Genomic DNA, 144,179 nt, shown 5'->3' with positions numbered 1-144,179 from the left:
CTTGAAAATCGACTCCGGCCCTTTGAAATTTAACTCCATCCCTTCTCTTTGAACACTTTTGAAAGAAAATGGCAAACTCATCGAACCTTAGCTTGGAATTGAGCCTTAGCAGTGATACGGGCGCACCGCGTCAAGGTAACGTATGGCGCCCTTCTTTCTTTTCTTCTAACGGTCCTCTCACAGGTGAAGACTCCGTGATGCAGGAAGCCACAACAGCTACAATAGTAGCTAGGAACCTCCTCACTCCGAAAGATAGTAGGCTGCTGTCAGGACGGTCCGATGAGTTGGCCGTTCAAGAGTCCCTCGCACTTAGTGTTCAGTGTGCGAGTTCTGTGTCCAACATGGGCCAACGCCTGCTTGCCCGCTCCCGTCAGGTGGAATCATTGATGGCAGAGGTGGAAAGTCTCAAGCAGGAGATCCAGCAGCTGAAGTATGAGAATAGAAGTTTGCACGTGCTTGCAAACAACTATTCGACGGGCATGAAGAGGAAGCTTGATGAGCTGCAAGAGTCTGAAGGTCGGATTCACAGTGACCGTCAAAGGTTTTCGTCTTTCCTCCAGAGGCACCTTTTTCCTGGCTCATCCAGCGCTTGGCCAAGTATTGAGGCCTGGAATGCTCTATCTTCGATGCCTCCCGCTCCGATGCCTTCTGTTCCTACGCCTTCCGCTCCGATGCCTTCTGTTCCTACGCCTTCCGCTCCGATGCCTTCTGTTCCTACGCCTTCCGCTTCAAGAGTAAAGCCACGTAGTGGGGCCTCAAGCAAACAACCTTTGTGAAGCACCATCTTTCTTTGTTTAGCAGTGCCTATCAATAAATCAAACATTTTCTCAATGTTACAATCATAGACTCACACAATTAATAAACAAACAAACAATAACAACTAAACAACCTAACAAGGCAGAAACGAAATAGCAACAAAGAGAAGAGTTTTTTAGAAATCTGGATCTGGAGTGCTTTCTAAGTCTTCCTTTGTTGAATGCATGGGTTGCCTCCCAAGTAGCGCTAAGAAACAAACAAACACCAAAATGACTCAAATGACTCTAAAAACACATATTTTTGGGTTTTTCAAAAGATTTTTTTTTATTTTTTTTATTTTTTTTTTTTATCAAATTTCGGAGTTTTATACCAAGACTCTATAAAACACACTAAAACACTCTAAAAACGCTTAAAACAGCAAGAAACAACATTCTAAGTGAAAGGTAAATAAATCCCACGAAATTCATGCAAATACAAATTGTTTACCCCCCCACACTTAAATCAAACTTTGTCCTCAATGTTTTAAGCAGAAAGTCACAACAGAGCAAGCAAATAAACAAATACGAGAAAGAAAGCAAAGTAAAGGCAGTAAAGAAAAAGAAAGGAATAAAAATAAGTCTCTTAAAGGGGTTTCCAAGTTCTTCTCTATTCGGATGCATGGGTTGCCTCCCACGAAGCGCTTTCTTTTACGTCTTGCAGCCGGACGGTACCTCCGTTTAAGCTTGACTAGGTTCCACGGCATGAAGGGGTACCTCCTCCACGACATGCTCCTCAAACATCTCGTAATAGGGCTTCAATCGATGCCCATTCACTTTGAATTCTTGCTGCGTCCTTGAACTTTTGATTTGCACTGCACCATGAGGGAAAACATTAGTAACAACAAACGGGCCAATCCATTTAGAACGCAACTTACCAGGAAACAACCGTAGGCGAGAGTTGAAAAGTAACACTTTCTGCCTAACTGTGAAGGTCTTGGTTCGAATCATTTTATCATGGAATGCTTTGGTCTTGGCTTTGTACATCCGGGCATTCTCATAGGCTTCATTCCGAATCTCCTCAAGTTCATTCAATTGGAGCTTCCTATGAACTCCCGCTGCATCTATGTCCATGTTCAAAGTCTTCACGGCCCAATGTGCCTTGTGCTCTAACTCTACGGGCAAATGACATGGCTTACCATAGACGAGCCGAAAAGGTGACATCCCAATGGGTGTTTTGTATGCCGTACGATATGCCCACAGTGCATCATCTAAACGTAAGCTCCAATCCCTCCTTGTTGGTCCAACGGTCTTCTCCAAAATTTGTTTGATTTCTCGGTTAGACACCTCGGCTTGCCCATTTGTTTGAGGATGGTAAGGTGTGGAGACCTTATGGTTGACATGGTACTTTCTTAGCAACGCCTCAATGGTCCGATTGCAAAAGTGAGACCCTCCATCACTTATGATTACTCTCGGCATTCCAAACCTAGCAAGAATGTTAGTTTTCACGAAATCTGCAACCACCTTAGAATCGTTAGTACGGGTGGCTTTTGCTTCCACCCATTTAGAAACATAATCAACGGCTAGCAAGATATAAGTGAAACCATAAGATGGAGGGAAAGGGCCCATGAAATCAATGCCCCAAACATCAAAAATTTCAACATTAAAGACAGGGGTTTGCGGCATTTGGTCCTTGGTACCTATGTTACCCATTCGTTGGCAACGATCACAAGACATACAAAAGGTTCTAGCATCCCTAAATATAGTCGGCCAATAAAAACCACACTCTAAAACCTTGAGGGCAGTGCGTTGTGTGCCAAAATGACCACCACATGCATATGTGTGACAAAAGCTTAGAATTGAATGAAATTCAGAATCATGCACACATCTACGTACAATTTGATCTGAGCAATACTTCCACAAATAAGGGTCATCCCAAACATAGAAACGTGCATCATTTTTAAGCTTATCACGTTGGTGCTTGTTTAGTTCATTTGGAATTTGTTTAGCCACCAAGTAATTCACTAAATCTGCATACCATGGTTCACTTACCTCAATGGAAAGCAGCTGCTCATCGGGAAAAGTTTCAGGGATAGGTACGGCATGTTCATGCTCCTCGTGGATCATTCGGCTTAAATGGTCAGCCACTACATTCTCGCTTCCTTTCTTATCCCGGATTTCAATATCAAATTCTTGAAGAAGAAGAATCCAACGGATAAGCCTCGGCTTTGCTTCCTTTTTCGTGAGCAAGTACCTCAAAGCTGCATGATCAGAATAAACGATTACTTTAGTACCAATTAAATATGAACGGAATTTATCTAAAGCAAAAACCACAGCTAGAAGTTCTTTTTCCGTCGTGGAGTAGTTCAATTGGGCATCATTGAGAGTCCGAGAGGCATAGTATATGACATGCGGCCGCTTGTCTCTTCTTTGTCCTAGAACAGCTCCTAATGCATAGTCGGATGCATCGCACATAAGCTCGAACGGAAGGCTCCAATCTGGAGGTACAATAATGGGGGCCGAGACTAGCTTCTCCTTGAGTTGGTTAAATGCCGAATTACACTCTTCATCAAACTTGAATGGCACATCTTTTTGAAGCAATCGGCAAAGAGGGTTGGACATCTTGGAGAAGTCCTTGATAAAACGCCTATAGAACCCTGCATGGCCAAGAAACGAACGTACCTCTCTAACCGAAGTAGGAGAGGGTAAGTGACGTACAAGGTCTATTTTCGATTTATCTACTTCAATTCCTTTTTCTGAAACAATATGTCCTAAAACTATACCTTGTTTCACCATAAAGTGACATTTCTCCCAATTCAAGACAAGGTTAGTTTCAACACATCGTTTCAAAATTAAGGTCAGATTATCCAAGCAATTATCAAATGAACTCCCAAATACACTGAAATCATCCATGAAAACCTCAATGATCTTTTCAACAAAATCGGAAAATATACTTACCATACACCTTTGGAAAGTGGCCGGTGCGTTGCATAAGCCAAATGGCATGCGACGATAAGCAAATGTTCCAAAGGGACATGTGAATGTGGTCTTCTCTTGATCATCCGGGGCTATCACAATTTGGTTATATCCAGAGTATCCATCAAGAAAACAGTAAAAAGCATGACCGGCTAACCTTTCGAGCATTTGGTCGATGAATGGCAAAGGAAAGTGATCTTTCCTAGTCATGGCATTTAGCTTCCGGTAATCGATACATACTCGCCATCCAGTCTGAATGCGTGTAGGCACGAGCTCATTCTCATCATTCTTGATAACAGTTACTCCGGACTTCTTGGGAACGACTTGAACTGGAGAGACCCAACGGCTATCGGAGATAGGGTAGATCACTCCGCAATCCAAAAGCTTGATTATTTCCTTCTTCACCACTTCCATCATCGGAGGGTTGAGACGGCGTTGAGCCTCTCGAGTTGGTTTAGCCCCCTCCTCAAGAAGTATACGGTGCATGCATGTGGTAGGGCTTATTCCTTTAATGTCGGCCAAAGTCCACCCTATGGCCGTTTTGTGCTCTCGCAGCACCCTCACAAGCTTCTCCTCCTCCATTGCCGTGAGACTTGATGAAATGATGACGGGCAATGTTTCGCCTTCTCCCAAAAACACATACTTCAAATGGTCCGGCAACGGCTTAAGTTCAAGCGATGGTGCCTGAACAACAGAAGGTAGCATCTTAGTGGAAACTGAATTTGAAAGTGAGAGTGGAACCTTACCATATTGTTGTGGCAATGACTCAAGGGCTGCCACAACCTCAATTATTTCTTCACTAGAACCCATTGCAAAGAATTCCTCCTCCTCGCCGTGGCCTTGCATTGGCCCAAATCCTTCATTTTTGCGCTCTATGGCCTTAATGATGGTTGTTTCCAGGGCGTCCTCGTTCAATTCTTCAAGGTATACCTGCGCCAAAGAATCGATAACATCAATGGAAAAACAAGAATGGTCATCAACGGGATATCTCATAGTTTCAGAAATATTAAAATCAATCACTTCCCCATCGAATTCCATTGTCAAGGTGCCTTTGTATACATCAATCTTCGTTCGGGCCGTCTTCATGAATGGCCTACCAAGGAGAATCGGCAAAGATGTAGAATGGGCTGAATCCTCCATGTCTAGGACGTAGAAATCAGCCGGAAAAATTAAATGGTTCACCTGCACAAGCACATCTTCCAAAACTCCTTTTGGATACGCGTTAGAACGATCGGCCAATTGTATAATTACACCATCTTGTTTTAATTCACCCAAATTCATAGATGCATAAATAGAATAAGGCATGACATTTATGGATGCACCTAAATCAAGCATGGCATGTTCAAAACGATTATGTCCAATCACACAAGGAATCGTGAAACTACCGGGGTCTTTGCACTTGGTAGGTAGTTTACGTTGCAAAACAGCGGACACATTCTCGCTTACCTTCACTACCTCTTTGTTTGCCCTTCTTCTCTTTGTATTGCATAGGTCCTTGAGGAATTTAGCATACTTTGGAACCTGTTTGATTGCATCGAGAAGCGGTATGTTCACTTGCACCTTCCGGAACGTTTCAAGAATGTCCTTCTCGCTTTCTTCCTTTTTTTTCTTGCATGAACCTGCGAGGAAAAGGTACATTGGGCAGATTAGGACGTGAAGTACATGAATTTGAACTTAAATTACCTGATTTGGCCGAGTTAGGGTGATCTGCCTCAGGTTGTGTCGTCTCTTCATCTACTTTCTGGGCAGATTTGGGATTGTTTGGCTCGGTCCCAACTTCTTTTCCACCCCTTAGGGTGATGGCCTTGGCGGATTTGAATCCTCCCTTTGGATTGACTGTGGTTGAGCTAGGAAGCTTTCCTTGCTCTCTAATCTGTCCAAGGAACTCAGAAATCTGCCCTATTTGTTTCTTCATATCCGTCATCTCCTTCTCGTTATTTGCTATCCGGTTGTTTTGATTTTGCAACCCCTGCGAAATAGAGGTTAGTAATTGCATAGCTTGATCACTTTCCAAGGACGTACCTGAATGAGATGATGCCGAAGGTTGTTGAGGTTGTTGGGGTGCATACGGCTTGGAATAAAAACCAGGGGGGTTTGGCCTAAATCCTCCTTGTTGGGCAGCTTGTTGTGGCTCCCTCCATTTGAAGTTTGGATGGTCCCTCCATCCGGCATTGTAAGTGTTCGAGTATGGGTTGTTTTGATTTTGTCCTTGGAAACCAATTGCATTGGCAGATTCCCACCCACCATTCTCGATTAGTTGAGGGCACTTGTCGGATGGATGCCCTTGAATTGAGCACACGCCACAAACTTGGTGTTCTTGTGCTTTTGGACCAATCACAACCTGAGAAACAAGAGAATTAAGATTAGCAAGTTGTGATTGAATTTCAGAAATAGCACTCACCTCATTTACACTTTGTTGCCGTGGGGCTTCCCTTTGGCCCACTCCTTCATATTGTTGAGCGTTGAGCGCTCGGTTGGCTATGAGAATCTTGGCATCCCTTGGTGTTTTGTCCACCAATGCTCATCCCGCTGATGCATCAAGCATTTGACGTTCAATAGGAAGGAGGCCCTCATAGAAATATTGAAGGAGAAGTTCCTCCTTCATTTGATGTTGAGGACATGAAGCTACAAGGCCCTTGAAGCGCTCATAATAAGCCGGGAATGTCTCACCATGATTCTGTTGAATACCACTAATTTTCTTCCGTAGGAGAATCACTCTCGAAGTAGGGAAGAATTTCTCCAAGAAAGCACGCTTCATACTCTCCCACGAAGTCACAGTTCCCGGGGCTAGTTCGTAGAGCCAATCTTTGGCCTTGTCCCTAAATGAAAATGGAAAGGCCTTCATCTTCAATATACTCCCATCCACATTGACGGGGGTCATGCTTGAACAAACCACCTCGAACTCCTTCAAGTGTTTGTTGGGGTCTTCCATAAACAAGCCATGGAACTTCGGAATATGGTGTAACAAACTGGATTTGAGTTCAAATTCCTCAGTCTTCCCCTCTGCAGCCGTGGGGTATTGGATACAAAGAGGCAATGCATTATCCAAACCCGAGGCCGAAAGCTCCTTGATGGTTCTATTATCTGCTGCCATGGCTTGTTCTTCTTCAAAAATCTGATCCGTGGGCTTTTCTTCTACACCTACTTCGTCTTCTTCAAGCCCAGGTTGTGGTGGAGGTTGTGGTGGCTCTTGTTGACTCCTCGTTCTCCTCAAAGTGCGTTCAAAATCACCGTCAAAGTCGGAGATGTTCTCTATAATAGGCCGAGAGCTACGAGTCATACACAGTACCTAAAAAACAAGGAAACAAACAAACAAACTAAGAATCTGAAATAAGAATGCACGAAAAACAAAATATAAAAATAAAGACAAAGGATTAGCAAAGTTGCTAATCCCCGGCAACGGCGCCAAAATTTGATGCTAGATTTACTTGACACTCAAATTAAACCCTCGTTTGACAATTGTAGTAGAATGGATGAGTGAGGGATCGTTCTAGACCGGGGATTAGGAGGGCTTGCTAAAACCTTCTAAATTGACTTAAAAACATAAAAACTAAATTAAAATACTCTTAACAAGACTACTATGACTCAGAATGGCTTTGAAAAACTCAAATTGTCTAAAACAATCAAATTGACTCAAATAGAAGCTAGAACTTGATTTAGACGAATTTGCAAGTGTTTATGACTTCAAAAGCTTAAAGATACAAAAATAAAACAAATACGAATGATTAAGACTTAACAAAATAGGGTGGGGGGAATTGTGGTTGGACAATATTAAATTAAATGGACAGAATATAATTAAAGGCAAAATGTAAATATGAATGTGATGAAAAATATGGATGATGGAATAGCTAAGGGGTTCTTCTCCACACATGTTACACTTGCAATACAAGATTGATTTTCGGTTGGTCTTTCGATAAATTATGAAACTCAATGCTCCAAGTTAATTAGGTCCGCTTACATTAACTTTCAGATTTCCCTAGATTCGTTGGATTGAATGGAATACGCATTACAACCAATTTATTCTTAATCAAAGTCCCTAACTATGGAATACGCATGATAGAGACATTCAACAAAGATCATTAAGTTCAACGGAAATCATAAACATTGACGAGGCATTCGTTACTATGGAATACGCATGAAACTTATGCCAAGAATTCGTTTAACGCGATTGTTTATAAGCAACCTCCACTACTTGTGAATATAAGTTCGTAACTATTAGGTGAAACTCACTTATATTCTAGCGTCATATTCATTCAAACGGTTAAACAAATTGAATCCACAACTTATGAAATTCCAACCAAAAGTAATCAATTCATATTGCAAGTATAAACATGTATTTTGAATCACCCCCTAGCTAAAGGGGGTTTAGTTCCTCATAACTTTGAAATCAAAGAAACATCTAAACATTCCAACAACTCAAACGTGAATTGTATGAACGTTTAGGCACTCTTCTCTTCCATTCTCATACGTACAAAACAAAGAGAATTAAATTTAAACTTTGAAATCAAAGAAACACCTAAACATTCCAACAACTCAAACTTGAATTGTATGAACGTTTAGGCACTCTTTTCTTCCTCGTTGTTGTAGCACAAGGTCTAAGGTGAGCTTTGGGGATTATGTGAAGTGTTTTGGAGGGATGGGAAGTGGTTGGATAGTGGCTGCAATGAAGGAGAAAAACTGCACAGAAAATGGAAGGGGAATTGCGGCAATGGATGTGTATTTGTGTTGTGTGAAGTGTTGTGAATGGAAATATGAGATATGAATTGAATGGGGAGTGAATGAATGAATGCTAGGGTATTTATAGGGGTAGTGGAGGGAACATATGGCTGTTTGTTTAAGCATTTGTGTGGAGGAATGATGGAAAAACAGCTAGGACACATGTGAAAACTGGAATTGCACAAGGGGAGCAAAGGGAACCCACGGCAATTAGAGTTTGTTTGATGATGATGCATGTGATAGGTGGGAACAAAGGGTGAAACATGGCACAAGGGGGCTTGAATGAATGATTGAATGTGCATGTGGATTTAAAGAATGAGTGGTGGTGTAATGATGAAGTGAATGCATGTGGAATTAAAAGGAGGAAAGCTGAAATTGTGAAGGGAAGGCACGGCAATGTGTTTTGTAAAAGGGAAGATGGTGTGTGAATGCATGTGAATATGCTAATAAATAATGCATGTAGGGTTAGGAAATAAAATCATAATTTAAAGGGGAATGATTAAAGGGTTTTGAAAGGTTTTGCATGGCTTTGAAGTGAATGTGGATTGGGCTAGAGTTTAAGTACATGAAATGGACCCAAATTGCTCCCCCTTGCATGGCAAGGAATGGTGTTTGTGTTAAGCCCAAGGCAAGGTGAATGTGATTGGGTTAGGGCCATTGTTTTGTGTCTTCAAGTGCATACAAGGCCTTCAAATTCGTCCATCCTCTTGGCTTCATGGATAAGCTATCCAATCCATGCCCAAAAATGCTCCAAATGGCCTCAAAATGCACTTTCTTGCTCCCTAGACCCTTAGAACCTGAAAACACACAAAAGAAGCATAAAGGACTAAAATAACGAGAGAAACATAACGTAAATGCACGAGAACGAGCCATTTAAGTCGCATGAATATGCTCCTATCAATCATCTATACCATAAAGAGGTGTTCTAAACATGTTCTAAATATCATATCGTCATCCATCAGATATTCTATAAGAACATGGGTTATAGGAAAAATAGTAATAATTCAAACTAGCCTCCGTAAGCATGTTATCTCGTAAAACATTTCATAAAACATAATCATCAAATCATGTTTTTCATGTATGCATTTATACTATCAAAACATGCATTTTTAGAAGGGGTCCACTCACAGTGTTCGCCGTCAAAAAGCCACGCCATCTAGCGAAGAAGGAAATGCCACAGATAATCGCCCCTAAGCACATAAATGGTACATTTAGTCAAACTCTACTCAAACGATTGAATTTAGGAAAACGGACATCGAAAACAGGTTCAGGACGTCAAAATTAGCCTAGGAGGGGTCAACTCACTGTGGTTTGGCCGTAAATTGCCTCGAAAAGGGCGGTGCTCGCAGGAAAACTGGGGAAATGTCTCCGAGGTGGTTTCTTCGTGGTTTGACGCCCAAAACACAACCACGGGGTTAGAACAGAATTATAGGGATGAAAAGAGAAGCATTTGGAGTGTTTTAAGGCTTACCCAAAACAGAAGGACGAAGAACTCGTCCGAGTTCCTCTGTGCTCCACAGAGACGAAGAGAGGGAAAGAGTTGACATGGTGAAGATGGTGATGCTGTTGTCGTTGTGATGTTTGATGATAAGGGAGATGAGGGTTTGTTGGTGTGTGTGTGTGTGTGGGTGTGTGTATGTTCTACTCGGAGGGAGGTAGAGAAAGACAGAGAGAATGGGTGAGGGAGAGAGGTCGGAGGAAATGAGAGAAGAGAGAACTGAGAGAGAAGAAAGAGATGAGAGGCTCGGGGGGACAGAATCAGAGGGTGGGCCCCTTGGGCTCACCAATTAAGACTCAAAAATGATTTTAAAAAAAGGAAAGTATCCCCCAAACTTAGTGAAAATATAAAAATAGTCTTTTCTTCCATTAATCCCGGGGGGTTGTTACATGGGGCCCACACCCCACTCCTCCCTTGTCCTTATGTCCCCTTCCAAAAATCTTTATAACCCCCCTCTTACTGCCACCTCACATCTTCTCCCTTAAACTCACTAAGTCTCTCATTCTTCCTCTCATTTCTTTCTCTCTCTCAGCCAAACTTTATTTATCTCTCTCTTTCTCATCTTTGTAACGCAAAGGACCGGCATCCCATCGCCATTTTTGCATCTCCGGCAAGCACCAGTCGAACCACCCACTTTCTGCAGGCCTCGCAACAAGCAACCAACAGCCTTAAGGCTCTTTCAACAGCCCTATATCTCTCAATCTCTTTGTAAACACAGAGGCAGTACTAATCCCGACCACCATCACCACCCCAGCGAGTTCTTAGGCCACTGCACTGCCATGTCTCTCTCTCTCTCTTCCTCACCTATTATCTCTCTTCTTACCATTAGTGTAGAAATGAACTACGAACCTTGTTGTCAGTGCCATATTTCTCGGCGAGTTTCTTGAGTTTTCGACCAAGGTAAGCCTCGGGGTTTTGTAACTCACTTCTCTTTTGTTGTTGGATTAGATGGTGGCCTTGAATACCTTATTTGGTGAAGCTTCTCATGAAATAGACTCAGGGAAGAATTTTCTCAGAATTCTGGAACTTTGGACCGTGACCATCAGGCCACTTTTAGGCCATTCGCCCAGCGAATTCTAACCATGATTAGATCTTGAACTGGTATAAAACCTTTCCTCATATTCCTAGCTTCTAATTGGCTTTTGAATCACTATTTTTGGTTGTGAAACGAGCTCGTTTGGAGCTCTGAAAATTAGGCTTGCAACTTGAGAGTGGCACGTGGTGGCATGTGTGGCAATGTGTGGGGGAACTCAAGGTCCCTCCTTAGGTTTCTCGATGTGCCGGACCCAAATATATCGTCCATTTTCCGAAACTCGACCATTTTAAAACAGTTTCTTTATTTGCCGTACTTAGTACAAAAAGGTGTATATACGTTAGTATATTATATATTTACGTAAATGGTTTCGTTTCTCAGTGCAATGCAACAAAAGGTGCTTCAATGCCCGCGAGGTGGGTTCGACTGAACGACATGATTTGTGATTGGGTTTTTGCTTTTAAATATTACATATTTGTTTAGTTTCCATTTATATATTTGATAAAGAACTTTCCACGTATGCTTTGATTAGATTAATGTTTATAAGAATTAGCGTATTAACGGAATTTATGAAGTTATGCAACATCATACGAGATGCACAAATATGCATGTTATTATTGATGCCTTAATTGGAGTTACGGTCATGAATATCATTGCATTGCTTAGAATTATCGAATTATCCATTTATCGTGGCATGATCATATTTACATTATCAGTTCATCGTGTGTTGCATTGGTGTTAGTACTCGCCCAGGGCCAGAGCCAGTCTTTCATGTATATGTTCACATCGCACCGTACACTTACTTTGGATCCATTGTAGGTGCCAGCTATGTCCTATATTGCTATAGGCAATTAGGACTCATATGTGATGCGCATAGCGCCAGTCTTCACATGATTGTAGTACTAGAGCATAAATCACTATTACACCCAGTTATGTTTATGTCAGAATATCTTTGCATGAACTCATGTGCCAGCATATGTCGATGAGCACTCGATATGATACGTTTGTTTGTATCAACTTATGTGATTACTGGACATTATGTGTTAATTTATGAAATGTCGTGACATATTGCATTATTGAGATATTGCTGGCTACGGTAAGTTTTTTTCATACTATACATAGTATCTTATGTTTGGAAATTATACTTGTTTTACGGTGAGGGGTTATTACACTTTCGAAAAGATTTGTACAAAGTTTTATTTTTAGGCCCACTCACCCTTGTTTTTTGCCCGTCTAGGTTTTAGTAGAAGATTTTTCATGTCGACGAGAATTCTTGGCAAATCTTGGTATAGGCGATTACCTTCGATGGTATAATTCTTATCCTACCTTAACTATACTTTACTTATGCTCTGAGATCACGTATGAAATGAGTTTATTCCCGCTCACTATCGCACTCTTTCATTTAGGCACTTTTAGGTTTAAATTTACTCACATTTTCCACCTCATTACATTTTTATGACTTCGTCACCTTCCGGATGTCGGTCAACACAGCTTAATTCGGAATCGGCCATTAAACTAATGATCTAGCTATTTTATTATGTAACTTTTCTATTTGCTTAGTGAAATCTTTTTGTACCAATTGAACTTTTGAACTTCTAATTTTAATTGCTCAACTATTTCTAGTGGCCTACTTTCTAGTTGCTTGGGCTTACTATCTATGGTATCAATGAGCTTTTTTATCTCTCTCTTACTAGGAAGTCTCTGAATATTTTTATTATTATCTTCCAGTTTGATTGTAATGTGATTTATATTTTGTCTAACAATTTGTTTTAAATTTTTTTAAAATAGTCTAATAACTGGTTTAATAAATTATTATGCATAATATTTTCTAATTTTATATGTTTTGCTTGACTAATAAAAAGATATACGATACTATTTGCTTGGGGATTTTCTTTACTATGTAAAATATGATTATAATCACCTAATGAAAAATAACAAACTAAACTATTTTGGCTTAGGGTGATTTGTCTTTTTTGTTATTTACTAGTTTCTAAATTAAGGTAATCTATTATAAACTATAGACTACCATTCTCTAAAGTTATTGCTAATGGTTCTTAAAAACTCTCTTTCTTCTCTCAATGACTATAAAGTATAATCAGTTGCTCTTTTTGGCTGTAATACCTTATGCTGCACTTCTTTATCCTTATTGGTAAGAGTGGGGTGTTCAATATAACTAAAATAAAAATGTTTTTATTAATTTTTTTTAATAAATATATGCTAATCTTCTTTTCATGCTAGTTATAATAGGATGTCTAGGACAACTGATTCTTGATGGTTATGGTTGACAAAGTCTATAAAGACAATAATATACAATGTTCATTCAAAATAAACAAGTGTGTGATATCAGTTGTGTTGATGACTTTTGTCATCAAGATACTTTACTGTAATTATATTATTTAAATATTAAACTTGGCTCTAATACTAATTTAGGAGTAAGGCCCGGTTAAATAGTCGGACGACCATTGTAACAACTAGATATAAAACCTTGCATATAGAACTGGACGTGTTTCAACATGATAGCTACTTACAATGCAGGTATAAGACCACAAAGACTAAACTCAGAGCTACCGAGAACTTATTGGTATCCTAGTTAATGTCCAATTATTTGTTTGACAAGCATTCAATTATAAAATAGTGCTCAAACAAAATATGATCATCAGTTTAGCAAGATAATAATATACCGACAATAGTGGGTTTCCTATTTTGGATTGGAAGTCTTTTTAAACAAACATACTAAAAGAAAGAAAAGAAACTTAGTTAAGACTGGAGAAATGGCTTGAATATGTATACTTACTCTTCTATTGATATATAAAAATGATATATAAAAATTTACAAAGGATGAAAGTTTACAAAGAATGAGTGTTTGCAAAGGATGCTAGAAAACTATGGAAAGTTTGTTCTGTGTAGGTGTGTGTTCGTCTGTGTAGAGGTTTGTGTTTAGGCATTGTGTGTGAATGAAGGAGAACCCCTTCATATATACAAGTATGATGGTGCTATGTTACAAAAAATCTTTTCAAAATGATGTAATATTATTTAGAAAATATTAGCATTTAAGCCCGCGCGATGCCGCGGGTTGTAAAACGATGTTATACGTATGAATTATATCGAAATCTATTTACATCCACAGCAGAATCTAAAAGTCATCCAAAGTGTTTTTGGAGATCACAAAATATAAATATCTGTGTAAATGTAGAAAATCTTAAATGCATTTGGGCACAATACCTTGGTATGCTACAACCAAAATAATGTAAAGTGTTTTTGGAGATCACAAAATATAAATATCTGTGTAAATGTAGAAAATCTTAAATGCATTTGGGCACACATACCTTGGTATGCTACAACCAAAATAATGTAAAGTGGCTAACCATATTTTTTCCATGTACATTATGAACCGCTTGTTATCCAAAATACTGTAGCAATCTTTATACAATAGATTCATTAGAATGGTTGATCAATCAACTTTTCAAAAAATTGACCCGAATATAGTAGTATGTGATCTCACATCCCTATATATGCAACAAAATAGATCGCAAGTCCTCACATCATCTTTCATTGTATCCCTAAAGAGTAAAGTGATTCAAAAATGTATTTGGCCTAAAGTATAGAGTGTTTACCATATGTTTCCTTCAATCAATTGAGAAATCTAGACATTTTAGTAGATGGGCTTTGCTCAAAAGAAAAAAATTATTCCTCGGGTTTTCAAATTAGACACTAATTTTTCAAGGAGCATGATAAGATAATGTCCTCGTATATATTGATTGTTTATTGATTATGTAATACTTATATATTGACTATATTTGTGGTTCAATGTTTAGTTCTCCAGAGCACATGGTTAATATATGTCATTACAAAGAGATCAATGAACCATCAATATGAGAATTTTGTACAAACATCTATATATCAAAGCATAATTTTTGTGGTTGAGGTATGCTAATGTTCATTTGCAGCACAACAGACGCAAGCGCATAAAAAAGCAGAGATGGTCAATGTAAATACAACCTGATCTAACCACATTGTGCAAAAAGAACTCAAGTCCGACACTTATAAATTACTCCCTTCTATAAAACCTGTTGAAATTAAGTTTAGTTCTCTACAAAAATCAAATTAGCATCATAAATTGGCATAAGGGAAACAAAAATTTAAATCGCTCAAAAGGAATAACCAAGAACTAAAAGCCCAATAAAACGTCAAAAGTTCTTGGACACAATCAGCCAATCAAATTCCAAAAAACCCAGTACAGCTATTAAAAACATCACACTCAAGACTTTACACCTGATGATTGGATCTACTGGAAAATTTAGCACAGCGAAAGAAAGAAAAAAAATCTTGCAATCACACATATATCAAGTATACTATTGCAATGCAAAGATGCTGACTTGAGAAGACGACTTCGTGTTCATTTGGAAGTTGAAATCGACTATTGGGTGCTCTGCCTCCAGAACTTCAATGGAACATTGGTGGTCACCAACTCTCCTCCCTGCCCTGATCCCGACTCATGTCCTCCCCTCGCATGAGGCCTTGTCCACCTTGATAACCCTGATCACCATTCAAGTACAATCAATACAACAAACTCTTTCAAATACTTAATCAAATAATATATATATATATATATGTATATATGCCGCACATATTATATGTGCACTGCACACAGTTGCCAAGTTTAATTGTTTGATTCGTTGTATTAATAATATTGGATGTATGCACAGCCATGTTCATGTAATTCGAAGAGGAACAACAATATACCTGAATTTTTTGAAATAATCTGTCACCCTCTTCCCGAATCACTTGAACGTTGACATTCTCATGAGCTTGCTTGTTCCATGTCGTGCCTTGCTCCTATTGTCTTTATTCTCCTTGGAGACTATCATTCAAGTAAAATCAAACATTCAAACAACTCATATCTAGATTGATTGGTACCAAATGAAGTCCATTAATACTTATTTCTAATTTAATTAATAAAAAAATTAAACGCTTGAATCAATTTAGGAAATCGGTGAGCAGCAATATGTAATTAATTAGTGCTCATTACAAATATATACTTGCTGCTTAGCCAAGATATAATTCAATGTTGAATCGAAATCAATATTCATATGAACTAATTTAAACAACAAAAATAAGGAATTGAATCATTTACCCAAGATATTAATTAACATCACCAACTCTCCTAAATTGACGGAATCTGGCTGGAACTGAGCTTGGCGGTTCTCTGTAAATTCGCCAAAAAATGGAGACTTTAGGATTTGAACTGAAAATTACAAATTTGAAGCAAATCTTCACATGCAATAGCTGTACAAGGTACCTGACATGATGAGGAGTCGTTTCAGACCAATCTAGAGGCTAGCCGTTGCTGGAACCGATGGCATTATCTAAAGTTAGATGTATTCTTCAGTGACTCATCAACTGTAAATTATGTTTTAAATGTGAAGCTTCACTTAGAAATCCATCATTTTCAGACGAAACAGCATTTTGACAATCTTCCACACAACTGGTTCCACACACTTACCTTAGATGCTCACTATATTGAGCCGACATATTATATTCATCATCACTGCTGTTTCCGTTTTGGTTGACAACATTATTTAGCAATGCATTTATTCATCTTTTACCCATAATGAAAAACCACTCCTATAACTAATTCAAAGAGAGAGCTATAAAGAAGAAGCAAAAAAAAGAGAAAAAAAAATACAGTTTGTTTGCAATTCGCAATTACCACATAGATAATTAACCCACCGCCGATTCCTTCTATCACTCGTCTAATATCCAGCAACCAAGCATTCTGCGATCAAGCATTGAACTGAACTTCTCATTTGAAACCCAAAAAACAAATAAAACATAAGGCAGGCAGGGAAATAAGAAGAAAGAATTTGAAAACAATAAAAGAAAAACAACCATTTCAAGGAGAAAGAAATAGAAAACAACAAACGACAAGCAACCAAGGAAATGTTACTTTTCAAGTCTTAATAATGTCATCCCATCATTCAGTACAAAGATCAACTGAATTTGCCTGTTAAAAATTTCCAGAAAATTTGCTATAAAATGTCACCACACTTTAGATTTTTTAATTGCATCTATCATAAGCTGAAAAAAAATTGTAATAACATTCTAATTCACATGCTAAAATCAACAATGACCACAGACAAAACACAGTTAATCTCCATACACAAACTAAATAGAATCACCAAGAAAATAAGCAATAAAGATATGAAACAGAGGGTAAACAAAATTCAAAATAATTTGAACAATTAACATTAAAAATCACATAGCACCAATCAAAAGCAAAAAACAGCACCGATAAAATTTTTATCTCTTTTCTTCTGCTTTTGTATCAATTGCGAACAAAAATTATTTACTTTCAGCCAAGGCAGAGGGTTGAAAATTTTCAGGTACCTATACACCAAAGAAATTTGTTACAATACACTGACAAAGCAAATAATCATTCATTAAACCTAATTAACAAATTTGTACCCATCATCTCTATCCAACCATACAGTTTACCTTATTTGAACAATTAACATTAAAAATCACATAGCACCAATCGAAAGCAAAAAAACAGTATTGATAAAATTTTTACCTCTTTTCTTCTGCTTTTGTATCAATTGCGAACAAAAATTATGTGCCTTCGGCCAGGGCAGAGGGTTCAAAATTTCAGATACCTGCACACCAAAAAAATTTGTTACAACACACTGACAAAGCAAATAATCATTCGTTAAACCTAATTAACTAATCTGTACCCATCATCTCTATCTAGCCATACAGTTTACCTTATCACTTAGTTCTCTACTGCCCACTAACTAACAAAAACTATTTTACCTAACAGAAAGAAACAAATCATACATGCATTTAACAAACCAAGACATAAAGTAAAAGCAAGAAGAAAAGCGTTGACAATCGCGTCACTTTATTCAAACCAAAAATGCACATAAAGGTAAGTTATGAACTCAAATAAAACTCACTCTGATGCTTATTTCTAATATGAATGCTATCGGGACTCCAATCTTCTCATCCCAGTCAAAAATAACATCAAATACAGAATCCTCTGCTGTTTAGAAGGTGATTGTGGTAACTCAATTTTCCAATTATGCTGCCTTTCCAACTTCTCTTCTTGCAACCAAATTTCTACAAAACAGATTGAATTCAAAAGGTAATTGGACCAAGGCATAAAAAAAACTTAAGAAAAAGTATAGAAGCTATAAACCACATGTATCACATTCACGTATTATACTACTTTGTATTCCAAATACACATAAGAATATATCCATTCTATTGAATGGTTTAGTTCCAATTAATCCCACCTTTATTTTCTCTCAACCCCTTCAACTTATCATTGACTTTGTTTTCAACGGCATCATATTTAAGAGTTAGCTTCCATCAAACCCTTCATCTAATCCCACCCTTACTTTCCTCTCTAAACCCTCATAATCCCACTTTTACTCTCTCAAACCCAACTTACCCTGGACTTTGTTTCTGCAGCTTAGTTTCATTTAAAAGCTTATTTCTCAACAAAATCATCATTAGTTTCAGTCTTAAATAATCAAAGCAAGAAAACTCAGGAAATCATTCTCCACTCTCTCGGTGAGCAAACAGAAAATAAGGAAGTGGAGAGAACGGGTTGTTAAGAAGAAGAGTACCTCAAATGTTCAGAAATTAAGAAATTGAGAAGCTCAGTTGCATACAGAACAACAGCGTTTCGACCAGACATTTTAAACTCTTTGTAACATCAATTTCCATCTTAAATTAGAATAAACCTCCAACGTTAAAAGTATGAGTACAAACGAATGCTTATTACAAAAATTAGCCAATTTTAATTAAGAATTGTTAATCAAACTGTAAAGGCAACATATATATTTTTCCAACTTCAAACACAGAACCAAATAGGACACCAAAACCAAATAGGTAACACAAACCTAATTTTTTGCATCATCCTAATTTTGAGCTGTAAAACCCAACAATCTCCACCTCGGTGAGAAATTAGCAAACTTCCAAATCAAATACAAACTTCAAATTTGGGATACCAAAATACAAACGTAAACGTGCACCAAATTCTTTCGAAACTGATTTTCACCTAGACTCAAAAAACAAAATAAAAAATAAAAAATCCAAAAGTCTTCAAACTTGAAATTTTCTCTGACGCCTTCTCCAACAAATTTCATTATGAAAACTAACAAATACGAAACAAAATCCAAGCAAAAGATTGAACATACAAACAAAAAGTGCGAATTGCACTCCACCCAAAGAGCTTGAGTACCATGCTCCACCTCCTCACATAACCTTTAAAGGAGTTCAGAACAACGATCTTCTGCAATGTTTGCCTCAACACTAGCAAAAGACTTATCGAAGGCCTTCTTTTTGCCCTTGAGTTTGGGGCAATCTACTTTCCAATGACCCTCCTTATAACAATAGCTACACGTGTTCTTTCCAAGTTTGCCCCTTTCCTTATTCCTTCCTTGAACTACCAAAGCTTCATCTTGTATGTCAGACACTTTATTCTTTAGCTCTTTAGAATTCAAGGCGGCTTTAACATCTTCCAAACTAAGACTTTCTCTACAAAATAGCATGGTATCGACAAATTGTTCATATGAAGGAGATAAAGAACACAACAAAGTATCGTATAATCCTCATCACTAATTTGGTCATCCACACTTTTCAAATCCATCATAAGTTTATTGAATTCATCAACATGCCTATGAATTGACATGCCTTCATCCATACGAAGAGTATGCAAACTTTTCTTCAAATACAATCGTTTAGCAAGAGATTTGGTCATATACAAACTCTCCAATTTGAGCCACAACTCCGATGCAGATTTGACGTTACCAACTTCATGCAAGACTTCATTAGATAAAGTCAGCATAATTGCTCCAAGTGCCCGCTCCATAACGTCTTCTTTTTCCTCATTAGTCCATGAATTCAGCAAAGCCTTCACACCCTTTAGCGTTTTCAAAAGCCCTTGTTGAACTAACAAAGCACACATCTTCAATTGCCAAATACAAAAGTCATTGTCGTTGAACTTTTCAATATCAACTTTCACCGATGACACAGAAGGCTTCATGATGACTACCAAGCAAAGCCCAAGTCGAAACTTGGCCTCTGATACCACTTGTTGTACTTTTATGTGCAAATGGAAGCGAATTATAACAAAGTACCAAATATCAAAGTTGTAGGCGAAAGCTAAAACAAACAATCTCAAACTAACACAAGAGATTTACGTGGTTTGGCGTAAAGCCTATGTCCATGGGCGAAGCACTGCGAGGAATTTTACTAAACAAACAGAGATTACAAAAAAGTGTTTAAACTCTTACAACCCAAATCCCACAAATTACAAATCCTAAATAGGACACCAAAACCAAATAGGTAACACAAACCTAATTTTTTGCATCATCTTAATTTTGAGCCGTAAAACCCAACAAGCTGTCTGCGTGACCTTTTGCTTCATGGCGAAAAATTTGAGGAATCAATAGTGTATGGGCCTGAAATCCAAAAGGAAAAAATAACTCAACTAAGTATATATAAAATTAAACATATAAAGGGTAAGATCAGCAACATCACATAGAAGAACAATTAAATGCCACTCTCTCAGTCTCGAGTACAACTGCACTTTGTGATTAAAATTCACACATGTTTCACATATGCTAGGAACTAATGTTCCTGTAGGTTTTTCATCACGAACGACATTTGCAATCTACTTTTCAATTTCAAACCTTAATTATTCATTGCCCATTAGGAAATGACTATATTGCCCGGAAACCCTACTCATAGTTTATAAATCTGCAATTTTCAAAGCTTAACCTTAAACATTTATCATGCTGAAAAAAAAAAAAAATATCACTTAAGCATCTTAATTGGATTCCCTACAATTTGGTGGAGGTTGAATGGATTTTTCCTCCCATTATACCCTCGGAAATATAAATAATCATTGGAGACCGAGCAGCACACACTCATAAATAAAAGATAAGAAACCTTTGGTTCAGGATAAACATAATGCATACAGAAGAATAAAATTGACAAAAAACAGATCGATGCACGGAGAGATAGAGGCATAAAGAGAGAACTTACATCAGCTGTGCTCTCAAATACATATGGTAATCTGCATACAAAGAAACATAATACTGAAACAGTTATAAATCATCCTATTCAAACAAATCATACGAAATGTATAAAGATTACCTTAATTTCTGATTCTATGATTTTGCATTTGACTCCGCCTCCACGTTTTTTGGTTCTCTTTTACTGAATTAAGTAATCGACTGAATTACTTAATTCAACTGAATTTAATCAGAGAGATGAAAGCTTCAGTATAAAAAATATTTTATGACCGACACGCACAGCAAATCATCAGTAAACTCCAAGAACCTAATTGTACAATAAACACTCTAGCATTAACTACCCAAGAATGATAAACATGCTTATTGCCAAAAATGATAAACATGTTTACCTTGACTTCATTTTTTAATGGCATAATTAATAAACTTTCCATCTGCATGAAAATAACCTTCTTCCCTCTCCTCGTTCAAGTTGAAAGCTTCTGTTTGAATCCCATCCGCAACAAAGTCCTTGTGATCCTGCCAAAAGATACCCCTAATCACTGGCTATCGCTTCCATTGATCCAATTAGCAGAAGTATCCAACAATCTCCTCGACTGAAAAAATTCCTGCCAATTTAGAAAAGAACTATTCCAAATTACGGATGTACTCGATTAATTTAACCAAGAACATGCACGGCACCACCACTATTAAGAAGCATCAAGATACAACGACAAAAGTTTCTACAATCAGCTGTTAAATTGCCAGCAAAAACATGCATAGAAAGAATAAAAATGACCACAAAGATGGCAAAACGATTAACCACACATGTTGTTTATATGCCCAATGAGAGGAAAAAGCTTCTGCAATTGAAAAAACGAATTTATATAAAACAGACATGTCACTTTAGTCTAAGCTCACACACCATCTGAAAGAGCCTATTGTATCCATTCCAATTATACTTATGTGGAGCATCTCCCTCTACTATTCCCCACCAGCAATCAATCATAAACGCCATCTACATTAACTGATTCCAATACCCTTAGCCGCTTTAGTAGACCATCTGGATCAACCAGCTCACACTTCATATTAATGACACCTAACTACCACCAAAATAAAAGACATGATGAAGAGCACACAAATTAGAGAATTAGCTAAAAACAACCCTTGTGTACTAAGTAGAAGTTGAACTCACCTGACATGGCAACCTCAATGCGTTACTAACGCATTGACAAACAGAAAACCAACAATTTAACTTGCATTGCAAATAAATATTAGTAAAGTTATAGAACTCACTGGTAATTTATTTGAAATGTTAGGAGTATCTAGTGTATGCATAGGGTAGACGGTTCTTATAAAACTCAGGGCTTGAAAATAAAATAAAGTAAAAATTGAAAAGAAATCAGAACTACTAAAAATTCCAACATTTCTTGATCGTTGAAACTAGTTTCGTATAATGCGTATGCCATCAAAACAATAGATTCACTAACACTTGCAGTTTATTTATACTTTCATTAAGTATAACATAAGATTTTGTTGTATCCACTTGATTGTACGGGCCTTAGCGATGTCCGGCCTCCAAATCCCGATGCCAGCACCTGATCTTGCTCCACCTTCAACTTCCCAACCACTTCGCCCAACCGATACCCAGCAGCATGATTTATTAAACCTAGAAGATTTGTAGTTTTTGCATTTTTCTTCGGACATCTTGTTTGTACATTTTCATATATTTTATAATTAAATACGTTTTCTTGGTTTATTAATTATTGTTTAGAATTTAATTACAATATTTATTAAAAATTAAATAAAAAATATTTTTGCCAAAAAAAAAAAAAAAAAAGGGTTTGCGCGGCAAAGAAGTGACCTACGTCGCGTAAAACCACTTTGCGCAAAGTCTTTTTTGTGGTATCCACTACTGTAAATATTTTAAATTGAAGATCAAATTCATTCATTGTATTCATATAGGGTCAAGGAGTGTAACTCTAAAAAATCATCAAAATCGGAGTTAAAATAATTGTTAAATCTTGATTTTTCATTTATGACCGTCGAAAAGTTTTGTCCTGTTACTTGATCTTTGAATGTTTGTTATTTGCGATTTTTGGTGTATGCGATCTCAAAGTATATACAAACATGTTTGACGGTTGGATTGTTGAAACTAATTTCGTAGAATGTGTATCCCATCAAAACAATAGATTCACTAACACTTAAGAGTTTATTTATACTTTCATTAAGTATAACATAAGATTTTGTGGTATCCACTAGTGTAAATATTTTAAATTGAAGATCGAATTCATTCATTGTATTCATATAGGGTCAAGGAGTGTAGCTATAAAAAAATCATCAAAATCGAAGTTAAAATAACCGTTAAATCATAATTTTTCATTTATGACGGTCGAAAAGTTTTGTCCTGTTACTTGATCTTTGAATGTTTGTTTTTTGCAATTTTTGGTGTATGCGATCTCGAAGTATATACAAACATGTTTGATGGTTGGATCGTTGAAACTAATTTTGTAGAATGCTTATCCCATCAAAACAATAGAGTCACTAACACTTAAGAGTTTATTTATACTTTTATTAAGTATAACATAAGATTTTGTGGCATCCACGAGTGTAAATATTTTAAATTGAAGAATGAATTCATTCATTGTATTCATATAGGGTCAAGGAGTGTAGTTGTAAAAAATCATCAAAATCGGAGTTAAAGTAACCGTTAAATTATGATTTTTCGTTTATAACCGTAAAAAAGTTTTGTCTCGTTACTTGATCTCTGAATGTTTGTTTTTTGCAATTTTTGACGTATATAATCTCGAAATATATACAAACAAATTTGATGGTTGGGTTGTTGAAATTAGTTTCATAGGATGTGTATCCTATCAAAATGATAGATTCACTAACAGTTAGAGTTTATTTATACTTTCATTAAGTATAACATAATCCACTAGTGTAAATATTTTAAATTGAAGATTGAATTCATTCATCATATTCATATAGGATCAAGGAATGTAGCTATAAAAAATAATCAAAATCGGAGTTACAATAACCGTTAAATCATGATTTTTCGTTTATAACTGTTGAAAAATTTTGTCCCGTTACTTGATCTCTGAATGTTTTTTTTTTTGCAATTTTTTGCGTATGTGATCTTGAAGCATATACAAACAAATTTAACATTTGGATCGTTGAAGTTAGTTTTGTAGACTTCGTATCCCATCAAGTTCAATGGTGTATGTATGTGTGTGTGTGTGTGTGTGTGTGTATAATTATTAAGTAGATTTAAATTTATTTATTTTGTATGTATAACACTTAAGAAATTGAATGGTATGTATATTTATTAAGTAGCTTTAAATTTATTATTTTAGTTTGGGTCTGGGTTTTGTTAGAAAAATATATTATTGTGGGTTTTATGTAAAAAAAAAATTAAGTTTGAAGGGAGTAAAGTCAAATTTTAGTAAATTTTATAATAATTTTTTAAAAAAAAAAATACCTTGCGTGACGCCATAATGTGATCGTTGCGCAAAAGCACTTTGCGCGACGTCATAATTTATAACTACGTCGCGCAGTTGTTAAAATTTTGGCAGTTTAATTGAAAAAAATAGGTTTTTTTTTTTTAAGGTTTAATTGGAAAAGAGTCCAGACGCTACCCATCCATCTATCTCTCTATTCCTTTTGGCTCACTCGGTTTCTCTCCCCTCTCACTCATCTCGCCCTCTCTATCACTCCGTCACGCTCACGCTCAGAGCTGAGTGCTCCTCTTACTTATTTCACACAGCACAAACTCATAATATCCCTTTTCATCACCCAGACGACGTCTTTTGCTTCAGTTTCCTCCGAAGAACAACTTGGAGTTGAGAATCATTTCTCATTCTCACAATTGGCTCTGCGTGCAACTGTGTCTAAGTGATGAGTAGTCGAGCAGTGGAAGACGACGCACTGGCGAAAGCTGCACGAGCTACCGAAGCTCTTTACCTCCTCCGAGACACCTACTTTCTGGTCGACCTAGATGACAAAATCTCCAGATTAAACGTCGATTCCGATCTTGCTCTCAACCTCCTCGATTCCATTCCTCTTGATAATTTTTCCATTTACCCATTCATTTTAATCTCTGTTAATTCCATTTGAAGCTGACCTAAGTGCCTTTTTATTATAAACCCGATTTGTGCCTTTCTCTTTTGTGGGTTTTCGTTGATTCGCTTGTTTCAAGTTTGAAGTTCCAATTACACATAGAAGCTTAAACTTTGAAAAATAGACTAAAAAGTTGATGAATTCAAAATCTCCCCCTGGTAAAAGTGTTGTTTCTGTAACGATAATGCCTACATTGTGTTCTCAAATCGTTGTCATTGCTAATTCCTTTGTTATTATGTTGCATTTGTATTTGTATCTTATTAGTTGAAGTTTCAAAAACTGTGTCTTTTACCAGAGCAAAGAAAACATCCGGCTCAACGTGCGAAATACGATATCTGAGAGGAAAGATATTGGATGTTTTACCGAATTATAGAAAAGAAGCAGATGATCATCTCTCAACAGCTGTAAGAATGCATTGTGACTTCCTGTAGTTGAGCATGTTTGTAATGCTTTGAGTTCACTTCCTGAAATAAATTAAATGACGATGCAGGTTAAGTTGAATCCATCTTTTGCATATGCTTGGCAATGTTTAGGTAACTGCATTTGGAAGAAGGGAGATCTATCTTTAACCAAGAACTGCTTTAATCTTGCCCTAAGCAAGGTTATTCTTGATTAGATTTTTGTAGTTTTATTGCAGTGACCTCTCAATTCATTGTACTATAACTTTTATGATTGATATGTGCATTGCGTTTAGAGGTAGGGTCCAAACAGGCAAATACTTTGTCAACTTTCGATGCTTGAAAGAAAAATGGCTCAAGGCAACCGCTTTGTCACTCAACTTGTTTTTCTTGTTGTTTTTCATGATGTGTGCATCATTATGCTTACCTAATTTTCATCATTTTTCTGGGTACCAACAATGAAGCAGAACTTGTTGATGAAAGCATTCAACATGCCAAGGAAGCCATAACTCTTGATGTCAAGGATGGCAATTCATGGTGTAAGATCTCATAATCAACCATCTCAAAAAGTTCTATAGTCTTCAGATTTGAGTAAGATTTATACTTGATAAGTTGTATAGCATGTAACACTTAGTTTGCTTTACCATTTACCTTGGATGTTTGCTAGCCTTCTTCCAGTTAGCATAGTTTGACTTGTATCTTGTACATGCATAAATATTTTTTATTGATTCACTTAATCCCTTGTTTCATTTCTTTGGTTATTTTTTTGGAGATCATTGCTTATTCCGTTTAACAGAATTTCTCTGACTTTATTGGCAGACAATCTTGGAAATGCATGTCTTACAAGTTTCTTTGTGACTGGAGCTTGTGATCATTCCAAACTTTTGCAATCTTGGAAGGCATACCAAAATGCTGTAAGTGCTTAAAGTAAGAACTATTGTAGAGTCAGTTGTCTATGTGTTGTATTTCTTGTAAGTATGGATCTTGTGTCAGTTAGAAGATGTTCTAATGTTTTATGTTGCGTATCAGGAAAAGGATGAAAGAATGCAGTCCAATCCAGACCTATATTTTAACTGTGCCACTGTAAGCTCAGTTTTTCTTGTGTTTTGTCTGGAATTAGTACTCATAAGTTTCTCAAGTAGACGATTCGTCAATCTTTCTTTTCTATGAATCAACGTCTAGATAGGTTAAAGATAGAGTTGTACTAATACAAGTGGAGAGAATAGGAAATAGTAATTATATATTATTTTCTGTTTTTGTTAAGTAAAGAGAAGGATGTATGAAGTGACATAAGTTGCATGAGTCTTAGAAAGACATTCTGCCACCCGATTGGGTCCTTAGTACTGCTCAATATCTCATGTTTTGTACAATTATAAGATTAAGTTTCTGGTTTTAGGTAAACATATATCTGGAAAACTATGAAATGGCCCTTTCTGGATTTGAAGCTACTGCTTTAAACGATCATGGTCTTAATGCTACAGAGGAGGTTTAAAAGATTGTTAGCCTTCTTGACAAGCTGGATAATCTGTTAAGGGTAATGCATTTCTCATTATAAATGTGGTATTTCGGTGTCTTCAATGTTGAGATTAAGTTAGCCTCCTTGCATGAGTTTTCTGCCTTGATATTGTTAAGTATCAGTATCTTCGGGCGCTTTACCCGTTAGTTTTGCTATTGTTTTAACTTTTACATATTATTTACAGCCTTGCTGTGTATCTGTTTGTATGCTATATTACAAGAATTATGCACGACTTTGCTAGGCTTATTGTTAAGATTGTCAAAAAATTTGTTGCACTTTGATGTGTTTAAAAATTAAAACAATATCATGTTCCTTTGTGTTGATGACACATCTGTATATGTGGGTTTAATGAATTTGGTGTTAATGGTGACCCTATTGCAAAGGACTTGGCTCCCAAGTTTAATGTGTTCAAGAAAAATTTGTCTGCTAAGCTAGGGGTTACAATACCGGAGATAGACGTAAGTCTTTTTATTTCTTTCTCTGCAGTTTCTCCCCTGGATTCTATGGTCATGTTGCGCATTTGTAGTTTGACTTTGATATCGGAATTCAAATTTCAATTAAATTGCTCAGTTAGTGGGTCGTTTCCCAAAAGCGAAAATGGACATGGTCATGGAGTTAAACCCCAATTCTTTTGAATTGGGTTGTAATTCCAGTTTTTGGCCCGAGAAGCTGAGATTGCAGCCCAGTTTTCGATCTAGGACGAGAAGATGAGTATCATCTTATGGGCCTTACAGATGTCCGACCTCCAAATCCTGATGCCAACACCTGATCTTGCTCCACCTTCGACCTCCTAACCACTTCGCCCAGCCGATACCCAGTAGTCTGATGCATCAAGCCTAGAAGACTACTTGTTGTAGTTTTTTCTTTTATATTCAGACATCTTGTATGTACATTTTCATATATTTTATAATTAAATACTTTTTCTTGGTTTATTAATTATTGTTTAGAATTTAATTACAATATTTATTAAAAATTAAATAAAAAATATTTTTGCCAAAAAAAAAAAAAAACAAAACAAGGGTTTGTGCGACCAAGAAGTGACCTACGTCGCGCAAAACTACTTTGCGCAACGTAGGTCATTTCTTCGTCGTGCAAACCCTTCTGTCACTACCTTGATGTGACGGTTGGTGCGCTACAAAAATTCGTTGCGCTAATTTTTTAGCAACATTTTTTAACTTTGTGCGACGAAAGATCTGCGTCGTGCAACGTGTCTTTTGTACCAGTAATTATATATTGACATTCCACTGTTGCGGGAATGTCAAATGGATTATATGTATTGCATATAAGTGTTAACTAATGGACTAAATGTGTTATACGTGTTTTGCTTAGATTTTATACACACCATATTTTTAATTCATTTATCTAAAATATTACTAAACTATATAAAAAAAATTGGAGGATTCATTTCGTCCAAACTTCTGATATCTAAAATTTCATCCTACCATCTATTCTTTAAGAGTTCATTTAGGATCCCACTGAATTTTACTGCTTCCTTCATCTTCCTCCTCCTCAGTTGCACACTTATTTGTCTCCCAATCCCTTCCACTCCTGCATTATCTGTATTGATGAAACATGGAAAAAATAGACTTTCAAATAGCATATCTTAAAATCAAGTAAACATTAAAGTGGTCAAATGCTTAACCATCTAATAATACTCTTAAATCAAACCCAAAATAACCGGCTAAAGGGTTTATAGATTCAAACCCAAAGTTAACCAGTTAAAAGTATATAATAATCACCATAAGCACATAAAACTAACAAAAAATAATAATACAATCAAGAATGCTAGCTAAGAAGGATAACGTTGTTGGATGCCAAAGTTTTTACAAAATAATGTAGGAATACAAAACATATTTACCAATCAATGAAATTAAGCATGCATGCCATTGAATGCCGAAACAAAAAACGGAATTTAACTCCAATATAATAAAAAAAAACCCAAAAAAACTCTAAATCAAAATTCTGAATTCAATAACCCCAGAATCATTCTCTAACTTCTCACGCTCTAATAAGTAACTTTCCTCAAGCTCTCGAAACCACTTTATGCAAAGCTTCAGCCTTTTAATATACTCACTCATAGTCTCACATTTTTCCTAGAAAATCAATTAACATTAAATTTCATAATCTAAAAATATACCCATAACCCATCTCAGGTAAACTAATCATAAAAAAATTAAAAAGCTCATACATTCAAATTTCAAAGAGCAAACAAAATTATTAATAATAAAATTAAGAAGTGAAAGCTCACAGATCTTGAGATTGAATACGTCCTTCCTTTTGCATCTCTCGCTCAACAATGCATCAACACAACAAATACAATCTTTTCAGTGGGTTCTCGGCATATCCTCGATAATTAAAAAGAAGTAGAAGCACAACATACCACTGAGCATTAAACCTAAACCCAACTAAGGAGATCAGGTAATCTACTCAAACATACCAACTTAGGGTCCTTGTGCCACTTCAACGTAACTTTGCAAATAGACAACCTTATGTCCTTGCATTTGGCAACAATTTCCATATCTCATAATTTCCCCTAAAATTGGCGCCAATAAAGTGATATAAGCAGAGGAGAATCAAGTAATGGAAACTCTACCCATACGCATATAACACATCTTTGACTGACCTCAGGTCCATAGAAAGGACGTCATGGTGCACAACGTCATAAAGATCTTAAACAGCCTTAACTGCTCATTTCTCCCGTTCGGGCGTTCCTCCTTCTTTCTGTGCATTATATAAAACGAAGCGAAAATTTTGAGAAAAAAGAAATCGATATACCAGAACATCTGACAAATAAATAACCATATGAAAACATCAATTTTATGTAATTAGAAGAAAAGAAACCTTAGAAAGATAATTTAAATTTTAGAGAGCTGACTTCAAAGCGTTAGACAACTATCACAGGAAGCTTGTAACCAGTTACAGTGACTACCCAGTTCACAATTGTGAAGTCAGAAGAGGTACTTACAAAATCATTTCTACTCCCTCAGGATTTACATATCTCAATTAGTCATCCCAGTCGTTGCTAGTCTCATCATAGCCTAAAAGAAATTCACATAACCATTCATATCACACACATGAATTTTGATATAAAAAAATATACATGAATTTAAAGAAGATTCTGATAATCCATAAATAAACGAATCTAAAGCAAAGAGTTCACGCATAAGTTTTACCTCCATAGTAATAGGCAGCAGACATATAATAGTTATGAAGATAGCACATAGATGAATCCATGAAATCAGATAACAAAGGGGTAGCAGAGCGCTCTGATGCGATTTGTCCATTTTTAGCATTACCAGAATGAATAGAACCGTTTTGGTTAACAGAAGGTTGCATGGAAAAAAACCCAAGCTTGGAACCACCATATATAATATAAATGAATGAATGTTTCAAATGTAGTTTGTTAAATGTTTTTCACGATCAATTGCTGTGATACCTAAATACCTTATCTCACCGTGTTCAATTTATATCACGTCTCATACCATAACTACAAACAAGTACACAGTTACTCAGTTTCTCAAACGATCAACTTTCACAATATATAAAATAAAACTATCACAATATTACCAAAAAAAAAAAAAAATTGTTCCACAAAAGCCTCAAAGGAAAAAACCATAATTATTTACCGTGAGCACAGAGGCCTTCGAAAGCTTCACACAAAAGCCCCAAGAAACGAAGAGTAACATCTCCTGAAATGTAAAACAGAAGCAAATCATATGCCCAGGCGACGAATCTAACGATATAAACAAAACCCAAAATTACAAAAACAAAATTCATACACAAATCCCATCTGAATACAAATATCTCGATCATCGTCAAATTCCAATCAACTTTAGTTAATTGAATTAAAGTTAATAAATTGTAATAGGAAGTAATGATTATGTCCAAACTTCAGGTCAACATTTATACGCTATATCTACAAAAACTACCAAAAAAAAATTTAAAGGCCATACTAAGAAAGTAAAAAAACTCATCAGCAAATGCAGACCTTGGAGGTAAAAAAAGGGACCCGGATAAAATCGAAAAACCAACAAAATTCCTATCCACTGAAGATAAGGTACAATGAGGTTTCATACCTTTTATATACCTTGAGCACAAAGTGGTTCCAAGGTTGCAACGAAAGCCCCAAAATTGCAACACCACCATTTCCCGAAATTGATACCTAAATCATAACAAAGCGCTCACACAAAACCCCAAAATTAAACACAAAACCCCCCAAAATTATAAAATCAAAATTTAGTCTGCTATCCCTTCTCTCCCATTTTTCTCTCACCCTAATCTCCATTTCTGCAAATGACCTACCTCCCTCTCTCCGTGTATACTCCTTGTCTCTCTCATTAAATCAAAACTCTCAAACCCAATTACATGCCTCATCAGAACCCATAGCATAATCTAATTGAAAAATATTACCCAAAAAAAAAAAAAAAAATTTCAATTTTTAATATTTTAAAATTGAAGAAAACAAAACCCATAGATTTGAAGAAAAAAAAAAAAAAAAACTCCGAGATGTAGGATTCAAAGAACTTACCAGAAAACATTAACCTTTTTGACTTAAAATCATCTTCAATCCAAATCAAAAGGCGGAAGAAGCTTAAACTGCTTCAAACTTTTCCAGCGAGCCAAGATTTGACAGGGATAGAAACGAAGGTTTGAGAGTGAAGGAGACCATGGCGACAAAGAGAATGGGAGAAAAGCTTGAGAGCGATGGAGACCATTGTGGATGTAAATTTCCACCTTCTCCTTGGACAAAAATTACACCTACAAAACAATTAACATCTTTGATGAAGACTAAAAACCTCACATGTCCACGATGAATGGAGGGCTTTGGCCGAAGAACGCGAGGTTAAATGATTGTGATGGACTCCATTGGATTTCAGTATGTGGGATGCAGACGGCAGATCGGCAAAGCGTTACATGTTTTATGATGCCATGGTTATTTACCGAGGCACACTGCATTGGTGTACCAAGTCTAACTTGACATTTCCACGATTGATTAGAAGATTTCAATACTAGGAGATATGGTTGTAAACACCTGTATGTGGGTTTTTTATTTTTTATTTTTTATTTTTTTTGTATATTTCTTTGTTTTGCCCCATGATAGTATTCGGGCAACGCATTTTTTGATCACATTTTTGTTACCGTAATGCTTATGTTTGGCTTTCAAATCAAACATTTTAAACTATTCTTTGAAACATCACATGGTGCTTGAATAAAACGTCTTACATCCTATTCATCTCAACTCTCATACTGCATAAGGAAGAAAATAAGATATTTGTAAGAGAATTCGTCTAGTTTCTTATTCAAGTAGAGTGTGCTGCAAGCAATACAAAGACAACTAGTCTTTTTCCCCTCTACTTATTCTGCACAGTAAACATTATATTATATCACATTACATAGGTTTTTTCCCCTTTACTTATTCTGCACAAGAAACACTATATTATATCACATAATTTGATGTATCTTATTACGTTGGAATTTCTGTAGTTATTGTTAATCATTCAAATAAATGATTAACGATCTATAGCCACTCCGAGTAGTGACCTAGCCACGGCATTATTAGGGTATGCATCGTGTGGAGGAGGTGGAGTAGTAGTAGTGTGGCCTGCAAAGTTCCTTTGGTTGATGGTTGTATCGGCAAGATCAGCAGACCCAGGGATCTTCCCATTATGTCCACCGGGAGGAGGAGGGCCCCTCTGCTTCGAATCCATCAACACGTTGATTTTGTTCACCGTCGTTATGGTCTTCAACTTTTCTTTCTCATCATGCAACATCCTGCCTGCACTAATCACATGCAAGTCCATACTCACGAGAAATACAACTGTTATAACTGCGAATAAACACTTAAGAAACCTCATGGTGATCTATAGATCTTTTACTTAGAGATATTAAACAAAGATAGCTAGCTTAATTACGAAGGATGTGTTATGTGGAGGTTAGATACGTGTGTATTTATATGCACCAATCTGCATGACTTTCAACCTTTTTCTTTTGTGAAAACATTAAAAATCGAATGGGTCAGAACAGAAAAAACGATTTTGTTCTATGATAGTAGAATTCAAAGTAAAACTTTCAAAGTTCTTAAGTTGGCATCTCTTCTTACATGTGTTAGCACGAGTCTTGCAGATAAAGTTCTCTATTTAATTGGCATGCATTTTGTGTCACAAAGAAATCAAAACAAAACCCACAATATATGTTTCTTTGCACTTGCCATGGACTTCACAATACCTTCACTTCGAGACCTACAACCGAGATAATGTCACAGAAATATATATCTTCTTATGTTTACAGGTTATATGATGAGTGTTATAGATACATAGAGATTTATCTCCGATGACAAAACAAATTTCCTCATTTTCCACCCGAACATTTGACCAAAATGTTAATGAAACTTTTGGGTTGACTTGTTGATTGTATATTAGGACTTGAATTTCGTGTATCTCGAGTTTGAAGTCATGGCTGTATAAAAGCGAAACTTGCAATACAAGTTGCGGTTTAACGCAGCAATGGTTTGAGTTTTGACTTGTACCCAATTCTTCACGGCCAGCCAGTTTCTGCTTTAGGAACTAGATCCTCTCCTGAGCTCAAGATAGGGATCTTCCTGAGTAGCCCATCCGGACCATTAAAATTTGATCTAATAGCTCAAAATAGGAGGCATCTCTAAAAGTTATAATAATTGCAACTGTTGGATTAAGTTTAAATAGCCCGGATGGGCTGTTCATGGGGACTCCCATCCCGAGCTTAGGAGAGGATCCAGTTCCTTTGCTTTAGCCGCATTAATTGCTTCGTCATGTGTGGAAAATGTTGGAACTCACCAAACCGGGTGGAAAACTGAATCTTTACTTGGGAATGTCTGCATTTTGGTCTCAATTTTTGCCCATGCTACGAATTCACACTACATTATTTTCGTTGGTTGGAAATTCCGAAAAGACTTCATTTGTTGGGATACCGACTCGTGTATCTAACACGAGAGGGGAGCAAAGGAGAGAGTCCGACTCCAACCTTAGATGTAAAGTATCATTATCATACGTACGGAGGAGTAAATACTCGGTGACGCTACAAACCCCGGGAACCGGACTTGAAAATCAGACTAAACAAATCAACTTAAAACGTAAAATGACACGGGTAAAGATTGATTAGTGCACAAGCAACAAAGCTATATAACACATCTTTACATATACATGTGCATATAATACATCTCTATGCCTGCTCTATGGAAAAATAAATGATACAAATATATGTAACTCATCAATTCAACCTTAACTACTTACCACTTTACTCACGGGTAAGGTATTTATTTTGGTCTGCCGTACTTTCGGACTAGACATGCTAGCAGCAATGACCCCGAAGAACCAATATAGACAGCTCTGCACATCGATCGGTACAATTATCAACACAAGTACAAGCAACAAGAATCGAGATTCACAAGCAAATGGTGCTCATAACGGCAGTATTGAAATCCAAGCTGTAATGGAAAGGTGACTTTGTTATGATAGATCTCCATGTCTTCTTCTTAGGATGGTATATTTGGACGTAAAGAGTGCCTGCTCTCGTATGCAATCGCGACCTGCAGATTTCTGCTGGCTCGACTGCCTTCAAAAGGGTTATTACATGCAACTCTCCATCCAATACAACGAATCTAAATGCAGAGTTGCATGGGGCCTGTCTTGGTATACGTGACTCCTTACACCAACGGTTTGAAGCCATGTCATATCTGCAGTACATATCATGTGGAAGCAACATAAGCAAAAACTTCCATAAAATTATCATTCAAAGATCAAATTAATAACAACGAGAAAGAAATTCAAAGGACATAAATTAGGGGCAGATGCATACGTCCAAAAAGACATCAATAAGCATACACAAAGGAGAACTTAAAAGAATGCGATCCCATATAATAGAATTACTTGTACTAAACTACTGATAATCAACATTTTTGATATATTGCATAAGAATGATAAACAAGAATTTCCCTTCTGTAAACCGCAATAGAAAAGTAATCTAAAACATCGAAGCGTTATGTGTTGGTAGAACCTGTGTCATTTACGTCATAAATTTAAATTAGCATAACCATCCAAATTACATCATCGCATATCCCTCAAATGATGAAACTTTGGAACTTTTCTGTAAACAGAATAATAAGTTTTTATTAGGGTTGTTTATCTGCAATGGGAATGAAAAGAAACGGAATGGGTTCCCTTCATGACTTCCCCACGTCTACTTGCATGTAATCAGTAATGGATTATCTAAAATACGTAACGGAACAACCCAATTTCAGCAATTTGAGTGTTAATCCAATTCCCTTTCCTTAAATTTTTGCATTCCGTAGTTAAGTGATTCCTTATTTTCCCATTATTGATAAGTAAACAAGCCCTTAATTCAATATAAATGAACACAGGAAGATTTCAAGCTCAGCCTTCTGCATTCACCTTATGGTGCAAAGTATAAGTACTAACGAAATCATGCCAAATCAGAGTAAGTTCAAGACCTTCCCCTCTCCTAGTTGTTTCGTTCTGAAAAAATCCAAGCACAAAACTAAAGTGGAGTCATATATCATATACGACCTAAGCCACCTAATAACTTCCACCAATCCAAAAAGCTCGGATATTCTTACAAAAATCATCAAGAGCTACTATTAGCACATTAGGATTCAAAATCAAAGCTAATTTGGATACTTTCAGCCAGATCACTCTCTCTCACACTCGTGCGTGCGCGCGCACACACACACAACACATGTTTTTCCCATGGTGCAAGGAAACAATGGCCAACTCAATCCAGTTTCTTATACCCTAATTATTGTGCGGAAGCCCACAACAACGGGTCGCCAACAGGTCCCACACACACAAGTCACACAACACATGTTTTTCCCATGGTGCAAGGAAACAATGGCCAACTCAATCCAGTTTCTTATACCCTAATTATTGTGCGGAAGCCCACAACAACGGGTCGCCAACGGACAGGTCGCCAACAGGTCCCACACACACAAGTCGGTATTGCCGATACTCCCCTCACTTTAGCCACCCGGAAGCAATGGGTATGGGATTTTACCAAAAGGCCTTGACAATACGTGTGTGTGGTGGCATTGCTTATAAAGCACTACACGACTCCTCCCCTAGCCAATGTGGGACTCAAATGTGGCTCTAATCTAAGCCACCAAACTCCAACACTAATTTGGTCACTACATTCACAACAAACTTCTTCAGGAATGTCCCTGAGTGGGTACTTGCTCTGGTCAAGACCATCTTAGCAACTCTGCATGCTGATTTCTTTCCCTCCCCAAGTTACAGAAAAGTGTACAGTCCCCGCATGATCTAGTCACACTAGCATTTTGAACCCTATATCCCAAATTATGGAAAAGACAAGTTTTTGGCACACCTCTCAGTGAAAATTCCTTTAATTAATAAAGATAAATTCCACACCTGGTGAGGTCTAAGGAAATGTAATATGCATCTATACACCAGAACATGAGGCAGCACCAAGTATCCCTATCTCGATCACACTTTTAGTTCATTCAAAAATGATATTCACAATGCAGAACAAAAAAACTTCAACTTGGAGCGTCGAGAGATATTTAATGCTGACACTAACCTTAGATTAGCATGAATAATCTCAATCTAATTGGAACCAACTGTCACTAGCTGAACATACAAACAATGTTACTTCAAGCCCAAGCTCAAAACACAAAAAGTAAAGAAAATGGAAAAACTACCTGAATATAACATTCCGATCAAGCATGAAGACAGCAGGTCCACCGCAATCATCGCCACCTTCGACGACAACAATTTTGCCCAGTCTCACCCTCTCCCCTGCTTCCCACATATCCCCAACCTCTCTCCACCTACAGCCACCATTCCCATTCTTCAATTCCATCACCACAGCGTCTCTGTAATGCTCATCCACAGGAGAAACCCCTGATCTTGTTCTGGATTCGCCGTACCCACCCATAACCCAGAACTCCCTCTTCTCGCCGTCGCCAACAAAGAACCCCGCGCACCCGGCCCGAGAACCTGGCAACCCATCCATTGCAACCCAGTCATTTCTCCCAATATCATACCGCTCCACCGAGCTCGTTCGGCTTCCAGCCGCGCTGAACAGAGTGTGCCGGGATCCGCCGCCGGCGACGAGAATCTCTCCCGATTTTGGAACCGCAGCACAGGCGAAACTTCCGCGCGGTGTGAGCATCGGGGCGAGGAAGTCCCACGAGGAAGTGCTGAAGTCGAACCGGAATATGGCGGAGGACGGGGAGGGGAGGTCGATCGGAAACGAGCGAGTGTCGAAGAGGGAGCCGCCGATAACGTAGAGGTGGGGCCCAACGGAGAGGGAGGTGAAGTTGCAGAGGCCGTAGACGTGGGGGTTGCAGGGCATTGGCGGGAGGGGGCACCAGGCTAGGGTTCGAGGGTCGAAGAGGTAAGGGGCGGCGACGGAGGGGTCTTGGGGGAAGACGCAAAGGAGGTGGGAGAGGTTGGTGCGGTGATGGGTCTGGCGGAGGGCGATTAGGGTTTTGGAGGAGAGGAAGAGCCTCCATGATTTGCAGGTGGGTCGGAGGCGGGCCTGGTGGGAGAAGGGGACGAAGGAGAGGATCAGCGCTGCGATGTCATTTGGGAGGCCGGGAATTAGGGTTGGGGATTCGCCGATCGGAATCAATGGCGGAGAGGAAGAAGAAGAATGAGGAGATGGACATGCAGTTTTTGTATATTCTCCTCTTCGGATGGAATGAGAAGAAGAATGAGAAGAATGAGGAGATGGACATGCATTTCTTCCTCTTCGGATTCCGAGTGGGCTTTGAGTTAATGGTTTTTTTGGACATGCAGTTTTTGTATATTCTCCGAAAGGCTACAGTTTAGTAACACGTGGCGGTTGATTATTCCCTCCAATTTATCCACAAGGGATGGGGTTACTTGCCATTGAGTTATTTTTTGGGATAATAATTATGGTTTTTATTTTTATAGAAAAACTAATAAAAATGGTTTGAAAACTTTCAATTTTAACGATAAAGATAAAATAAAGGGTAAAGTGGATAGTACTAGTTTGACTTTTTAGTGTAAAAATGTGGTTTTTTGTTAAAGTAAACATTACCGCGGACTTTTCGTTAAAATTTTTTTTTTTTTTTATATGTGTAATTATGTATAGCACACAATATTTTCCTATTTGAAAAATCTCAACGGTACAAAGATGTAAGTTTATTTACTATTGCGCCATTATTCCATTTATCTTGGCATGTTTCACAATTATGTTTATATTTTTGTCTGATGCTTGAATTATTGTACGTAACTTTACATGATGATACTATGAAATATTCTCCACTTGTTGCATTATTGTGTTGCTTTTTCATCTTTTGATTATCTGATGTGAAATCCTCTATGTTTCCATTATTTTGTTGATGTCATGCAGTTCTTATTTCTGTCAAATTATTCTAGTATTGTTCATCTCCGCTTCTTTTTCACTATCTTCTTTTATTTTGTAGTATATTTTTACAATTTTTTCTTGGAAATTTTGGGGCTCCAGTATGGTTGATGTATGATATTTATTTTGCTATAAGTATACATTACTTCATCTTCTGTTATTAATAATATATCGTGCTTGAAATCTTCAAATTCATATAAAACTAACATTTGGGCTCCTCAATATCTCAGAACATTTTGTTGTGTAAGAGTCCATGATATATAATCCAAATGAGTATTAATTTATCATGGCTACATATGTAACAACCAGTCTTTGATTTTACGATTTTATTAATTTTAAATGAGTGAATCAATGAAAATGCCCCTTAAGGCGAGATCGTTGACTTTCGTTGATCGTTATCTCATGATGCGTATAAGTTATTATTATACCATATTCTCGAAGTACTCGACGATACGACAAACGGAATTGAATTTGGAGTTATAACGAAGATTTTACGAATCACCGAATGCCAAGGGCAAATTGGTAATTTTGTATTAGGAGGATTTTTGAGTTTTGCTTTGTGAGCCACGTGGGGCCCACACCGCACTCATCACTTATCCCCATGTCCCTTTCCAAAAATCTCTCTGACCTCTCTCTTGCTGCCACATCACTTCTTCTCCCTCAAGCTCACTAACTCTCTTAGTCACCCTTTCATTTCTTTCTCTCTCACACTCAGACTCTATTTATCTCTTCTTTCTCATCTCTGTAACACAGAGGACCAACGACCCATTGCCATTTTTCCATCTTCGGAGAGCCCCAGTCGAACCACCCACTTTCCGCAGGCCTCGTAGCAAGCCACCAGCAGCCTTGATGCTCATTCAACAACCCTATATCTCTTAATCTCTCTGTAAACATAGAGGCAGTGAGCTAATCCCAACCACCATCACCTGCCCATCATTACCATCACCACTCCAGCGAGTTCTCAGGCCATTGCACTGTCATGTCTCTGTATCTCCCTCACATGTTATCTTTCTTCTCACCGTTGGTGAAGAAATGAACTACGAACGTCGCCGTAGGTGCCATATTTCCCAGCGAGTTTCTTGAGTTTTCGACCAAGGTATAAGTCACTTCTCTTTTGTTGTTGGATTAGATGGTGGCCTTGAATACCTATTTTGGTGAAGCGTAGCATGAAATAAACTCGGGGAAGAATTTTCCAAGAATTATGGAACTTTGGACCATGCCATCAAGCCACTTTCAGGCCATTCACTCAGCCAAATCCCATCACGGTTGGTCCTTGAACTGGTATAAAAATCTTCCTAACATTCTTAGCTTCTAATTGGCTTTTGAATCACTACTTTTGGTTACGAAATGAGCTCATTTAGAGCTCTGAAAGTTAGGCCTCCAACCTAAGAGTGGTGTGTGCGGCAACGTGTGGGAGAACCCGAGGTCCCTCCTTAGGTTTCTCAACGTGCCAAATCCAAATCCGCCATCCATTTTCCGAAATTCGACCATTTTAAAATAGTTTCTTTACTTGTTGTACTTAGTACGAAAATGTGTATATACAATAGTATGTTGTACATTTATGTAAATGGTTTCGTTTCTAGGTGCAACATATCACAAAAAGCTTCGATCCCCATGAGGTAGGTTTGACCAAACGACATGATTTGTGAGACGGTTTTTGCTTTTAAATATTACATAGTTGTTTGGTTTCCATTTATTTATTTGATAAAGAACTTTCCATGTTACGCTGATATTAGATTAATGTTTATAAGAATTAGCGTATTAAGGGAATTCATGAAATTATGTTGCATCCTACTGGATGCACATGTATGCATGTTATTATTGATGCCTTAATTGGAGTTACGTCATGAATAATATTGCATTGATTAGAATTATCGAATTATTGATTTACCGTGGCATGATCATATTTATGTTATGTGCTCATTGTGTGCTGCACTGGTGTTAGTACTCGCTCAGGGCCAGTCTTTCACGTGCATGTTCACATCGCACCGTACACTCACTTTGGATCCATTGTAGGTGTCAATCATGTCCTAAATTGCTATAGGCAATTAGAACTCGTACGTGAAGCGTAGAATGCCAGTCTTCACGTGATTGTAATACTAGAGTGTAAATCACTATTACACCCAGTCATGTTCATGTCAGAATATCTCTGCATGAACTCGTGTGTCAACATATGTCGATGAGCACTCGATATGATATGTTTGTTTATATGAAATTATGTGATTACTGGACGTTATGTGTTTATTTAGGAAATGTCGTGACATATTGCATTATTGAGATATTGTTGGCTAAGGTAAGTATTTTCATACTATATGTAGTATGTTATGTTTGGAAACTATACTTGTTTTACGGCGAGGGGTTATTACCTTTTCAAAAATATTTTTACAAAGTTTTATTTTTAGGCCCACTCACCCTTATTTTTCACCCCTACAGGTTTTAGTAGAAGAGATTTCGTGTCGACGAGGATTCTTTGCAAGTCTTAGTATAGGCGATTACCTTTTATGGTATAATTCTTACCCTACCTTTATAGTACTTTACTTATACTCTGACATCACGTGTCAAATGAGTTTATTCCCACTCACTAGTGCACTCTTTCATTTAGGCACTTTTAGGTTTAAATTTACTCACATTTTCCACCTCACTACACTTTTATGGCTTCGTCACACTCCGAGTGTCGGTCAGCACAGTTTGATTTGGAGTCCAAGTGGACAATTTTGTGTCTGGGTGTGTCAATATGCCTAGCTTCTTCTTTGTGCATATGCATGTAATATTCTAATAAAACTTATACAATTTTCCTTCCAAATTGCTAAGTAATCTTCTGCTAATTTCTATTTCTTTTCTCTCGATGTGTTCTATTTTTTTATTACCAAAATGATTAATCTTAGGTATTCTAATATGATTATTTGTGCTCAAAGTTGAATTTTCTAATTTTGTAATAAAGGTGGTGGTGGCAGTGGTAAAGACGTGTTATGCAAAACTTGATTAATTTATGTTATTTGTTCTTCAACTGGATCTAATTTTTCAACTAAATTTAAAACTAATTGGATGATTAAATTATTTTGTCTAATTGAAATATTACAACTATCTACTTGTGATGAAATATCAATTAAATCAACTGGTCCCTTATTTAATATCTAATTCCTTCAAAACTTGGATATATATATTCTATTGGTTCAGGAATCGGCCATCAAACTAATGATCTATCTATTTTATTATGTAACTTATCTATTTGCTGAGTGAAATCTTTATGTACTAATTGAACTTTTGAACTTCTAATTTTAATTGGTCAACTATTTCTAGTGACCCACTTTTTACTTGCTTGGGTTTACTATCTATGGTATCAATGAGCTATTTATCTCTCTCTTGTTAGGAAGTCTCTGAATATTTTTATTATTATCTTCTAGTTGAGATGCAATGTGATTTATATTTTGTCTAACAGTTTTTTTTTAATTTTTTACATAGTCTAATAATTGGTTTAATAAATTATTATATGTAATATTTTCTAATTTTATATTTTTTGCTTGACTAATAAAAAGATCTACGATACTATTTGCTTGAGGATTTTCTTCACTATGTAAAATATGATTACACTACTACAAAAGCGGCTTATTGTGTCGGTGGTTGGTGCCGGTTTTATATAATATAGTGGCAGATTAGACATTTTCGACAACCACTTTACATGGTGTTGGAATTACTGTTGGTTATAACCAACATAAAATTGTCTATGTTGCTTATAACCGACATAGACTGTTAATGTCGCTTATAACTAACATAGTTTTTAATTTTTTTAAATGATGGTGTCGTATAAAAAACGAATCGTGTTGCTTTCAACCAACATAAAGTTAATGTCGGTTGAAAAGAGAATTGTATTGCTTATACCCGACATTAATAATTATTTTTAAATATTTTAAAACTTCCTATCAGTTGTAGGCGACAGGTTGGTGCTCTTTATATATCCTGTCTCATGTCTTATTCTTCCTCTCTTGTGTTTTTCCTCTCTCTCATTTCTCTCAGCCCTCTCTCCCTTTAATATCAGAACCCTAGCTGCATCTCATTTCCCTATAATGAAGAACCCTAGCCGCACCTCATTACTCACTCTTCTATGCAAAAATCCAAAACCAGCGAGTCTGCTATGGAAATGTAGGCACATCTAAGCTCCAATCTTCCTACAGAGGTAAACATCGACCCTTCCATTGTTGAATATGTGTCCATTTGATGATTTTATACAGAAATAAGAAGCAAACTAACACATGCTTGTTTGATTTGTGTACGAGTATCTGGATCCGGCAAAGAAATAATGGGAAAAGGCAGAATAACACTCGAACAAGTCAGATTCGAAACAAAAAGGGTAAAATCACTAGCCTCCATAACTGATCTCTCACTGCATGTCGCATATAAAATTCACCTTGGATGTGCTTGTTTTGATGTTAAAAAAAATCCGTTGTTGATACATGCACAACGACTGCAGATACAACGCAAGAAAGATGCAGAGGTCCAATAGTCATGGTACTTGACCCCAAACGTCCGATCTCAGCTAATCTACAAGAAAGGTAATAATCTTTTCTGATTTCCCTTCACTGATGTGAGCTCGGCATACATTAAATCTGCCCATATATGAATGTTAACTCCTTGTTTCTGGTTGTGAGCAGAACAATGCCTGATCTGGCGTCCGCAAGGGATATGACAAAGAGTGGCTTGGTTAAATCACAGTTCCAAGCAAACAAAAGGTAAGAAAACTTGTTTGTACATGCTGTAGGTTTGATCTTCAAAAATATGGCTATGTATCACGGCATGTCTCATATTTCTGCATTGTCTGTGTAGGACACCACGACCTAAGGTATATCCGAGAAAAGGAAATGTTGAAGTTGCAGATCCAAAGGCAAACAAATTATCAACTGACACATCTTCGGATCTGAAAGGTGTACACTCATCTGTGCTGAGATTTTGCTGGATCTGCAGCGTGTGTGAACGGATATGGAATGCATGTATCATTTGAAGATACATGTGGACCATTTGGAACTTGCCCTGCCTTGAGAACAAAAGAAAAATCCACCTCCAAACTGAATAAATGACATGTTTTTTATTTTTTTTTCCCGAATGCATTAGTGATAGATCCGCTAAAAACAATCGTGTTTCCTCAATAACTCATGAAGCTGTTTACTTGTGCTAGGAAACTTTTTATTTTTTTATTATTAATAGTTTGTGGTATCCCTTATGAGTAACAGTATAGTTGTTATTTTATTTATTGAATTATTAGGTGGTGTCGTTAGGACTGACAATATAATTGTTTATTTTATTTATAGGAAACTTCATTCTAATCCTTGGCAAAGATGGCTTTTAGACCAAAACCATGAGTAAAATCAAAATATAATTGTAGTCCCTTGATACATTAATAACCTCATTTATTAATTACATTTGCATTTTTTAATTCTTCTCTTTTTCTTCCTAATTTTAATGTATTAATTTTATTTTATTATAGTTTTCATTTTCATTTCATTTATTGTAATATGGTTTGTTGTAAACATTTAGTAAACTAATTTTTGTTATACAATATATTTCAATGTACTTTGTCTTTTTCATTTAGGTACATTAAATTCATTATAATACATTTCGGTGCATACATTTAGGTACTAACATTTCGGTGCATATATTTCGGTACACACATTTAGATACATTAATTTAATATAATACATTTTGGTGCATATATTTCAGTACATACATTTTGGTGCTAACATTTAAATACATTAGTTCAATATAATACATTTTGGTACATACATTTAGGTACATTATTGAGTCTTTCAAGTTTGAAGAATGTTAAATAAAATTAATAAATTAAAAAAAAACTTTTTTTGGTCAAAAAATAAATTAAAATTTGTATATTAATAAATTTAAATATTTAATGGGAGGTATTAAATAAAATGTACATTAATTATTTTGAATTAAGGACACATCAAGGGACCATAATCAATATATAATCTAGTACCAGGTTTATTTTAAATTTCAATAAAAAAACCCCTTTTATTTATTAAATAGTTAGGTGGTGTCGGTTAGGACTGACACTACTATCCTTTTTTAATGTTGCCTATATCCGACGTGAGTTTTAATGTCACTTTTACCTGACACACTATCCTTTATTTTATTTTATATTGCTTTCCTTTTTCGTGGCCGATTAAGGGGACTAACTGACATCAAAAGCCTTTTCGTGACGCTGGTAATGGTGTCGGTTTTGTTATCCGATATTACAATAGTTTATGTCGGATTTTTACCTATTATCCGACAGAAATTATGTTTTCTTGTCGGTTTTTGGACCACCAGTTATAGGTAATTTTGTAGTAGTGTTATGATCGCCTAATGAAAAATAACAAACTAAACTATTTGGTCTAGGGTGATTTTTCTCTTTTGTTATTTACTATTTTTTAAATTAAGGTAATCTATCATAACTACAGACTACCATTCTCTAAAGTTATCGCTAATGGTTCTTAAAAACTCTCTTTATTCTCTCAATGACTATAAAGTATGATCAGTGCTCTTTTTGCTGTTAATACCTTATGCTGCACTTCTTTATCCTTATTGGTAAAAGTAGGGTGTTCAATATAACTAAGATAAAACATTTACTTCTTCATGTTTTTATTAAAATTTTTTTTATAAATATATGCTAATCTTCTCTTCATGCTAATTATAATAGGATGTCTATGACAACAAATTCCTGATGGTTGTGGTTGACAAAGTCTACAAAGACAATAATATACAATGTTCATTCAAAATAACACAAGTGTGTATTATTAGTTGTGTTGATGACTTATATTATCAAGATACTTTACTGTAATATTATTTAAATATTAAACTTGGCTCTGATATCAAGTTCGGAGTAAGGCCTAGTTAAATAGTCAGATGACCATTGTAACAACTAGACATAATACCTTGTATATAGAACTCGATATGTTTCAACATGATGACTACTTACAATGCTATAAGACCACAAAAACTAAACTCATAGGTATCTTGGTTAATGTCCAAATATTTGTATGACAAACATTCAACTATAAAATAGTTCTCGAACAAAATATGATCATCAGTTTAGCAAGATAATAATATACCTACAATAATGTTTTCTTGTTTTGGATTAGAAGTCTATTTAAACAAATATACTAAAAGAAGGAAAGGAAAGGAAACGTACTTAAGACTGAAGAAACTACTTGAATATGTACACTTACTCTTTTATTGATTTATAAAAATTTACAAAGGATGCTAGAAAACTATGGAAAGTTGGTTCTGTGTAGAGGTTTGTGTTCGTCTGTTTAGAGGTTTGTGTTTAGGGATTGTGTGTGCATGAAGGAGAACCCTTTCATATACACAAGTATGACGTTACAAAGATCTTTTCAAAAAGATGTAATATTATATAGAAAACATTTTCATTTTCTATGACCATGTCATTGTTTTTGAAAACATGGATTGTTTCTGAAAGTGAAATTGGAATCTTTTGCTTTTATGCTGTTTTGGACTCCTCCATGATTTTGCTTGTCTTCTTTGAATGATGTGGGTGGAAGTACCGCTTTGCCTATTCTGGAAAATTTGAAAGTTTTATGTCATGATGATTAAACATGAAGTATTTTAGTGTTTTTCATTAGTTTCTACTTAAAATAAAAGGAAAACTAATGAAAAGTCCAAAAAATTTTAGTTTTAATGAAAAATGACAAATAAAGGTGTTGTGAATAGTACAAGGAAAAGGTAAAAATGTGGGTTTTCGTTAAAAGTGAACAATACCGGAGGTGTTTTGTTAAAAGTGAACAGTACCGGGAGTGTTTCGTTAAAACTCTCTAAAATAAAAGGCATCTTATGCTACTCAAACAATTTGCACATACAAAACATATCTCACTATTATATGCCCCACACATTGTTCTAAAAGTTCTCGCCTAGGCGTTAGGCGGCTGGTCACCGCCTTGATTAATGCCTAGACGTTTGGAAATTAAGAAAGACCTAAACTTGCTGAGGCATCTACCTAGCCCGCCCAGGCACCCGCGTAGGTTGTGACTCACTTAGACATAAAATAGATAACTTTCATTTTGCATTTTATTTTTTTAATAAACTGTAAGAGACTTGTTGAATACTTAAATGAACACACATTATATGCTTGTTCCCCACGTTTTCATTATGTTCCAATACTTCATAATATATATGTCACTTTATTTTGTAGTTTATGATGAAATTATATATTTTAAGTATAAACAGATACTTATTTACACGAAATATAATAAATTTACTTAAATCCGCTTAAGTGCTAGGTCCCACCCTGCCGCCCAACTAGCACATAACGTATTTTAGAACCTTGGCTCCACATAGTTCAACCTCATGGCTCACTCACGGTATATTATAAAATGATTACTTGACAAACAAGGTACGCAAACTAGAATACTGTAGTAAAACAATTACTATTCTATTATAAAGGACGTTTAACCAACTGAAAAGATAACATTCACGAGGCGGCTGGTTTGGTATTATTGTGCTTTGAAAAAAAAACTGTTTCTGCTATGCCGTGAGAATAAGCAACTGTGAAATAAAGTAGCAGAGTGTTTGGTAAACTTTTTTGTAAAAGTGCTTTTGAAAAAAAAAACAGTATTATAGTATTTGATAAACTTTTATGTAAAACAGATGTGAAAAAGCTGGTTTTTGAAAGCTGGGTTTTGCAGTTTTGTGTTTTTCGCTTTTTTTCACCCAAAACTGTAAAAAAAAAAACTGAAACTGAATGTTTACCAAACATAAAAAAGCTCCCAGCTTTTTTTATAACCATTCTTTTCAGAATCACCTCAATACCAAACTAAGGCTTAAACTTTACAAGCTAGAGAAGTGTAGTAAAAACACTGCAAGAAGAAGTTGCATCACATTATGATGATTTTGCAGTCGGCAAAAAAATATTCTTATTAGTCACCTGCGACAGCGACAAACGTTAAGAATTCTCATTTTCTTGGTCAAGAGCACAAACCAACATGAACAATAAGAAAATCCATTTTCCAAGCCGCTGGACCCATTCTTTGGGCCCAATAAAATACCAACGAATTACTTTAGAAAAATATTTTAACAGTCGTCTCTTTCCTGTGAAGAAAGAGTGAGAGTAAGGCGCGAAGAGAGTGAAAGAGAGCCACAAGAATGGCGAATTGTGGGGCGTGCGAAGACTGCCACTTCCACAAACCAAACGACACGAACAACGCAATCCCAAACCAACGAGGAACAAAAAGAAGAAAAGCAAAGAGTAAGCAACTTCTGCAAGTTTTTTCGTTTCCTTCCACTCTAAAAATCTACCATTATTTTTATGAGAAATGGAAATTAAAATCGCTGAAATCTTTGTGGGTTTTGATTCTTGTGCAGAAGGGTATCTCCGTTTCTGGGTTTCTCGTTGAGAATCGATTGGAATGGTGTGTCAAATTTCGAAACTTTGCTTTACATTTCTGGTTTCTATTTGTGATCTTCCCATGAAAATGTAGTATGATGATGAATGCTGCTCCTTTAGTGTGTAGGTTAAGGAAAACTATTGTGCTTTTTCCGAAAAGACGATATTTTAAAGTACTCTAAACTACTGGAGGTGGATTCAAACTTGGGTGCTTAGGGATATCGTTGTAATCTTTTTAGATTGAAAACACAGTGGATAAAATGAGATCCCATAAGTTTCTTTTTTTCCGTGGTCGGTGATCTGATGAGCTTATTACCTACTGAACATGTAAACTGACTATTGTGGATTGTGGTATATATTGTCCAAACAAAAATGTGAAAAAGGAGATGTATTTTACTTGCATTCCAGATTTTAACTGCTTACTGAAAGGGAAAAGAAAGCATTGAACTGATTAAGTGGTAAAACCTTTAACTGCTGCAGGCCAAGCCAGTGACCATTGTTGTTGGTTCTCATGTTTGGGTTGAAAAACCAGAATCAGTTTGGATTGACGGTGAAGTACTAAATATTAAGGGTGATGACGCTGAGATTCAAACTAGTGATGGGAATAAGGTAATGCAGTTGTTATTGTTTTCTTTCTGCCACAAGAGTTGTTATTATTTTAAGTCTGAAGCTTTTGGTCTTATTCATTTGTCTTTAAATCCAACATTTTTCTAATTTATTATTTGCTAGTTTCAGTTTTAAGGATTTTGGGGCTTTGATCTTCGTTGGTATTTATATGATTTTGTACATGTTGGGTTCATTACGCAAAGAAGTAGCAGTTGTGGTGTGATATTTCTTTATTTTTTGTGTTTTTGGCTAACCAAAGAGATAGTTAAGAACTGGATTTCAAGCACGATAAGATTTTCTCTCCATTTATAGACATTGGTATTTTAGTGCTTGTTAACACAGCTTTGGCCAGCAGTTTTCTGCATCGTTCTAGCTTCTGCTTAGAAATACTAAGATGTTATTTAAGAAGAGATCAAATCTGCTGTTATCTTTTTTGTGTTGGATGGTTCTTTTTCTGCATGGTCTATATCATTGTGGTTTGTCCCTTCCCTATCATTTTTCCTTCTCCTCTTCTTCTTCTGCAAGATTTATTATGTTCTCCTGAAAGACTTCATAGACATATAATTTTTATAATTTTGAGTTTCTTGCAAGCAATTTATGCAGATCCGTTATCATTTTGGGACTTACTGAAAGTCTCTTCTTATTAGAAGCTTCTGTTTGATATTTCCATCTTAGTTTCCTTATGTAAAAATGACTCCTTGAGTCATGTGCCAAAATGTCACTTCATATGCAGCTTTACTGAAACACCAATTTGTTTATTTGTTCAGTCGACCTACTTTCATTTTGTCCAGGTTGTAGCAAAGCTGTCAAAAATATACCCAAAAGATACAGAAACTCCTCCTGATGGACTTGATGACATGACTAAGCTAGCATACTTGCATGAACCTGGAGTGCTTCACAATTTGGCAACTAGATATGAGATAAATGAAATTTATGTAAGATTTTTCTCATCTTCTGTTTTGAGTAAAATAATGTACACCCTGGTGAAGAAAGTGATTAATCACTGCAGCTATGGGCGTCTCTGTTATAATACTTTGACATCATGGCAGACTTACACTGGAAACATTCTCATCGCCATCAATCCATTCCAAAGTCTCTCACATCTGTATGATGCTCATATGATGGAACGGTATAATGGAGTGCCATTTGGAGAACTGAGCCCTCATGTTTTTGCAATAGCAGATGCTGCATACAGGTGAACTGTGTTTCTTTTGCTTGCTACTCTTTATCTTTAAATGATGATGCAGTTATTTAATTGAATTTCCTGAATGTGATCAGGGAAATGATTACTGAGGGAAAAGGCAACTCGATTCTGGTTAGTGGGGAAAGTGGAGCTGGTAAGACTGAAACAACTAAAATGCTTATGCGCTACCTTGCCTATTTGGGTGGTAATGCTGCAGCTGAAGGGCGGAGTGTTGAACAGAAAGTTTTAGAAGTAAGCTGTTTAGCTTGAACTGTATTTCAGCATCTAACTGTTTTAGTCAGTCTAGTGAGATCTGAACCCTTGCATAACCATTCATTCCCATCACTAAGAAAATGATATTCAGTGCCAATATTTTATTAATATTTTTTCTCAACTGGGTTGTACCATTCTAATTTTTGTTGTTGTTGTAACTTACATGGTACAGTCAAATCCAGTTCTTGAAGCATTTGGCAATGCTAAGACTGTTAGAAATAACAATTCCAGGTGAGAAATTGTTAAATGCTTTGAGATTTTGTGTTGTTTCTGCTGTTGTTAGGTTTGTAGGCTCAGCATGTCTTTGGATATGCTTTCACGTCTTATATTTCACGGGCATTCAGTGTATATTAAAATCAGGAGTAGAAAACAATATGGGTTTGCATGTGCACCTAAAAACCAGGGTTGCAGTTCTTTGTGATGAGATTCCTGGTGGAAAAAAAAAAAATACATTGAAACTTTCGTAGTCCTTTCCTAACCTTTTTTCTCTTGAATATATTGGTGAAGCCGCTTTGGGAAATTTGTCGAGATTCAATTTGATAAACGTGGTAGAATATCAGGGGCAGCCATTAGAACATATCTCTTAGAGAGATCTCGTGTTTGCCAGATTTCGGATTCAGAGCGTAACTATCACTGTTTTTATCTCCTTTGTGCTGCTCCACCTCAGGTAGATAGCTTAATTTTCTACTTTAGTGCATATCTATGATATTTTCAAAAATTTCCTGTTAACAGATTTAATCTCATCAGGAAACAGAGAAATATAAGTTGGGAGAACCTAAATTATATCACTATCTGAATCAATCAAATTGCTATGAACTTGATGGAATAAGTGATCAACATGATTATCTCGCCACTCGGAGAGGCATGGATGTTGTTGGAATAAATGCAGTAGAACAGGTATTTTTTATTTTATTTTATTTGAATGTGATATTTGTTTACTGCTAAGTTAAGTATCATTATACCGAAAATCTGGGAATAATTTTGTCTCATCTCTCAGGAGGCTATTTTCAGAGTTGTAGCTGCAATTCTTCACCTTGGTAATATAGATTTTGCCAATGGGGAAGATAATGACTCATCTGTTCTGAAAAATGATGAATCCCTTTTTCATCTTCAAATGACAGCAGAACTTCTCATGTGTGACTCAAGCTTTGCTATAGACATAATTCATACTTTTCTCTTTCAATCACAGTGCAGTTTTGATCTGTCTAATTCATATTTCAGGTGTAATCCTCGGGCATTGGAAGATGCACTGTGTAAGCGTGTAATGGTTACTCCAGAAGAAATTATTAAAAGAAGTCTTGATCCCCTTGGCGCAACAGTTAGCAGGGATGGATTGGCCAAAACTATATATTCTCGTTTGTTTGACTGGTAACATTCTATCTTCTGAATCATTTTCACTCAAATGCTTACCGTGGAAATGTAGCATCTAACAATATTGGTTTTTTCGATTTATTTATTTTCCTTTATATCTTCAGGTTGGTGGATAAGATCAATTTCTCAATCGGACAAGACCCTAGCTCAAAATGTCTGATTGGGGTTCTTGATATATATGGTTTTGAAAGCTTCAAAACTAACAGGTAATGATTGACTACAAAAATGTGGTATGCATAGATATATTTGGGCTGGAATCTGCGTGATTAAGTTCTGTGCATGTAACAAATACAAAACGACATTGTAATCTATACTAGACTATTAGTACACGTAAGGAGACCTATCACTACCTACCATCGGGTGACTTGAACTTCTGACCTGCACTAAGGTACTTGGGAAATCGTCTGTATTGCTGAATCCAAATTCACTCAGTTATAGATAATAATAAACGAGGATATGAAATTGAGCTAGAACTATGAAATTAAATTTAGCTAGAATCTCACTGAGTATTTTCAGTCCTAACTTATTATGTTTCATTAATGCAGTTTTGAGCAGTTCTGTATTAATTACACTAATGAAAAGCTGCAACAACATTTCAACAAGGTACGAGGTTAGTCATACTTGAAAACTTCAGTTTTAAGGAAATTTTTTTAATGTATCATCTAAGTGTTATGATTTGATTCAGCATGTATTCAAGACGGAACAAGAGGAATACACTAAAGAGGAAATCGATTGGAGCTACATAGAATTTGTGGATAATAAAGATGTTCTGGATCTCATTGAACAGGTCTTCTTTTTATTCTCTCTCCCTCTCTCTCTCTCTCTCTCTCTCTCTCTCTCTCTCTCTCTCAAAGTTGTATAAGCCTTTATTCTAAAAACAGAGACTTGTCCCTTTCCCATTGATGCATCATTCATGATATTAGAGTGTATAATTACAAACGGCCATGTCTATGGGGCTTCATGTTTGTTGTTGCAACCTTTATTTTGGACCCCAGCATGTCTTTTCATTCCGTGCTAATAATTGTTAAAATTCTGCATGTGTTTCTGAATGGTATATTCGGCCTTATTTTAGTGTATTTCTGATTTGTTCATCCAGCAGTTAAATTATGTAGTATACTGAATTAGCTGCCATACACTCATCACTAATTGATTTTGTTTCTGCAGAAGAAAGGTGGGATTATTGCTCTACTTGATGAAGCTTGGTATGAACATCTCTTATTCTTGACTGCAGTTACATGCACACACACACTTGCACATATACAAAGTGGTTCTTGCTCAGATACTTCATATTAGGTGAAGTTAAGATAGAAAATATCCACGTTCTTCACTGAAATTGCACGCACATGTGGACAGAGATTCCTGCTCGGATACTTCGTATTAGGTGAATAGTACATCTCCAGCTTTTTATGAAATCATGACACTCTTCTTATTTTCATGCCCAAAAGAAAAGAAACTGCCTTTATATAGTATGGTTTGTTCTCTTATTGGAACTTCGTAAGATTTATTTTATTAGGTAGTATGTTCGAAGACCCTATGTACACATGTGTGTGCACACTGGCATGTAAATGGAGAGAGAGAGAGAGAGAGAGAGAGAGAGAGAGAGGTAGTATGTTCGAAGACCCTATGTAGTATGTACACATATGTGCATGTACACAGAGAGAGAGAGAGAGGTCTTAAATCACTTGGATGCAATTTATGACATTCATCTTTTTGAAGACCCTATGTAGTATGTATACATACGTGCATGTACAGAGAGAGAGAGAGAGAGAGAGAGAGAGATGCAATTTATCACATTCATCTTTTCCGATCCCACCATTAGATTAGATGTTCTACCCTGCTTTTCATGCATGCCAAGTTTAAATCAATCAGATACTGGTTGCATCTAATCCTTTGACTCCATTGTTCTTTTATCAAACATTATTGTAAAACTTAAGTTTTCAATAGTTCATTTAAATTTCTACTCACATTTTTCTTGGATAACATTGTCGCATTGCAGTATGTTTCCAAAATCAACTCATGAAACATTTTCAACGAAGCTGTATCAGACATTCAAAGATCACAAACGCTTCATCAAGCCAAAACTGACCCGCTCAGATTTCACCATTGTTCATTATGCAGGAGAAGTGAGCTTGGTTCCTGTGTTTTGCACTGAAATCTATCTTTTGTAATGTGGTTTCCACTGAACTTTGTTAACTTTCTGCACTTCTTTTTTCAGGTACAATATCAGTCTGATCAATTCCTAGACAAAAATAAAGACTATATTGTTCCTGAACATCGAGACTTGTTGAGTGCTTCAACATGTTCTTTTGTAGCAGGCCTTTTCCCTCCACTTACTGAGGAGGCAACCAAATCTTCCAAGTTCTCATCCATCAGTTCTCGTTTTAAGGTATCTTCTATTGAGGCCATCTGCCTACAATTGTGGTCTCAGAAAGAATGAATATTGGTGTTTTGGATTGTACTTTAGAAAATACTGGAAAAGCAATTACTCATGTTTTTCCAGGTGTCATGAGATGATTTAATTCATAAAGGTGAAACCTAATTTCTTGACCTTATTGATGCAGCTACAACTCCAACAATTGATGGAAATACTAAATTTTACAGAACCCCATTACATAAGATGTATAAAGCCGAATAGTGTCTTAAAGCCTGCTATATTTGAGAATGTTAATGTCTTGCAACAGCTACGTTCTGGTGTAAGTATAACGTGAATTGTGTGTTATGACTTATTATGAATTGGTGGCATTAAAACTTCGTCATCTGCGTAGGGTGTTTTAGAGGCTGTGCGAATAAAATGTGCTGGATACCCTACTTACAGGAGTTTTGCTGAATTTTTAACTCGATTTCGTGTCCTGGCCCCGGAAGTTTTAAAAATGGAGTAAGTTTCAACTTATGCATCCATTTTTTTTTTTTCACATTTTCGTCTTCAATCTCATTGCTATCTTTTCTGGTTTTTCAATGGCGTTTTGGTTATGTTCCCACTTCTGAACTCAATGCCTATATGATCAGTTGTCCTGAAAATGAAGCCAGCGAAAAGATTCTGGTGAAGATGGGGCTTAAAGATTATCAGGTAATAAGAGCATTAGTGCTTATCAATCTCTCTTACATTGACAATCACATGACAAGATTCACAACAGAAGATTATGGAACTCCAGATATACTTGGCTTTGCCTTGGTGTTTCAACAGAATTATCATATACTAAGGAAGCTCCGAACCTATGACGATTGTTAATTGGATTAGCTATGATGCATAACCCAATTGAAATAACTGAAAACAGAGTGAAGAGGGAATAAGGAGGGGAGGAAAGAAAATAGGAAGACCAATAGAAATTCAAGGCCCAAAATTGTTCTGTAAATAATGAATTTTCCCCTAAAGAGTTTACCCATGGCTTATTTATAGAGGCAGTGTGAAATACCTTAAAATCAAAGATTACGTTTACTTGCAAGATATCTTTATATATTCAATTAAGCTTTATCTATTTATTTGTTTACTCAGATGGGGAAAACAAAGGTTTTCCTAAGAGCTGGTCAGATGGCTGAGCTAGATGCAAAGAGAATACTCTTACTCGGTGACTCAGCTAAGGTGATTCAAACCCGGGGCAGAACTTGTATTACTCGTAAGAAGTATGTTTCTACACTGGAGGCTTCTATTTGCGTACAATCATTTTGTAAAGGTGAGTGCATAAAAAGAAGAGGTAGCCATTTTCTTGAGATGTTCCTTTTTTTTTTCTTTTTTCATGCAAAATCCTTAAAATTTTAAGTTTTACTGAATGTATTTTGATGGATTTGATCCTCCTCATTCATTTATGTAGATTTCCGTTACCCTAGCAGTTAGTGCGCTTATCAGCTATATATACTAAATACCTTTGCAATTACCTGCATATACTTGCTAGTTTTATATAATACAATATTTCACAAGTATTTCGTTGTTATGATTCAGGAGAACTGGCTCGCAAGTTATTGAAGCTCAAGAAGCGGGAGATTTCTGCAGTTAAAATTCAGAAGACTGCCCGTAAACGCCTGGCGAGAAAAGATTATCTCAGAATAAAGTTCTCTTCGACTATCTTACAGGCAGGCGTGCTGGCAATGGCTGCCCGTGATGAATTTAGATATAGGGTTAATGCGGCAATTATTATTCAGGTGATTATCCAGCTTCCTCCGTTGCTAACTTTCTATATACAATATACAGAGGTGCTTTTCACTTTTTCAAAGAATTTGTCTTAATGCCTTGCTTGGAAGACTTTCTACATGCAATGTACAGAGTTTCTATATAAAATATACATAGTTTGAGAAAAGGCTCTCATCTTGGTCCTCCCTTGTCTTACAGACAGGTTTACGGGCAATGGCTGCTCGTGAAGATTTTAGATGTAAAGTTAATGCGGCAGTTATTCAGGTGACCTAGTTTCTTGTTTCTCTATATTACATATTTGGTTGCTTTTCACATTCCCAAAGGATTTGTGAAACATGTGGAGAAAACCTCAAAATTAAATTCTCCTCAATTGTCTAAAGAGAGGTTTACGGACAATGGCTGCTTGTAATGATTTTATATGTAGAGCCCAATCTAAGCTGAAAGTTATTGTTCAGAACTTAAAGAAATATCAATAATGCAGCACCAAATTTATTTACTTCTAAGCTCTTACTAAGAAATCAATGCTTTGCATATGAATGATAAACATTATGCTAGGGTTACTGGGGCATCAAATATCTTCACTTTTAAATCTTGTAATGGAACTATCCTTTCTACATGATCAGAAGCATCATAAAAGATAATATCTTCACTTAAAATTCGTATTATGAACTCAATGTTTTACAGATGACTATTGTACTTTCTCCGAGTTCAGAATCTTCATGCTAGGCAGTCCCTTTTAAATTCTTTTACTGAATTATGCTAATTTGTGCAGACTGACTTGGAAGCAAAAGGAGAAGAAACAACAGAGTTGGAGTCTTCCGTGCAAGCTAGTGTGAGCAAAGTTGAAATGTATTTGTTGCTTTAATATCAGGTTGCACTGATAGAAATTAAGAAATATCAAAGAATATCCTGATCAACTTGTTGAAATCAATACATGGCACTCACAATAATGTGGCACAAAGTTTCTTTACTTCTCAATTCTCGTAATGAAATCTATTTGTTACAGACGAGTATTATACTTTGTATAAAGTCAGGAGCGTTATGTCAGGTAGTGCTTTTTTTTTACTTTTTACTAAACGTTTAAATAATTTTTGCAGACTGACTTGGAAAAAGAAAAGGTTAAAGAGGCAACAAATGCAGAGTCCCCCCTGCTTACTAATGTAAGCAGAGGTGTTGAAATAGATGTGTTGTCTAAAAGTCAGGTTGCACAGGTAGAAACTGAAGACGCATGCTCTATGACCAAAGATCTTTCAAGTCCTGATCAAAATGCTGAAAGAGTTAAAACTCTTACTGCAGAGGTTGAAAGTCTGAAGGTAATGATATCGAACTAATAGATGAGGGAATTAACATTAGGTTTATGTCAATTTTGTTACCATCTTTTACTGGCTTAGGAATTGCAGCATCTACAAATTGATACTCCTGTCTTTTTTCACATAGGCCATGTTGCAAGCAGAAAAACAAAGAGCCAATGAGTGTGAAAGGAGGTTTGTAGAAGCTCGGGTATCAAGTGAGGAAGGACGTAAAAAATTAGAGGAAACTGAAAGAATAGTTCATCAGCTTCAGGAATCTTTGAACAGGTAGTACAAATTATACTCTCTCTGTATTTCAGTTCTCATTCATTTTGTGTATGTGCTTGTCTAGTTTCTTCACCATAGAAAGGAATCAAATATAGTTTCTGTATGTTAGGACTATCAAATCCTATTTGTTGAAGCGTGTTATAGGTTTTTCTTTAAAAAATAATTCGATTCACAATCACTGTAATGAGATACCCAATCTAATTTCCTTTAAATCATTAATTAAGATTTCTTTTTCTTTGGCTACATGATGCATTAAGCTGGAAAGTACCAGAGACGGAGCGTTTCAGTGATGGGAATTTTGCTTCTTACTTGTTAAGATTCGTGCATATATGACAGCTTACGATCATTCTAATGGTGTTTGTAAAGCTGCTCATAAATTCATTTGACTAATACTAAATATAATCTAGTGTGTGTCAGGATGATATATTGCATGTCAAACCAAGTTTCGGAGCTGAAAACAATCTTATCTACCGCGTCCAAGTCAAGTTCAACAACTTCAGGACCTTTTGTTAGACATGAAGGGTTTGATAGCATTTCCAGTAACTCTGAATGTTCATCCGCCGACTCAGATTTCACTTTTCCAGCTCCAGCTACAAGTTCAGCTAACTTTTCCTCTCTCGGCCCCAATTCTATCCAGCTTATAGTTCAGGACGTTTCAGGCATAGAAGTTTCAGGTTAGCTCAGTTCTATGCATTTTAATTTTCTGGTCATGTAATTTTAATCCAGAACCACCATCAATTTTCTAAGTGAGTTTGCATTTGATCCCACTTTGTAAGTGATTTCACAAAAGACAATGGTCCTATATGATAAAAGGGCGACCCTAGGCCAACAAGGCTCCCTCCTTTGCGAGGGTCTGGGGGGAACGTGTATCGTACTCAGCCTTATCCTTGCTTTGCAAAGAGGTTGTTTCCACGACTCAAACCCTTGACCTTTTGGTCACAACGGTCATGTATCATACATAACATTTAATGTTTCTATGGTGATTTAATTCGCTAAAACTAAGCGCAATCTAGATCAGCTTGTTGCCGTCTTTTATTCAATTGAGAAAATAATTATTAGAATCTTCTCAAATTTTCTAAAAGATATCATGATTCAGCAGTCATTTCCTTGCACATCATTTTCTCACCTTGCAACTTGGATAAAATGGTTTATGTTTCTAACTTACGAGTTGTGTTTCATTGCTTTATGTTTTCTTTTTTCCCTCGATGATACATTTTGCAGGATCCGAAAGTGAGAAGGAGGGGGCTTTTGATGACTTCTTCTGACGGAGCTTGTTCTAATTATTTTTCTTCCTTCTTGCTTAGATTTGGGTCTCTCATTAAACGTCAGACTTCTGGCACTGTAAATAGATCGCCAGACTTGAACATATACGTCCCATATGCTTCATACAGGATCATAGACCGACAAGTTTCTCTCAGGAATATATAGATCAATTAGTCAGGTAGCATGTAGCAAAGGATCAAGTGTAGTAAACTTTAGAGTAGTACGTAGTCGGAGCTCATTCACTAACGTCCTTTGTGATTTCATTTCACGACGTTAGCGTGTGCATAAGAATCCTCCTCCAGTTTTACTGTTAACATTTCACTGTAATTGATTGTATCAGATAGCTTCAATGTGTTAATTTATCTCAACTCAGTATATATTTTGTGGTACTTTTCTTTACAAACAACTGCTTATGTGGAAAACATTTGTGTTGATTCAGATCAAGCCAATTTTCTCGTTTTCTCCTAATTTTTTTCAATGTAACTGTAACACCGCCACGTGGGCATAATCTTCCAAATTTCATGTTACAGTTGGATTCAATAATGTAGACCGAAATTCTGTTTGATGGTTTTCATCAGTGTTCAACGGTGAACTATCCCGAATATACCTATAAATTTTTCTGTATTTATGAGATTTTTCAGATTTGGGATGAGTAAAATCCCAAATCCTTTCATGCGTATGGGGGTGGCAACTTGTAATTTAAAGCGGTTTTGTGAACCATAGACTACGTATTTAAAATAATTTAAAGTACTTTCAAAGCACTAAAAGTGAATGACTACGTACTGGTTTGGTACTGATGTGCATTTATAAAAAATGGATATAAAAAAAAACTGGGCTAAAAAAGGTGTTTGACAAACACTTAAAACAACTTATTTTCACACTTTTAGGTGAAAAGAAGCTGAAAACGGGAAGCAGCAAAAATGAGCTTATTCTCACAGCATAGCAGAATCAGTTTTTTTCCAAAGCACAGCAATACCAAACCAACCCCGTTTTACATAAAAAAATTTGAAGTGTTTTTAGGTTCAAAAAAGCACATGAAGAAGTGTATGTCCAGAAGAATATGCATTTTTATTGAAACTTTCAATGTGCTTCTAATAAGTGCTTAAAATTGAAAGTTCTTTTGAGCATAAGTGCTTTTTAATTAAGTAGTTCCAAACGAGTCATAAATCTACCCCTAAAACATAAATTTTGCCACTTAATCTCTTGAAATCAACTTGCATCTCACTTTGCCCCTATTGCTAAAATACGTTAATAAACCCGTTAAAACTATTTATGTGGCACACATCTCAACAAACAAGTTGTTCTATTTGTACAACGTAAACAATTGCAACGGATTTATTAACAGGCTTTGGATGTAGAAGCCAAGTGAGACACACAAGTTTAGTCTCAATGGGTTAAGTGACAAAATATGAATTTCAAGGAATTAAGTTAAACGAGTTGAGTTTTAGGGAGGTGTTTCCGTAAACAAGCCATCTGTTTTAAACTATTTTAAATCTACATGGAGAGAAATCGAATATGGTTGTAACAAGGGCATGTTGCCCTAATTAACTAGCCTAATCCACCATTAATGTATGGCTTTATAATAAAAACCACATCAGAAGTAGGCATCACCTATGCTAGCGAGGTGATATACAATGTGACACAGTCTCTAGCATTTCTTGAAATTAGGAGTCTTATACATTATAACCACATTTTCACCAGCTTAATCGTGTTGTGGAAAAATCAACAATAATAGGACACAAAGTTAATTACATTGCTAACACACTTTAATTAATAGAGGTCAGGTGAACCCTCCCCCTCTCTCACTCTTTAAGTAAAAAGGAGGCACCTCTCTATAGTACAACCATAATTACTGGGATTAACGCAAAATCCTATGGAGGTGTTCATCTTAAGGCATATATGCCATTATAATTATATACCGCAAGTCCTGCATAATAATTATACGGAAAAGGATCCTCGTTGGATCCTTTTCCTAGAGATCCTAGGAATTCTGAGATCATGACCGTTTATTGTGCATCGTACGGTCAGTTTTTGTTGGGTACTATTTATATTTAATTTTAAATTTTAAATTTTGAAATGATTTCTAACCATACAATGTACGATGAACAATCACGATCACGGGATCTCTAGGATCTCCAAGAAAAAATCCGGCGAGGATCCTTTCCCTAATTATACACCCTTCAAGTGCGCAGTGAGCTTTTTACAAGTCATATGCTTTTACATGTTCCGATATTCCTCCTATTCCCACTGACCACAAAACCCTAGCTAGCTTTAGCTAGTTTCCCATGTCCTCATGTATTACACTTCGTAAGGCACATTTGCTAGACACATCTCTCCTAGAATCAGCAAAAAGTTAAAATAATGTCTTTTTAAGTTTGTACACTTCCATTGCTGAGCAATATCCAGATATAGGTATCAGCACTTTGGCCTTTATTTGTAGTACTTCATATCAAATAGGATCTTCATCTTCTTCTTCTTCTTCTTCTTCTTCTTATTTCAGTGTCAGCTCAGCCAGCTTTCCTCGACCCGAACTACTATAGTTCTCTGATCCAACTGCTCAGTGAGTCTCTCTCTCTCTCTCTCTCTCTCTCTCTCTCTCTCTCTCTCTCTCTCTCAAATTGTGAAATTAAAAGATGGGGTTTTCGTTTTACTCCGATTATAGCATAATTAAATCCGTTTTTTATGTTTCATTTGATGAACTGAACCAGATGTGATATGGAGAGGCTCACTTGAGTACTTGTAGCAAGATACCGATGCTGAAGGGATCGAGATCAATGGATTGTATCAACTTCTTTGAAGGAGAAAATTTATGTGATAATTCATGGCCTACAAGAAACTTTGCATGTAGCTTTTGCAAGAGAGAGTTCAGGTCTGCTCAAGCACTTGGGGGTCATATGAATGTTCACAGAAGAGACAGAGCTAGGTTGAGACTCCTACCTCCAACCCTTTCTTCAGAAATATGTCCTCAAATCCCTAGCCCTAACCCTAGCTCTTATTTTTCTACATCATCATCCTCATCTCTTTCATCATGTCATTCCTTGTTTTCTCCTTCTCTGAGGACTCTGGTCTCTACACCTTCATCAGCTTCATCTATGGATGAAAATAAAAAACCGAGATATGACTACTGGCCGGAAAATCATTTTCCTGATCTGATTCCCAAGAAAGGCATGGGAGGTGGTGTTGATCATGAGGCTGGACAAATATTTAAGGGTTTTGCACAAAGAGATGATGAATACTTCAACAAGATTGATCCGGAGGAAGAGAATAAAATAATTAGGGTTGACTTGGAGTTGCACTTGGACTTGGACTTGGATTTGGACATAGGGTTGCTCAAAGATCACAAGGAGGAAGTGGATCTGGAGCTTCGACTTGGGCATCTTTAGCTGCAATATTCTTCCCTACTTTTGGGGGAATTAGTTAAGTTATTTTAGATTTGAAATTTGCTTTTTTTCCCTTCTTCTCTCAGCAACCCAATAGTAGACTGAAATTATAGATGGTTTGAGAAGGTTGAATTTTAATCATAGATCTATTGGATGATTAAACTTATAGGTTTATGCAACTTTTTTTTTTTTTTTTTCCTGCTGTTTTTTTTTTCTTAATTTCTCAGTTAATTTGTTTAGTACTTAAGATAGTAATCTACTTCATGGCATGCTCAATTTCTGTACTAATTCAGTCCTGCAAAATGTCTTTAGTCCAATTGATCTTGAAATATTCATTTTTTTCCTTGTTCTAATATTTTATGTGGTGATAAGGTGGGGTTACTAGCTGGTCCTTTTTGGGGTGAGCGTGCATATGGCTAGAGTTGAATGATCTGATATCTGCAGCTGTCTCATAATTGTATTGAATTGCTACACTGTTTGAGATATATCATGATATATCATTAATTGTTTCAAAAGAAACGGGATGCTTGTACAGTTGATGTTCTCGTGTGATTGTTCTCTAGGAAATGCAAACCTGCATCTTCTTTCTCTCTTTTTTTCTTCCTTTACTTTCTTGGAAATGGGAAAACTGGAAGCAAAGTTGTATAGCATAGAAAGAGCACAAATTTAAAGGTTACAAGTTCCTGCAAGCTTATTTTAATCTTGTAACTCTCTCCCTTGTGTGCAGTGAGCACAAATTTGATCATAACTGCATATATGTCGAACTGTCAGTATATATTATTATATAACTACATATATAATCATTACATATTGAAAATATTAGACATGTATATACATTTGCTTTATGGGTTTTCTTAATTCGTTGGTTATCACAGTATTCAATTATTCAAATATTGAGCAGTTTAATTAGCTAAGTTAGTTTCGATCAAAGCAAAAGCCTAGCAGATTTAAACCAAGCAGAAGATTCAAATTAATTACTTGCTATACTACGTAGTTGTGAGTAACCGTAACCATTAGATATTAGTAAAAGAATATTAGTTAATAAACAAATCAGAGTCAGAATAGCAATTCTAATTTTACTTCAAGAGAATGAAGATTTTTTAAAGGCTACGCATATTTAAGAAGTTGAAATTATAAGCACCAATGTCTTCACTTTCTCTAGCTTTAACCCTTTAACAAATCTGTTGTTTACAAAGGGATAAACTGTATTTACAAACAAGTAGTGGATGTTACAATTTACAATCTGAATAAACTTAATCCTGATTAAATCAGAGCTGTAAGCCTGTACCTGCATTCTATTGGATTCAAAATATTTTCATGAAAATATATGAGAAAAAAAGAAAGAACAACATTTAAATATTACTATGACTATAGCCTATAGACAGGATATTGTCATGACTTGCCAGCTGGAGGGAACATTAACATGTAATTTCTGCATCATGATTTGATGACCTGCGTATGTACCTCAAATATCAGAGATATCACAATTGTATGTCAAATTAATGCAAATTAGAGCAAGACATAATTATGAATTGGTTCAATATTTTTGCATGTCACATATGTGTTGCCTTGTCGAATGTCCAACTCCGGTGATGCAACAAATTGGTGGTTTTGTGTTTTTGCTGTCTCTTTCTCTCTCTCTGCTGCTGCAGAGATTTGCATTTCCCGACTTCTGCTGTTTAGCATGTTCCCAATAACTCCCCAGTCTCTCAGCTGCATGATGACCTTCCTTATTTAGAACTTCATAATTTGCTCACTGCAACCCAAAACTAGATAAATGACACCCCACACACACACACACACTCTCTCATCACTATACTAGTACTGCTACCATTCAAGATATGTGCTACCACTATTCAAGATATCTCTTTAATTAATTAAAGGATGTGCTATCCATATTTTTTTTTTTTTACTTTTTACACACCTTTTTAATTTTTGACGTCGGATCGGATGAACTACAAAAATCAAATGACACAAATTAACAAGGAGTATATAACAAGTAAAAAAAGCACACCCCTAATTTAATAGATATTGTTTCAGAAAATTCGCACATCCCTAAATTAATAGATATTGTTTCAGAAAAGAAAAATGAACAGTTAATGGGATATTTGTGAAAAGGAAATAATTAAAAGGTAGGGTGGTCATTGGGGGCGTTGGATGGAGTTTGAAGTTTGAAATGAGGTTAGAAGATTTAAGTGTTGTAGAGAAGAAATGGCAATAAAATTGGACATCTGGGTGAGTAGGACAGAAACTGCCAGAGTGCTTGTTTTTGTGAAAGATGAGGGCATGGGATAAAGTATAGGCTAGTCGGCGCACGTCACCATCCCCACCCCCTTAATTCTCTCTTTCTCACCGAAACTTAAATGATACATCCACCTCCTCTCTCTATTCATTATATTTTTTAATTCTTTTTCTTTTTACCAAAAACAAAAATGAAATCCTTTTCATCAAATGTTTCCATATATAAGATGAAAAAAATAAGGGTAAACTACAATTTCATACTTTAGTTTTGTGATCTATTTTAATTTCTTACAACATCTTTAAAACATTTCACTTTCATACCTTAAGTACTATTTTATTTCAAAATAATACATTCGTTACATTTTCCATCCATTGATTCGTTAAATGCTGACGTGGCTGCCACATATATGCCACGTGGCTGCCAAATGTCTGCCACGTGGCAAATAAAATCTTTTTTTTAAAACCTGAATTTTCTGAAAATAAAAAATAAAAAAATTGAAAACCCCGTTGGGGTGGGGGTGGGGGGGACAATTTTTTTTTTTCTCTTCCTCCGTCTTCTTCTTCTTGCAAATGTGGGTTTCATTTTTTTTTTTTTATGAGAAAATTCAAGTTTTTTTTTTTTAAATTATTTTATTTGCTATGTGACAGACATTTGGCAACCACGTCAGCATTTAACGGATCAATGGATGGAAAATCTAACGGATGTATTATTTTGAAATAAAATAGTACGTGAGGTATGAAACTGAAATGTTTTGAAGATGTTGTAAGGAATTGAAATAGACCCCAACCTGAGGTATGAAAATGTAATTTACCCAAAAAATAAGGTGTATCAAATATTGAATTCTTGATCAATTTGTTCAAAGGTCTAATGATAACAAAACTCAGTATATAAAATACATCGAAGCATATTATAAAATCTCGTAGGACTCATTCAGTAGGAGAGGAAATGGAGTTAAAGACCATATACTTCAATTTTTTGGTTGTTTTGTACCTTCACCCCAAAACACAACATGAGTTTTAAATATTAGTAAGCATTATATTGTTTGGGCGATTGTTTAAGAGTACGGTTAGATATTGGTCATTGAATCTTTAATCAAAGATAACAGCCAAAAAATTCAATGTATAGAGTACATTAAAGCATATCAGAAAATCTCGTTGGTTAAGGACCACATTTCAACCCTTTGAGTTATTTTGTGCCTTCGCCCCAAAACACAGCATGAGTTAATATCAAAATAATAGTAAACATTATATTGTTTGGGAAATTGTTTTAGGCTACCATAAGATATTGGTTATTAAATCTTTGATAAAAAAATAATGACCAAAGAACTCGGTGTATAAAATACATAGAAGCATACTAAAAAAACTCGTTGAGTTGATCATTCAGCAAGAGAAGAATAGGGATGAGGATCATATTAGATAATAGTGAGCATTATATTGGGAGAAGAAATAGAACTAGACTGGAAAATTTATTGATGCTAATCTTAAAACATTTCAAAGAACTATGGTACAGTTAAGAAGGAATTAATAGAGCTTGTAGCCAAAGGAAAAGAAGAAGGAAGATGATGATGAAGAGAAAAAGAAGGCTATTAGAGTTGTCCTTCTATTTGGGTCTAATCATCTTTCTTTGGGTTCTTCATGTATAAGTTATTATTGGTGCCAAAATTCAGAAGGAATCTGGACTGGATTCAACACATACTTGCTTTGAGTAGTGTTGTTTTCAATCTTAGTGCCACGAGATGGCTCGAAAGAAATAGAGAATAGGCGTGCTACATTTGGAGGTTGCCAACAGACATTGTTCATGTTTGAGTGTGTGTGAAAGTTGCACGTTAATCTGACTTCTTTACCAAATGATTATGCACCGAGTGGGATGTTGTATCAGTTAAGCTCTTTTTTGTGCCTCGAGGGAATGAGGACTTAAAACTCAGTGTAAATTCGAGTATGCAAGCCTTAAAAGTAAATTAAAGCGAAAAAAGAAACTAAAACGAGAAACAGAATGTAATCATTGCATGATAGGTTCAAGATTAAAAACGTTCACAAAAATAAAATCTAGGTTGATGGGCCGAGCTACATACTTGAAATGTAACTTGACTGGAAATGTAAAGAAAGCAGTAAAACTCTAGCACGATTCAATGCTAGAGGAGTCAATTGAGGTCATTGATGTCAAATTGGACTTAGTACAAAATGTGTGCCTTGGAGAGGAAATCAGGGTGGTTGGACTTGCACATCAACCGAATCATACCATAGGGTGGCAGAGCTGTTAAAGTTTTAGATATCAAGGTTGTAGGTAGTGTTTGCTTCAAAGGAAGGCTTTGAGCTTATTGTTGAAGAGCTAAGAAAGGTTTTGGTGAAGAGTAATTGGGTTTGTGTTGTAAAATAGTTGGGTTTGTTGAATAATCACTCAAGGTTTTTGTTTAATAGAAGAGATTGAATTTGACGAGGGTCTCAAGCTTCAAGGCTTTTGGCTTTATTTATAGGCAGGGCCCAGGGAAAATGAGCAACCTCGATCATATCACTGAGTTGGAGCAGGGATATATCAATCATTTGGTACTAAAGAGACTGTAATTCCTAGTAGGTGGCATTCATTTGTGCCTTAAGGCGGCTAACACGATTAAAGTAGCGACCTAAGCGTGTTAGATGACGTGTGTGTATGCGTTTAGGAGAAACTCCACCCCATCGCAATTGCGTTGACAGTTCGGCAATTGAATCCCCAAAACCCAAAGGACCCTCTCCACCCAGCTTAATCAGTCGGGCTACTCGTGAGTCCAATAGAACTGGATTGAGCAATCAGGCAGGGATTGCCCAACCCATCGCCCAAGTGGTTTGACGTCAACCACGTCAAAAAATTTAAAAAAAAATGAAGAACATGCAAGAGTGAGGGAGGGGAATTGTAAGAAGAGCAGAGAATGATCGGGAAAAAAATGTAAGAGTGAGGGGTACGAATTGCTGGAGGAGGTGAAGGAGATATGTAGATTTGACGGTGAAGTGGAATTCGAAAGAGGGGTGGGACGGAGAAAAAAGGAAGGGAGAGAGAGAAAGGAGGGGATCGGGAGCCGATGGGGATATGGGGAAGGGATGGTAAGGCAATGGAAAAAAAAAAAAAAGGAAGAGGGAAGGTTGAAAGTACAACGGAGAAAAATCGGAGAAAGATGAGAGGTTTCAAGAAACAGGAAGGAAGAAAGAAAAAATAAAAAAATGAAAAACAATTGAAAAAATAGTACAGATTAAATAATATTATTTTTATTAATTTTTTAGTCGCAATTCTGAGGGAATTCATTTTACATGGTGATGCAGTCGGGTAATTATTATTATTATTTTTTTAGCCAAAAGAAACATATATTAAAGAAAAAATTCTCTGGTACAAACGTTCTCAACAGATGAGGAGTTGATTTAATCTCATAATGAGCTAGTAATAATGTGGTTCAAATTCGTCTTTGACGAGAACCAAACCCAAGACTTCTTACTTACAAGTGAATAATAATATCATTAGACCGTAGTATTAAATGACTATTTTTCAAATAGTTCTTAAGAGTGTTAGAAACACTAGCAGTTAATCTGACTTTTTGTCAACCTAAATTATTTCGTGTTGTATTCATATATTTCAAAAGGGATGTGATATCCACACACTCTTTTTTATTTCTCACACACCTTTTTAATTTTCAGCCGTCGGATCGGATGACTTAAATAAAATCAAAAGACATAAATTAATAAGAGATGTGTAAGAAGTAAAAAGAGGTGTGTGGATAGCACACCCCATTTCAAAATCTTTTGACCATCTAGCATATAGAATTTTAAATCTATACCAAACCAATGAAGTAGTTGATTATAAATAACTAAAGATTAATTATTAACTGTGGGACATCTTTGTTCTTTCTTTTTTCTTCCCCAAAATAGCTTTCGTCTCTTTTCTTATTCAATTTGAACATTGAGATGACTTATTTAAGGTAACGTTTCGTGAAACTCAAATTTAGTCTCACTTAATCCTATTAAACTTTATTTTTCTCACTTAAGCCTCTTGAACTCAACTATCTGCCTTACTAGTCCCCCACTGTCGATTTCGTTAAATAATCTGTTAAATATGATGACATGGCAAAAATGTGGCTCACTTGTTTGTAGACGTGTTAACAAAAATCTCAAATTAAAATTAAAACTTTTCTCCAAAACAAAGAACAGAAATTAAAATTAAAAAATCTAAAAGAATATCCACCATCAAACTCCCTCGCTCTCACATAAGCTGTTTTAATTTTTCGACGGACTTGAATAGTACGGGGCAAAGTTACGTGATACAATTTGAGTTTCACATGGTAAATGAATAGTTTAATATAGGTGCAATTAAGCCCTTCGAAAGATATTCATTCCCCATTTGAAAGCTTTGACTGTTGTGAATGTTCCAAACTGCAAACGCCAACGGATCCATCAATTTCGGTCCAAACCACCAGCTTCAGCAAATAAAATTCCAGAAACTTTGTTTATATTTTTTGATGCAATGGGTCTGAAAGCTGGTGGGTCAACTGTTGAATGGCAGGCCGTCTGCTGACTTTGGTTCTTAATTGTTTGGAAATATGGCTCTTTATTTGTATGCTAAATTTAAAGCAATAATTCTAGGAGCAGGAAAAAGTGTGATTCATACACTGTTATAAAAAGTTTAAAGAAAAATCAGAGGATGGAGTAGTAGTGAAGTTTTAGACTTTGATTTGGTCGGATAGAGGAATACTAAATTCCGTTTTTTATTAGCTAACAAATTAAGGGCAACAAACAAACAAACAGAAAAGGTTATCAAAACTCAAATTAAAAGATGCAAATGATTTGGTGGAGAATTGGAGGTTTGTTGCCGCATTACTCACGTTGTGGTTGTTGTCCATGTTCATGATCATCTCCTTGCTTGTCCACGAATGTATGTAATTCTATCTTTTCTTCTTAGAATTTTCCTGCAGACTTAGTCTCAATCGATCTTCTTATAACTCTTAAACTCTTTTTCTTCTACTTGAACGATAAAGATTAACATCAAATGGGGTTATGTCCTCATTCTTTTAAACCACTATGCACCTTTTTGTCGCCCACATCAGAAAAGGATATGATACAATGATTAATTTGAATTAATCACATAGAAAATTAGTGTTTCTTCGATTATTTTTATACATATTCAATAGTAAGATAACAAGGTAGAAGTTGTATCATGGATTCATAGTAAAAGCTTGAACCACGTATAGTGACACGTGTTCATTCAAGCCCGCAGACTGAATTTCATTTCTTTCGAGGAAAATATATAATTTGTCATTTCTGCAGAAGATTATGTTAATTATTAACTAATATAGTCACAATATTTAGTCCAGTCATTTTTCATGTAATTTGCAAACGGCATATACCTAATGCCAGTAACCTGCTACACTAAATTATATATTTTGGCCTGCATACATATTATATATACACATATGATATTATACAATACATAGGTGCGATAGAGAGCTAGCTATGTTTCACATACCACGTATGAAATCCTCATGAGTTACGATGAATAAAACAGTACTAACAAATTTCAAATTATAAACATTTTACGTTGCAAAACAATCCGCCGAAAGAAACATTTATGTAGAAATATATAGAGGTTAAGTCTAGTCGTGCTCAGAGTTTTTCCTTTAGTAGTATACCGTGGAACCAGAAACATGATCTTAAAGCAGGATTAGCTATATGATATACTGAAGTTAGGGCATGATTTTGATTGTGATGGCATAAAACTGATGTATGTTTTGTAATTGATTTGTGTGTGTGTGTGTGTAATATATATAACTATATGGTGTAAAATGTTACACTTACGTATAACTGTAAGCTCCAAAATGCGCGGTTTATTGCTTATTATATATCATGTAGAGGAATTTCCTACACCTTTCCTGCCGATTACGATAAGCAACATCGATCAGTTCAGCATGAAATACTGTTTCTGTACAATTCTTTATCACCTAATGGAGTAAAAGATGTTGTAAGTGATCATTTATCATAGTAGTGGAAATGAGTTGAACTCTTGTATTTCAAAGTGGGTTCGAACTCCGTCGGTGACTAATCTAAAATCTAATCTAACAAAATCTATTATTTGACCCCAAAAGAAAAGAAAGGAGTAAAAGGTGTTAGAAAGTCATGTATGATTATTTTAATTTGTTTTTGTATCTGCATGTCATCTTTTAATTTGTGGCATTATTCAAACTTGGCTACGTCTTAATTGGTCTGTAATGGTAAAAGTTTCTTTTGAACTAAAAGTTTCTAATTTATGTGTGTGTTTAATCAACAGGTGGATTAATCTAAAAGGGTTTGTTTCTATATATTTTGAAAATTAATGTTGTTTTGAAAATGTGCAAATTAACCATAAATAATATATAGTAGTAATTGTTAGGAATGAATCCCACATTGATGGGAAGAGAGACCTTGCATGAGTTTATAAGTCAGTTGGGTTACTCTACATATTGCCAATTGGTTTTATAGTGGAACCTTAACTTTCTTCATAATATCAAAGTTAGGTTGGCTCACGTGTGAAGCCCAACAGTACACATACTCCACGTCACCCAATTCATGTTGTTCACTTGTTTGGCTTGAAAATCTACCACACGTGAGAGGTCCTATGAGAATGTGAAGGTAAATGATGAGTCCCACATTGGTGAAAGGAGAAACATTGCAAGAGGTTGGACTATTCTCCATATTGCCAATTGGTTTTATGGTGGAACCTCAACTTTTTTCATGGTAATAGAGCAGGTTGTCCTGCGTGTGAAGCTCAATGGCCACGCATGCTCCATGTCACTCTGTTGTGTTGTTCACGTATTAAGCTTGAAAATTTCTCACATGTAAGGGAGCGTGTTAAGAATGAATCCCACATTGGTGAAAAGAGAAACTTTGCATGAGCTTATAAGTAAGTTGAGCTACTCCCTATATTACCAATTAGTTTTATGGTAAAACCTTAACTTTTGTTACTAATATAGTATGCACTTGTGTATAGAAGCATGTTTTAAAATGACTAATTTATCACCTTCCTTGTGTATAGAAATAGAAAATCTTACTTCATTATATCTTTTTCATATTTAACTTGCCTGTCAACCAATAGTCACAAGTTTCACCACAAAAAACAAAAAAACATTTTAAAACCCAAACTAACTAACTTTGTTAATCCCTAATTAACCAACCTGAAACCTAAAAGCATAAAAAGGTAATAAAATTCAAAATCTTGATTAATGTACTAGAACACCAAATTTCACCCATTTTATTTATATAACAATTCCACAATCATCTTACTAAAATTCAATATATATTAGACTATTCGACTATAATAAAACATAAACGGCAACACTTAGTCTGAATTCACGTAACTGCAGGATAGAAACTGCAATGTAGTTTATGATTTGAGCTTCAAGGACGAGCTAGCACGTCAAGTTTCAATTTTCAAGTCTCAGTCAGATCATTAAGAATGAAAGATAGAGTCATATTTTAACTATTCACAAGGGCATGAAAACCCATATGACATTTTGCATTAACCTATACTAATTAATAACAAAGCCCATTGACTTTGTCCAAAATCAAAATTAACTCTTGATATATTTCTAATTACTAAGATTATATTGATTTTTACCTATATTTTCTTATTACTTATACAATAACATTATTTGAACACACAAAAATGATACATACTTATTGGCTAATTGGTTCCCCTTCTAAGACCATCTCCAACCTTTGGCCTAAAACCTAAAATTTTTAGCCTAGAAAATTTAGGTTTTAACCCAGAAAATAGCTTTTCTGCTTCAACCCTTCTGGCCTAAAATTTTAGCCTAGGATTATTAAAAAATGAATTTAGGCTAATTTTTTTTCTTAAATTAACTTTTTTCAAAAAAAAAAATAAAATTATGTAGACTACAGTAATTTAATTTTATGAACATTTTAATCTAAAAATATTTAAATTCTGATAAATATTGAAAAATCATTAAATCGACACATGAAACTCACCAAACTTTCAACTTTCACCAATCGTTCAACTTTCACCAAACTTTCAACTTTCATCAATCATCCTTTATATAAATATAGGTTGAATATCAGTTAATCACACAATCTTTCAACCTCTAATCATCCTCTATGTTCACCAATCTTTCAACTTTCAAAGTGTTTTTGTTTCCTAAAAATCCTCAATATCTCATTAATGGGTGATAGAAGAAGGCGTAGTAGGGCAATGCAGATGGCACAATACGAAGCAAGCCTTGACATTAAGGATACAGAAATGATCAATCCAGAAGCTGAACTTGCAAACTCGCTTATGCAATATGAGCACCATGCCGAATCTAGCTATCGTGGTTCTATCATGGGGCGTTCGTTTATGCAAACTCGATGATGTTGTCAATGGATGGGCACCAGAATTTCGGTGCAAGGTGAATAGTAATAGGTATGAGCTAGGTTACTGCCTAACTGATGGTATTTATTCTAGTTGGTCTACCTTTGTCAAAAGTTTTCTCGTCCCGATAGTGCAAAGAATAAATTATTTTCGCAGAGGCAAGAGTCTTACAGGAAAAATGTGGAAAAAGTGTTTGGAATCCTACACGCTCGATGGGCCATTGTTAGAGGGCCTGCACGACTTTGGCATATCGAAGACCTCCATTCAATCATGATGACGTGCATAATTTTTCACAACATGATTGTGGTAGATGAGTACATTAAAATTGAAGAAGATTCAGACGAAGATGTGGATGATGACCAACCAACACATGCAAGAGCTATTGCAAGAGATGTTGAATATCTCGTTGAAACCACATACGAGACCCGATAGGATAGGGTCACATTGAGTGAGTATATGAGACGTTTAAATAGAATTCAAGCTCCTCAAGGTCATGACACACTCCGCAAGGATTTGGTTAAGCATGTATGGTGCCGAGAAGGTGAACGTTGATGATGTTGGTTGAGCATTTATGTAATAATTTTAAGTGTACTATGTTGGTATTTTCTAGTAATACATTTAAGTGTCTTCTTGTGCAAATTATTTTGTGTAGTACGTTGGATAAATTATTGAATGGAGGTTGAATTATTGAAGGCATCTATTCTACATCAAAGTGTGGAATAATAAGTACAATAATTATTGAAGACATCTAGATTAATAGAAACAATAATTAATACACACGACAATTAATAAAGTACATAAACTTAATACAAACAACAATTAATAAACCACATAAACTTAAGACAATCGATAATTCATACACTACATAAACTTAATAATCATATCCACCATCTTGACTTGGTGGTTGACTTGTTGGTGGAGTTGGTGGTGGACTTGGGATATAGGGTTGAGTTGATTCATTATCTTGAAATATACTCCTTGTGGCATACTTTCGCAAAATTTCCTTTTGCTTACCACGTAAGAACTTCTTCCTCTCTGGAGTGTATTTGTTGAGGTCCTCCATCATGAAATTAATTTCAAACCTATCTTGCTCCCTATCCCCTTCTTCCTTCATTTGCAAACGCATTCGGGCTGCTTCTTCTTAGCGAGTGCTATGAGTTTCGCTCAATTTTGCAATTCCAATAACAATGTGTCCACTCATCAGATCTTGGGACTTCCCTTTTCTCTCTTGCTTCCTTTTGCTTATCTCTTCTCAGGGGCCTTGCAAAAGAAGAAGTTGGGGTCATTTGTTCGACACCTTTATTGACACCTTCATTGGCAACTTCATTGAAATCATTTGAGGGCGGGGCTTCACTATGAAATAATCTTCCCTATTGTTGGTCCGCATCAGTTCCCCACCTCGGACAATCCTTGAGGACGTTCCAAGCATGATGCAACTTAAAAGCTTTATTTTTTGTTGTAGTTCTTGTCTTATAAATTGTCATTGCTTTGTCACCCTATGCATCAAATACGTAAAAACAGTTAGTTGAAAAATACTATTTTGTACATGACAAATAAAATATCAACAAAGAAACTCACAATTTCTAAGAAACTTCTTCCACTAGGCATGTCAATTGTGGCTTTCTCCAAGCTTCCCTTCCACAAAGTGCACGCTTTGTTGATAATCTTCCACTGATCATAAACACCACTAGCTTCCCTTTGATCAACATTGGAGTTTTCATGGAACTTATCAACGATTTTACCCCACAAAACCTTTCTATTTTGATTCGTGCCGACGACACCATCTTCGCTAATAGAAATCCATGCCAAACATAAAGCAATATCTTCGTCAAAGGTCCAATTACAACCTCTAACATGCTCTTTTGCCATCTTGAAAAATTTGGAAATGAGAAGAAATGGTAGAAAGAAAAATTGGAAGAATTGTAGGAGAAAAGTGAGTTTTGTGTGGATGTTTGAACAAATACATAGGTATTTATAGAGTTTTTGGGTGATTTTTGAGTTAAATAATTTTTTTTAATTATTTTAGCCGTTGGATTTAAATTTGGACCATTAGATCTTTTTTTTTACCGTTAGATTTGATTATATTCGATCTAAACTGTTGGATTCAATAATTATATAAATATAAAAAAAAAAAAATTTTGAACGTGGACCGTTGGATTAGCCAACGGCTACTGACATGATGTCACAGCTAGGGGACACGCCCACGTGGGTGGGGTCCCATTGGGCTGGCGTCTGGCATGAGTTGGGTTGGCATCTGGGCTTCACAACTCGTGGTGCATTTGCACCAGCTGGGGTCCACTCCAACTTGTGGCCTAAACTTAGGCCGATATTTGGCCTCGGGATGAGTTTAGGTTTTAGGTTAGTTTTAGGCCATGGGTTGGGTTGGGTTTTGGGGTGAAAAAAAAAAGGGAATTATAGGTTTTAACCCAGGGTTGGAGTGGGTCTAACAACATAACTTTATAGGTTAGATACTTCAATATGTTATCAGAGCTATCAAGTGTAGGTCACCCAAGACCTACGCATGCAATAATCTCTTTTTAAGTAAAAAAAAAAAAGAAAAGGAAAAGAAAAGGAAAATGTCAAATTATCAAAGAGACGGGTTAAATGCCCATTTCCAACAACACCGATATTGTCATCAACTTGGTAATTATTATCTGCACAACATCGATATTAGTTGAACTGGGGTTATGACATTTAAACTCTTCTTTTCTCAGAGCTATGGTCGATGTGAGATATTTCGACACGCCCCCTCATGTGGGACTCAACTAGTGGGCCGCACATAGGAGATTTACACATCGGCAACCATGTGGAGCCAAAAGGGGACTCACCCTATGCGGGGTCAAGGGACCCACCATCATTGCGTGGGGTCAAGGGGACCCACCGATTACGTGGCAGTACGGGCCTGCTCCTTGCCTCTGATACCATGTCAAATTATCAAAAGAGACTGGCCAAAGTCCCACTTCTAGCAACATCCATATTGTCCCCAACTTAATAATTACCACATGCGCACAATTCGTCAGGTGTGAGTTTTAACACAAATGACCTTGATATTAGTTGAAGTGGGGTTAAGATATTTAAAGTCTTATTTTCTATAAAATAAGGTCGTTGTGAGATATTTTAATAACATTATATGACCGTGAATATGTGATAATTACACTTAAAAAAAATTACAATGACGGTATGATAAAGAGATATGACAAAGAAAGACCGCTCTCTAGTTAAATGGGGAGACAAATGAGGATAAGGAAATAGATATTAAATAAGAAAAGTAAACAAGAAGAATCCAGTTTCGGCCGGCTTAACAGAAAACTCTCTGAACAAAGTTCTAAGAAAGTTCCCAACCCTCTTGTCTGACAATACCTATGCCTTGTGCTTGTCTCCTATCCCCCGCCTTCACCAACACCTCCTCTCTATAATTACAAACCCTAATTTCCGATATTTCATATTACCATCATATATCCTAGAAAACTAAAACTTGAAGTTTTGTTTTGAAGTATGAAGTCCAACCATCATGATCATCAAGATTCAAAGACCTCCAGTACTGATGAAGAGGCTGATCATCAACCGGATGCGAACGATGACATGGGCACAGGGCGGTCGTACGAGTGTGTATTTTGCAAGAGAGGTTTCACAACGGCGCAGGCCTTGGGAGGACACATGAATATTCACCGGAAAGAGAGAGCCAAGACCAGACCTAGTTCAGCTCCTACAAGTTTGGCTTCGTCGATTAGCACGGCAGTAGAAGATCAGAATCATCCCAGGGCAGCATTATACCGGGCAATTCAAAGCTACCGGCCAGGGCCGCCACATTATTTTATAGCTCTTCCGGATGACCATATGAACTATAGAACAGATGTGCCTGCATCTAATACATCAGGGGTGTTAAGGCCCCCACATGCAAATCATATTAGTGATGAGGACTTGTGTGCAAGAAATTATATTCCGAGGCACCGGAATCTGCTAAGAGATGATCATCGGGATTGGAGATCAGGGAGTAGTTTGAGCTTGGGAATGGGCCAGCCATCAGATGATTACAAGGAGAGAGTGATTAATGGTGGCCTTGAAGAAACGGACGATGAATTGGATTTGGAGCTTCGACTTGGTCATGATCCCTAAGTTTATTTGTTAATTTTATCAAACATTTGAGAGATCATAAACTATACATTTTTATTAATTAATTTGTACACCACTTTTTATTTGTGCGTACAGTTATGGATTTATCTGTACAAATTTCCATGTGATATTTTTTTTTTCCATGGAAAAAAAGTGATTAGTTAATAGAATATCTCAACATCCCAAATTTTCATGGCAATTTTACTCTAACGGCCGGCAGGATTTAACGGCAGGAAGAAGGATCAATTTTACCCAGGTACGTATAGTAAAGAAGGTATTTTGCTTCATCTATCAACACACCTAGCCCTAATTTTTGTTAGGTTTTTTTAAGAAGTTTTCTTATAATTTATGTCTTCTTCTTCCTTCCATTTTATATGTCTCTTTTAGCCCAAGTTTTGCTTATAAATTTGTACTGCTGTACTTCATATCATATTGTATGAAGAGATTGAAATTTCTTGTTATCCAGAATGACATAATTAATTTGCTTGAATTCTTGCTTCATTAACCCATATATCAGTTATCTTTAATTGCTTTTTTTTTTCAAGAAAATGAATCAACAAGTACATACTAACTGGGAAACCTTGCTTAATTCCATGTTCAAGTACTCTACAAGTCAAGTTTCTCTTGTGCCCTCTGATCCGTGCCAAATGGTCTTGTGTACGTCTAAATCATCGCATACCATTGGCCGGTGTAGCTCGACTATTCAACCCCAACTTGCCATACACATTTCAGGTTCGCTCTGAGATTTTAGACTAAATTATTCTTTTTTAAGTTTCTTAAGTTACATTGGAGGGTTTAAACCCTGGACCTAGGATTGTCAGCCGTATATGAATATGGTATCAAATTTAGGTTATACAAGCTTAATTTGTGCCGACAAAATTTGTTTCGTAGGCTCATTCAACTGATTTTAGGGTCACTCTCATGTGCAGTAAACACATTAGTTTTCATTGTTAAGTTGTATCTGTCTTCATAAACTTGGCAATCTTTTAGATTTGTATGTAATATATAGTAATATTTGTACAAATTAAACGAAGATACTAGTATATACCAGGTAAGATGTTAACCATTTATAACTATCATATATAGTTTTTCTAATTTTATGAAATGATGATAACGGATTAGGCGAGTTAAACTACATATAAGGCTTGAACTATAAAGAATCATGTTAGTTGTAGCCCTTGATGTTAATTAGGAAAATTAGTAATGTTTGAAGTGGCCAGCTGATAATTATAACCAGCGGATCTCGAATTGATGTGTTAAAGTTTTGATTATTTGGGATTTCGAATGGCATGCTTTGTGGGACTTTGGGATAATTTTCAGACTACATCTTAGATATATAATTCTTAATAATTATATGGTTTTTGTTCAATTCTATTGCTTTTTAATAATTTTGGCTTTAAAGCTCTTTACTCGCTTGGAAAGGGATTGTAAAATCAAGGATGAAAAATCTTTTACTTTGTACAAACGATATGTGGAAAAACAAAAATCAAACTTAACTGACTTCAAATGCAAGAATAAACGAGTCTAACCATTTGAGCTATACTCCTTTTGCAAGAATGAGAGATCTTAGACTGGAGTTTTTGTGCAAATTAAATAGCTGCGCTGATGAGTAGCGATCCCTACAATTATATTTCTTGCATTTGGTTTTATATTTTGGCCATCAATTAATTTGATATTCTGCAGCAGCGTACGCACACACTTATATATATATATATATGTTGGAAGACTATAAATAAATTCGGAAGGACGTGTGTATCTTTTATGCGGAAGCTTGAATCTCAACATGCTCCTACAAGCACGAACAACTGCTTTGACCCTCTGTGCACGTCTAGAACCTTGCAGGTCATTGATGGGGTTGGCTATGGTATGTCAAGTTGCCCCTTGGTTTTCGACTCCCAAGAGCTAGGGCTGAAAGTGATAGCCCCTAATGACCTAACTAGAATATTTGAATTGTGGAAAAACTTGTGTTTCTTGTATTTTCTCTCTTCTCAAAGCCTCCTTATATAGTGGTTAAGAAGTGTGTATAAAGACTGAAAAACCCATGAAAATCTCAAGTATATTATAATATGAATATCTCTTAATTTTCATCTATTTATCACATAGATAATTAAGAGATTAATATCCTCATATGAATGAAATATCCTTTAATATTTATTTATCACATAACATAAATCCTACCATATATACAGCAATTACTGGAGGTTGAATATATACTAAACTATAAATAAAATATTGTACGTACATGATCGGCTAAGCATATAATTAAATATATAAAAGAGAAATCTGACTTTGACCAAACGAAGTAATATTTGAAGAATTTTCTGCATGCAGGCCACGGCCATGCCGCCATGGGAGTAAATGCAGTGAGCGGTTTCATGACGATCTACTGACTTTGACCTGCTCTTGGCCACAAGATCAACACATGTCATGCTCAGGAATGCCGACCAGCCTGCAGGGCTGTGCAGGGAACAACTTAATAACAACTTGATATTCTCATAATATGATACTCCAAACTACTTTAATTTATATTGACGAAAATTCATAGTAAGCCACCAAACTACCGTAACAGCGATTCAAATTTGGTTGCGAAAAGGTTACACTCTGATCTGGTTAACTCAGATTACTCACGTTTGTTAGATAGACTTGATACTGAAATTACATTTTAATTTTTATAATTTATATTCGTTATACATACATTCCTTCTTTTGAGTTGATTGTATGAACATATATATCGATCGCTTCTAGATTGCATTTTTTAACGTTCTAAATTAACTTCCCGAAAGGTTAATGCTCCAAAGAGGTTGATCAACATCCTCGGTTCTCTTCTTGTTCTACGAGTTGATGCTCGACAAGTTCAAATCTTGTCTTTCAAACAACTAGCCACACATTATTAATACATGACTCAAAGAACTTACAATCTAGATGGAGCTTGGAGGACACTGACTTGACTGGTTTAACGACTCGCCGGAACAAAGATTTATGGCCTTACGTTAGCTCTGCAGCTAAACATAATTAGAAGATTGATAACCTCTGACTGACGATACGGAGGCAGAATACTTTGTATTTTGTCATGTGGTAGATGAAACGATGTATAACCCGATGCAAATTTCCGGCATTCAACTCCTACTTCATACATTCGAATATCTTTATACAAACATACCAGAATATCTTTACAAGCAGAAGGTAAACATCGATTACAAAGAAAAGCGAGCGTCTTCCACATTCAACTCAAAACTAGTGGCTGTACCAAATCCCTCATGGATTAGTTACCTAGTGAGATAATATACGACTAGGAATATGACCACAAACGATGCGACTAGCGTAAACATTCTCTTGCTTGACTTGGTCTCGAAGACCTGACCAAAATGAAACCCATCACAATGTCATGAATTAAGAGGGAACCCTCGGGAGGATAAATGATGGAAAAATATGTATAATTTCAAAAAGGAAAACGAAAAATTTGGAAAGGAGTACAGCAACAGAAATCTAGAGAATGTACCATCTTAAACTTGTCCATTGTACCAGATAGCACTCCCCTCGATGAATCCATATCATTTCCCTGAATTAGACGATGCACGTTACAAACCAGGTAGACCAATGTCCGGCCAAAACAAATCTAAATTATAGAGAAAAAGATTTATTAGCTGCAGCGTACATACCATTCTGTCCAACATGTGATTATGGGTCTCCACCTCCTCATGTATATCACCTGACAACTGTTTGAGAGAAACGGATAAGTATTTGGCAGGGACATACTAAAACCTATGAAGGTATAAATACTGACATCAATTGCTATCTATCTTCAGATAATATTTTGTTAAATCGATAACTTCATAGCAAAACTAGTCTTAAACAATGGAGGGTTTGAGACAGACATTAAGTTCAACAGGTGATGTTTAATTACATTGTCAAAAGACAAAGGCAAAGAACCATTGAATGATGTCATTGTTGCTGTATGTATTGCCAATAAAGCAAAGGGTAAGGATAAAGAATTAAGCAAGATTTTAAGACATTACCATATTACAAATTCAAAAGCTACATTTTTCCTCCTCAACCTATTCAAACAGTTGAAGAAAGCATACCGCTGATTACGCAACAACACAAAATCTTACTGATATCATGACATAAAAACCATGTATATCTAAGTCAGTCAAAAAACCGGTACAATAACAATTGTATTACAACTTTTCGAAGTTTCCAGGCACTGAAAGACAAGGGAATGAAGGGGGTAGGGGGAGGGGAGCTTACTCTCTTCAGCAAATTGACTCTATCTTGCAACCCGTCCACAGCCCTTTCATTATCATGTTCATCAATTTCATGGGAGTAGGAAGCTGAGGCCCTGATGCCACCCTCCTCAACGCCATCAAAAAGAGCAACTTTGTTGCCGCGGAAGTCCCTAAATATAAAGAATATCATTTCGGTAAGTCAGAATGATCAGCAAAACATGCCATCAACAACAGATATTATTCCTACAAATGTAACATGGGAAAACTCCACAAAATTTAACAGAATCCTTTTTTCAAGTGAAAAATTTTAAAAAGTTTCGGTAACAATCACGAGCAATCAAAGAGGTTGCAGTATCCAATCAATCAAACCATTTTCTCATCAAATTATTGCTAAGACATCCCAAACAGGCAATACCATGTCGAATGAACGCTTACTCGAATATAAATCTCGTTTTATTTTGTACAACCGAAGTAATTCGTACACGAATTGGTCCAAAACAGCCTAAACATAACTTAGCAGAAACACTGACTGAACCCGAAAACTAACCCAAAAATGCTCCAAGACCCAATTCGAATATGGGTTTTCGAGTTCACGAAATTCCCAAAGTCTATCCCTCAGTTACCAATCAGTACACACAACAAACAGCAAAATCGCATAGCTAAAACCACACCACTACACAGATCCAAATACAAATTTACCATTTACGTAACACAATCAGGTAAATAAGCTTCAGAATGTTCTGGAAAACGGAAGATGAAAATTACAAAACACCAAATGAATCGGATTCGTATGGGAACCGGAATCGAGCTAACCTTCGAGCATTCATGACTGCAATTCGATCCAGTTGCTGCTTCTTTGATCCTTGAATTCGAGTTTCTGTGAAGCAAATTCGAATTTTTCCAAAAATCTTAAAACTGAAACCGAAAATTAAAATCATGATAAAAGCAGAGGTGATGAACTATTCAGATCTGAGATACTGGGAGCGACGAACGTACCGTTTTGGAGGGAAGCGGAGGATTTTTCCCTGCGGAGTAAGAAAGGAGGGGGAAAATGGAGGGGACGAGGAGGAGTTCGACTGATATAGCGGGGGAAGGAAGGAAGAAGGATTTTACGTTTGTGGGTCTGGGTATGAAAATATTGGATAAGAATTGGAATGTTTTTACTGCACTGGGATTTGTTACTACGGGCAGTAAATGGATTTTTTACTGCTCGCAATGGCAGAAAACAATCATGTTTATACATATTGATGTAGTTTCGTCCACCAATTTTCTTTTCCTTCACAAATTAAAAATTTCACAGATAAATTATTGCTATGGTTTGTCAAAAAATAAAAAAATAAAAAATAAAATAGCACCACGATGTAGCTAGTTATATGTGCGCATCAAACTTGCATTAATGTACTTAAATCCTATTCGACCAAGTGGAAGCAATTATTAGAAGACAAAGACCGACCTTAATTATTTGACGATTCTACTTGTAATAACTTACTCTTCTCCATAAAATCATATCGACGAGAAGTATTGACACTTACATGTTGGTTTTTCACCACTCAAGTTATAGTATGTTCTAATGGTTAGATTGTTCGACTATGGACGAACTTGAATAAGATATAAAGATGGATTAAATTGTTAAATTTTCTTGTCAGGTTAGATTTTGCTACATGACAACCGATGACGCTATATAACAAATATTTATCGACTTATTAGGTAATTTTCGAACAAGTGACAAACATTCATGGACGGGTGATGCTTTTAAGACCTATTGGGCTGGGCTGGCATCTGAATAGGGTTTTTCAAACCCGGACAGAGTCCATCATATATAAAATTAAAATAGAAAGTGTAAAAAAGCGAAAAAAGGTGGGAACTTCATCGTCGTCTTCAATTGGCGAGCATCCAATTCTGGTCGGACTGTGACCCTAATCCGTACAAGGTAGGGCTTGTTGGAATCCGAATACCTCACATCTCAAGCTCAATGGGCTCACTGAATGATGACGCCGCCGCCACCACCGCCACCACCTTCGAGTCCTCACCGGAGATGGTGAAATTTCTCTGCGACCGGTTGCTTGACCGGGCCCAGCCCATCTCGGAGCGTTTCAGAGCCTTGTTCTCTCTCCGCAACCTCAAGGGCCCTGCCCCTCGCGACGCCCTCATTGCCGGTTCGTTTTCTTTACTTGTCAATTATTTATTGTTAATCATTATATTTTCCGGAGCCAATTTGCTTGGAAATTCAGGACTTGTTTTGGATTTTCAATTTCTAGAAAAAGGGTAAACTTATTTTATGGAATGATTAGAAATTTGTAAGTAATTGTTTTGATTCTTAAAGCGAAATTAACTATTTTATCTTTGAGCTGAAGTAAAAGTTTGGACTTTGGGCAAGGAGCCGGTACCTCGGTTAGTTAAGAGCATTCTTCTGTTTGATTTGCCCCCTCCCTCGCATGTATTAAATGAAAAAGTTTAGAACTTTGGATGAACATTGTGACGGCAGTAATCGGTTTTACTGGATAGGTGAACATTGATCATTAGGACCTTAGGTATTTATTGATAGACACGGCGTTACACTGAACTTCTGGCATTACAATTACAAATGCTTGGAAATGGGCTGGAAGTAAACATGCTATATATTGGAGTTTTTTGTTTTGTTCTTCGGTAAATTAATGGATGTTTTACCTTCGTAGATCTCCTGTTATAAATAATTGTGTATTGGTAATTAGTGTTGTTCTAATTGGATTAAGGATATGTGGTTTCCTCTGTAGCAACGAGGGATCCTTCCAATTTGTTGGCACATGAGGCTGCATTTGCATTGGGTCAAATGCAAGATGTGGATGCAATCCCTGCCTTAGTAGCCATTCTAAATGATTTCTCTTTGCATCCTATTGTTCGTCATGAGGTGAGCTTTGCCACCTCAATCTACTAATATTCCTCGCGTTCTTGTAATACATCTTATTTTTCTTATTGCATTTATGCAGGCAGCAGAAGCTCTTGGTGCAATTGGTTTAGAGAGCAATGTTCCTCTTTTAAAAAATAGTCTAGCTCTAGATCCCGCTCAGGAGGTCAAAGAAACTTGTGAATTGGCCCTTAATCGGATTGTGCAGTTGAAGGATGCTGGTTGTCAATCAAATGATGAAAAATCACCTTTTATGTCAGTTGATCCTGCTGCACCTGCTTCTTCTGGTTCTTCAGTAAATCAGCTAAGGTCTGCATGGCTATCATCCATGGCTTATATTTTTTTCTTCCATTTATTCTAATATGTTAGATATCTGACTTGTGTCAATCATTTTAAGGGAAGTTCTTCTGGATGAAAACAAAAGTATGTATGAGCGCTATGCCGCTCTCTTTGCACTGCGGAATGATGGTGGAGATGAAGCTGTTACCGCTATAGTTGATTCCTTGGGTTCAAACAGTGCTCTCTTGCGTCACGAGGTTTGTTTATTATCTAATCTATCATACTGAACTTTATAAATTTAGACCGGGCGCTCACGTACACTCACACTCGCTCTCTCTCTCTCTCTCTCTCTCTCTCTCTCTCTCTCTCTCAAAATGGCTATTTGATTTGCTAAACTTGGACAAGGATGCTTAAAGTTTAATGTTTCTAATTGCTTTTGGAGTATGATCAATTGACATTCATGCAAAACTAGCATGTTTACACCTCTTATCTGATATAGATTTGCTCGGTGTTTTGTCACCTTCATGTCTTCTTTTCTGTGACTTTCAGGTTGCTTATGTGTTGGGCCAATTGCAGAACAAAGCTGATTCGACCGCTCTTTCCAACATACTTATGGATAGAAATGAACACCCAATGGTTAGACATGAAGCTGCAGAAGCTCTTGGTTCCATTGCAGGTACGACTGCTTGATACAATTATGTTTCCAAATATATGTCTGTATATAGTGTAGTAGCTAATTGGCGTTTTGGGCTATTTAATTAAGTTACTAGTTTGTGTGTAGATGACCGAAGTGTATCACTTCTTGAAGAATTTGTGAGGGATCCTGAACCCATTGTGTCACAAAGTTGCGAAGTTGCTCTAAGCATGCTGGAATTTGAGAGATCAGGAAAATCCTTTGAGGTATGCATGTCAAACTATGGTTTGAAACCAATCAAACTCTAGATTTAGTACATCTTATCAGGAGAACGACTGAAGTCTCCGTTTTATGTGCAGTTTCTCTTCATGCAAGCTCCTCTAGTGCAATAGATAATGACAGACAGTTTCCATCACCCGGTGCATTTCGTCCGTACACCAAATCATTCCGATGCAGAGAGTTCATCCATGTCGTGGAAGCATGAAGTTGGGGAGAAACAGAAGGAACCAAATTTTTTACTTTGTTCGAATTGAATGAATTAAGCTGTATTGGTATACATATTGTTACAAAGTTGGTAGTTTGGGATTGCCACGTGTGAGTGGGCGATCGACCAGATGCGAGCGGTCGACTGAACCATTCAGGTCGGTAGATCGAACCATTCACGTCGGTAGACCGAACCAAGCACAGCTCTTATTCTCTAAAGTGGCCTTTTGACATTGACTTGGTTGCAAAAAGCTTCTTTAGCACGCTTTAATGCATTATCGTTCAATAAAAAACGCAAGAAAGCTTCCTTAGCACGTTGTGATGTGTTCCATATCGGGACTAAAAAGTGGGAGTGTGATGATTCGGGGCGGGTCGGGTGAAAAAGGGACGGAGCCCTCGGTCGTTTAAAACCAGACAGCAAGCGACAAGGAGCCCGTGTGGAGAACGGAAGTTATTCTTTCTTCTTCAAAATCCCAGCAAGAGTCTCTCACTTCTCAGTTGAGAGAGAGAAAGGGAGAGAGAGAGAGGAATGGAGAACCCGCAGGCCCAGAAGCCATGGAAGGTGGAGTACGCGAAGTCGTCGAGATCGTCGTGCAAGACCTGCAAATCCCCCATTGAAAAGGAGACGCTCCGCCTCGGCAAGATGGTCCAGGCCACCCAATTCGACGGCGTCATGCCTGTAACTCACTCCCCCTTCACTCTCTCTCTATTTCTCTCTCTCTCTCTCTCTCTCTCTCTCTCTCTCTCTATATATATATATATCTTTCTCTCTCTCTCTAACCCCCATTTCACTTGCACTGTTACTCTCATTGCCATTGGCTCATTGGTATTAACCCAAAACAGCAAAAAGTTTTAAGAAAGAAAACAAGAACCTTGAAAACATCGATAGTGTGAGAATTTTAATTTTAGAAATTTTGGATTTCTGTTATTTTTTTGTGCATTTTCAATTACTTTGCAGTTCTGTTAGTCAAAAGTCTGGAGCTTTTTGTTGATTTTCACATTGTTTAGCACTTTAGTTACGGTTATGTAATTGGGAACTTAGTCTCTGTTTGTTTCGAAGTGGCGTGGTTATTCAGAAGTGTTTGATAATGTTTGTGTTAGTCGGAAAGTGTTCTTCGGCGGATAACTTTCCAAGATTACATGAGGAGATTCTTGTGAGAAATGTTTTTATTTGTTCTTTCTCAGAAAAGAGACAACTTTTCCAGCTCTATTGTGAAGTTGACATATTTATCGAAACATAATCGAGAAAACTTATCCTATTTCCGCTTGAAAAAACTGGAGCTTTATAGATTTATATTGCTCTACTTTTGTTTTCTTAATCAACCCTCCTGTTTTCTTGTTCGATTTCCTCAAATACTACCGCATATATAAATGTTTGGTTTTTTTTTTTTTTTTTTTTTTTCTGAATCAGATGTGGAACCATGCTGATTGCATAATGAAGAAATCGAACCAGATAAAATCGTACGTGTTACTGTAATGCTTATCGTAATCTCCTTTGAATTTACTGGATGAATGCAGTGATTAACTAATTGCTTTTGTCTCGCATTTAGAACTGATGAGGTTGAAGGCCTTGAGCTCATTCGTTGGGAAGATCAGCAGAAAGTTAGAAGTTATGTACAAAGTGGTGGACCCCCGGATACATCACCAGCAACAAGCGAGTTCACTACTGAAGAATGTGGTATTGAAGTTTCGCCAACTTCTCGCGCTACTTGCAAGCAATGCAGCCAAAAGATTTTAAAAACAGAGGTTGGTAATGATGTATCTCTACCATTTCTATGTTCAGGAAGTGAATTTTCGTCTTAGTTAATCTATAAAAACCTATCATCATCATGTATAAGATACAATATCTTTCTGCATTTCTAGTTAATATGGTGTAACTGAAGTTGAGTACTCTGCAATCTGCATGATTCCTTTTTAGGGGAACTAATAAAAAGTCCCTAACGAAACTTTTTTTTTTAATCGAAAAACAGTTAACAACTTATTATTAAGGACACTTTTTATATTATAAGGACAAAAAACAAAAAGGAGTCAAACTTCATGAGGGTTTTGAATTGAAAAACATGTCCTTAATAATAAACGTAGGTGACCTTAATGATAAAGAACCTTGTCTGAGAGTTTCTGAATAAAAAAAAAAGTTTTGCGAGGGGCTTTGTATTAATCTTCTTTTCTTTTTATTTCATTCTTAGGTCCGTATATCAACCAAGCCTGAAGGTCAAGGGCCTAGGAGCCTGGCATGGAACCATGCCAACTGCTTCATGGAATTATCACCATCCATCGAAGTGGAGAAGTTGCCTGGATGGGAGACCCTCCCAGTTTCTGATCAGGAAGCTGTACGTGCCTTGGTTAAGAAGGTTCCTTCTCATGCTGGCACAAAACGAAGAAAAGATGCTGGTGATGATCAGAAGTCAAAAGTTGCTAGGTCTGAAGGAGATGTGTCAATGAGCAGGGATGTGTCTGTGAGGAGTGCTTGTGATGTGGGGGATAAACTTGGATGATGGGTATGAAAATATTGGATAAGAATTGGAATGTTTTTACTGCACTGGGATTTGTCACTACTGGCAGTAAATGGATTTTTTACTGCTCGCAACGACAGAAAAACAATCATGTTTATGCGTATTGATGTAGTTTCGTCCACCAATTTTCGTCTCCTTCACCAACTAAAAATTTCTTAGGTAAATTATTGCTATGGTTTGTCAAAAAAAAAAAAAAAAAATTAAAATAGCACCACGATGTAGCCAGTTATAAGTGCGTATCAAACTTGCATTAATGTACATTAAATTTAAATCCTATTCGACCAAGTGGAAGCAATAATTAGAAGATAGAGATCGACCTTAATTATTTGAAGATTCTACTTGTAATAGGTTACTCTTCTCCATAAAATCATATCGACGAGAAGGATTGACACTTACATGTCGGTTTTTCACCACTCAAGTTGTAGTATGTTCTAATGGTTAGATTGTTTGACTATTAAAGTGATATGTGAGTTGGACGAACTTGAATAAGATATAAAGATGGATTAAACTGTTAAATTTTCTTGTCAAGTTATATTTTGCTACATGACAATCGATGACGCTACATAACAAATATTTATCGACTTATTAGGCAATTTTCGAACATGTGACAAACATTCATAGACGGGTGATGCTTTTAAGACCTATTGGGCTGGGCTGGAATCTGAATAGGGTTTTTCAAACCCGGACAGAGTCCATCATATCTAAAATTAAAATAAAAAGCGTAAAAAAGCAAAAAAAGGTGGGAACTTCATCGTCGTCTTCAATTGGCGAGCATCCAATTCTGGTCGGACTGTGACAAACAAAACCCTAATCCGTACAAGGTAGGGCTTGTTGGAATCTGAATACCTCACATCTCAAGATCAATGGGCTCACTGAATGATGACGCCGCCGCCACCACCGCCACCACCGCCACCACCTTCGAGTCCTCACCGGGGATGGTGAAATTTCTCTGCGACCGGTTGCTTGAGCGGGCCCAGCCCATCTCGGAGCGTTTCAGAGCCTTGTTCTCTCTCCGCAATCTCAAGGGCCCTGCCCCTCGCGACGCCCTCATTGCCGGTTCGTTTTCTTTACTTGTCAATTATTTATTGTTAATCATTATATTTTCCGGAGCCAATTTGCTTGGAAATTCAGGACTTGTTTTGGATTTTCAATTTCTAGAAAAAGGGTAAACTTTTTTTATGGAATGATTAGAAATTTGGAAGTAGTTGTTTTGATTCTTAAAGTGAAATTAACTATTTTATCTTTGAGCTGAAGTAAAAGTTTGGACTTCGGGCAAGGAGCTGGTAGCTCGGTTAGTTAAGAGCATTCTTCTGTTTGATTTGCTCCCTCCCTCGCATGTATTAAAAGAAAAAGTTTAGAACTTTGGATGAACATTGTGACGGCAGTAATCAGTTTTACTAGATAAGTGAAAATTGATCATTAGGACCTTAGGTGTTTGTTGATAGACACGGCGTTACACTGAACTTCTGGCATTACAATTGCAAATGCTTGGAAATGGGCTGGATGCTATATATTGGAGTTTTTTGTTTTGTTCTTCGGTAAATTAATGGATGTTTTACCTTCGTAGATCTCCTGTTATAAATAATTGTGTATTGGTAATTAGTGTTGTTCTAATTGGATTAAGGATATGTGGTTTCCTCTGTAGCAACGAGGGATCCTTCCAATTTGTTGGCACATGAGGCTGCATTTGCATTGGGTCAAATGCAAGATGTGGATGCAATCCCTGCCTTAGTTGCCATTCTAAATGATTTCTCTTTGCATCCTATTGTTCGTCATGAGGTGAGCTTTGCCACCTCAATCTACTAATATTCGTCGCGTTCTTGTAATACATCTTATTTTTCTTATTGCATTTTATGCAGGCAGCAGAAGCTCTTGGTGCAATTGGTTTAGAGAGCAATGTTCCTCTTTTGAAAAATAGTCTAGCTCTAGATCCCGCTCAGGAGGTCAAGGAAACTTGTGAATTGGCCCTTAATCGGATTGAGCAGTTGAAGGATGCTGGTTGTCAATCAAATGATGAAAAATCACCTTTTATGTCAGTTGATCCTGCTGCACCTGCCTCTTCTGGTTCTTCAGTAAATCAGCTAAGGTCTGCATGGTTATCATCCATGGCTTATATTTTTTTCTTCCATTTATTCTAATATGTTAGATATCTGACTTGTGTCAATCATTTTAAGGGAAGTTCTTCTGGATGAAAACAAAAGTATGTATGAGCGCTATGCCGCTCTCTTTGCACTGCGGAATGATGGTGGAGATGAAGCTGTTACCGCTATAGTTGATTCCTTGGGTTCAAACAGTGCTCTCTTGCGTCACGAGGTTTGTTTATTGTCTAATCTATCATACTGAACTTTATAAATTTAGACCGGGCGCTCACGTACACTTACACACACACACTCTCTCTCTCTCTCTCAAAATGGCTATTTGATTTGCTAAACTTGCACAAGGATGCTTAAAGTTTAATGTTTCTAATTGCTTTTGGAGTATGATCAATTGACATTCATGCAAAACTAGCATGTTTACACCTCTTATCTGATATAGATTTGCTCGGTGTTTTGTCACCTTCATGTCTTCTTTTCTGTGACTTTCAGGTTGCTTATGTGTTGGGCCAATTGCAGAACAAAGCTGCCTCGACTGCTCTTTCCAACGTACTTATGGATAGAAATGAACACCCAATGGTTAGAGATGAAGCTGCAGAAGCTCTTGGTTCCATTGCAGGTACGACTGCTTGATACAATTATGTTTCCAAATATATGTCTGTATATAGTGTAGTAGCTAATTGGCGTTTTGGGCTATTTAATTAAGTTAGTAGTTTGTGTGTAGATGACCGAAGTGTATCGCTTCTTGAAGAATTTGCGAGGGATCCTGAACCCATTGTGTCACAGAGTTGCGAAGTTGCTCTAAGCATGCTGGAATTTGAGAGATCAGGAAAATCCTTCGAGGTATGCATATCAAACTATGGTTTGAAACCTATCAAACTCTAGATTTAGTACATCTTATCAGGAGAACGACTGAAGTCTCCGTTTTATGTGCAGTTTCTCTTCATGCAAGCTCCTCTAGTGCAGTAGATAATGACAGACAGTTTCCATCACCCGGTGCATTTCATCCGTACACCAAATCATTCCGACACAGGCAGTTCATCCATGTCGTGGAACCATGAAGTTGGAGAGAAACAGAAGGAACCAAATTTTTTACTTTGTCCGAATCGAATGAATTAAGCTGTATTGTTATACATATTGTTACAAAGTTGTTAGTTTGGGATTATTGGTGTTTGTGTAATAACCTACACGATCTTTAACAAATAAATTCACATTGCATGGAGTAATATACAAATGTGAATTTTTGTTCCTTCCAAGTGCCGGTCACGTGTGAGTGGACGATCGACCAGATGCGAGCGGTCGACCGAACCGTTCACGTCGGTAGACCGAACCAAGCACAATTCTCATCTCTAAAGTGGCCTTTTGACATTGACTTGGTTGCAAAAAGCTTCTTGACTTGGTTGCAAAAAGCTTCTTTAGCACACTTTAATACATTATCGTTCAATAAAAAACGCAAGAAAGCTTCTTTTTTTTGAAAGGCCGCAAGAAAGCTTCTTTAGCACGTTGTGATGTGTTCCATATCGGGACTTAAAAGTGTGAGTGTGATGATTCGGGGCGGGTCGGGTGAAAAAGGGACGGAGCCCTCGGTCCGTTAAAACCAGACAGCAAGCGACAAGGAGCCCGTGTGGAGAACGGAAGTTATTCTTTCTTCTTCAAAATCCCAGCAAGAGTCTCTCACTTCTCAGTTGAGAGAGAGAAAGGGAGAGAGAGAGAGGAATGGAGAACCCGCAGGCCCAGAAGCCATGGAAGGTGGAGTACGCGAAGTCGTCGAGATCGTCGTGCAAGACCTGCAAATCCCCCATTGAAAAGGAGACGCTCCGCCTCGGCAAGATGGTCCAGGCCACCCAATTCGACGGCGTCATGCCTGTAACTCACTCCCCCTTCACTCTCTCTCTCTCTCTCTCTCTCTCTCTATATATATATATATATATCTTTCTCTCTCTCTCTAACCCCCATTTCACTTGCACTGTTGCTCTCATTGCCATTGGCTCATTGGTATTAACACAAAACAGCAAAAAGTTAAAGAAAGAAAACAAGAACCTTGAAAACATCGATAGTGTGAGAATTTTAACTTTAGAAATTTTGGATTTCTGTTATTTTTTGTGCATATTATGTTGCATTTTCAATTACTTTGCTGTTTTGTTAGTCAAAAGTCTGGAGCTTTTTGTTGGTTTTCACATTGTTTAGCATTTTAGTTACTGTTATGTAATTGGGAACTTAGTCTCTGTTTGTTTCAAAGTGACGTAGTTATTCAGAAATGTTTGATAAATATTGTGTTAGTCGGAAAGTGTTCTTCGGTAGATAACTTTCCAAGATTACATGAGGAGATGCTTGTGAGAAATGTTTTTCTTTGTTCTTTATCAGAAAAGAGACAACTTTTCCAGCTCTATTGTGAAGTTGACATATTTATCGAAACATAATTGAGAAAACTTATCCTATTTCCGCTTGAAAAAACTGGAGCTTTATAGATTTATATTGCTCTACTTTTGTTTTCTTAATCAGCCCTCCTGTTTCTTGTTCGATTTCCTCAAATACTACCGCATATATAAATGTTTGGTTTGTTTTTGTTTTCTGAATCAGATGTGGAACCATGCTGATTGCATAATGAAGAAATCGAACCAGATAAAATCGTACGTGTTACTGTAATGCTTATCGTAATCTCCCCTTGAATTTAGTGGATGAATGCAGTGATTAACTAATTGCTTTGGTCTTGCATTTAGAACTGATGAGGTTGAAGGCCTTGAGCTCATTCGTTGGGAAGATCAGCAGAAAGTTAGAAGTTATGTACAAAGTGGTGGACCTCCGGATACATCACCAGCAACAAGCAAGTTCACTACTAAAGAATGTGGTATTGAAGTTTCGCCAACTTCTCGCGCTACTTGCAAGCAATGCAGCCAAAAGATTTTAAAAACTGAGGTTGGTACTGATGTATCTCTACCATTTCTATGTTCAGGAAGTGAATTTTTGTATTCGTTGTGACAAGCTTTCATCTTAGTTAATCTATAAAAACCTATCATCATCATATATAAGATACAATATCTTTCTGCAGGTGTAACTGAAGTTGAGTACTCTGCAATCTGCATGATTCCTTTTTAGGGGAACTAATAAAAAGTCCCTCACGAAACTTTTTTTTAATCGAAAAACACTTTAACAACTTGTCTTATTATTAAGGACACTTTTTATATTATAAGGACAAAAAAACAAAGAGGAGTCAAACTTCATGAGGGTTTTGAATTGAAAAACATGTCCTTAATAATAAACATAGGTGACCTTAATGATAAAGAACCTTGTCTAAGAGTTTCTGAATAAAAAAAAAAAGTTTTGCGAGGGGCTTTGTATTAATCTTCTTTTCTTTTTATTTCATTCTTAGGTCCGTATATCAACCAAGCCTGAAGGTCAAGGGCCTAGGAGCCTGGCATGGAACCATGCCAACTGCTTCATGGAATTATCACCATCCATCGAAGTGGAGAAGTTGCCTGGATGGGAGACCCTCCCAGTTTCTGATCAGGAAGCTGTACGTGCCTTGGTTAAGAAGGTTCCCTCTAATGCTGGCACAAAACGAAGAAAAGATGCTGGTGATGATCAGAAGTCAAAAGTTGCTAGGTCTGAAGGAGATGTGTCAATGAGCAGGGATGTGTCTGTGAGGAGTGCTTGTGATGTGGGGGATAAACTGGAGGCCCAAACTAAAGAGCTGTGGGCACTGAAAGATGATCTTAAAAAGCATGTGACAAATGCAGAGATGCGTGAAATGCTTGAAGCCAACGATCAAGATTCAACAGGATCAGAGCTTGATTTGCGCGAGCGTTGGTAATATCTTATACATTGTTCTAAGTGTGGAAATTGGCTATGTTCTTCTCCCTTTAGTTTCTTCTTTTTTGCAGTTTCACTTTTAAAAATAGTTTTTTTGATTAAAAATGGTTTTTCCGTGAATAATTTTATTCATATTCCTTGTTTTTTAAAGGTTCGCAGCTTCGCATAGGCTTGTTAGATTTTGTTGCCTGATTGTTTTCCATAATGTAGACCTCTTTTTTTTGTTTCCTAGATGTACCCTGCTGTGTGTAAATTCTCGATGTGTTAATTGCTATTGGGTAATCATCGTCTCTAAGTAGATCATTATTTTCATCTAATAGACTTGGAGATGATATTTTGTATTGCTGTACTTGTTTAGTGCTGATGGAATGATGTTTGGAGCACTTAAGAGCTGCCCACTCTGTTCTGGTTCTCTTCGATATTCTGAAGGCATGTACCGGTGCCATGGCTACCTATCGGCCTGGAGTAAGTGTTCTTACTCTACTCAGGAACCTGAACGTCTTGAAGGGAAGTGGAAAATCCCAGAAGATACGGAGAATCAATATCTTAAGAAGGTATTCAACTTTGGTTAATTACGCATTGGTTGGTAGACAAGTTATGAATTGAGTTTTATTTATGTATTTATTTATTTTTATTTGCAGTGGTTTAAATCACAAAAGCTTGCAAAACCTGTGCGGATACTGCCTCCATTGACACCTAGCAAGCCTTCTGGGAGTCCAGGCCAATCTCATTCATCTAACAGTACAAGCTTGGCGGATTTAAAAGTTGCTTTTCGCGGATTACCTAAAGAATCAATGGTATGCCCTTTTTTGCTCCTTTTAAGTTGTATTTAGTTTTTATTATCTGTGGAATTATCTTTCTTCCGTAGTTTCAGTTCTGTCTTTTCTTTTTCATCGAGGGTGATATTGCAGGAAGAATGGAGTAGAAAAATTGACGGTGCAGCTGGAGCGGTTCATTCGAAGATCAAGAAAGGCATGTGCTGTTCATTGACATAATTTTGATTTAATTTTTGCGTTCTTTGGTTTACGGCTGTATCAGTAAAAGATGCATAATGATAGTTATCCTTGCTTACCATATCAAAGTGCAGATACTAATTGCTTAGTTGTGAGTGGAGCATTTGATGATGATGCTGAGATGAGAAAAGCCAGGTTAAGATGCTATTAAATTTCTGGTCTTGACTCTTGAGTATATTTCTACCTTGGTTCCTTTTTATCTGACTATGATAGGTACGTTTTCAGGAGGATGAAATTACCAATTGTTAGGGAAGATTATCTGGTTGATTGCTTTAAAAGACAGAAGAAGCTTCCATTTGATATGTACAAAGTCGAAGCTGTCGGTGAATCGTCTAGCATGGTCACTGTCAAAGTGAAAGGCCGAAGTGCTGTTCATGAATCTTCTGGTCTGCAAGATACTGGGCATATACTTGAGGATGGGAAAAGCATCTACAATACAACTTTAAGTATGTCTGATCTATCAACTGGTGTTAACAGGTGTGTTCGGTTTATTCTATCTTTCTTGCTCGCATATTTTTCTGGAACTAATCTGTTGTTCTTTGCATCAATTGGTACTAATCATTTCTTGAATTTAAGTTGCTATTATCGTTTCTTGCCTTGTATCCCAATGCATGACTAGACCATCATGTTTTAAGATAAAACAATTTTGCGAAGTCTCGTTGAAATAGTCTCTCAAAATTGCAGTTTTCTTCTGAACTTAGGTTGGGATATAAACATTAGTTCTTATCAATAATTTTCTTTATAAATTAAAAGGAATAAAGTGTTGTTCTACTGTATTGGAAGATGAACTTTATTGTATTGGTTTACCCATCACTTGCAGTAGTTGTGTCTTTTCTTTTCATTTTAGCTTTTTTAGAATAAACATTTGAACTCTTATTTTAGTGCCTTTTTATTTGTCCATAAAAAATCACAATATATGATTATAAATTCTTATTTCTAACTCTCTCTTGCTGTTTTCTATGTAAAGTTACTACATTCTCCAAATTATACAAGATGATCAGAGTTCTGACTGTTATGTGTTCCGTAAATGGGGACGAGTGGGGAATGATAAAATTGGAGGAAACAAACTGGAAGATATGTCGAAATCAGATGCGATCCGTGAATTTAAACGTTTGTTCCTTGAGAAGACTGGGAATTCGTGGGAAGCATGGGAGCAAAAACAAAATTTTCAGAAGCAAGCTGGAAAATTCTTTCCATTGGATATTGTACTGCTTGTTCTTTTTGTTCTTTTATATTTTCCTTAACTCTGTTTTTTGTTCTTAAATTTAATATCTGACTAAAACTTGGAATTTTCAGGATTATGGGGTCAATAAACAGGTTTCCAAAAAAAATCAGAAAAATGGGGACAGCAAATTGGCTCCTCAGTTAGCAGAATTGATGAAGATGCTTTTCAATGTTGAAACATACAGGTTAGCAAGTTTTTTTCTTTAAATGTTTGTTTCTCCCCCATCCCGTCTTTTTATTTATGTATAACTATGAGACTGAGTACTGAGTTTTGCAGAGCTGCCATGATGGAATTTGAGATAAATATGTCAGAAATGCCGCTTGGAAAACTGAGTAAAGCCAACATCCAAAAGGGTAAACATTGAAGGGAGAATCTCTTCAATTTTCTGCAGAGCTCAAATAGAAACTGTTCTATATTCATACTTATTCTAGCTGTTTGGATAATAAAGTATTGTGTCCTTTAACTTCATCATTTGTCTGTTCTCTCTATTCAGGATTTGAGGCATTAACGGAAATACAGAATCTGTTGAATAATAATGGCCATGCTCCTTCCATTAAAGAAAGCTTGATTATAGATGCAAGCAACCGTTTTTTCACTGTGATCCCTTCCATACACCCACGGGTTATCAGGGATGAGGATGACTTTAAGTCAAAGGTACATAAGGGTGTTTTGCATATTCTCAAGCCAGTGGCTTCCTTCATGCCTTTTCAATATCGAAAGATGGTTTTTCTGCTCCTATGTTTAATTTGCATGTATTAAATGATGTCGTTGGAGTTTTTTTTTTTTTTTTTTGGTTGATGATACCAATCTCTTCCTTAATGGATTGCTTATGTTAATTTTTATGCTAGCACTGTAATATTATTGTTTCATCGTTCAGATATTATCTTTGTAACCATAATTATTTTGATAAGTTATTTACTAAAAAAAAAAAATGTGATTCTGGTATGAATAATATTTATGTTTCATTACCTTTCATATGTTAAAAGATGAACTCATGTGAAAAGAAAAAGTTCATGTAAAAGGTGGGATATTGGTGTTTGACATATTAAAAGACGTTGATGCTGAATTTACTGCTGTGATGAACATTTACATTGAAACTGATATTGGCAAGACCGCATGGTTACAAGCAAGGGATAAAATGTTTATCAGCCTTCATTTATCCTTGGCAGGTGAAAATGTTAGAAGCTCTCCAGGACATTGAAATTGCTTCCAGATTAGTTGGTTTGGATGCTGATAGTGATGACTCCCTTGATGAGAAGTATAAGAAGCTCCGGTGTGATATTGATCCAATTCCTCATGATAGTGAAGATTATCGGTTGATTGAAAAATACCTTCTTACTACTCATGCTCCTACACATACGGTGGGTTATCTTGATACTCTTGAGTTTTGAGCATATGTGCTGGTGACCTATGTTAGTGTACTCAATATTTAAATGTTAATTGATAGTTTTCTTCCCCTAAATCTTGTGTCTGGCATCTTCTAATGCTATCAGGATTGGAGTCTTGAACTTGAAGAAGTTTTTGCACTTGAAAGGGAAGGAGAATTTGATAAATTTGCTCCCTATCGGAAAAAGCTTAAGAACAGAATGCTTCTTTGGCATGGTAAGTTGCACTACCTATAAACATAACGTCATAAAACTTCTGTGCAGTGAGATGGGAAAGTTCCTTGCAATTTTTCTTTTACCAAGGTTGATAGAAATGCACTACTAACTGTACTAACTGATAACTTTATCCTCCTAGGTTCTCGGTTTACAAATTTCGTGGGTATACTTAGCCAAGGACTAAGAATAGCTCCTCCTGAAGCTCCAGCTACTGGTTACATGGTATCTCTCTCTCTCTCTCTCTCTCTCTCTCTCTCTCTCTCTCTTGCACATTTATGTCTATGTGATGTCTTACATGTCTCTGCGGGTGCATAGTAGTGGTGTATCTACTTTTTCTGCTAGACTAAGAGTGTAAACATTTTGTATTTCAGTTCGGCAAGGGGATTTACTTTGCTGACCTTGTCAGCAAGAGTGCACAGTATTGCTATACAGATAAGAAAAATCCTGTGGGCCTCATGCTTCTAAGTGAAGTTGCATTGGGGGAGGTGTATGAGCTCAAGAAGGCTGCGGTGAGGACATTTTCCATTATCGTTTTATGTGCTTTGGTTGTGTGTTTTGATATTCCATCTGAAATTTGACATGGTGTGTCCACTAACCCGAGCTAGTGGTATAGACTTGTCATGTGTAACTTTAGTAGCAGTTTGTCGGCGTTCTTATGCATCCTAAAAGTTCTAATGTTGGCGTGTGGAGCCAAAAAAATAATCCCATATTGATGCATCAAATTTTCCATTTCTGATTTGACTTTTGCCCATTTAACTTATTGTTATGCCGCTATCTTTCAGTATATGGACAAACCTCCTAAAGGAAAGCACTCTACAAAGGGGCTGGGCAAGAAAATACCCCAAGAGTCGGAGTATGTGAAATGGAAGGACGATGTCATCGTGCCTTGTGGCAAACCAGTGCCATCAAATGTCAAGGCCTCTGAGCTCATGTATAACGAGTACATCGTTTATGATACAGCTCAAGTAAGTTCTAAGCTTTGTTTCTGTTAGTAATTGGCACATGCCACATTTGACTCTTATTTCATCACTCGTTTAATTGTGCTGATTAAACAAATAGTATACAAGTAAATCTAAAAATGGAGTTTTTGAGGGCCATTAGTAACTTTTCCGGGTGATGACATACGTGGACAGGTTAAGATGCAATACCTGTTGAAGGTGAGGTTTCATCACAAGAGGTGAGGGAGACGTATTGATGTTCAGTATTTTGGCCGCGGTGTAGAGTCAACGGTGGTGTGCTAAGAAACTCGCACGATGTTTCTTTGTGCCAGATTTTGGATGAACATAGCGCGATAAGATCTATTTTGGGGTTTTGTGTGAGATCTTTGAACTTTTTGCTTCTGGCATTGTAAAGAATGTTTTTATGAAATAGAATCAAGTCCCTCTTCGGGCATTTTGTTCACTCTTCTTGTATTGTACCATTGAGGATGCCATTGTTCTCCTTTCCTCACAATATCCACAATCTTTCTATAGCGTCTTTACATGGAACGGATTTACCATTCTGGTCCAATAATGCATTGTCACGTGGAGATAAAAACTTAAACATGAAATATATTATTGAACCGGGACAGTACGTGACAATGAACACGTTCAATGTAAGTCCTTGAAGCGTATACCAAGGAATCTATCTTTAAATGAAATCCAATCTGGCAGGCAACTGGAGCATCTAACTGGGCTGGGATATCAGACCAAACAACAACTGGACTAGGGACCGAAAGGAAAAATTAGAAGGAGAAAAACGTAAATGTAAAACCATCCCCAATTGGACTACAAGTTGGGGTAAGTTGGATTTTTTTGGGGAAAGGTTTACCTAGAGACAATATGTCAACTTGGCAAATCAAACAATGTATTTTAAGTTTCTTACGCAATATTGTTTTAGAACGCAACAGACATAGTAGCTCTGGTTGAAAGCCTGTCCCTTACTTATATTTTGTTTTTATAACTTTAGTTTTGTTTTTATACATGATCGATTGTTTCAAGATGTAGAATTGTCATTTAGAGTTCAGGTTTTAGGTTGTAGGACCAAAATTTGATACTTAAAACCTAAAGTTAAAACTCTGAAGGACAACTCTACCCTAAATAAAGAAGATGAACATATGCGAGTGGTGGATTACTTGATGATTATAATCTTCTTCTTTAACACATTGTCTCCCGAATTCAAATCTTTCTTTTTGGCCTCTTGATGTAGATTGGTGTAAATATTTTTTGTCTAGTGCTATGAGTAAAAAGAAAGAAATTACGACCCAAAGAAAAAAAAAATCGTTACCGATACGGGATGAACTGAACTTGGATATGGGATCTTGCAGGCAGCCTTGCATGTGTGCCATGTGCTTGGATGATGATCAAAGTTTGACTCCAAATAAATGTTAACATAAGCTTCCGACGTCATGTATGTGAATGGATAGGAGTTGTTTATAGAGGGAGGATCTTCGCCGGATCATCTTTGTGACAATCCCGGGGATCCTTCGATTACATCCGTTTATCGTATATCATGAGGTCATTTTTCGTCAAGTATTGTTTATATTCAATTTTAAATAAAAAAAAATTACAATGATTTCTGATCGCCACGATGTATGATGAACGAATATGATTTGAGAATCCTCATGATCTTCACAAAGAGGTTCTGACGAGGATCCTCACTCTTGTTTATATACATATGGGGATGGATCCATAGTTTTATTATTTTTTATTTTTTTATAATTTTTAACATATGTTTTTGTGGGGCATACTTCGTAATGTATTTTCAACGATTTGAACCGTCTATCTTTTAGTTATTCCCTCAAAAATCATGTTTACCAAAATTACTCAAATTTGAAACCATATGACCGTTGGAGTTAAGTGTTTAGAGTTTCTTTGTACAATCGTATTCGTCCATTTTCTTTACTTCAAATGAATGTCTTAATGGTTTTGCATTTGTCTAATTTTTTGTAAGGATAATCTATGAATGATGTTCTAAAAGATAGACGGTTTGGATCGTTAAATACACTATGGAGTAGGCCCCACAAAAATGTGTGTCAATAGTTATGTGAAAAAAGAGGTGCTATGGATCGTGTCATTTTCATGTCATATCCGACATCTTAAGGGGTCGTATCTTGTAATACCCGTTAAAGTAAACGAGTAATATGACACGACCCGAAATTGACCCGTTAATATTATCAGGTAATATGACCTGACCCGTTATCTATTAAGGAAAATATATTTTAAATCAATAAATAATGAAAATGAAAAACATAACTTGACCCACAAAAAATAGAAAACATAATACTAAATTGGTATTACTTCAAAACATAAAATAAAAAAATAAAAAAAAAATTTGTCTTTCAAGTATTACATACTCCAAAATCAGAGCGTAACGAAAAAACATCAGTACATTACTACAAAATACCAAATGTTAAAGGATATGCAAAATGAAGGAACGTGCATTTCAAGGTTGAGGAACCTTGCACGTTTATATATGTTTTCACATTTTTTAGACTTGTACAGTAATGATTATGAATTTTATTTATTTTGAACTCCCTTAAAAATACTATTCATAAGGGTTTGTATGGTTTGAAAAATTCAAATGATGATGTATCCATATTCATAGCGTAGAGGATGCGATCACGAGCTTTTGCATATTTTGTCACATTTTTTCGCATTTGTAAATTAATTATTATAATTTTTTTAATGTGTTTGGTATTTTTAAATTACTTGATACTTTTACTTTTAATGTGTTTCATAATTTTTTTAATTTCACTCTTTACCTATAGTATACTATAAAAATAAATAAATAAATAAATAAAACAATTTTTTTACATTTATATAGAATAACAATACATATTTAATATACAATTATATACATATATACTATGGCTATTGCATTTTATTGTAAGCTTTTTGTAGTTTAAAAAATTAAAATCATCAAAATAACTTTTTCTTAACGTGTCGAAATAAGTTACCCGCGTGTCACTTTCGTGTAAACCTGTTAAGGACCTGTTATTAACGGGTTCTTCTCGTGTGACATAATAAGGATCTGATTAGTTATCGTGTTGACTCGAAACCCATTATTTTCGTATCGTTTACGTGTTGTGTAAGAAATTGCCAGGTCTATATGGATCCACCCCTATATGTGTGTGTGTATATATTTGTCATATTAATTTACTACCGTTCATCCATTCATTCATGTGCTTAATTAAGTGCTTTGGTGGTAAGAGCTTGTCCAGTAAGCTGATCTGCATGCAGAAGCAGAAGCAGAAACCTGAGGTCAGAATTATCCGTGACATGGGAGTGTAGCTTTTGTTGCAAACTGCCATTTTCCTTTTTTAGGATGACGACCTTCTCATTCATTTGAGTTGAAACCTCTTCCCTTGTGGCTTCTAATCTATGCACCAAGCCACAGTACAAATTTTTTATACATGCGCCCTAAGGAGGTGGCAGCTGGTCAATAATAATTCTGATCCCACTCCCGCGGGAGCACCTGTTGTATTATTCATCCATGCATTCATTCATTGAATTTTACCTTGGATAAATTGGGTCATATACTTGATTGACCAAGTTCTATTTTGGTTTTGGTAAAACTGTCTTGTGAGGGACTAGCATAGTTGAAGTGAGGACTTAGGGTTTTCACCCCATACTATGGGCGCGTTGAGAAAATCTCATATTTTTTACTTGTTTGATTTTGTTTATTGATATGAGTGATTGTCTAGTGTTAAATTTACCATACCAAAAGCTTAAACTTTAGAGTCCAGCTAGTCTCATAGTACGTAATTGCTTAGACATAAAATTTTAAAGCACCAAACTCTGAAACTTAAAACCTAAAATCGAAGCTCTAAAGGGTTATTCTTGACAAGTCAATCATTTGGAAAAGAACGAACCTCCTAAAAAAATAATAATAATAAAATCTCTATGAGATGTTACTTGTTAGTTGATGGTAACCGAACTAGTTTTTTTCCCTAATTAACAAAGTATCTGGACTGCAGCAACTAGGATCAGTCAACAAATCCAAAATTTTGCAGTTCTTGTGGTTCAAGTTGAGGCCAGTAGTGACTGAAGGATTTAATTTGTGACAGGTGAGATTTTGGTTTGTGAAAACGATGGCCTTATTAAACCCACTTTTGACTAGTTTTCCTTTTTGTCTCATGTGATCAATGGTATGTTGTATAACGCACGGATAACACAACTGCATTCACTTCATTATAGACTTCAAGTTCAATCCTTCAGCTACAAGAAGGCACTTATCTCGTCATCTTCTTACGACCCAGTTTCGAAAATCTCGACCTAATCAGAAAATCTTACCCATCTCCGATTATATTTTTGTGCCCATCTCACTAATTATGTCCTCAATCACATAAACATGAGATAAAAACATATATATGTAGTATATTCTTCACAAGTAAGTCTTCCTCGTAACAAACACCAAACCAAACCAAAGCAGCACCAATCTTCTTCACCAAGTTGGAGGATTGGACTCTTAAGCTTGAACAACAGTAATGACTAATTAGTTTAATAAATCACGTGCGTATATATGTATGCAACATTATAAACCCTATTTTTAAGCCATATTGCTCAAGGTAACTGAATCATTAGTAATTGTCGGTAGAAAAATATACCAGAAGAGCTGTGGCAAGTGCAGTGAGTGAACCACAATGTCACAAGGCGACAACTTGCAGCATTTCCCAGGTGCGGCGTTCGGCGGAAAATATAAACATATTCAAACCCTAAAATCAAACTTTGCAATTAAAAAATTGCTAATCATACTCAGTAGCCATTAATCATCCACACTGGAAAAATATAAAACAAAAAAAGAAATGATTGCATTAAAAATATGATGAATGCTTAAAAAAAGTAGACCCCATGATATTACATAAACCATTAAAAATTGTCCCCTTAGAAACCTACACATAGACCTTCCTTGTCCCCCGTTCACATTGCTTATAAGACTCCCCCTTTATGTTTCTAAATGCCCCACTTTCCTCCTTCAACTTCATCACCGTTTCCTAGTGTGCTCGTGTGCTTAATTTTCATTATATTTTCTTTTTTCTCTCACCATTTCTCTCTCTCTCTCTCTCTCTCTCTCTCTCTCTCCCCCTCCTCTGTGTTTGTCTGTACCAAAAATGGCTTCTGGGGGTGCTGGCAGCGCTGGTATTGGCACTGGATCTCCTTGTGGGGCATGCAAGTTTCTGAGGAGAAAGTGTGCACCTGATTGCATATTTGCACCTTATTTTTGCTCCGAGCAAGGACCTGCTCGTTTTGCTGCCATTCACAAAGTGTTTGGCGCCAGCAATGTGTCCAAGTTGTTGTTGCATGTTCCTGTTCATGATCGTTGTGAAGCTGTTGTCACAATTGCGTACGAAGCTCAAGCAAGAATTCGAGACCCCGTTTATGGATGCGTGGGTCACATTTTTGCCTTGCAACAACAGGTAACCCTTCTCTTTTTTTTTTTCTTTTAGAATATTAAGCTAACCCTTTTGTTTTTAGGTTGAATTAGCCAACCCTTCTACTTTTTTTTTTGTTACACTGGAGGAATTCGAACTTAGCTAACTCGTAAATCCTTTTCTATTTTTGTCGACTTAAGCAAACCCTTTGCATCTTAGGTTGAATTAAGCCAACCCTTTTGGTTTTAGGCTGAAATAAGAAAAACACTTTTGGTTTTTGGATGGAATACGTGGTTTTAGGTTGAAATAAGCCAACCCATTTGTTGTTAGGTTGAATTAAGCAAACTCCTTTCATATCATTGTCTAAAAGTTAGTCTTAATTTTTCGTTCATATGTAGGTGGCATGTTTGCAAGCACAATTGATGCAAGCAAAGGCTCAACTGGCTCACCAAAGCCTTGTTGATTCAAGGAACATGGAGAGTACTCAATGGCAGGGGAATGGGATTGGGAATGGATCAGTCACAAGCTTTCCGAGTTATACGAGTTACATGAATCCTATTTCACCTCAGAGCTCTCTGGACTCCATTGACCCCAACAGTGATATTGCCATGAATATGCAGGAGATTCAAAGCAGCAGAGAGGAGTTCTCGTACCAAGTTTGTTCTAAGAAGAGACCATATAATGGTAACTTGGGGGATCTTCAAGCTTTGGCCCTCAGAATGATGAGAAACTGATCGATCCCTACACATCATGTTTTGTTTAAAGGATATAACGGTGGCCTTTCAGATGTTTCTGTGACCAAAGATGTATATACTGAGCCTCTTTTTTTTTTTTCTTTCAAGAAAAAGAAATTAGCACCATTAATCATATAATCTCTCTCTCCCTCTCTCTCTCTCTCTCTCTCTCTCTCTCTCTCTCTCTCTCTCTCTCTCTGTTGCACTAAAAATACTAATGCAGGTGCATAAATTACTATTGGCTAATCTAAGTAATCAACCTTAATCTTATGAAGATAATGTAGTTTTTACTGAGAGACAATAATAGAATACACCACATTGAGGCAAATTAATCTTGAAATCTGAGTCATCTTGAATTGTTAATTACATCTTTCACTTATCAAATTCAACAATGATACACGTTTGGCCCGGTTTACAAGTTTAGTGATGGGGCATTTTTTGCCACCTTCAAGAAAAAAGTTCAACTATTGTCCTTCCCCTCCATTAATCTCCATTTAAAACAAAAGATGATACTTTTGGACACTCTAGCATTCAAATATCTAATGTAATTAACCTATTTTTCATGGATTTAGCTAAGATTCAAGCACTCTTGGTTTTGCCCCATTATTAAATAACATGAAATTATATATATGTTCGAACTTTAACTTGAGGTTGCCTCTAGAAACAAATGGTGTCTATTATGGTATTTGGATTGACATGCAAAGGCATGTATAGCATGGTTAAAGGAGAACATCTACACCTTTAATATTCCTGGAAATCCCATGAATAGTTTAATCTTTTCCTTATTAACAAATATTGTTGGTCCAGCTGTCCTTGATAGTCATCACCAAATAACAAAATTAAAGCAATAAATCATCCATGCTAACCATGTTTCTAATTCTATAACTAATATAAATAAATTTACCAACTTAATTGAGCAGCTTTCTTTATAAGGAAGTATACTCCTAGCTAGCAAAACTAGAAGGTATTTCACTGGGATATACATCCCCTGGGAGCTAGGGTTTGACATGATGAGTTTGATTTGGAATCTGTCGTCTCCCTAATGGTGTGATTAATTAGGGGGAGATCAAGAGAATGTTATCATTGTAATTAAAGGGCAAACACACTAAAGAGTACTTAATGGCCTCACTTTGCTAGCTTGAGGTTTTTGTTCTAATAAGTAGGTTCACCTAACATTAGTACTCTAATCCAAATTTAATATTCTCGTACCTATGATTTTGTATTCCTATATATAGACAAAGTGTCCCCTTGATTGAATGCACAAACCTAAATCATTAGTTAGTACCTCAGCAACTTTAGTTTTGTCAAACCAATTAACCAAATTGTTTCTCCAAAATCTATAATTACAAAGAAGATTATGACATATTAATCTAATTTTAAACAAGATATTAGAAGCAACAAAAAAGGGGTTCATGGGAAAGAATAAATAAGGGTAGTGAAGTCACATTAACTGAATAATTAATCTTGTTTCTTCGGGCCCATAACTGTGGCGTAGACACGAAATTTGTAGTCAGTCCAGTCAAGCGGCCTGTAACCACTTTGTTACTTTGTCCTTTGCATCTTTGGCATTAAACAATTGCATTGTGGAAAAATAATAGAAAATGCACGCACCTGCAAAACAGTTGCACTTAGAAAGTAAAATTACGAAAAAAAGGTGAATTGAAAAAAAAAAAAAAAAAAAAAAAAAAAGACATGAAGAATTGAACTTTGATAGAAAATGTATAGAAAACTAAGAGCTTCAAAAGTAGTTTAGCCTCTCTTCCTTGCCATAGTCTTTTTCTTGAAAGAAGAAGAGGTGAAGAAATGTTTTGTTGTAAATCTTTGGATTTTTACAAATGGTTCGCAAACACCAAGTTTTCATTTTATTTTTCCTCATAATTTGTAACAAAAAAAAATCGACAATGCTCCAATGACTTATGATCATCGACATAACCACCATCAACGGTGTCAGATTTGGCCAGAAAAACTAGCATTATGGCACATCTGAATATAGTGTCATGACCTAAATTTGCTGTTTTTAATGCTTTAACAAGTAGTTCTTGTTTAAGAAGGTAATTTCTCATCGAAACTTGACAAAATAAAGGAACACTTATATTAAATAGTTTTTGTTATTTGCATTCAGACCTTTTGTGATATAATTCAACACATGTTGAACTGTGTGCATATGATTAAATTGAGACAACATTTGTGTATTAGTATTAGGTCACAAACTCAATTTTGAAAGCTTTAAGAGCATGTTCAAAGGAGATGTCAAAAAATCCACATCAGCAATAACGGTATTAAAAAAAAAAAAAAAACAGCACTAGTGTTTAATTTCCAACCGAAATGTCAATTCCTATGTTGCATGACATGGAATGGCAACTGATGGAGTTATTGTCAAATTTGACAGCAGCTTCAAATCTATATTTAGTGGATAATAAATTATGTATAATTTTTGTTATTATCTTTTGTTTTAAAATACTAATTACAATTATGAAAACTAAATAATGTAATTAATAATAGTTTAAATTTGACATATCGGTTAGAGAATAAAATTTACAAAAAAATTCAAAGTGCCCCTTAAATCTTCAAATTTAAATTTTGCATTTAAAATTTGACATCTCCTTGTTACTTAGTACTGCGGTATAGTGATATTCATCTTCATTTGTAAATGAGAGGTCTTCGGTTCGATTTACGGCAAAAGCGAATTTGAACCACATTATTGCTATCCCATTATGAGGCTAAGATAATAGTGAGTCGCCAACATAATTTTGAAATCTACAGTTCTTAGAGTAGTCTTATTCAAGGTTAATATGTTGATAACCATTATAATATTCGGATTTAAAATGAGAGAATATTTTCAATAGATGGAATTGAGTAGGTAAAAAAAAAATAAAGAAACTTGGAAGGTTGTAATTGTGAACTGAGGAAAAGCACGAGGGGACATTGCCTCTAGGGTTTAAAAATACCAAAATTTGACTGTTGACTATGGATGCACACACGTGCAATGTGAGCCATCCGATCTTAGGGATCAATGATAGAGAGGTTGGGGCTCCTTATAATTCTTTACAAGTTTGAAGTGCGTGTCGCTCTGCTTAAAATAATACATTATTAACTTGACATAACCGAAGTTTTATGATAAAGAAAAAGATGGAAAAGAAGAAGTTTGGCCGCAGAAGAACGCTAATAGGATTTAATTAGATTATTGAGCTTTGTGCTGAGTTGCGTCTCACGCAAAAATGGACAATTTTTGTTGCGTACTTTTAGAGGGTTTTGTTTGAACTTTTAAAGTTACTTTTGTATAGTCCACTAAAGTTAAAGATATAATGTGCATGATGGATTTTTCTTCTCATTGTAAATAAATGAGTCAAACACATCAACATAATGTGCATGATTGATTGTCTTTTCATTGTAAATAAATGAACCAAACGCATCAACATGTTTATTTTATTTCATAATCCTTTTATGTGTTAACCAAGTATCTCAGGTTTTATGAGAGAGAGAGAGAATTGTAGACAGAGAAATAGGGGGGAGAATATGATTGAATTGATATCTTGCTTAATAAGGAAGCAATTACAAGATAGAGTATTTATAGTCATAGTTAACTGACTCTTCTAACAAATATAACAGATAAGCTAATATGTTTACATGTGGTATCATCTCTGCCTTACAATCTTATACTTCTAACATCCCCCCTCAATCTCATGCTTGGAGCTGCCAAGCATTAGATTGTTACAATGAACCTTCAACAAAGGAGCACTGAATCCTTTTGAGAATATCAGCAAATTATTCTTGAGAAGAGACAAACTGAACAAGTAATTTCTTCTTGGCAACCCTCTCTCGAACAAAGTGAACATCTATCTCAATATGCTTAGTTCGTTGATGCTGAACTGGATTGAAGGATAAGGCAATTGTTGAAAGATTATCACAAAACAACACAGGGGAAGAACTAATGGAAACCTACAAAAATGCCAGAATTTATTGTATCTAGTCTAATTTAGCAGTTGTTGAAGACATGCCCGATATTCACCTTCAGTAGATGATCGAGAAACAGTTTGTTGTTTCTTAGATGACCAATAGATGGGATTGGTACCTAAGAAGACAACTAAACCGGTTGTAGACCTCCTATCATTAGGATCTCCAGCCCAGTTAGCATCACTAAAAGCTTTTAGATTCAAATCACCCTTGGAATATTTTAACCCCAGATGCATAGTCCCTTTTAAGTATCTTAAGATCCTCTTCACAACTGTAAAATGAGAATTCATTGGTTCTTGCATAAACTAGCACACCTGATGAACAGAAAAGGCAATATCGGGCCTAGTGAATGTAAGGTACTGAAGAGCCACTACTATACTCCTATACATGGTTGGATTGTTATAGGGTTGACCATCATTCTTCAAAACCCGATTATAAGGAAGACATGGAGTATCACAAGCTTTAGAGTCAATCATTTCTGTTTTATGCAACAGATCTTGTATGTATTTAGTCTGGGATAAGAACAGACCATTTGTATGTCTAGTAATTTGAATCCCCAGAAAAAAATGTAAAGGCCCCAAATCCTTGATATCAAACTCAGTTGTTAGAGAGTGAATGACCTGTGTAATTACTGCAGAATTGCTCCCTGTGATGATTATATCATCAACATATAACAATAAAATCACAACAGATTCACCAGCTTGCTTCAAAAAGAAAAAAGAATCAGAATAGGTATTTTGAAACCCCAAAGAAGGTAGAAATGCAGTGAACCTTTCATTCCAAGGCCGAGGGGCTTATTTCAACCCATAAAGGGACTTGTGTAACTTACAAACTAGCTCAGGATGATTAGCATCTACAAACCCTAGAGGTTGAGCCATATATACCTCTTCTTGAAGAATTCCATGCAAAAGAGCATTTTTGACATCAAGTTGTCTAAGTGGCCAATCAAATTGAGCTGCCAATGCAAAAATTAACCTCACAGTAGTAGGCTTTACCATAGGACTGAAGATTTCTCCATAGTCTAAACTAGGTTATTGGCAAAACCCTTTTCCTACCAACCGAGCTTTATGGTGAGCTATAGATCCATCGGAGTGCTTTTTGATCTTGAATACCCATTTGCAGCTCACTAAGTTCTTTTGTGGTGGTAAAGAAACCAAACTCCATGTCCCTTGTTTATACAATGCATCTAGTTCTTTTTTTATAGCATTTAACCAAACTGGAACCTTGAGTGCAAACTTGTAAGTAGCAAGTTCCACCAAAGAGAGATCAACATTTGTAGATTCATCAAATGTTGTCAAGAGTGCCTTCTTTTTAACAATTCCACTTTTACTCCTTGTTTGCATAGGATGTAAATTTAGTGGAGGTATTGTCAACACAACTTGAAGACTATCAGGATTGAAATCAAGTTCCACAGGGATTTTAGGATAGGAATTTGCAGCCGCAGTAATGGACTGAGATACAGGATTTGGGGTTACTCTTATGAGGGTATTGATGGAGTTGGAGTGGAAACAAGATGTTGTAATGGTGTAGCAACATGACTATGAGATGATAATCTTGGTGACACAGGTATAAAAGATGTATGCGATGATGAATGAGATGGGAATGTAACTAATTCATTAAGACTATTATTGACAGGTAATGGATATGTAAAAGTAGCTGCTGTAGAGGACTGTGTATGTGTCTTATGTGAAGAATTAGCTGCTGTCAATAAGGCTGAATGAAACTCTTGTTCATCAAAGATCACATGTCTTGAAATGTATAACCTTTGACTTAACACCTCATAACAGATATACCCTTTATATTTGGAAGCATACCCAAGAAAAACACATTTGGTTGTTTTTTGTTGCAATTTGGTATTGTTGTAAGGCTTAAGAAGAGGATAATAGATACACCCAAAAACCCGTAAGTGTGAAATTAAAGGTAACTCCCCACACAAAAGCTCAAAAGGTGACTTATTCTGCAAAATTGCAGAAGGCGTCCTATTTATGAGATAATTGGCAGTTTGACAACCAAAGGACCAAAATTGGGGTGGCAACTGAGCATTTTGAAGATGGGTAATTGTGGTTTCTACCAAGTGTTTATGTTTCCTCTCTACTAACCCGTTTTTCTCATGGGTATAAGGACAAGATATTCGATGGGAAATTCCTTTTTCTTTAAGAAACCTTTGAAACCAGTTACTAAGGTATTCCCCATCCCCATCACTTTGCAACATTTGAAATGAAACTGAGAATTGATTCAACACAAATGAATAAAGACCAACAAACTTGTCAAACAAATATGATTTATTAATGAGAGGAAACATCCAACAATACCGAGTACATTCATCAATGAATGTTACATAATATGTAAAACCATAGGCAAAAATACATGGTGCTGGACTCCAAATGTCACTATGAACAACTTCAAAAGGTTTAACAGGCTTATTGACACTACAATGAAATGGCAGTTTGCTAAACTTGTCTTCTAAGCAGCTTTGACATAACACAGGTAATGAAGATTTTGTACAAGGTACTTTAGCTTTACTAAGCATTAAAGACACAATGGGGTTTGAGGTATGACCTAGTCTACTATGCCAAATAATAGATATGACAAGCTAACCAAGGAAAGCTGTTGGTTGCAGAATCGATTTCTGAGTTGCAAGATGATGATTGGCAAGTGAAGGTATTGGATATAGCCCATTACTGCAAATTCTTTTAAACAGTATCCTCAATGTGGCCTTGTCCTGTATCAAAAATTATATGCATCAAATATTAGCCAACAGTTGTTGTCTAGACAGATTCTATGCAAAAATAACAAGTTTTGAGACAATTGAGGCACATATAGTATAAAATTCAGCTTAATGGGATGAACATGAGGTTTGAGAATTGTACTCGCAATATGAGATACTCTCAGACCTTCACCATTAGCAGTTTGCACTTGTGAACACGAAAGATTCCTTGAAACAAGAAACCAGAATAACGTGTACAAAATAATATTTTTGTGTTTATGATTTTGGGGTTACGATCTCTCTCAAATTTGGTCCTCTGATTCTATCTTCGTAGGGTGTAGGTTTGTGGATGAGTTGTTGATCCAAAGGGCCGTCGGGGCTTGATCTAAGGATGAACAGTTGATGAACGGATCTTCAAGGGGCGTTGGGCTTGATCTTGAAGAATGGGTGTATGGATTTCTTCAAGGGCTTTTGGGCTTGATCTTGAAGGTTGATGGATGAGCAGATCTTCAAGGGCTTTTGGGCTTAGTCTTGAAGAACGATTGGATGTGTGGATTTGTTTGTGCTGTTGATCCAAGGGGCCGTTAGGGCTTGATCTTAGGATGAACGATGAACACTTTCTTCAAGGGCCGTCGGGGCTTGATCTTGAATAATGGTTGTGTGGATTTCTTCAAGGGCTTTTGGGCTTGATCTTGAAGGTTGATGGATGAGCGGATCTTCAAGGGCTTTTGGGCTTAATCTTGAAGAACGATTGGATGTGTGGATTTGTTGAGGTTGTTGATCCAAAGGGCCGTTGGGGGCTTATGCTTAGGATGAACGGATGAACACTTTCTTCAAGGGCCGTCGGGGCTTGATCTTGAAAGAGGATTTAACGAAGAACGAAGAGAGCTTTCTTGATCCTTCGGAATTTGCTTGAAAGCTTTAGAGTTTAAAGCTTCAAGGATTTGGGGAATTCTCTTCTAATTTTGGAGTAGAGAAATGTATTTGTGAATTCCTTGATGATTGATACCTTGATGGAGAAGCCTATTTATAGGCTTTGAGAATGAATCACCACCACAAAATATTTTTTTCCTTTCCAAGCACCATTGCCTAATTTTCCCACTTAATGCAATATTGAAATTGAAGTGGTGTAACTTATGGCCTAATTTCCCACTTAATACCATTTTAAACTTGAAGTGGTCTAACTTATGGCCTAATTTCCCACTTAACACCATTTTAAACTTGAAATGTGTATGCTTTGTCATTGCCCAAAATGAGAAGAACTTGTTTTGATCCGTAATGGATTGAAGTGTGTTTGCCTTGTCATTGCCCAACATGAGAAAAAAAACTTGTTTTGATCCTCAATGGATTGAAATGTACTTGCCTTGTCATTGCCCAAAATGAGAAGAAAAACTTGTTTAATCCTTCAAGGGTATTTCTTCCTATTTTGTTGAGTCACACGCCATGTGTACAATTTGTACAACACGTGGCGTATGCCATGTATGCCTTGACACGTCAAAACTTTACTGCATTGGTGAACATTTGTTTTACTGAAATTTCGATGTCTACAAATGCCCCCACTTCAAGGCGCGTCGTAGACATGTGTTTGTCACGTGTAGAAGATGCGTTTTGAAGTCCCTTACTGTAAATGTCAACCCAAGGGCCGTCGAGGCTTGATCTTGAATTGGGCTGGAAATTTCTTCAAGAGTCATTGAGGCTTGATCTTGAGTTCGACTGGAAGATTTTCTGGTTTCCTCCAATCATTGATTTTCCACAGGCTTAGTCTTGAACTGGGCTGGAAATTTCTTAAAGGGCCATTGAGGCTTGATCTTGAGTTCGACTGGAAGATTTTCTGGTTTCCTCCAATCGTTGATTTTCCACAGGCTTAGTCTTGAACTGAGTTGGAGGATTCTTTTGGTCTCCCCCGAAGGTCTGAACTTACTCCTTTTATCTGGAGTTGAATTTGATTCAAGGGTGGAGAACACTTGATTTTGAATCGGGCTTGTGATTTCTTCAAGGGCCATTGAGGCTTGATCTTGAGTTCGACTGGAAGATTTTCTGGTTTCCTCCAATCGTTGATTTTCCACAGGCTTAGTCTTAAACTGGGCTGGAAATTTCTTCAAGAGTCATTGAGGCTTGATCTTGAGTTCGACTGGAAGATTTTCTGGTTTCCTCCAATCGTTGATTTTCCTTTGTGCTACTCTTGAACTGGGCAGCAGGCTTCTTTTGGTCTCCCCCGAAGGTCTGAGCTTTACTCCTTTTTTCTGTTTCTTTGTTCAATCTCTCCAATTCATATTGAAGAGGGTTAGAGGATAGCTCAGCATATGCAGTTGTTGTTTGTCTCCACATGCTTTAATGTATCATTTTCACTTGCCTTACTTGCTCCCTTTGCAGAAGTGGTATTTCCTTATGCAGGTTTAGCATCTTCTCTTGTAGTATTTGTCCTTTGATGCATGAGTTGAATGCAAACCTTGCATTTGAATGGACCCTCACTTCTTGGTGGCAGCGCAAGTTTGAGTGGAGGTTCCGACATATTGCTTTCTCTGTCCTTGTCTTGGCAGGTGAGAACAAGGGCAAAGGAAAAGACAGGGAAAAAGCATGATATGAGATACCTTTGCTTTCGCCCTTGATGATATGAGATACTTTTTCTTTTGAAGAAGCAGCGAATAAATCAGCACATATATTTGTTGTGCTTGTCTCCACATGCTTCGATTTACCGTTTCCTCCTGCCTCATTTGTATTCCAGGCATCTGGTATCTTCTTTGGGGAAGAAGAAAAAAATTGAGTATTTCGAGAGGCTTTGCTGGGAGTGCGCGGTGAGGAATAGTTGGGCATTTTTTTTTTCAGGTCTGCCTTGCCATAAAAGATGAAGGTCGACATATATAGGGATTTCCCAATAGCAAGTGGTGGTTATGTTCTTTTACCCTTGTCGACAAACGTCTCTTCGATTTTTTAACAAGCGTCTCTTCGATTTCTGAGCGAGCGCCTCTTCGAAAAAGTAGTCACGGGTGCGGCTCTGTCACCACGCTTGTTGGCAAAGGCGCGTAGTTGGGATGATAACCTTCACGTGTTTTCAACTTTGTCAGAGATCTTTTGACAAAGTTGAACGCGTTATCTGAAAAGCCGCGAAAGCGTCGCCGAACTTCACGCAGGAAAATCCGATTTTTTGAATCGGAGGTCGTGTCGCCTTGGCTTTTTATAGAGGTATCGATCACCTCCAACATGCACACTTTCAAGATCGCCCGTTTGTGAAAATCGTCTTCGGCCCTTTCTGATTTTACTCCATCCACCTTTCTCTTTTAACCTTTTGACAATGGCTAACCAATCTAACATTTGCTTAGATTTGAGTCTCAGCAGTGATCCGAGTGCGCCGCGTCAGGTAAATGTATGGTGCCCTTCTTTCTTATCTTCTAATGGCCCTTTGACAGGTGAAGATTCTGTGATGAAGGACGCAACAACAGCTACGATAGTAGCTAGGAACTTCCTCACTCCAAAAGATAGTAGGCTGCTTTCAGAACGGTCCGATGAGTTGGCCGTTCAAGAGTCCCTAACTCTCAGTGTTCAGTGCGCAGGCTCTGTGTCCAACATGGGCCAACGCCTACTTGCTCGATCCCGCCAAGTGGAATCATTGATGGCGGAGGTGGAAACTCTTAAGCAAGAGATCAAACAGCTTAAGCACGAGAATAGAAGTTTGCATGTGCTTGCAAATAACTATTCGACGGGCATGAAGAGGAAGTTTGATGAGCTGCAAGAATCCAGTGGTCGAATTCAAAGTGACCGTCAAAGGCTTGCTGCTTTTTTCCAGAGGCACCTTTTTCCTGGCTCATCTAGCGTTCCACCAAGTATTGAGGCCTCTTCTTTGATGCCTCCCGCTTCTGTAGTTTTCCCAAGTAGTGGGGCTTCACGTGAACAACCTTTATGAAAGCTCCGTCTTTTTTTTTTTTTTTTTTTTTTTTTTTTTTGTACGCACTTGTAATTTTTCGGAGATCAATGAACATGCTTTATTTTATTTAGTGTATTGTGCTAAATACAGATAAAACATATACATCACCAAGATGTGTTATTTCCCTTTTTATTTTTATTTTTTATTTTTATTTTGATGATGTGACTGTACTTGAAGTTTTGAAGTTTCAAGTTGCCTACGTACCCTTGGTTGAGGAGGGATCAAGTCATGACGTAGTTCAAATGAGTGATGGTTTTTTTTTTTTTTTTTTTTTTTTTTTGATGATTTTGCCGTACACAGTTTATGCTCTTGCGGGCCAGGAACGTGGTGCGTTCGCTTTAGGGGTAGTAGCGTTTCAAAAATCTGCCGTTGATGGGGCCGATCTTCAACCCGTCTTCTGCCATGATTAAGTAAGCGCCATTGGTGTAGATCTCTTGTATTACGTAGGGTCCATCCCACTTTGATGTGAACTTGCTTTTTGTCTTATGAGTTGTAATGATAGGCCTACGCAATGCCAGCACGAGATCTCCGGCTTGGAAATACCTTGGACGGACTTTCTTGTTGAATGCCTTGGATAACCGTGCTTGGTAGCATTCCAAGTGTTGTTGAGCTTCGAGCCTTCTCTCATCCAGCGCTTCCAACTCCTGAAGGCGCAACTTTGCATTTTCTTCATCAGTCAAGCCTTCTTGTATAGCCATCCTTAGTGAGGGAATTTGACTTTCGAGCGGTAGAACAGCTTCTACGCCATATACGAGAGAATAAGGTGTAGCTTGGGTAGGAGTCCTATGTGTAGTCCTATATGCCCAAAGTGCTTCACTTATTCTTTCATGCCAATCTCTCTTTGTTCGGCCGATTACCTTTTTCAGGAGGTTGCACAACGTCTTGTTGAATGCTTCCGCGAGGCCGTTGGCCGGAGCATGATACATGGAAGACTTGTGCTGCTTGAACTTGTATTTGTCGCAAAGCTCGTCCACGAGTCGGTTGGAGAACTGCTTTCCGTTGTCAGTGATAATGTAGCGAGGCACCCCATATCGGTGGATGATATGCTCCTTGATGAAACGAACAACAGTTTCCTTTTTTACTTCCCTTAAAGGGATGGCTTCAGCCCACTTGGAGAGTAATCTGTTGCAGCTAGGATGTAAGCTTCCCCTACAGATGACTTTGGCGTAATTGGTCCTACAACGTCCAATCCTCATGCGTCGAACGGCCATGAAGCAACTGTAGGGTGTAATGGTTCAGGCGGTTGATGTATGAAGTTGGCGTGGAATTGGCAGGCTTGGCACCTTTTGGCTGTTCCAGGTAGTCCTTCACCATGCTCGGCCAGTAGTAACCCATTCTTTTAAGCCAGAAATGTAGCTTTGGTCCAGACTGATGTGCCCTACACACACCTGAATGTGCTTCTTCCATGGCTAGATTAACTTCTTCCTCACCTAGGCATCTCAGGAGCACTCCTTCAAAAGAGCGTCGATAGAGTGTTCCTTTGTAGTAAAGGAAGCGAGGTGCTCGTCGACGTATTTCGGAACGGTGTCTGAGATCATCTGGAAGCTTTCCGTGCTCTAAGTAGTCGATCAGCGGCTGTCTCCACTCTTCAGCATCGACTGGAAGTACTGAGATGACATTTGTATCATCTAGTGACATTTCATTAACGAGCGGAATCACCCATCTTTGGCAAACTGGCACGTCTGCAACTTCATCTTTTCCTAGTGTCATACTCGAGGCTAGATTGGCGAGAGCGTCTGCCATTTGATTTTCCTTTCTTGGCACATGTTCTAGTGTCACAGCTTCGAACTTTTGTAGCAGTTGGGTCGCTAGCCGGAAGTATGGGACGAGATCATCTTTCCTCACCTCATATTCAGTTAAGAGTTGATTGATTATGAGCTTGGAATCGCCATATACCTCAAGAGCTGTGATTTCCATGTTGATCGCCATTTGGAGCCCGATGATCAATGCTTAGTACTCAGCAACATTGTTGGAGCATAGCTCATTCAGTTGGAAGGAGTAAGGTAGTATTTGCCTTTGTGGCGACATGAATACTACTCCTGCCCCCGCTCCGTCTGCTCGTACGGATCTGTCGAAGAACATCATCCATGTTGGGAAGATGTCGATGTAGAACACCTCCTCGTCAGGCAAGTAGTGTTTGGTGCTGTTTGCAGTTTCAGCTCGTGCAGGCAAGGAGCGTTTGGTGTCGTTTGCAGTTTCAGCTCGTGCAGGCAAGGAGCGTTTTGGTGCCGTTTGCAGTTTCAGCTCGTGCAGGCAAGGAGCTTTTGGTGCCGTTTGCAGTTTCAACTCGTGCAGGCAAGGAGCGTTTGGTGTCACCTTTTAGGCTCGTGCGAACGAGGAGCTTGTGGTGTCGTTTGCAGTTTCAACTCGTGCAGACAAGGAGCTTTTGGTTATCGCCTTTTAGGCTCGTGCGAACGAGGAGCTTTTGGTTGTTGTTGTTGATTTGTCAAGTGATCTGGGAGAGGCGTTCCTCGCAATCTTCATAGGAAGGAGCCTTGACTGAGTAATTGAACAAGTCTTCTGGGAAGAGGTCGCACATTGTGATGGGGATGGACGATCTTTGTGTCGAAATTTCATTATCTCCAACACTTTCACATTGTTCTGGAGGTTGACAAGAGCTGTTTTGCCCCCTTTTCGACTGATAAACTTGTGGACAAGATGGTTGCTGCTTGTCCAATTTCTTCGAAGCGATCTTCGAAATGCATTCCTCACAATCTTCATAGCAAAGAGCCTTGATCGAGGAATTGAATAAGTCTTCGAGGAAGAAGAGATCGCGCATGAACGATCTTTGTGTTGAAATTTTCTTATCTTCAACATTTTCACATTGCTTTGGAGGTTGGCGAAACCTGCTTTGCCCCCTTTCTGATTGGTGCACTTGTGGAGAAGACGTATGTTTCTCGTGCAATTTCTTCGGAGTGACATGAGTCCATCCTCCAATTTCACTTGACTTGGAGCATGCCCCCAACGGTCGAGGTGAAGACTTTGAGTCGAAAGAGCCAGAAGTGACATCTTTCTTAGGGATTTCATCTTCAGTGCCGTTCTCTTGGGTTTGTTGGCATGAAGATTTGCCAGTGTGGACGATGATGCGCCTCTTTACCTTCAGTGGTCCTTTTGTGTCGACCTCTAGGATTGCTTGGCGCTTCATCCTTGAAGGAATCAAGCTTCGAACGTCGCCTTTTTCTGCTAACCCATCGAGCTTTTCTTCCTTTGGTGTTGTCTTCCTCTTTCCAAAAGGCTTCTCATTATCTTCAAATCTTTCTGAAGCTGATCGTCGCAGAGGAGAGATAGCTGTGTTGCTTTGTTTCTTAGGCTTTAACAACCTTTCAAAAACAGAGCTTTGGGATGTTGGCGCGTTAAGCCTCTTGAAGACGGAAATTCGGTCTTGCCCACCAATACGATCAAGTGCCGAAATTCTGGGTTTTGAATGATTCAGCCTATCGAAGACTGACACTCGAATAGGAGGTTTAGGCTCCTCTTGATTTTGTTCAATGCTCACGCTGATGTGTTGAGCGCTAGCGTTTTTCGCTTTGCTTGAAATCTTCACGAGTGCATTTGGTGTGAAGCCAAGTCTAGCTTTGTTGTTGTCAACTCCGTAATCATGCTCCTTCAACTTCTTTTGAGTCTCGGTGAGGTCACGATCTTTGTCATTGACAGTGTTTGAAACCTTCTTTCTAAGATTTGAAGAGGAAGCAAAGTCATGCCTAGCCTTTGACATGAGTTCGTAGGCATTTGGGTTAAAGCCTTCTTCGGTCTTCTTAGTTGGAAGAGAGCTTGGTTTCATTTTGAGGCCATGCTGTGCCTCCAGACGGTTGATGAGTCCGGCGGTTTGCAAGTTTTTCTCCTCTGCAGTCTGTGTGAGCTTTGCGATTGCTTCATTCATCTGAGCTAGCTCCTCGATTGAAGTTACTCCAGTGGTCATGACTTGCATGGTTGTACTGCCGCTCGAATCAGCGTCGGAGAGTAGGGACTCTGAGTATTTCTTCAGGCTTTCCCCTCTTGATGCCCTTAGCGAGGCTAGGGTGATCACAGGCTCGTGCCTCAGGTGCTCTTGTTCCTTTGACAGAGTTAATGCAGGGGCGGAAGCCACGGAAAAAAGAGCTCTTGCCTTACTTCGGGTTATGGTGCCCGAAATATCACCACTTGCGGCGATGATGTTCTTGTTCTTTGCTTTGATTGCAGGAACAGCTTGATCCTTTCTTGATGCCATTTGCGTTTTTCGATGATTTGAGGATAGAGATGAGAGGTAGAGAAGTCCCACCGGGCGTGCCAAATTTGTGAACACGAAAGATTCCTTGAAACAAGAAACCAGAATAATGTGTACAAAATAATATTTTTATGTTTATGATTTTGGGGTTACGATCTCTCTCAAATTTGGTCCTCTGATTCTATCTTCGTAGGGTGTAGGTTTGTGGATGAGTTGTTGATCCAAAGGGCTGTCGGGGCTTGATCTAAGGATGAACAGTTGATGAACGGATCTTCAAGGGGCGTTGGGCTTGATCTTGAAGAATGGGTGTATGGATTTCTTCAAGGGCTTTTGGGCTTGATCTTGAAGGTTGATGGATGAGCAGATCTTCAAGGGCTTTTGGGCTTAGTCTTGAAGAACGATTGGATGTGTGGATTTGTTTGTGCTGTTGATCCAAGGGGCCGTTGGGGCTTGATCTTAGGATGAACGATGAACACTTTCTTCAAGGGCCGTCGGGGCTTGATCTTGAATAATGGTTGTGTGGATTTCTTCAAGGGCTTTTGGGCTTGATCTTGAAGGTTGATGGATGAGCGGATCTTCAAGGGCTTTTGGGCTTAATCTTGAAGAACGATTGGATGTGTGGATTTGTTGAGGTTGTTGATCCAAAGGGCCGTTGGGGGCTTATGCTTAGGATGAACGGATGAACACTTTCTTCAAGGGCCGTCGGGGCTTGATCTTGAAAGAGGATTTAACGAAGAACGAAGAGAGCTTTCTTGATCCTTCGGAATTTGCTTGAAAGCTTTAGAGTTTAAAGCTTCAAGGATTTGGGGAATTCTCTTCTAATTTTGGAGTAGAGAAATGTATTTGTGAATTCCTTGATGATTGATACCTTGATGGAGAAGCCTATTTATAGGCTTTGAGAATGAATCACCACCACAAAATATTTTTTTCCTTTCCAAGCACCATTGCCTAATTTTCCCACTTAATGCAATATTGAAATTGAAGTGGTGTAACTTATGGCCTAATTTCCCACTTAATACCATTTTAAACTTGAAGTGGTCTAACTTATGGCCTAATTTCCCACTTAACACCATTTTAAACTTGAAATGTGTATGCTTTGTCATTGCCCAAAATGAGAAGAACTTGTTTTGATCCGTAATGGATTGAAGTGTGTTTGCCTTGTCATTGCCCAACATGAGAAGAAAAACTTGTTTTGATCCTCAATGGATTGAAATGTACTTGCCTTGTCATTGCCCAAAATGAGAAGAAAAACTTGTTTAATCCTTCAAGGGTATTTCTTCCTATTTTGTTGAGTCACACGCCATGTGTACAATTTGTACAACACGTGGCGTATGCCATGTATGCCTTGACACGTCAAAACTTTAATGCATTGGTGAACATTTGTTTTACTGAAATTTCGATGTCTACAGCACTGTTTCAGAAGTAGGATAAGGAATGGCCAAGGTCAAGTTGTTGAAGTCAGCAGTCATATGGTTGGTTGCACCGGAGTTAGCAATCTAAACTTGAGGAGAAGCAGCTTGAGTGGAGGGCATTCCACGTGTTGACTGTGAGGGTTGAGAAAACACAGTGTTCATTGCTTGCATAGAGTATTGTGGAGTACATGAATTATTAGACATGCCAAATTGTTGTTGAGCAATATGATTATATTTACCACAAATGTAACACTTAGGCTTAGACCTGAACGGATTAGGACATAAACATGTAGTGTGCCCCTTCTTGATAGCACAGTTGAAAAGTATTATAAGGATCAAGATAACCACCATAAGATTGTTGAAGTGCATGACCAAGAACACCTGGACTTGGAGTTGGAAGCACTCAAGTTTGAGTGTGATATGACTGCCTTGGCATGTTAAACCTGTTTCCTTGATTGAACTTGCCCTTTCCTTTGTATTTATTGTTGTACTGCCTAAAACCATAGTTGGATTGCCCAGAATTAGGAGAATTGGCAGATGATTGATCATTAGAACCCCTGTCAGTAGTAGGAGCATTGGTAGCCAATATTGCAGACAATATCTGAGCATTAGTACTTGCTTCAACAATTGCTTCTTCTGCAAGCAATTGAGATCGAAATTCCTTCAACGAGATCTTCATCCTCAAAAAGCACTCATGCAGCAGAGAGATAATCTCAAGCCTCTTTGATTCTCTGCAGATATTGAGATACTGAATTGGAACATTTTTTAATGTTTTTTAAATCAAACTTCATCTAAAAGATACTAGTTCTTGAAACTGTCCAAAAATTATCTTTGAGATAAGTCCAAATGTCCTGAGAACTAGTACTCCATATAGCACAAGAAACAGATGCAGGTGACAGTGTAGCAGTTAGCAACTGCATAAGTGCACGATCGTGCATTTTCCACACTTTATATTCATCATTTTCAACATTAGCAGATGAGTTACCAAAACTAACTTCAGATGCAACAGAATCAAAAGATACAAAACAAGGAGGGCATGGGGATGAACCATCAACAAACCCCATAATTCCATGTCCCTCCATCATTAATTCCATTTGAAAATGCCAATTAAGGTAATTAGATTCATCCAATTTGATATTCACAGAATTTGACACAGAGGAAATCAACCCAGTAATTGGAGATTGCAAAATCTGAAGTTGAGAAGCAGTTACCATGGTTGTATACGAAGAATCTGAGTGAAAAAATACCTTTATGTGGCTTAGAAAAAAAAGCAAACATCTGGTGTGCAAACGAAAAACACCCAGAAAACAAGAATCTTGACTTGATGTAGAAACCCTAGAATCTTGAACACCAAGAAAAATCACCAAGAGAAGAGACAATTCAGCTCCAGAGTAGTAGACGAAGAATTGTAGAATGCGGAAGCAATGAAGGATCAAATCTTTATGCGTGAGCAACATTGGCGATGGATACCATATTAACCAAGTATCTCAGGTTCTATGAATGTTGAGAGAGAGAGAGAGAGAGAGAGAGAGAGAGAGAGAGAGAGAGAGAGAGAGAATTGTAGACAGAGAAATAGGAGGGAGAATATAATTGAATTGATATCTTGCTTAATAAGGAAGCTATTACAAGATAGAGTATTTATAGTCATAATTAACTGACTCTTCTAACAAATATAACAGACAAGCTAATCTGTTTACATGTGGCACCATCTCAGCCTTACAATCTTATACTTCTAACATTATGTAGTTTTGCAATGATTTTGTTGTAACAAAACTTGTTGTGGTCACATGTAAAATTTGGTTAAAATGATGTATCTAAACGCATAAATGCATAATAGTATATGTTTTGATAAACACTTATTCTCTTATTTTAATTATTTATTTTTCACATAAACGATATTGAAAGAGAAGATAACCGAACATAAGACTTTGTGTGTACAAATAAATATTTTTAACCACTTGAGCTTAAATTTTACTCACCCTTTTTAGCCTAAGGAAAACAGCTACAGTTGGATTAGTCCTTGAACTAACAAAGAATTCCTTTGTATATTTTGACTTGTGGTGTCATTCACACATTTTTTTTTTTTTACCTCTTACTCTCTGTTAATTTCTATTTTTTTTTTTATCATTTTCAATTTATCCGATACAATGACAGAAAATTAAGAAGTGTGTGAAAAGTAAAAAAAGTGTGGATGCTATCACCCTACTTTGACAAGTAGTTTGCCTCCTTTAAATCTTTTATTTATTTTTCCTCAAATTGGTTAGATGAACCTGAATAGATTCCATGGGTCTTTGGGCTTTTACCATGACTCACTTAGGGGTTGCCCACAGAGTTGGGTCTATATACTAATTCATGGGTTTGGTCCAAGTTAATTGGGAGTTTTAACTTTTAACCGAGGACTAGTTTGCCGTTTAATTTGTTTCACCTTCGGCTTCTTCAAAGGGAAAACTATTGTGATATTAATTATAGCACATGTGTAATTGTGTTAACTACTAGTACATTGTATTTAGGATATTAAAAGATCTTATCTTTTATGATTGTATTACTAGCAAGGTAAGGAATCCTATCATGTTTACTATATATATAAAGGCACTAGGCATAAGAAATAACACACACATAATTCCTCAAGCCTTTCTCCATCTCTTTATCTGCCACACTCTCTCTTCCTTTAGTATATTAGGGCATAACACGTTATCAGTACGCTTTTGTTGTTGTGCTAAGGAATCAAAGGTTTTTTGCTACAAATCCGTTCACAAGATTCATCATCGCAATCCAGGTTCTTTTAAAACATAGTATGGTATAAAAGTTAAGATTTTGAGATCTGACCATGGGCGAGAATAGTTCACCATCTAAATTGTCGATATTTTTTTCAGCTTAATTGCATGCAACATTCACCATTAACTATGAACTCTAATTTTCGATTACCGAATTATATATTTACTCAAAGTATTGTTTGCAATTATATTCTTTTACTGTTATTATAGTTGTGGTGAATTGCATTTGTGTGAATAAGCAAAGAAAAAAAAAAAAAAAAAAAAAAGATCCTAATTGTGTAAGCGATGCCTGAAGCCACGCCACGTCGAGCCGCGCGGCCGTACCACGCTCCAGCAGCTCAAAAAGTGCCCATGAGCAGCTCCAAGCCGAGCCGAGCTGCTGTTTTTAATATAAAAAAATAGTGTACTATCTATACATCCCTTGTTCTAATTTATATCTTTTGATTTTCTTCAATTCATCTGATCCGACGACTGAAAATTAATAAAAATGTGTGTGAGAAGTAAAAAAAAGATAGGTGAATATCACACAAATGGCCAAATAGACGTCATTTGTGTCGTCTTTCCCATTGGACCAAAGACGCCATCCGCGCTCGCCTCACGCCGAGCCCCTCCTGTCTTCTTTCATTGCTTTTTGGTGAAACTGCCATCCCCAACGACCGTAAGTCGTCACCGGTGACACCCCAGTCATCCCCGACGACTTACACTGAAAAATCATGATGATTTTTTGCTAGATTTGGTTTGACTTCAGAAAAACACCTCGACTCCGTTTCGATCTTGTCATTGCCATCCCCTGCCCATTTAGCATCACTAAATGATTTTACAGTCAAATCTCATCTGGAATAAGATATGCCAAAGTGCATAGTAAGCTTCAAGTATCTCAAGATCCATTTAACCGCAGTAAAATGAGAAATCATAGGATCTTGCATCAACTAGCAAACTTGGACTAAGAAAGTTACGTTAGGTCTAGTAAAGGTAAGATACTATAGAGCTCCTACAACAATCTTGTAAAAAGAAGCATTATTAAATGGTTGACCATGTTAATCTAAAGAGAGAAATGTGTATAACAGTCTAGAGAGAGAAGCTTTAGAAAACAGAGAGAGAATCGAAGTGAGAGAAACTCTAATCTTGATATTTCTTAGTGAAGAAGTTAATAAAAAAATGAGAGCCATAAGGCTATCTATTGCATTGCTGGGAACATACCACCTCACTAGTGTACGCGATTATTTCTTTTTAACTGTAATGGTTCTCGGGGTTGAGCAAGACAATAATAGCAAAAAACCACTTCCCTTTTTTATGGAAGGATTAGGGCACGCCTGATTAAGCAATCAATAAGCACTAGTACTATAAATAGTAAAATCAACGGAGTTTTGTAACCCATAAAATTTGGGATAATGGAATTCTGCATCACATTATGTTGGATATATACATAGCTAGGGTTCGTTTTTGGTCTGAAGATAGCTAGGGTTTTGATGATCCACATTGATCTCAGAATTAGCCATATCACATTTCTTAATTTGTTATTAATTAGGAAATATGAATGAAATGCTGGAGATATATTTGAAATCCTTTCACTAGAATATATAGATAGATAGGGTTTTGATCCACAGGATCATCATTCTGCAATTAGCAAAAAACTCATAAGCAGGCAGTTGAACTTTAGTCCCTAAAATATTTGCATTGATGAGCACAATATATACAATTATATATCAGAATCAGATAAACATGATTTTGAAAAAAGCATGCATGTGTATGCAGTCTACTACAGATTCTCACACAAAAACAAGCATCACGACAAAATAGTAGTTTAAATTGCAGGTGTTAAGAAGATACAAATATCAATTGAGTTCTAATTAAGGTTTCCACTTGATCAAATGTGGTATTCAGATATCTATGTTTGCATGTTTTTCAAGAAATCATGAAACAAAATCTGGGAAAGATAAAATTTTTGGAAGAAGGAAATAATTAAACAAAAGGGGCTGGAAGACCAGAGTTGGGAGAAAATTTTCAGGGTTTCCTCCCAAGTTCCAGTGACAGGGAGAGGTTTTGATTTCATTGGGATCAGGGCTTTCTAAATTTGAGGTGCAGTCCTCCTCATGTTAATATTACAAATATGAGACGTACAAGCTGCAGATTTAGATGTTATCCTTTCATGAATTAACTTCATCAAGTCATTCAATCATCTATTTTCTTAGAAACTATATACAAGAATGGAAACAGGTAGCTAGACAGGTGGTATAATATACATACATGCATACATATATATATATATATATGTAGCAAGAGTTATATGAGGACAAAAAGGAAACTAATTCTGAACTTCATCAAGTACTTCAATCATATATTTTCAGAAAAAAACCATTCAAGAAAGGAAAAAAATAGTAAAAATGGTCTGATATATAATTATATAGCAAGATAGGAAATAAATTATATGCTTAAACATTCAGTGCGAGTAAAGAATTAAGCTAGCTAGCTGCAGCTACTTGCACCTAGTAAATCTTCAAACATTAAATTTCTGTCTGATCTCATTGTTTAAGCAAATGTATTGGAGATAGAATATTCTAGGGTCATTAGATTTGTCCATTACGCCTTCAAATCAGTATATCTTTAACTTGAGATCAAATTAAACAATAAGATAAAATAATTTGTGAAATGCAACATACTAAGTTTATATAGAAAGAGCAGTACTAACAAAGCAAAACTAGGTCAAAATTTTAGGTCTACATGAGGTTCAATAAACAAAGAAAATTAGCTCAAGCAGAATATCATGAGATCTATCCATTTCTGTCAGAGACTGACCGATCAGAGAAATGAACTTATGACCGATCAGAGAAATGAACTTATATTATTCGACTAATATATAAAATTACACTAGCTAGCTTTAACATATATATGATACGTAGGGTTTCCACTTGTATTAACATTTCTAGGGTTCATTATAAGTCTGAGCTTAACGATAGCAACAAATTTAAAGTGAATGCTTCAAAGTATGCAGGGCTGAAATTCAAAACTGACACACAGTCATTTTAACTGATGATATATAGAACTCGTGCACCGGTGTACTATCATTGCCGGTCACCTCATCATCGTGAATGCAAGTCAGTATATCTGAAAGCCACTGGCTGAAGTTCATCAGCATCCTGAAAACCCCATTGCCTGTTGTAATTCGTTTGCATGTCAAAAGAAGACATGGAATGAGAAGTGCCGTCTTCAAAGCTGCCATACGAGGAGACATTTTCATCTGGGATATTCATTGAATTTTCATAACTCCCATTAACAGAGTTATATGAATTCATCATTCCATTCTCATAGTATGATGTGGTACCAGCATCATTGGAATTGATCAATTTTGGCAAAGGGTTCGATGAATTTTCTAACTCATGAAACCAACTATGAGCTTCTTCTGTGTGAGAAGGAGCTTTCCCATAAAATTTCTCATTAGGGTTAGCTACAGCAGAGCCATTGAGAAAGCATTGAGCTGCTTGATCCTTAAGGGAAGCTAATTGTGCTTGTAAGCTGACCACCTGAAGATTTCAAAGCAAAAGCATATATTCATCAATCAATTGGATGTATAATATAACTATAAAATAATTAAACAGCATTAGGTTTTCTATTTTTACCCACAAGTTCAAGGTCAAAAGCTACAAACCTGCTGTTGGAGAGCAAAAATATGTGAAACACAACCATAAATGGGATCTTGAAGCCTCGCTTGAGCTTCATATGATATCGTCATGGCGGCTTCACAACGATCACTCACCGGAAGGTGAGCAAGCAGCTTCGACACATTGCTTGCGCCAAAAACCTTGTGGATGGCCGAGAAATGGGTAGCACCTTGTTCATGGCAGAAGTAAGGTGCAAAAATACACCCTCTCACACATTTTCTTCTCAAGAACTTGCAGGCTCCACAAGGAGAACCAGAACCAGTCATGATGTCAATTATGTTTTAATTTAGGGATTTTGGTGATTTCTGCTCTGTTGGCTTTAGCTTATCATTTGTGCTCAGCATTATTTATCACCATGTTTATAAACACTATAGGAAGAGTGGAGTTGATTATAAAATATCAATAATTAATTGCATTAGGTTCCCTTAATGGGGTACATACATCATTATTTTTTTCCCTTTTCCTTCCATCTTAAATTTGTATACACTGAGTCTCAATACTAGATTCCATTGTACCTCCTTATACGACAAAAAGAGCTACCACAAACCAGACCCCTTTCTATTCTTTTGATGAATTAATTTCGTTCTTTGTAGTTGGGTAGTAATACATGTAGAGCCACATCACCAATTATATATAACCTGCATTAAACCTATCAGCAAGAGAGCATATCTCTACATCACTAGTGATCGTATACTTCGAACAAATGTGGTTTAGTTTTTGTAATTCTCTTAAAATTTATTTTTAGTCTCATTTTTTCTCCAAAATTTTACTTTGTTCCACTTTCTTTTAGAACTCAATGTTCATTTTACATTGCCAGAATTCCGTTAAGTTCATGAAATATATGTTAAGTTTGCTCATGTACCTTTCAGGTTACTTGTGTGGTGACACGTGTGGGATAAGAATTGAGTTGCATAAAAAAAATGGAATAATTGAATTACAGGGAAGAAAGTGATACTAATTGAGTTCTAGAGACATTCCAAAAAATAAGCCTAACTAAAATATTATATTCATCTAATTTATCCCTCGATAAAAAGAAGGCTGGCATTGATCGGTAATATTTGGACCGCGGTGAAGGGGATGTTTACGTTCGAACTAATTAACTCTAGCCCCCGACAAAACTGTGGTCGTTAGACAAGCTCACAACACTAACTAGCTATTTAATTAGTTTGGATAAGAATTAATTAAGTAATCAATCCGGGTTAGGGAACTGCTGGCCCCTTTAATTCACAAAAATAGGAGACACAAGTATATATCATTTCAATAGTTTAATTAGTACGGAGTTGCACATATGGGAGAATATTTTTAATCAGATCCAATTAGTATGATGAGATGAATTTATTAAATCTTAAACATATATATTTGGTGGAATATTGTGCCAATGTGGTTATTGGATTAATTGGGCATAATCTATAAAATCCAAATCGTACGTGCAAGAGGCATAAAGATATAGAAGAAAAGAAATTAACAATATTCGACAATGAATGAAAAAAGGGAATGACATTGGAATGCAACACTGGCTGCCCAGGGAAGCACAAACATTAGGAAGAGAGAAAGGAGATTTTCTCCTCCGTCCTTTCTCTCAATTTATTTGTTTAAGTTATGGAGTCACGGTTTGTCTGAGCAATACAGTGTATATTAAATAAATAATCTTATATTAATCATAATCACTTTTGCTTTGCCACCCACTGCTACAAACATGTAGACGTGCGGTTAGGTCCTACACCCCCTAACTTAATAATGACACCCTAACTTAATATAACTATCTATCCCCCCATCTTTCCAGCGAAATTAACTTAGCTACTCAAAAGATAAGGAGGAGTTCCTTCTCTAAATACCAAGATTTCAATTATAAGCACAATGTTTCATAAATTGGCTTTGATACGTTTTTAGTAGCCAAGTATTGTTCCTTTCCAACTCCCTTTTTTGCATTTTGGTTCTGTATATCGATTTAATTTGTGATCCCAATAAGCAGTATAAATTTGGGTAAGGATGTAACTGTTTGGTTCTAATTGATACTAGTTTAAGTAAGGGCTAACTACATTTCGCACCCTCCAGGTTTGGTGAGATTTTCAAACTCGGTCACGAGGTTTGAATTTTCTCATTTTGCACCATAAATTATATATTGAAATTGTATCAATTTATGTCTTTCTCAAAATTTATAAAATTGATACATTTCAATCCCAGGATGTAAAATGAGATTAAAACTTCATGGCTTATTTTGAAAACCACCTCAAAGATATTGTGGGAGCTATATTATACTTCAAAATTATCAATATACGTGCAAGAGACTGATCTTAACAATTTAAGTTTGTAAACAGAAGTTGATATTTCATTATAAATTAAATTCAATTGGCAATATAGAGAGCAATACTTCTTGTATGTAAAACTGCTAAGTATATCTGGTACCTGTGGACGTCATTTGGTTGGGGTTTTTTGTTTTGGGGTTTTTTTTTTTTTTTTTTTTTTGGGGGGGGGGGGAAGGGGGTTGGGGGGGTGTTGTGTGGGGGGTGTTGTTGCTCGGCAATGGAGCCATATGGACCATTGGCAGACCTTTTAAACAACGGGGATCCTGTATTTGTTGGCCACTTGAGCATGGAAATAATGTGCAGAAGGATATGGACAAGAAGGTTTACTAATGGATAGAAGATATATAAAATAATTGTTCTTTGAGATATGTGTATAGTAGGAATTCAACTAACCTTCAAAAGAGAACATCATGGCGTACACACCTGTCTAAACTTTTGTCTTAAAACTTTTAGGGATGGTTAAATAAATACTGATAATCACAAGCATGCATGTTTCATTTCATGTGATGCTAACATTTGCTCACATTGTCTTAAAACATCTCCATTTCATGCCATGCATTGTATGGTGATTGGCCATTGCTCACATTTTCTCCTTTTTTTTCCCCCACATTATCAGTACTTTATTTGCGCCCCATTATATTTTGCGTTCATTAGACCGCCTTTCTTCAAATGTTTTGACACTTTTATTCTCTCTCAAAGCACTCCAGGTCTTATGTTCGGTATATCTATTATCGATTGTGTAAAAAAACAAAACTTTATAAATACATTTATTTCAACCCCCACTGAGTTTTTGTCTTTTAAACTAACATTATACTTTTAAATTTACATTAGCCAGCAGTAACCATTGAGAGAGAATGTGGCTGACGAAATAGAGAGGGATGATGAAAATTTAGGAAAGGAAATGACTTTTTGCAAAACACCACTGTAGATACATAAGGATAAATTGACTACTAGACTTTGGAATAGTAGTACTTAGTTTCAAGTAAATTCCAATAAGATAAAAAGAAATTTTAAGCTTTGGCAATTTAAGTTTTTATTAATAATAATTAGCTTTGGCAGTTTCGCTATAGTGACGATATTAAAGACAGTAGCAGACCACGGTGTAGAGTTCGTCAAGATGACCAGACACTGATTTTTGGAGGTTGTTAGCCAAGGAAGGTTTGATATCGCAACCTGTGACGTCTATTTTGGTTCGTCCATATATATCGGACTCCTGTTAAGAAAAAGATATTACGCACAGTAAGATGACATCAATATGAAGAGCAAGAATTTTTCATGTGCGACTGACTCCTAAATATATATAACAAAAGTTTTTCATGTTTGGTAAACCCTATAAAAAAAACACTTTCTACGCATGGAACATGTTGTAAGGAAACATAGACACATACCTCAAAAGAAAACGGGCTTGCAGAGAGGAAACATAGGCACATTATAGAGATATCCATCACTTTATTACAAACAGCCTTATTACCACCTTCATTTTGGTCATTTTTTGCTTCTCAAGCCTTAGTCTATCTCATCAATAGAATGCCTTCATCAACATTGGACAATAAATCACCATTTGATGCTTTGTTTAACTCCATTCTTGAGATTCATCATCTTAGAGTGTTTCGTTGTTTATGCTATCCTTTGCTTAGACCTTATAATCATACCACACTGCAACCTAAAACTACAAAGTGCATTTTCTTAGGTTACTTCAAAATATAAGGGCTATATTTGTTTTGAAGTCAACAAGAGGAGAGTTTATATATCTCGACATGTTCTATTTGATGAGACAGGATTTCCATATCCCAATTTGGTTTCTCAATGCTCAAGAGTGAATACTACATTGTCTATGGTGTCATATCTACACCTGTGTTAACCCCAAACCTTAACAATGTTCTAGTTACACATCAGTTTAATTATTTGCCTATTTCATTATCACCATCAGTATCTCATACACCAAGCATAGAATTTGTGCCTATGTCAACTAAAGTTAGCCCTGCAAATCTGAATGCCCACAGTTCTGCATCTCTTAATGACAACAACTCTGCAACTCTGAGTGATTCCAGTTCTAGTTCTTCTACCGCAAGTTAACCCATTACTGGCATTGCACATCAATCTTCTCCTTCACTCTCTGTGGTTCTTGAATTTCAGGGTGAACAACTTCAAGTGCTTTTGTCTATACCACCATTGAACCTTCATCCTATGCAAACTAGATCCAAGAGTGACATTTCTAAAAAGGTTTCTTTATTAGCTTCTGTCCATGAACATGGTGGTGTTGATCTTACTAAAGTTGAACTTGCAAGTTACACATCAACTTTAAAATCTCCAGTATGGTTGGTTGTAATGAAAGATGAATTGAGTGTTCTTCGTAATCAAGGAACCTGGTCTCTAGTACCTCTTCCTCCTCACAAAAACTTGGTAGGCTGCAAGTGGGTGTTTAAGATTAAAAATAATGTTGATGGTTCTATAGGGCGATATAAGGCTCGATTGGTTGCAAAAGGGTACAATTAAGAGGAAGGTATAGACTATGGTGAGACATTTAGTCCAGTGGTTAAGCCAACCACTATGAGGTTAGTACTTGCTTTGACTACTTACTTTAATTGGACTCTCAGACAACTTGATGTGAAAAATGTTTTTCTATATGGTATGTTACAAGAGGAAGTATATATGGCTCAACCTCCTAGTTTTCTGGACTTTACTCACGGTGATTATGTCTGCAAATTACACAAGTCTTTATATGGTCTCAAGTAAGCCCCAAGGGCTTGGAATGACATATTTACTAGTTTCTTGCCATATTTGGGTATTAAATCCATATATAATAATTCCTCTCTATTTGTTAAAGCTGTGAATGGTTCAGTTATGACCTCTTTTTATAAGTTGATGATATTATCATCACAGTAGTACATCTTAAGCTATATTAGATATTATGCATGCTCTTACTCAAGAGTTTGATATCAAGGACCTAGGACCTTTGCACTACTTCCTTGGTATTCAAGTTGTTCACAAGAAGGATGGATTATTTCTCTTTCAAGATAAATATGTTAGTGATTTACTTAGTAAATATGAAATGGAGATGTCCAAACCATGTGCTACTCCTTGCCTACCCAACAATAGGTTGTTGAAGGATTATGAGAAGCCATACAATAACCCAGCATTATATAGAAGCCTTGTGGGAGCACTTCAATACCGAACTTTTACACGACCTGATATTGCATTGTTGTGCATCAGGTTTGTCAATTTATGCAATGTCATATAAAAGCTCATTTTGTGGCAGTTAAGCGGGTTCTGAGATATCTCAAAGCTACTAAAGGTTGTGGACTTCATTATACCAAATGAGGATTGGATTTACAAGCGTTTAGTGATGTTGATTAGGCTGAGGATCCCAATAATAGGAGATTTACTACAGGTCTAGTTGTTTTTCTTGGCTCAAATCCCATTTCATGGTCTTCAAAGAAACAAAACACTATTTCTCGTTCTTCCACTGAAGCAAAGTATCGAGCATTGTTTATAACTACTGCCAAGATTGACTGGATTAAACAATTGTTACAGTTTTTGCAGGTTCTTATTTCTGGTACACCTACATTATATTGTGATAATCTCTTTGCTATTGCCCTCACATGTAATCCTATTATGCATCAGAGAACAAAGCATATTGAAATTGATGTTCATTTTGTGAGAGAACGGGTGGCTAAACAAGTGTTGTTGGTTCAATTTGTTTCTTCACTCGAGCAGTTTGCTGACATATTAATTAAAGGATTGTCTGCACGCCTTTGTTCATGACTCATTATGCCAATCTCAGACTCAATTGTACTGTCCCTGAGCTTGAAGGGGGATGTAACGAGTAACCAATCTAAAGGTTACTTTCTTGACATGTGTCATAAGATTAGGCAGTTAGTTAGAGTTTGTTAAATGGTTAGCTTATCTTGTAGGCTACCATAGTTACATATAAATACTACAATGTTAATGTACTAGGTTCAGTTAGTGAAATATCAATACAATTGAGATAACTTATTCTCTAAGCTTTCTCTCTTCATTTATGTATTCTCTACTGTGTTCATCTTCTCTGCTGCAAAAGATCAGCCTTGTTTAATACATGTCTGTCATGAAAAAAGAGTTTACTATTGTTGGTTGATGCCTATAAGAATTTATCATTATGGTAAACTATTTAAGAACAAAATTTTACGCATCGTAATTCCAATCAAGAAAGAATCTTAAATTTAAAAAATTGTTTTGGCAGTTTAACAAATGTTTTTAAGTTTCGAAATGTTTTTAACAAATGCTTTGCACTTAGTATAACGGTCTAGTGATATTCCTCTTCACATGTAAGTGAGAGGCCTTAGGTTCAATCCTCACCAAAGACGAATTTGAATCATATTATTGCTAGCCCATTATGAGACCACGCCCACCCCATCCACCTTAGTGTAGTTAATACGTTAGTTCAAAAAAAGAAAAGTTTCGAAATGGAAAATAATTCAACAAAAGAGAAAAAGTGTATAATAATTTGTTGACCCCTACCCACACGAGTCCATCTTTTTCTTATTTTTTTTCCATTTTTTTGCCAAGACATTTTTTACATTTTAAACTAATTAAAAACTGAATTATTTTAAGTAATCCATGTGGCAACACATGATTAGCTTTGTGAATCCCACATGAGTTCCAAGTCATCATACTAAAAGATTCTTTAATTATTCCTTGTTATTTTTTCTTCTTCTTCTTCTTCTTCTTCCTCCACCTCTAAATCCAATTCATATATATTTATTTAATTTTTATAATCAACCCATGTCATAGGTTAATTGTATTTATCAACCTATATGACATATATATTTTTTTTTGATAATTAACATGTATCACTGATTAATGTATCTTGCTTGTAGGAGTATTACGTTTTTTGCATCTTTTAATTAGGTTTCATATCTCACTTATAAATATATTATCTATTGATGTATTTGTCGTATGCTTTGCAGGTGGATTTATGTTAATATATTAGTTTTTTGTTGGAAAATATTAAGTAGATTAAAAATAAACTAATTTTTTAATTTTGAGAAATTAAAAAATACAATAAAAAATGCATGAAATTAATTTTTTTTTATTTATCTCTAGTATTGAAAAGAACGTAAAATGAGTTAAAAAAAAAATAGAAGCGAAGATAAGGTAATAATGGACCAGAACCTAATAATATGTTAATTTTTTGGACCCTGATCTAAATGCTCCTAGATTTTTAACAAAGTTGGGTGACAAAAATAACATCGATGAGTAGAGCTAGACATGAGGAACAAATATGATGAGCCACTTAGTAATATGGTATACAGTCTAATGATATTTATCTTCACTTATAAGTGAGAGGTCTTACGTTCAATTCTCACCAAAGACGAATTTAAACCATATTATTGCTAGCCAATTGTGAGGCTTAGCCCAATCACCCACCCCCGTAGTATATATAATATCGCTTGTTTAAAAAAAAAATGATGAATTTAAAACATAAAATACCATCCACTTAGTACTACGGTTCATTGATATTCCTCTTCACTTATAAGTGAGAGGTTTTATATTCGATTATCGCCAAAAGAGAATTTGAACCACATTATTGCTAGCCCATTGTAAGGCTAAGTCCACCCTTCCCTTTAATGTAGATAATATCATTTGTTCAAAAAAAAAAACATAAAAAACCAAATTGATGAGTTGATAAAACATAAAGGATTAATTGAAATAAAAACTTTTATAAACGAAAATTGTTAAATTGAATTTAAGAAAAAGAAAATAAGAAGATGACAAAGGATGAGGAGACAACGGGTTAATAATCTCGAGATTGCAGTGCACGTGGTGAATAAGAATCTGTGAATCGAATCTACTTCTGCAATTCTGATGTTGACACGCCGCACGAATGGCACTGTTTCCCCAGACCTGAAGGCCCCACATCTACCAATTGCCACGTCATCACCGGCTCGAGGAATGGCAAAACGATAAAATTAGAGTCCTCAGTTCCATGTTTCAGAAATTGTCTCTTTGGTCAATGACTCGCAAATAATTACTAAGCACGATCTCATATTTTATTAATCATTCGTGTTTAAGCCTTAAATTATCATAAAATACTTCAGCATTTAGCCTTTTTTAATGGAATGGGTGAAGTGAGATCAAAAGAGTTTAAAATATCAGTTTCAGGGGACGAAATGAGACAACCAATTTTAAAAGGTAAATTGAAAAGGTAAATTGAAACTAAGTGACAGTTTCATAAGGCAATGCAATTAATAAGCCTATAATTAATTGAAAGCTGAAAGGTGAAACGTTAAGCGACTCAAATTTATTCTTATTGACTTGAAAAACAACCTTGTGTGGTTTTTCTGTTGCACTTCCCAGACTTCCAAACACCGAACCCTAATCGGCTAAACCCTTTGGTTTTTGTCGCATTCCCAAAACAAACACCAAACAAACACCATTGTTTATTCTAATCGGTTGCCTTCTTAAATAGACAAAACTCTCAAACTCTCAATCTTAGACTTTTGACTGCAAATTGATAATGTAATCGAAGAGAAAATATTATCATTTTTATAGTTTTTCTTTTTGAGTTATTGAGATTTTTTTTCTATATTATGGTGATAGACCAATGGTTTGGTATTATGTCATAAGAAAGATTGAATGAATTAGTTAGCTATTTTACCAATTGGAAAAGAATCGGTTGAAAAATTAGATTATATAAATTAATACACATTTGCATCTAAAAACGCGAGACGTATAATATTTAAGTAATGCTTGTATATCTTTCTTCTTTTTATTTGATGTAAAAATAGATTTTTTCATGTATATAGCGATTTTTTTCATGCATATCAATGTACAAAGAATTTTAAATTATAGAACTCTAGAACCCAACTTCGAAAGCTCACCTAAAGCTCTCAAATTCTCAGGACCAGTTCTGATTACTTGTAGTAAGCTCGATACAAAATAGTGAAACATTGTGCCTTATTGTGAGTGGAATAACAACCTATTGTAAAAAATTAAAAAAAAAAAAAAAAAAAAAATCGTTCGTATCCTATATTGTGGCTTATTAGGAGACAAGTTGTGTGCATAGGGAATTGTTACAGTAAGCGCCCTATTAGGTTTGGATTGCTTGTTTTCCTAGTGTGTACATGTATTGAAGATTATTACTTGAGCGATTAGGTTTCATATAATTAAAAACTTAGCTCATACAGCACACCTTGTAATCCTAAAAATTGTTTCTGATTTCATGGCCGATCATATAACTTATCAGCGAATTGCTTATTTAAATGTGGTGCCCAATTATTGTGTCAATACTGCATTGGTAACAACATATAAATTTTGCCAATAATGTAAACTATAGTATACTCTGGTATTTGCAATCTTGTATTCTTGAATTGATAAAAGAAAAAAGTTAAGAAGATTCTCTTGAAAGTAGACTCTCTGAATTTTTTGTCATTTCATACTTTAACGTCAATTTTCTCACTAACATTATAAAACATTTTAATAAAATCTCCCTCCACTCAATTAAAATAGATGAAAATAGCATTGCATGTTTTTTCTTTTCTGTCATCGCTAGATAAGACAAAATGCATGTCATCGACATCCACAATGCCTAACGTCCAAAATTATGGTGACATACATATACAAAACAAAAATTAGAGTAAAATAGTGCCTATATGTTACTGGTATGCCACCAAATAGTTGAAATTTTTATATTCGAACAAATATATATTTAACTAATTGAAAAGAAAACATACACAGGACGTTGTAGTGCAAAGTTAAACATAACTTATATACTTATGCACTTTGTGTGTGTGAATAATTTTTTTATTTTTGTTTTTAAAATAAGGAGAAAGGGAGAAGAGAACATCAGAATGGGAGTTGGACGAGAGATTTTTGTTTCTTATTTTTATTTTTTAATATTAGATATATACTAAAATTATATGTAGGTGATGTTTTAATAAAAAACAGTAAAATTTAATCTTGTGAAATTACGTTATTGCCCATTATCATTTTCAGTAATAGAAGACTAAATAGTTATTAATCCCCTTTTGGTTGACAAAGAGGGTTCTATAATATGTAGTTTAGATAACAAATTTTTTAATATATACAAAGTATAATCTTGCATTAGGATTTTAATTTTTGTTTGACTTTTATATACAAGTTGTCACATCCCGGCCCGAGCCCCCACCATATCCCGGGCTCGACTCCTCCATGGCACGATATTGTCCGCTTTGGGCCCCGACCACACCCTCACGGTTTTGTTTCTGGGAACTCATACGAGAACTTCCCAGTAAGTCACCCATCCTGGGACTGCTCTTGGCCAAACTCACTTAACTTTGAAGTTCCGATAGAACCCGAAGCCAGTGAGCTCCCAAAAGGCCTTGTGCTAGGTAGAGAAAGAGAATATACATATAAGGATCATACCCCTGGGCGATGTGGGATGTCACAATCCACCCCCCTTAGGGGCCCGACGTCCTCGTCGGCACACCACGACCAGGGTTAGGCTCTGATACCAAATTGTCACATCCCGGCTCAGGCCCCCACCACATCTCGGGCTCGACTCTACCATAGCACAATATTGTCCGCTTTGGGCCTCGACCACGCCCTCACGGTTTTGTTTCTAGGAACTCATACGAAAACTTCCCAGTAGGTCACCCATCCTGGGAATGCTCCCGCCCAAACTCGCTTAACTTCGGAGTTCCGATGAAACCCGAAGCCAGTGAGCTCCTAAAAGGTCTTGTGCTAGGTAGAGATGGGAATATACATATAAAGATCACACCCCTGGGCGATGTGGGATGTAAATTGTCACATCCCGGCCCGAGCGGGACCACTTCCCATGCCCGACTCCACCGTAGCACGATATTGTCCGCGCTTTGGGCCCCCAGCACACCCTCACGGTTTTGTTTCTGGGAACTTACACGAGAACTTCCTAGTGGGTCACTCTTCATGGGAGTGCTCTCGCGCGCTACTCGCTTAACTTCAGAGTTCCAACGGAACCTGAAGCCAGTGAGCTCCAAAAGGCCTCGTGCTAGGTAGAGATGGAAATATACATATAAGGATCACACCTCTGGGTAATGTGGGATGTCACAATCCATCCCCCTTAGGGGCCCGACGCCCTCGTCGGCACACACGCGGTCAGCGTTAGGCTTTGATACCAAATTGTCACATCCCCGCCTGGGCAGGACCACTTCCGGGGCCCGACTCCACCGTAGCACAATATTTTCCGCTTTGGACCCCCAGCACACCCTCACGGTTTTGTTTTTGGGAACTCACACGAGAACTTCCTAGTGGGTCACCTATCATGGGAGTGCTCTCGCGCGCTACTCGCTTAACTTCGGAGTTCCAATAGAACCCGAAGCCAGTGAGCTCCTAAAAGGCCTCATGCTAGATAGAGATGGGAATATACATATAAGGATCGGTCAACCAAGTGATATTGGAGGAGAATGTCCAACCTTAACCTTGTGTTAAGGAAGTCATTATATCATTATTAGCCTAAGCCCACACTTTGTCTATGAAGCAGTTTATTTTATTTTATTTTATTTTTTTTTGGAAAACATCGGGGGAGAAAAGTTGGAGAGAAATATGAAAGGTAGAGGGAGTGAGAGAAAATGTGGGATTGGAGAGATGTATATATTCATTTATTTATTATTTAAAAAAAAAAATTAGAGATATGATATTTTTGGCATGTGAGTGAGGGGGAAAAGAAAATAGCAAAATTTGGTTTGTTTGAAATACATTATTGTTCATGATTTTATTTTGTAGTTTAAGACCAAATTTTCTCTCCACCCTATTTTGGTTGACAAAGAGGATTTTGTTAATAGGTAGTTTATGGGTTGGAGGCGTTTTTTAAAATGATTAAAATGTTTTTGGGTTCTAAAAGCACTTCAAGTCATTTTTTAGATTTTACTTGCATTTTTATTAAGAATTTGTTCAAAAATATTTTTACCAAAAATCAATCATCTTAGAAGCACGAACCCTATATTATCATTGTCAGTATCATTACTAGCAACTAACAAAAGCGATGCGAGTGCAACTTAAGTTTCTTCTTAGTTTGGTACGAATTAAAATGAGTTGTATATAACCAAAATACAATATGTTTGCCAAAGCCGAAAAACATAAAAATCAGAATAAAATATAATTGTATCATCACTTATTATGACTTCTTTCAATCAAACATCTTCAATTTACAGGGAAAAAACCATGTTAAATTCAACAACAACAAAAAGCATGTTAATACTTGACTTCCAATATTTATGATGCTTAGAACTCAAAGAACCACATATTCAATGAAAGATAACATCAAATATACATAACATTTATCTCGAATAAACTTACTAACATTGCTCTTTAATCTCTTATCGATGTTTCCAAAAGTGAATAAACTTGAAAGAAAATGAGAGCCAATTAGTGAGTTCAGCAGCAACTTCCATAGATGGTCTGATAGGAAACGTGGAGATGGTAGGTTGTGAGGTTTTAGGTGGTAAGCAGTGGAGCGGTTTGAGAAGGTGAGGAAATTAAACATGGCGATGAGAAAATCTCAAAATTTAAACTCATCAAATGACAATAAATATAGTGGACAACATAATCACCATTTGAGGGTGGTGATGAAACATTTATAGATTATTATAACATTTTTGTACCACATATGTATACTATCTGATGTGACAAGTAACGTGCATATACCACGTCAATTAATGAGTTTATTTTATTAATCATTGGTTGTATTGTTACTTATCAGAGAAGATAGTGCAAAAATGTAGTATAAATATGTACTCTCTATAGCACTACTCTGATAAAAAATAATTGAGTTACAAAAATAAAATAAATAATTGTGTATGAAAATGATGCTAAGTTTTGTTTTTCTTTGACTAGTCAAGCCGAGACACATGTTGCATACGGGGCATGGCACGTGTGGGGATGATTACCATGAATCTAGGTATAATTTCTTAATTAGATCCCTCAAATTTTGTTGTCAATCTAGAAGAAAATACGTCTAGTCCTTCGTGTTTCAGTAAGCTAATTTTACATGAAATTCCAACTGTATCATCTTTGATGGGACTCATCTTCCAAACCAAAATTCAATTATAACGTTAAAAAGTTCAAAATGTTTGAATACATGCATTGAGACGGACTTCAAGATTAACTAGGTACTTCATTTCCGTTTGTTTATTTTGTGTGTGTGTGTATATATATAATTAAGAAGTCATATTCCGTTCAATCATTCAAATCTATCTGACAAGTGACTTGCACTAGATGTTCAAAAACTTCACACATGTGAAACATCGACTTCTTTTTCTGACAAACAAGAAGCATTGAAAGCACTCTTGCTTGATGATTGAGAAACAAAATTACGTCAAAAGCTTCACAACAAGAATTTAATTAATTAAGAATACACACGCACACATGAATTATACAATGCTTTTCGGCTAATTAACTTGGGTTTTCATTTAAACTAATTGTAGTTGGAATAGGGGGCAATCATTCAAAGTCCAACTTGTTATAAGGGATGATCCATGAATGAAATATATAATTAACGAGTTAAGTGAAAACAGTAAGCTACGTTGTCGTTTCAGCCCAATGCTTATTGACATAGAAGATTATGAGAACGATGGGTTTGTTTCTGTCTATAAGTATATATGTGGTGGTGATAAAAATATAACAGTGATCGCGACGGAGAGCCTCTTCAATGACTTGGTCTGGAGTTTAACTTTAAATTAATTCTAATATTAATGATAATAAGGAAGTTAATCGCAGATGGAGACAACCTGGGAGCAACCAACAGATGAGATGAGTCCAAAGAAATATATTGAAAGTTAATTAACTTGATTGAGTCATTTGGAAGATCTTTTGACCAGGGACTAATTAGCCTTTGGCAGTAATGATAAGGAGATAACAAGGTCCTACGAAACGTTCTAAATGCAACTTCTGAGTTTAGCAAGGGACCATGGGGTCAAGCTTAGTTTGACTACTCTTAACATGATTCTTTGTCTGGATTATTCCCTTAGCCTTGGCTCTAACAAAACCTTGAAAACCCTAAGGATTTCTTTCTATTAGATTCATTTATCTCCTCAACAATGACTATGTGTTCATTGTTGTATTTACAGTTCTAAAGTTCACATTTCAATAAGGCCAAGGGTTAATTTGGTATTATTGTAGTTTTATTTAACTATAAAAAAATGTTTATGTTGTGTTTTGAGATTATAAGTTGTTAAATGAAACAGTCAAACGTTTAATTATACATTCAAAAATAAGTATGAACACCAATGTCACACCGTTTGGTAAATTTAATATAAAATTATTGTAGTTGTGTATATGGTTAAAATGGACATGAAGTCAAAAGTGTTATGCAATAATATTGACTTGTCTTTATGGTCAAAATTTTAAATTGATGATCGGGTTCACTTATTGTATTCTTCTAGGGTCGAGGAGTGTAGTTGTAAAAATCATCAAAATCGGAGCTAAAATAACCGTTAAATTATGATGATACATTTGTAACCATAAAAAAATTTCATCCCATTAATCCATGAAATAAATAATTGGTAATATTTGGCGTATACGATCTGGGGGTATATCCAAACAAGCTTGACAGTTGGATTGTTGAAACTAGTTTCATAGTATGCATATCTCGTCAAGACAATAGATTCAATAAACAAAGTTTATTCTATACTTCCATTAAGTAGAAGGGAAGATTTTGTGGTATCACTAGAGTAAATATTTTAAAGTGATGATTGGGTTCATTCATTATATTCTTCTAGGGTCGAGAAGTGAAGTTGCAAAAAAAAGGTCTAAACCAGAGCTAAAATGACCTTTGAATCGTGTTTTTTTGGTCCTAACCGTCGAATGATTTTGTTGCGTTACCTAATCTCCAAACGTTGTTTTTGGCGTATGCAATCTTGGAGTATATATAAACAGGTTTGACGGTTGGATTATTGTTGAAATTAAATTTTGCAGATTGCAAAAATAATTGAAGGAATTAAATATGCCAATCATATCCCTCCCATTTGCATGACAAAATAGTATATTTTGCCCTATGAATTAGAAATCTTAAACCCTAAATCATAGAAACATGGATAGTTTGTCGTGTAAAAGTTGCCATTTTACTCGCCAAGTTTTTCCCTTGGTGCAAAAATTTCACCCGACGACTGAAACATTGCCTATCGAACTCTATTCGTCAGGCAAAAACCTCTGCAAAAACCAAATGTTGACCTTTTTTACCCGACAAACGTTTGTTTTCCATCTGATAAAAATTATTTGCCCAATGAAAATTGTGCATCATGCAAAACTTTGTCGAGTAAATGGTAATTTTTGGTAGTGAAAGCCAATAGGAATTAGGTTTATATCATAATGGGACTCACATGTATGATTGATCGAGTTGAATTAGTTGGTGGTGTAATATTTTCCAACGCCTCTAGACAATATTTGTGATTAACCTTGGATGCTATAAATTATGCGCCTAGGGTTGGCCTAGGTTATAAATACAGCCTAATTTTTTTCGACATACCTTTCGAAGGGTGAGTGAAGGTGGGGGAGCTCGATCTTTAATCATTGAGAAACTTGAATTAAGACAAGGCAAGATCTCATGGATTAGTTGATATTAATCCGCACTTACTTCATTATTGAAATTGGGTTCTATTTGGAATGATCATTGATATTAACTACTAATTAAATACAACATGAAAGCAGATGGAGATATAAGGATGGCATAATTAGAAGCACCAAAACAAGAAACTGATATGGATCCTTTCTGAAACTAAAGAACAAAAAATAATAAAAAACAAAACCGGTTTTGGCCATCAGTCATTATTTGGAAAATGCGTTCACTAAACCTCAGGAAATCTCTTGAGACTTACAGATAGGACACTACTGGCTATATCACATTATTGTGGATGAGAAAAATACCGTACTGCATTTTTTGAAAAATATTTGTGACTGCTGTATGAGCACTCCTAGGGTTCCTAGTTAGCTTTTATGTGTCAATAAAAATTGGAAACCTTCCCCATTTGTTGCATTATAATAATATTCCGGCGACTACTGCTGATAACTGAAGCTCATCAGTGCTCGTCAGTCATGATCTTGATCAAGACTCCATGACATATTGCTCATTTGCATGTCTAATCAACACATGGAATTATAAGACTCTCCGTAGCTTCCGTACATGTCATTTAGTACTTCTGGAATCATGAAATGTTCGTTAGCCCCGAAAGAGTTAGGGTTCTTGTTTTCGGAATATACTGGTGTCATTGATTCATTAATCACACTTTGTGGCATCAATGTGTTTGAATTTTCCGACTGAAGCCAACCTTGGAAATTATTGCTGGAATAGCCTTTAGCTGCTTGTTCCCTGACTGAAGCTAGTTGTGCTTCTAAACTAATAATCTGCAGTCAACATATAAGATTAATCATCATGATCCGTTGAAATTAATGAATTAGAAGCTAAATTAGAGAACATGTGAAATTAATGAATTAGAAGCTAAATTAGAGAACATAAGTCCAATGATTAACTAGTAAATTAATTAGAGTAACCTGTTGTTGGAGAGAAAAAATATGGGAAACACAGCCATAAATAGGATCTTGAACCCTAGCTTGAGCTTCATATAAGATCGTAAGCGCGGCTCTGCATCGGTCACTGGCGGAGAGTTGAGCAAGCAATTTTGACACATTGCTTGCCCCGAAGACCTTATGGATGGTTGCGAAGTGGGTAGCACCTTGTTCATGGCAGAAGTAAGGTGCAAAAACGCAACCCCTAATGCATTTCCTTCTCAAGAACTTGCAGGCACCACAAGGAGAACCAGAACCTGTCATACTAATTGGTACGTTTTAAGAGAGTTTAATTAATCTGGTTTATGATTAAATTAAAATGTGTTTAACTCTTAGTTTCTGCTATGTGCATAGCATCACTCCTCCAGGCTTATAAATACTGTCAGAGCTTAGATCAGAGTTTGAGTGGGGGTAGTGTTAAATATATTATAGTGAATACTTAATTAGAATAGGTTTCCTTTATGGGCTACAGCACTTCACTATTATTCTTTCTATCCCAGTGGTCTCTCACCAGTCAATACTAAATTTTCATGCTCTCAAAATTCAAATAAGAAACTAAGATTCCTTAAAACGACAAATTAAAGAACTTATGATCAGCTTTCACAAACCAAATCC

General features: G+C 36.5%; 10 protein-coding genes and 1 pseudogene across 12 annotated transcripts; 8 read left to right on the top strand and 3 right to left on the bottom strand.

Moving 5' to 3' along the window:
* Positions 1 to 24,870: 24,870 nt before the first annotated feature.
* On the top strand, positions 24,871 to 27,704 carry LOC137728402 (uncharacterized; annotated as a pseudogene).
* A 6,458-nt stretch (positions 27,705 to 34,162) lies between these two features.
* Positions 34,163 to 42,600, bottom strand: LOC137728401 (F-box/kelch-repeat protein OR23-like). The gene is made up of 4 exons (XM_068467198.1): positions 42,503 to 42,600; positions 36,713 to 37,705; positions 34,487 to 34,717; positions 34,163 to 34,370 (listed from the first exon to the last, which is right to left on the bottom strand). The coding sequence occupies exons 1-4, from the start codon at positions 42,598 to 42,600 to the stop codon at positions 34,298 to 34,300; spliced, it is 1,395 nt and encodes a 464-aa protein (XP_068323299.1). The 3' UTR covers positions 34,163 to 34,297.
* A 4,910-nt stretch (positions 42,601 to 47,510) lies between these two features.
* Positions 47,511 to 58,562, top strand: LOC137727928 (myosin-16-like). The gene is made up of 28 exons (XM_068466795.1): positions 47,511 to 47,653; positions 47,770 to 47,816; positions 48,272 to 48,400; positions 49,165 to 49,332; positions 49,447 to 49,592; positions 49,676 to 49,832; positions 50,026 to 50,084; positions 50,361 to 50,520; positions 50,601 to 50,750; positions 50,851 to 50,987; positions 51,075 to 51,221; positions 51,329 to 51,430; positions 51,770 to 51,827; positions 51,910 to 52,011; positions 52,389 to 52,426; positions 53,221 to 53,347; positions 53,440 to 53,610; positions 53,786 to 53,917; positions 53,990 to 54,099; positions 54,231 to 54,291; positions 54,718 to 54,895; positions 55,162 to 55,361; positions 55,549 to 55,614; positions 56,123 to 56,182; positions 56,448 to 56,663; positions 56,788 to 56,927; positions 57,345 to 57,601; positions 58,149 to 58,562. The coding sequence occupies exons 2-28, from the start codon at positions 47,814 to 47,816 to the stop codon at positions 58,190 to 58,192; spliced, it is 3,318 nt and encodes a 1,105-aa protein (XP_068322896.1). The 5' UTR covers positions 47,511 to 47,653; positions 47,770 to 47,813; the 3' UTR covers positions 58,193 to 58,562.
* Positions 58,563 to 60,450: 1,888 nt separating this feature from the next.
* LOC137727253 (transcriptional regulator SUPERMAN-like) lies at positions 60,451 to 62,007 on the top strand. The gene is made up of 3 exons (XM_068466109.1): positions 60,451 to 60,602; positions 60,691 to 60,750; positions 60,899 to 62,007. Exon 3 carries the CDS (start codon positions 60,944 to 60,946, stop codon positions 61,571 to 61,573), a length of 630 nt encoding a protein of 209 aa, XP_068322210.1. The 5' UTR covers positions 60,451 to 60,602; positions 60,691 to 60,750; positions 60,899 to 60,943; the 3' UTR covers positions 61,574 to 62,007.
* A 13,556-nt stretch (positions 62,008 to 75,563) lies between these two features.
* On the top strand, positions 75,564 to 76,467 carry LOC137727487 (transcriptional regulator SUPERMAN-like). Its single transcript, XM_068466341.1, has one exon. The coding sequence runs from the start codon at positions 75,663 to 75,665 to the stop codon at positions 76,281 to 76,283; it is 621 nt and encodes a 206-aa protein (XP_068322442.1). The 5' UTR covers positions 75,564 to 75,662; the 3' UTR covers positions 76,284 to 76,467.
* A 2,944-nt stretch (positions 76,468 to 79,411) lies between these two features.
* LOC137729652 (bet1-like SNARE 1-1) lies at positions 79,412 to 81,619 on the bottom strand. Of its 3 annotated transcripts, none has more exons than XM_068468649.1 (6): positions 81,503 to 81,619; positions 81,320 to 81,414; positions 80,529 to 80,676; positions 79,940 to 79,996; positions 79,780 to 79,839; positions 79,412 to 79,636 (listed from the first exon to the last, which is right to left on the bottom strand). In XM_068468649.1, exons 2-6 carry the CDS (start codon positions 81,331 to 81,333, stop codon positions 79,547 to 79,549), a joined length of 369 nt encoding a protein of 122 aa, XP_068324750.1. In that variant the 5' UTR covers positions 81,334 to 81,414; positions 81,503 to 81,619; the 3' UTR covers positions 79,412 to 79,546. The 3 variants fall into 3 exon arrangements, with proteins under 3 accessions (XP_068324750.1, XP_068324749.1, XP_068324751.1); XM_068468648.1 differs by having other exon boundaries at positions 81,320 to 81,383; XM_068468650.1 differs by having other exon boundaries at positions 81,320 to 81,421; positions 81,503 to 81,591.
* Positions 81,620 to 82,371: 752 nt separating this feature from the next.
* LOC137727967 (deoxyhypusine hydroxylase-B-like) lies at positions 82,372 to 84,877 on the top strand. Its single transcript, XM_068466830.1, has 7 exons — positions 82,372 to 82,662; positions 83,260 to 83,393; positions 83,473 to 83,699; positions 83,788 to 83,926; positions 84,219 to 84,345; positions 84,451 to 84,569; positions 84,663 to 84,877. The coding sequence occupies exons 1-7, from the start codon at positions 82,479 to 82,481 to the stop codon at positions 84,693 to 84,695; spliced, it is 963 nt and encodes a 320-aa protein (XP_068322931.1). The 5' UTR covers positions 82,372 to 82,478; the 3' UTR covers positions 84,696 to 84,877.
* A 3,176-nt stretch (positions 84,878 to 88,053) lies between these two features.
* LOC137727966 (deoxyhypusine hydroxylase-B-like) lies at positions 88,054 to 90,641 on the top strand. The gene is made up of 7 exons (XM_068466829.1): positions 88,054 to 88,355; positions 88,945 to 89,078; positions 89,159 to 89,385; positions 89,474 to 89,612; positions 89,885 to 90,011; positions 90,117 to 90,235; positions 90,329 to 90,641. Exons 1-7 carry the CDS (start codon positions 88,163 to 88,165, stop codon positions 90,359 to 90,361), a joined length of 972 nt encoding a protein of 323 aa, XP_068322930.1. The 5' UTR covers positions 88,054 to 88,162; the 3' UTR covers positions 90,362 to 90,641.
* Positions 90,642 to 90,867: 226 nt separating this feature from the next.
* On the top strand, positions 90,868 to 98,529 carry LOC137727965 (poly [ADP-ribose] polymerase 1-like). Its single transcript, XM_068466828.1, has 19 exons — positions 90,868 to 91,258; positions 91,973 to 92,022; positions 92,113 to 92,308; positions 92,763 to 93,199; positions 93,561 to 93,756; positions 93,844 to 93,999; positions 94,114 to 94,174; positions 94,290 to 94,350; positions 94,441 to 94,692; positions 95,183 to 95,420; positions 95,512 to 95,624; positions 95,717 to 95,793; positions 95,934 to 96,094; positions 96,610 to 96,801; positions 96,934 to 97,042; positions 97,181 to 97,263; positions 97,413 to 97,550; positions 97,824 to 98,006; positions 98,175 to 98,529. Exons 1-19 carry the CDS (start codon positions 91,109 to 91,111, stop codon positions 98,220 to 98,222), a joined length of 2,901 nt encoding a protein of 966 aa, XP_068322929.1. The 5' UTR covers positions 90,868 to 91,108; the 3' UTR covers positions 98,223 to 98,529.
* Positions 98,530 to 103,132: 4,603 nt separating this feature from the next.
* Positions 103,133 to 104,127, top strand: LOC137727627 (LOB domain-containing protein 16-like). The gene is made up of 2 exons (XM_068466451.1): positions 103,133 to 103,438; positions 103,792 to 104,127. The coding sequence occupies exons 1-2, from the start codon at positions 103,133 to 103,135 to the stop codon at positions 104,125 to 104,127; spliced, it is 642 nt and encodes a 213-aa protein (XP_068322552.1).
* A 22,053-nt stretch (positions 104,128 to 126,180) lies between these two features.
* Positions 126,181 to 127,025, bottom strand: LOC137728400 (LOB domain-containing protein 14-like). Its single transcript, XM_068467197.1, has 2 exons — positions 126,747 to 127,025; positions 126,181 to 126,621 (listed from the first exon to the last, which is right to left on the bottom strand). The coding sequence occupies exons 1-2, from the start codon at positions 127,023 to 127,025 to the stop codon at positions 126,181 to 126,183; spliced, it is 720 nt and encodes a 239-aa protein (XP_068323298.1).
* Between the last annotated feature and the right edge of the window lie 17,154 nt (positions 127,026 to 144,179).

This window comes from Pyrus communis, chromosome 3 (genome assembly GCF_963583255.1).
Source record: "Pyrus communis chromosome 3, drPyrComm1.1, whole genome shotgun sequence".
Classification (NCBI taxonomy): Eukaryota; Viridiplantae; Streptophyta; class Magnoliopsida; order Rosales; family Rosaceae; genus Pyrus; species Pyrus communis.
Note: the sequence above shows the minus strand (reverse complement) of the source record. Positions and strands in the feature narration are given on the sequence as shown.

Bases quoted from the DNA above. Each gene is read 5' to 3' on its own strand.
- LOC137727487 (XM_068466341.1), top strand. From the start codon at position 75,663: ATGAAGTCCAACCATCATGATCATCAAGATTCAAAGACCTCCAGTACT.
- LOC137727928 (XM_068466795.1), top strand. The intron at 49,833-50,025 runs GTAAGCTGTTTA...TACATGGTACAG, and splicing joins TTGAACAGAAAGTTTTAGAA to TCAAATCCAGTTCTTGAAGC. The intron at 57,602-58,148 runs GTTAGCTCAGTT...TACATTTTGCAG, and splicing joins TTCAGGCATAGAAGTTTCAG to GATCCGAAAGTGAGAAGGAG.
- LOC137728400 (XM_068467197.1), bottom strand. From the start codon at position 127,025: ATGACTGGTTCTGGTTCTCCTTGTGGAGCCTGCAAGTTCTTGAGAAGA. The intron at 126,622-126,746 runs GTTTGTAGCTTT...TGAAATCTTCAG, and splicing joins TTTTTGCTCTCCAACAGCAG to GTGGTCAGCTTACAAGCACA.
- LOC137727967 (XM_068466830.1), top strand. From the start codon at position 82,479: ATGGGCTCACTGAATGATGACGCCGCCGCCACCACCGCCACCACCTTC. The intron at 82,663-83,259 runs GTTCGTTTTCTT...TTTCCTCTGTAG, and splicing joins TCGCGACGCCCTCATTGCCG to CAACGAGGGATCCTTCCAAT. The intron at 84,570-84,662 runs GTATGCATGTCA...TTTTATGTGCAG, and splicing joins GATCAGGAAAATCCTTTGAG to TTTCTCTTCATGCAAGCTCC.
- LOC137727627 (XM_068466451.1), top strand. From the start codon at position 103,133: ATGGCTTCTGGGGGTGCTGGCAGCGCTGGTATTGGCACTGGATCTCCT. The intron at 103,439-103,791 runs GTAACCCTTCTC...GTTCATATGTAG, and splicing joins TTTTTGCCTTGCAACAACAG to GTGGCATGTTTGCAAGCACA.
- LOC137727966 (XM_068466829.1), top strand. From the start codon at position 88,163: ATGGGCTCACTGAATGATGACGCCGCCGCCACCACCGCCACCACCGCC. The intron at 89,613-89,884 runs GTTTGTTTATTG...TGTGACTTTCAG, and splicing joins GTGCTCTCTTGCGTCACGAG to GTTGCTTATGTGTTGGGCCA. The intron at 90,012-90,116 runs GTACGACTGCTT...GTTTGTGTGTAG, and splicing joins AGCTCTTGGTTCCATTGCAG to ATGACCGAAGTGTATCGCTT.
- LOC137728401 (XM_068467198.1), bottom strand. From the start codon at position 42,600: ATGGAAGGGTCGATGTTTACCTCTGTAGGAAGATTGGAGCTTAGATGT. The intron at 37,706-42,502 runs GTGAGTAATGAG...TTCCATCCGAAG, and splicing joins TTGGATTTTTGCATAGAAGA to AGGAGAATATACAAAAACTG. The intron at 34,718-36,712 runs GTAGTTTTTCCA...TATGTACTGCAG, and splicing joins GATCGGAATGTTATATTCAG to ATATGACATGGCTTCAAACC.
- LOC137727965 (XM_068466828.1), top strand. From the start codon at position 91,109: ATGGAGAACCCGCAGGCCCAGAAGCCATGGAAGGTGGAGTACGCGAAG. The intron at 95,625-95,716 runs GTTAGCAAGTTT...TGAGTTTTGCAG, and splicing joins TTCAATGTTGAAACATACAG to AGCTGCCATGATGGAATTTG. The intron at 98,007-98,174 runs GTAAGTTCTAAG...ATACGTGGACAG, and splicing joins TCGTTTATGATACAGCTCAA to GTTAAGATGCAATACCTGTT.
- LOC137727253 (XM_068466109.1), top strand. From the start codon at position 60,944: ATGCTGAAGGGATCGAGATCAATGGATTGTATCAACTTCTTTGAAGGA.
- LOC137729652 (XM_068468649.1), bottom strand. The intron at 79,997-80,528 runs GTAAGCTCCCCT...TCTCTCAAACAG, and splicing joins GAGTCAATTTGCTGAAGAGA to TTGTCAGGTGATATACATGA. The intron at 79,840-79,939 runs GTATGTACGCTG...CGTCTAATTCAG, and splicing joins ATCACATGTTGGACAGAATG to GGAAATGATATGGATTCATC.